The sequence below is a fragment of the Neoarius graeffei genome, chromosome 11 (genome assembly GCF_027579695.1).
Source record: "Neoarius graeffei isolate fNeoGra1 chromosome 11, fNeoGra1.pri, whole genome shotgun sequence".
Lineage (NCBI taxonomy): Eukaryota > Metazoa > Chordata > Actinopteri > Siluriformes > Ariidae > Neoarius > Neoarius graeffei.
The window spans coordinates 81,573,119-81,717,297 of record NC_083579.1 but is presented as its reverse complement, the minus strand read 5'-3'; the positions used below and the strand labels follow the sequence as shown (position 1 = coordinate 81,717,297).

General features: G+C 41.5%; 2 protein-coding genes across 2 annotated transcripts in view; both read left to right on the top strand.

Moving 5' to 3' along the window:
- The window catches only part of atp6v1ba (ATPase, H+ transporting, lysosomal, V1 subunit B, member a), a 114,305-nt gene extending 76,824 nt beyond the window's left edge, over positions 1-37,481 (top strand). Inside the window, exons 2-14 of the mRNA XM_060934801.1 lie at positions 1,372-1,427; positions 2,390-2,488; positions 7,690-7,783; positions 9,490-9,567; positions 10,886-11,025; positions 17,302-17,403; positions 19,001-19,098; positions 19,322-19,445; positions 27,677-27,827; positions 28,665-28,747; positions 31,002-31,106; positions 31,234-31,363; positions 36,294-37,481. Coding sequence (XP_060790784.1) covers positions 1,372-1,427; positions 2,390-2,488; positions 7,690-7,783; positions 9,490-9,567; positions 10,886-11,025; positions 17,302-17,403; positions 19,001-19,098; positions 19,322-19,445; positions 27,677-27,827; positions 28,665-28,747; positions 31,002-31,106; positions 31,234-31,363; positions 36,294-36,445 — 1,412 coding nt within the window. The 3' untranslated portion in view covers positions 36,446-37,481. The remainder of the gene's footprint in view (positions 1-1,371; positions 1,428-2,389; positions 2,489-7,689; positions 7,784-9,489; positions 9,568-10,885; positions 11,026-17,301; positions 17,404-19,000; positions 19,099-19,321; positions 19,446-27,676; positions 27,828-28,664; positions 28,748-31,001; positions 31,107-31,233; positions 31,364-36,293) is intronic.
- A 13,863-nt stretch (positions 37,482-51,344) lies between these two features.
- Positions 51,345-126,386, top strand: shtn1 (shootin 1). The gene is given in 18 exon segments (XM_060934800.1): positions 51,345-51,483; positions 60,957-61,009; positions 64,686-64,746; positions 91,873-91,967; positions 99,109-99,274; positions 99,762-99,859; positions 100,375-100,456; positions 100,667-100,761; positions 106,166-106,312; positions 107,027-107,180; positions 107,671-107,747; positions 107,749-107,795; positions 111,243-111,328; positions 114,508-114,614; positions 116,005-116,055; positions 122,577-122,703; positions 122,793-122,936; positions 123,315-126,386. Coding segments are annotated over 18 exon segments (1,659 nt in total). The 5' UTR covers positions 51,345-51,422; the 3' UTR covers positions 123,323-126,386.
- The last annotated feature ends 17,793 nt before the right edge of the window (positions 126,387-144,179 follow it).

The following is a 144,179-nucleotide window of genomic DNA, read 5'->3' as shown; positions in this document are numbered from 1 at the left end:
GCAACAGAACGACATCTCATACACACAATTGTGTGTGCTGCTTTTTTTTTTTTTTTTGCGTGGAGTTGTGTGAAAAATGAAGCGTACCTTTGTTACTTGTCAACTCTGTGACGGTGATTACATCTGCGTGATCAACTGTGGTGAGTCGTCAGTACGATGAAACAAAGTGGCAGCCCACTCGCTTCACACACATGACCCTGGGTGATAATGGGTCGATCCCAATGGACATGGCAAGCCAAAAAGCACAAAATGTGTCAACTCTGTGACGTCTAATTTAAAGTAGATTTGGCATTGCCAGTGCTGCTGGAGACTGCAGTGCAGGCTACAATTCCGTCAACAATGTCCACTGATGAAGCCAAATTCTAGACAAGAAGCTGTTTGATTTTAACTTTAAAGGGCGGCAGCAGTAGATTGTAGCTGGTCTATCTGTCGCAGAGTTGACATCTCACAAAACGATGTATGTGATTTAGTGCTGTATTCTGAAAAATATAAAAGCATTTGAGCACGGCTCTAACCCCCCCCCCCCCCCCCCCCCCCCCCCGTATTCACAGAAACACTCCTTTAGCTGTTAGTCAGTGTTGCTACTACTATGCTGAGCGTGTAGTGCATTATTGAATTTGTTTTTTAAGCTGTATCTCATCAGGACACTGGAGTGTGTATGTAGGGTAAATTGTATTTAATGTAAGAAAGTGAGTTGAGTGTGAAATAATGTATGCTAAGTCTACTGTACATGTTCGTCTGTTGTATTGATGATGGTTGGCGCGGGCCCTGATGGGGTGAAGTCTGAGATGCTTTTGCCAAGATTGTTACGTTGCCACTACAATTTCCATGTGCCTCAGTGCTTGCGCTCTCTCATATATATATATATATATATATATATATATATATATATATATATATATATATATATACCTATTATTTCTGGTGCATTTCACTTGGTGTGTGTGGGGGGGGGTTGGGCTGATGGGTGACGGGTGTGTTAGAGAAAAGCAGAGAGATAGCCAGCCCCCCCCCCCAAAAAAAGCCAGTCGGGCCAGTGTTTGGTGAAACATGTAACCTTTACACCTGCAAAGAGGGGACTCGGACCGTCCTCCACCATGGACTTGACATTTGCACACAAAGTCCAATTATAATACTTGTAGAAAGGTTGCCGTGTGCAATTAGATGCACAGGTGCTGCGTGAGAGCGGGGAGTCATTGCCATGGGACTGACTCGAGGCTTTCATGGCTCTTATCAGCGCACAGAAGTAGACAGGAAGAGGAGTGGTCAGGTTTCCAAGTGTGCACTAAGAGGAACTCTCAGGTTATTCGGAATGACTGATTTATTTTTTCTTCATTTTATAGTGCTAATAACAATCTGTTTTATCCTCAGCTTACTCCACTGTCTCAGGTGTTAATGGCCCTCTGGTCATCTTGGATAACGTCAAAGTAAGAAGCATTTTATACTCTTTCATAAAATTTTTAAGATTGCTTTTAAAGTAGTATGAATTGTTTGAATTTAGAGATTTGGAAACCTCTCTGGTGGAAATGTAATCAGAAGCAACCTGTAAGTGTTAGTTTTTTGTTTTTGTTTTTTTTTATAGTGGGCTATTTGAGCTGTTAGCAAAAAAAAAAAAACCAAGTTAAAAATGAAGGAGGAAGAACGTAAACTCAATTTGCAAACTGTTCACGTCACTAAATCGTGAGTTTTTCACCTGTCAGCCAGAGCGATGCTAGCCAGTCATATGGGTCTTGAGCTCATATATGTTGAAGAAGGTGGATAGCCCTTTCCTTTTGTGATGCAGCAGTATGAAAAGACGTACAGGCTGGCTTCGCGTGTCCGAGAGGAAGCATGTTTGCCCTCACTCTCTCCAGTTAGTAGGGGTCATATGATTTTATGGGGCTGAAATTGATGTAAACCAGAAAGTGTCTGAGAATTGTAATTAGCTATTTTTACAGACTGGCTTAATATTGGATAGCTCACTAGAACAGGCTCACAACTAGAGCATTATAGCTACAAACTTCACAGAAAGGATATGTTAGATGGTGGTGATTTCAGATGCTAGCTTTCTAGCAGAAGTAGTTCATTATGTGCCATTATCAGTAAGAAAAAGCTAGTCAGGGTTTATCCACTTTTTAAATCTTGTTTCATCGATGTTTTGCTCACTAGATTTTATAAATGTAAATTTTCAAATGCACTTTTTCAAATGTATCCTTAGCTGTGTAATGCAGGACAAGATTGGGGGAACAATCTAGAACAATTAAAAAAAAAAAAAAGGGAGCGGCTCCTTTGAGTTACAAACTGCTGCTTTAAAATATCAGGTAGCCCATTCCTCATGCATCGAGTAAGGAATGTTTTATTTTTAATTTCTAATCATGCTTTTTATTTCTTATTATTCTTTGCCCTCTAGTTTCCTCGCTATGCTGAGATCGTCCACCTCACCCTGCCTGATGGCACTAAGCGGAGTGGACAGGTGCTGGAGGTGAGCGGCAGCAAGGCTGTTGTTCAGGTGAGGCTACAGAAACGGGGCATGGTTTATTGACTCACTGTTGTACGTCCTGCTAAAGATTTATTCTGAGGATTAACCCCTGCTCTTTGCTAGGAGTTGCTCTGAGAACCACAGGTGGATGATTTGGGGGGTCTTATGACGATTTTTAGTCATTTCTTTGGTACATGATGTGCATCACAGCAAAGGGTTGCGAGCATAGTGCCAATGAAAGGGGTTTTTTTGGGTTTTTTTAATGATTTTTTTTTAAAGGTTGATTTATTTAACATTGACGAATTGGCATGTAAAAATACTTCATGGAAAAATATTTTTTAAATATAAAATATACAATAAAAAGAAAAAATATATGTAGAGTTCTTTTCCAAAATGCTATAAATCCATGTTGATTGTTTTCAGAAAAATGACATTTACCCAGACCCATAAATTTTGCAAATATTTAATTTGTCATGTTATAATAGATAGTTGGTTCAGTCTGAACATTTTCAGCAATAATTGACAAATCTAACAACAATGTTATTGATTATAAATCCAAAGTTTATTATATATTTTTTTCAAAATGCAATAAATCCATTCATTTTTTCTGTCTTTCTGTTTTTACAACAAGAGAACATGCTGTAGATATATAATATCAGGAACTTTCATCATACAATTTATAATAAAATCAAATAAATTGTATAAATACTTAAATAACATTCATTCATGTTTAATCTTACGTTTTAAGACTGTCCACCACAGAAAACAACTAACTAAATAACAAATGGCCAGTTAGTTCAATTTTTTAAATGCAATCCATTCAAAGTGCCACCTTAAATAGCATGACAAAACCACTAATTAAATAACAATCAACATTGATAAAAATACATTCAATAGTCAAGTTATTCAGTAAAGTGTTGAACCTGTAAAAGTAGCACCATTACCCGCTACGTAAAACAAATAACTTCAAAATAACACACAAATGACCTTAGTGCTCAATCTTAAATTCATTCTTAAATCTTAAACCTGTCTAACAACACCAAATAAGTACAGATACAGCTGACGTGAGTAATAAGCCTGTCCTGTTGGAGTTTTTGGAAGAATCAAGTTTTGCATCATATCAAAGCAGACTGTTACATAATCTTTAGCAACTCTGCCTAAAAGGTCATAGAACACACGAGCTCTGCGACGATGCAAAATGAATGATGCAGATTCTATCTGCTTCTCTCTCTCGGTCACGCTGACCGAATTCTGATTGGTCGAGAGGAAATGTCGCACTCAGCCAAAAAACAGGTGGAGCGCCTGTCGCGTTTTGGAGAGAAACTACAATTTGCAGCACATATAAACAAGGAAATATAGCGATTTGGCATGAAACATTAATGGAGCAGTGAATAGGCTCAGTACACAGCAGAATAGCGCAACAAACTTGTTCTTTTTTAAATTTGGCGTTTATCACGTTTTGGAAAAGAACTCGTCATATATACACACACAGTGGTATGCAAAAGTTTGGGCACCCCGATCAAAATTGCTGTTACTGTGAACAGTTAAGCAAGTTGAAGATGAAATGATCTCCAAAAGGCATAAAGTTAAAGATGACTCATTCCCTTTATATTTTAAGCAAAAACAAATTTTTTTTATTTTCATCTTTTACATTTTCAAAATGACAAAAAAGGAAAAGGGCCCGAAGCAAAAGTTTGGGCACCCTGCATGGTTAGTACCTAGTAACAGCCCCTTTGGCAAGTATCACAGCTTGTAAACACTTTTTGTAGCCAGCTAATAATCTTTCAGTTCTTACCTGGGGGATTTTCACACATTCGTCCTTGCAAAAGGCTTCCAGTTCTACAAGTTTCCTGGGCGGTCTTGCATGCACTGCTCTTTTGAGATCTATCCACAGATTTTCAATGATGTTTAGGTCAGGGGACTGTGAGGGCCCGGGCAAAACCTTCAGCTTGGGCCTCTTGAGGTATTCCATTGTAGATTTTGAGGTGTGTTTTGGATCATTGTCTTATTGTAGGACCCATCCTCTTTTTAACTTCAGCTTTTTACAGATGGTGTGATGTTTGCTTCCAGAGTTTGCTGGTATTTATTCGAATCCATGCTTCCCTCGACCAGTGAAATGTGCCCTGTGCCACAACACAACCCCAAAGCATGATGGATCCACACCCATGCTTCAGAGTTGGAGAGGTGTTCTTTTCCTGGAATTTGGCTCCCTTTTTTCTCCAAACATACCTTTGCACATTGTGGCAAAAAAGTTCTATTTTGATTTCATCAGTCCACAGGACTTGTTTCCAAAATGCATCAGGCTTATTTAGATGTTCATTTTCAAACTTCAGACGCTGAATTTTGTGGCTCGGACGCAGGAACGGTTTTCTTCTGATGACTCTCTCATGAAGGTCATATTTGTTCAGGTGTCGCTGCATAGTAGAACAGTGCACCACCACTCCAGGCTCTGCTAAATCTTTCTGAAGGTCTTTTGCAGTCAAACAGGGGGTTTTATTTGCCTTTCTAGCAATCCAACGAGCAGTTCTTTCAGAAAGTTTTCATCTTCCAGACCTCACCTTGATCTCCACTGTTTCTGTTAGCTGCCATCTCTTAATAACATTATGATCTGAGGAAACGGCTACCTGAAAACACTTTGCTACGTTCTTGTAGCCTTCTCCTGCTTTGTGAGCATCAATTATTTTATTATTCAGAATGCGAGGGAGTTGCTTAGAGGAGCCCATGGCTGTTGATTTTAGGGACAAGTTTGAGGAGTCAGAGAATTTATACAGCTTTGAAATCTGCATCATCTGACCTTTCCTAACGAAGAATTTGAACAAGCCACAGCTCAATAAGCTAATTAAGGTCTGGAACCTTGGGAAAAGTTACCGGAGAACTCAAATGTATTGGGGTGCTCAAACTTTCGCATGGTGTTCCTTTTCTTTTTTCACTCTCCAATTGTACAAAACAAAAATAATACACAAATCTCACATAAAATGCTGAAAAGAAATGTGTCGTCTTTACCTTTATGCCTTTTGGTGATCAGTTCATCTTCTGCTCACTTAACTATTCACAGTAACGGACATTTTCAGTAAGGGTGCCCAAACTTTTGCATGCCACTGTGTGTACACACACACGTTTTTATTTATATATATATATATATATATATATATATATATATATATATATATATATATATATTTTAATTTAAGAAATACAAATGTTAGCGTTATTAAAAAAAAACTTGATATTAAGAGCAAAAATAACATTAAATCAGCTGCTTCCAGAAAGTTTAGAATTATTTTAAAAAATTAAATCACAGTATCCATGATGTTTAAGAAAAGCATGTTATGACATAATTTATTACAATATTGCTGTATCAGTTGCGCTTTATAACACATTTTTACTCACAGCTTTTAATAAAGTACATTTTAAAGAAGGGGCGGGTAACAAAAAAAAATCACAATTATTGAATTCATTTCTACGATATGCAATATGTATCACAAGGAAAAGGTTTGTGAATATTTCCTAGCAGTGTTGCATTTAAAAAAATCATTTTGATAACACTTCTTTTAGTTTATAGCAAAAAAATAAATAAAAAGAGAATACTTCTGGAAAAAAAGTTGAATATTCAACACTTGAAGGCGGGAATTCTGTGAAGAATTTATTTATTTATTTTTGTACGACTTTAAAGATCAAGTTTAACATTTTAACATCAGCTGTTTCCAGTTAGTGTGTAATTATATTTCAAAAATATATTTTTTAAAACTACATCTCATTATCTTTAAAAAAAAAAAGCTTATTGCATCATTTATCGTGCTTATTGACCATGATACCTTCATATCACCCAGCTCTACTGGGATCTTTTATAACGTTTTTACTCACAGCTTTCAATGAAGAATTTTTTTTAAATAAAATGTTTTTATTTAATAAAAAAAAAAAACACTGAAAAGAAGAAAAAAATTCTAAAAACATGCTTATGACATTTTACAAGTTAATTGATTAAGGACGCAATTGTATCACATCAGCTGCTTCCAGTCAGTTTGTTTGTTTGTTTATTTATTTATTTTAATTAAAGTATATAAGAAAGAAAGCACAACTTTATTCATCACACACTTGTGAAATTTCCTCTCTGCATTTAACCCATCTGAAGCAGTGAAAACACACACACACACACACCCAGAGCAGTGGGCAGCCATGCTAACAGCGCCCGGGGAGCAGTTGGGAGTTAGATGCCGCACTCAAGGGCACCTCAGCCCAAGGCCGTCCCATGTTAACCTAACCGCATGTCTTTGGACTGTGGGGGAAACCGGAGCACCCGGAGGAAACCCACGCGGACACGGGGAGAACATGCAAACTCCACACAGAAAGGCCCTCGCCGGCCACGGGGCTCGAACCCAGGACCTTCTTGCTGTGAGGCGACAGCGCTAACCACTACACCACCGTGCCGCCCATCATGTATATCACAGTATCCATGATGTATGCTTCAGAAAAGGATACTCTAACATCATAATCACAATACAAGAGAATTCTCAGAAGCTGTGCATGTGCACCGACCCTGATTTTGAAATCATGTTCATGTCCTTTAGCCGTTGTGAGATTTTGTAATAAGGGTTTAACCAGAGCACAGCATCATGTCCAGCTTTTCAAGTGACACTTGCTCATTCCTGCCAGTGTGGGTTTTCCAATGTAGAAGTGGCAGGCGGAAGTGTGGAGAGGCTGAATCATTTCCCTAGACAGAGCTTTAAATTGGTTACACAGCATCTTGTGAAACAGTTTGACCAAAGAGTTTTAAATGATTATTTGATGGGGGGGAAAAAAGCTGAACAAATTTGAAAGCCTTGGGAACAAACACTTGTACAGTTCCACTGAAACACACAAAAAAGGATGAATTGTGTTTTGCCGTTATTTATTCTGCACACAAGTCCTTGTGTAACTCGGAAAAGACGGTATTTTGTTCAGATAAGATGTCGGGTGCAGGTTCAGACCCTGCTCAGGGTGTGCGCGTGCTGAATAGATTGAATAGAGAATATTCTTCATTAAGTCTCACCTTGGATGAGAAGTATTCCTCCTGAGGTCACCCTTAGGAAACGCAACTGTGTGGTGTGAGAAGTTGCTGTGTGGGTTGTGTTTCTACCTCCTGATCTTTTTATTCAGTATAGCGTGGCGTTTCATAAGCTGGATTTTGAGGCACATCTTGAGCGGAGGATTTTTCAATGGCTGGACTCTGACGTTTGGTTTTTGATTGGCAGGTGTTTGAAGGGACCTCGGGGATCGATGCCAAGAAGACCGCATGCGAGTTCACAGGCGACATCCTACGCACTCCTGTATCTGAGGATATGCTGGGTAAAAACACACACACACACACACACACACTAAAACCTATTTCTACTTAAAACCATATTTTGGTCCTTTTTTCCACTCTTTAACTTTTCTTGACTTAGTCATTCCCATTCAGTGGGTTCCGTCAACTTTAGTTAAAAAGATACCTGGGATTAATCCTGGATTTTTAAATGCTCTTTCATTCTCCCTGACTGATTCTGGTTATAGCTTTATTTACATAAAACTTTTGTTCAGCTTGCCTTAAAAGGAGCAAGTCAGAGCTTGAATTTTTTATTTTTTTTAAAATGTATAAATCTGTGCGTTCGAGCTACAAAATGGGGTGGGGGGGGCATGGACGTCTCGATGTTCATCTTTTGTTAGCAAAAATCTGGTAGCCAACTGTGATGAATGTATAGTTTCCTTCAAAACAGCAACTATAGTTAAGTTATTCCACGAAATTGAGTCGTACATGAGCTGATGGTGCTACGCGCCTTGTCACCTGAGTTGTCTATAATCCATGTACGATGAGATTGAGTGGAATAACTGTTTTATTCTATCCACATTCACTGGAGCATTTTTATATTTGCAAATTTGATAAATAAAAACTTTATACAAAACGGCCGACAGAATCATTTCCACTTAGGTGGACTTCTTAAAAACCTATCGATGGCAGCACGAATTGACTTTAGTGTTGTTTTTTTGTAGAAAGTGCCATCTTGCTGTCATGCCAAGGTATAGAATAGATGTAGGCATTTATTTAATTCTGTCTTGGACATTTCAATTCTGTAATTTTCAAACTTCTTTGAGCTTTTGAACCAATCTAAAAACATTCAACAAATTTTAATGCTTAAAGATGAAGAATATAAACAAACCGGTGAAATGACAGAAGCAGTTTGTGAAAAATGCTCTAATAATAATTCTTGAAAAATAACACTGATACGTTCTTACCATCAAATACTTTTATTCTATATTTTGCTGCTTGCATTTTTGGGGGGTTTTGTTTTCGAGTAGAGTTTTTATTTCGTCCTCAGTTGGTTCAGTAACACACTCTGCCATTTTGTTTTTCTCTACTCACGGTACATGAGCTGATATCCTAGTAGTGGAGTAGCCAATCAGAGCACGCAATTGCTCATATCCAGTGAATGTGGATAGAATACTCAGTGTTATGTTGCCAATTAAGTGAAAACGTGTGTGTGTGTGTGTGTGTGTGTGTAGTATAACTTGTTTAAGGTTATACAGCAGTTTGCTTCTTAGCAGCCATGTTGATCTGATGTCACTTGCTGAACATGGCAATCCCAAATTGCCAAGTAGGAATTCCGAGTTGAGGGGGTGTTTTCATTGTCCTATTCCTTGCCTGGGATTGGAAATTACACAGCAGCATTATTTCTAGCAAATTATGATGTGGGATCTGAACACTTAGCTGATGTTGGTAATGAAAAACATTTTAGTTTTATGGTAAAATAATTATGAACAGTCTGGCTGCTGTTAAGTAAATTGTTTAATGTGATGGTGCAAATCAACATGGAGATACGAGAGCTAGTTTAGCTTTTAAAGACAGCAGAAGGACATGACGTGCATGCTCATACATGTTCACATATCTTAGCATCAAAAATGTGAAGTTTATTCAGCTGCATAGATTATTTTAAAGGTTCAAACAAATGAGCAAAAAACAAATGAGCAAAAAAATGGTGTGTGTGTATTTGGGTTTTTTTTTTTTTCCGATCTTTTAGGACGTGTATTCAACGGCTCGGGGAAACCCATCGACCGCGGCCCAAGCGTTCTGGCTGAGGACTACCTGGACATCATGGGTACAACACATTTTCAGTTCCTTTGCATTGTCTGTCTCTCACCAAAGAAATAATAATGCTGTTATTTTTATATTAAATTAGTATTTGTGTGTAGGATAATGAACTTTGTACACACAGAAAGGAAACAGAGTGGCTCAGTCAAGCTATGGGGGAGGCGTATATTTATTTTACTGCTGTGGTTTAGAGCCACTTGTCTTCTTGGAAGGCAGCATTACTCAGGGATCCCAGACGTCCGCTATTTAGCGGAATTCCGCTATTTTTCTAGCCAAAGTGGTGGTGGTTTTTTGTTTTTTTAAATCTCTTGTATATCCGTTAAAAATATGTTTGTTTAAGTAAAATGACCAGCAGAATACGTTCTGATTTGGTTTGCTTGTTTAGTGATGTTTTTGTCAGCTTCGTTTGTTCTCATTGACATTCGGGAACACTCGGAAGTTAAATTGATGTAAATACCGCGAGACTGTACGCGATAGAACGAGAAAACAATATGGCTGCGCCCATTTGCTAGAAAATGTGTTTTAACTCCGTTCGTGCTTTTGTTTCTAATGCGTTGAACTTAATTCAATATGTCATGGAAAAAAGATATCGTCCATAAAAGAGATAGCGGAACAGTGTCCGGGTTAGAAGAAGTATATTCTTCAAAGCTACATTTTCATCTAATTTTTATAAATAACACATTTTTTTTGCCACTTATGTCATTGATTACAAAATATGGCATCAAATAGATACACATTTATTGTTAAATTCTGTTGCTTTTCTATGTTAAATCTATGTAAAAAATGTGTTCTATAGCATCTTTAAATGTTAAAATCTCAACAGCTTCAGGGGGCGTCGCCCCCTGTACCCCTGCTGATAGTTTCTTACATTCCTCTATTTTTTTCAATTACTGCTGGGATCCCTGATACAAAGTTCTTCTGACTGATCTCCTTTATCCAGTGATACATTTCTATTCTTGTGGGCGGAGTCTCTTCCAGAATGATCTACAGAAAGGTGGAAAACAGCTGTTGTGTACATGTTAGTGGTCTTGTTAGGGGCTTTTATTTATTTTTTTAAGGACTTGGTGTAAGACAGATGAATGTGAATCTGTCTAATTGCTTGTATGTCAAAACATCAAAAGCCGTTGATTTTTCCACCATGTACGATATTACGATATTCAAAATAAAATGTAATCTTGAGTAGAGGCGTGCATCATTTGTGAACGTGAGGTGATTGAGGAAGCTACTCAGCGTCATCCTTGTACCGAAAAACACTAATGTGAAGAATTTTCTATATTCATAGTTCTGTTCTGTCTGACCCTCCTGTAACCTCTGACCTTTGCAAGGCCAACCCATCAACCCTCAGTGCCGTATCTATCCGGAAGAGATGATCCAGACAGGCATCTCTGCCATCGATGGCATGAACAGCATCGCCAGAGGACAGAAGATCCCTATTTTTTCTGCTGCTGGTCTGCCACATAATGAGGTGTGTGTGCGCGTGCGTGCAAGATGCAGTGAACTACATTACATTACATTACAGGCATTTAGCAGACGCTCTTATCTACAGCGACGTACAGCACACTCAGAGCAGCCTGGGGAGCAGCTGGGGGTTCGGTGCCTTGTTGAAGGCCACTTCAGCCATTCCTGCTGGTCCAGGGAATCAAACCAGTGACCTTTTGGTCCCAAAGCTGCTTCTCTAACCTTTAGGCCATGGCTTACATGCATATAAAATGGGTATTTTCTTATAGCTGTATGTTTTGATTAAGCAAACAGTTTGAAGCCATTTTCCAGCTGACTAGACAAGGCTTTGTAGGTCATTTTTTTCAAGCCCATCACTGATGTTCATCTTCAGGCACTCTGTCAAACACTGATTGTAAAACCCCGAGTGTAGTGAACGAACCCGAAAATCCCAGGAGCAATAGTAAGAAGAATGTGAAAGTGTTTGTACAACGAGCTCTGCTTTTTATCCCAGTTTACAATATTAAAACAAATATGACTGTATACACACAGTAATCTCATAACAAAAAAGATTTCTTAGAGAGGTTTACATGCACTAAAAAGTAATCTGATAATGGAAAAGCTCCAGGTCTGAGTTAATAATCACATCTAGAGCTGCGATACTGATAGTTTGCTCTTTGATACAAAAACTTGATTAATGTAGTTTGCTAGATAAGCTGTATCAATGCTCAGGTTTCAAAACTGCTAGCTTTATTTGTGAGCAGAATCGGGACATCCATTTTGGATTTTCTTTTTCCATCACTGATAGTCGATTAAGGAATGTTGACTGTTAACTGATAAGAAAAACAAAATGTATGCCTGTTTAGAATGGATGAGTGACTGTGACACCAAAACAAAATGTTAGTGTTGTGCGCAGTCTGTCAGTTCTGATGGTTTCGTTTGGAAGAACTTGACCTTCTACAGAAGGCTCGGTCATTGTATTGTCAATTTTTGCTAACAAGTTAACTAGGGCGGCACGGTGGTGTAGTGGTTAGCGCTGTCGCCTCACAGCAAGAAGGTCCGGGTTCGAGCCCCGTGGCCGGCGAGGGTCTTTCTGTGCGGAGTTTGCATGTTCTCCCCGTGTCCGTGTGGGTTTCCTCCGGGTGCTCCGGTTTCCCCCACAGTCCAAAGACATGCAGGTTAGGTTAACTGGTGACTCTAAATTGAGCGTAGGTGTGAATGTGAGTGTGAATGGTTGTCTGTGTCTATGTGTCAGCCCTGTGATGACCTGGCGACTTGTCCAGGGTGAACCCCGCCTTTCGCCCGTAGTCAGCTGGGATAGGCTCCAGCCCGCCTGCGACCCTGTAGAAGGATAAAGCGGCTACAGATAATGAGATGAGAGATGAGATGAGTTAACTAGGTCACCTTAACAAGTTTTCAGACTTTCCACTAGAGTTGTATCTCCTCTCGCAGTTCTCACCCGATTTCAGTTCCGATCGATGTTTTGGGTCGATCTTCCCTCGGGGAACAACATTTAGTCCTTTTGTTGATGTTCCTGTTGTAAACAGTTTGTCGTGGAGGTTGGTCCTCTCTCACATTGTCACATTTCAGTTCTGTTTGATGTTTTGGTCGTCAGGGTTGTTTTGATGGCAGGCCAGACAAGATACAGTGGTGCTTGAAAGTTTGTGAACCCTTTAGAATTTTCTATATTTCTGCATAAATATGACCTTAGGCCACACCAATTCGATTAGTTGGTTCTCGGAATCGCCGCTTGAAGAAAATGCAAAATGAAAAAAAAAAAAATCGAACTCAAACTCCCACCAACAGAAAAACATCATGGCTGATGGTTCAAAATACTGAAGACTGCAGGTTGAGGTCACGTGACGTCGAAAACCAATCAAATCGCCCCTTTCACTTTCGATAAAGACTTGTGGAAGAAACATGGCTGTGGAGGGGAATCCTGCAAAGCCTGTGATTGTTAGGATATTCAGCGAACAGAAGCGTAGAATCTTTGACAGGTGTGTCGAAATTCAAAAGGGGGAAAACTTTGCACAGTTGTACTCAAGATGCCGTGAGCTTGTTACCCTGCGATGTGCCAACTTGGACAACGACTCTGTGGAGGTGGGTTTGATTTATATATTTCACTGATTGATGTGAGGGGCAAACAAAAAATCATTCGAAGTATTTAGCCATCAGAAGTAGCTACTCCTGGTCAAATCTTTTTTTCTGTGCATTGTAGATGTTCAATTGACTGTAATTCAATCGTTTATTTAGCCTCTCTGTTTACTGGTTTGCCTGATAAGACGTGCAGCCAGAGCTAGCCCTGCTGACAAGGACAATACATGAGACAAATTTACTGTAGGCCTACTGGGTTTATTCCCTTGTTCATTTTTTCTGGGTCGCATCCCTCTTGAGCAGGGCTGCCGACTGTTATGCAGTGAGCATGAGACACGCGTATGACTGCCCTCTCACGCCCTCACGCAACACACCTCCTGTTTCCCATGCAAAAAAATCTGCTCTTACTCTCGCCCGAGTCACCTAACTGCATGCTGATGAATATTCATCTCAGTTAAATTCATCGCGGAGTTTTAGTCACATAGGCTACTGTCCGCATATCTGGTGAAACAGCGCGATCTTGTCGTTCTAATGCTATTAGTCACCCGTTGCTGTGATAAACTGTTTTCATGACAGAAAAATGAGTTTGAATGTAGGCCTACAGTAGGCCTAGTCTGCATTATATTTCATGCATTTTGCAATTCTGCCTCAATTCCACAGCCAGTTTTCTTGAAAGAGCCATATGAAATGTGTAACAAGAATGTATTGTCCTTTGTTTTGTTTCTCTATTATGAAAGCCCTCTATTTCCACCGCTAATTTTACCATCAGAGCATTTTTTAAATTTTATTTTTATTTCGCTCGCTCGCTTCATATTTTTCCTGAAAAAATCCGAGAACCAACTAATTAAATTGGTGTGACCTAAAACACTGCCAGATTTTCACACAAGTCCTAAAAGTAGATAAAGAGAACCCAGTTAAACAAATGAGACAAAAAAATTATACTTGGTCATTTATTTATTGAGGAAAATGATCCAAAATTGCATATCTGTGAGTGGCAAAAGTATGTGAACCTTTGCTTTCAGTATCTGGTGTGACCCCCTTGTGCAGCAATAACTGCAACTAAACGTTTGCGGTAACTGTTGATCGGTCCTGCACACCGGCTTGGAGGAATTTTAGCCTGTTCCTCCGTACAGAACAGCTTCAACTCTGGGATGTTGGTGGGTTTCCTCACATGAACTGCTCGCTTCAGGTCCTTCCACAACATTTCCATTGGATTAAGGTCAGGACTTTGTAACTCCTTGCAACTCTGCCATGCACACCATTGTTGTTCAGTGTTCTCCTGATGGTGGACTCATGAACATTAACATTAGCCAATGTGAGAGAGGCCTTCAGTTGCTTAGAAGTTACCCTGGGGTCCTTTGTGACCTCGCCGACTATTACACGCCTTGCTCTTGGAGTGATCTTTGTTGGTCGACCACTCCTGGGGAGGGTAACAATGGTCTTGAATTTCCTCCATTTGTACACAATCTGTCTGACTGTGGATTGGTGGAGTCCAAACTCTTTAGAGATGGTTTTGTAACCTTTTCCAGCCTGATGAGCATCAGCAATGCTTTTTCTGAGGTCCTCAGAAATCTCCTTTGTTCGTGCCATGATACACTTCCACAAACATGTGTTGTGAAGATCAGACTTTGATAGATCCCTGTTCTTTAAATAAAACAGGGTGCCCACTCACACCTGATTGTCGTCCCATTGATTGAAAACACCTGACTCTAATTTCACCTTCAAATTAACTGCTAATCCTAGAGGTTCACATACTTTTGCCACTCACAGATATGTAATATTGGATCATTTTCCTCAATAAATAAATGACCAAGTATAATATTTTTGTCTCATTTGTTTAACTGGGTTCTCTTTATCTACTTTTAGAACTTGTGTGAAAATCTGATGATGTTTTAGGTCATATTTATGCAGAAATATAGAAAATTCTAAAGGGTTCACAAACTTTCAAGCACCACTGTATAACTGTCAATTTTCATGATTCTTTTTCAATCATTTTTTTTAAATGTTTGTTTATTTAGTTAGTTAGTTCATGGCTGCAGGGCGCAACTTTTCCTCACGAAGCATCATTCTCTCCCTTTCTTACCATTCCGGATCAATAGGGTACGGTGACCAGACGTCCCGGCTTATAACAGCTAGCACAAATTAGTCTCTATCTAGTGTGGTCGCCCCCCCCCCCCCCCCCCCCCCAAAAAAAAATTGTAAAGTGAAAAAGGTGCTATATAAGTTCAAAATTATTATTGTTTTATGTATTGTTGTCAGATTGAGTGTGAGGAGCTGTATGAAAAACCATAACCACTAAAACCACCAAGTCTCATCACTGTAGGTTAGCTCGTCTAAATTCTTCCAGCTGTGCTTTGAGTCTCAAGTCTAATGTCTGTAACCTGGCTTTTGTGAGCGGAATCTGGAACAGAAGGTGCAGTTTGATGAAATGTAGGTAGTTTGCAGATTCTCAACCAGATGATAAGATGATTTTTATAACTATATCTTGGAGTGAAATTGCCAAGCTCAACAAGGAAATGGGATTATGGTTGCAGGCTGTGCTGATTATTACATGAATAATAATGGTGCAGATACTGGGCCACAGGAAACGCGTCTACATGTGTGCAGCTCTAACCTGCTGCTCTGCGTTTCATCCCATTGCTGTGAAGAAGGGGTGTGTGTGTGTGTGTGTGTGTGTGTGTGTGTGTGTGTGTGTAAGACAGCACCCCGTGATTGCTGTTATTAAGCAGAGGAGCTTTAATTGTTTTCTCCCCATGGTGCTGCTGCTCTTCAGAGCCAAAGTGGGTCAGGGGTACAATTTCACAAACACACCATGACATTTTTGCGGCACGTCAGCAGGAGCTATGATGCTTTAGAGGGTACAAAGAAACCCACAGGTGTGATGTTGAAGAGAATGCAGACATACAAGGCTAATAAACAGAATAACATTTATTAACTAACACATTTGAAAGCAAGCTTTGCACAATCCTCTGTCAGTTCTCCACAGATTTCTGTTCTGATTTTGTTTGAAACTCTTCACTCCGCACAAAACTTGGTTGTTGTTTTGTCAATTGTTTTGGTAACAAGTTACTAACAGAATAACATTTATTAACTAACACATTTGAAAGCAAGCTTTGCACAATCGCAGGTTGGACATTAAGTATCCAGGAATTGGCTTTGATTGCTAGTATTGGTCACACTGGACCGTTTTTTACTTTGTACAAATTAGTTTGACAATTTAGTGAGACATTTTATTAATTCTTGTCATCTAAAGAAGCTACACAATGCAGTATCATGTTACTGCTACTTTATGAATATGAATCTATCTTGGTGTGTGTGTGCACGCGTACTAATGTATAAGATTTACCTTGTTCCATCATTGGTTTTAAAAAGGAAGCTCTGAGAAGAGGTTTTAGAAGCGGTAGACCATGAGGAACACACAGAATCTTGTATATTTATTATTAGCTCTTCTGTCCGTAAGGCCGATGAGTTGTTGCCATGGCGTGGCGTCTGTCATCCATGATTCAGTTAAATCATATCTCCTCTGTCAGTTCTCCACAGATTTCTGTTCTGATTTTGTTTGAAACTCTTCACTCCGCACAAAACTTGGTTGTTGTATTGTCAATTGTTTTGGTAACAAGTTACTAATTAGGCCAAATTAACACATTTTCCAGGCCTCTCACTAGAATTGTATCTCCTCTCTCATTTCTCATCCGATTCCAGTTCTGATCAATGTTTTTGGGTCGATCTTCCCTTGAGGAACAAAACTTGGTCGTTTGTTGATTTTCCTGTTGTAAACAATTTGCCAGCCCTGCGATGATCTGTCAACTTGGCCAGGGTGTACCCCGCCTTTCGCCCGTACTCAGCTGGGATAGGCTCTAGCTCGCCCACGACCCTGCACAGGATAAGCACTTACGGATAATGGATGGATGGATGCTCTGATTGAATTCAGAATTGAATGCTGAACAACATGCTTTTTACAGAATAAAAATTTTGTCCATTCTTGAGATATTACAAATCAAAGATAGAAAAAACGGCTTAATTTTTAGAAAACTGCTGTAATATTCTGTATGAGGGTCACGTGGTCCAAAATGGGCCTCATTAACCAGTGAGATCAAATGTTTTTTCTTCATAACTTCTCTATTTTTCAAGATATTTATGTGGAAATTGGCAGCACATAGATGGCTGTATACTGGATACAAAGTTTGCATTCTGTTCCATTTGCGTTCAGATTGCCGCTCAGATCTGTCGCCAGGCCGGTTTGGTGCAGAAGTCGAAGGATGTCATGGATTACAGCGCGGACAACTTTGCCATCGTGTTTGCTGCTATGGGAGTAAGTCTATATAGTTTTCCATATTTTGCTTTAAGACAAGATCTTTATTGATCCTGAAGGAAATTTTCTTTTTTTCCTATATCCTGATTAAGATAAGATTATTTTCCTCTACTTGATGGTTTGTGTGCAAATTAAGGTACGCAAGAAAATGATTGCTTCTTGATGCATACTAGACATGTATGTGTACATGGGGTGTTTTTTTTATTTATTTTTTTTTAATTCTGTTTGCCAACTTAATTTATTTTATGCAAGTATATTTTCAACCATGACTGCTCCTCAGGCAAATTTGGCACTGATGTGCCGCTTCTCTACCTGTTTTAGCACAAGTCTGAGGTCGAATCTTGTCTCCAGGAGAAAAACTGGAATGGTGTTTCTTCTTATTTCATATTTAAATAATATTAGCTGGCTTTTTTCATGGTATATCAGATATGTTTCATTTAGCTAGTATGATATAGAACGAGTTGAAGACAAATAGCTGAATAGAATATATCTGATAGACCATGAAAAAAGCCGTTGTTTATTATTATTATTATTATACATACGCATTCCTCTTGGGTGTTCAGTGCATCTTTCTCTTTCAAAATTCTCTCAATCTTCTGTATTTAATGGCACGAACCTGGCGGCCATGTTTGTTTACAAATTGTCACAGTCGCTTGCGCTCGTGGAAGTTTTATGTCTCTGATGTGTGACGTCATGTCTTGACGACCATGCAATATCGTAAACCATATTCACTGCTCATTCTCCATTCAGTAGAGTGACGTAATGCACGTAGGATAAGCGATATGATAATATTGCATGCTATCAAACTGAATGAATGAAACCCGCTAGAAGGGAATAGAACACGTTTTTATTCCATCGAAAAAGTGTCCCGTATGGATAATAATTATTCATATTCCCGTTTGTCCCCCCCCCACTAGCTGTACTATTTGTGAAAATTTTTAAAGTATACCATAAGCATATCCTTTTCCCACACATAATTCTATTTACCTCTATAACCTTTTTTTTTTTTCAAATTTTTTTGGCATTGATGCTCAGATTCTCTTCCAGTCTTTCATCCATAACAAGATGAAAGAAAACGCGGGGGGGGCTGTGTCCAGCCTTGTGACTTTAATCCTCCCATTAACCCTCCCTTAACCCCCCACCCCCCCGCTAAGCATGTGTTACTGTCGCCTCATTGGGCACAGTCTGTCCTCTCAGAGAGGCATTAGACGGGTCAGGTGTCCTGTTCACCTGCACATTGAGGTGTGAAGGGCTTCCATTAACCTGAGCAAGTAATGTCACTGACCTGGGCTTCTGCTGCTGGTTTGGGCGTTTTGTGCTTAATGCATTCTGCATTCAGCTTGTGTAACACTATACCCTGATTTCATGCTCAGGCTGGCTGAAGTGTTAAACCTGTTTCAGAAAGGTGCGTGTTTTCCTCTAGCAGGAAATTACCTTGTGTAGGGGCTTATTTGAATAGTGTGAGGGGTTTAGGGTATTAGTGTGCAGGAAAAGGGTGGAAATCCCAGCATTCTCAATGAGCAGGATATTAGAAATGTGTTAAATTTTATAAACATACTGTTTCCAAGTTGCATAATTGAACTGAAATCTCTTTCAGGTCAACATGGAGACCGCCCGTTTCTTCAAGTCAGATTTTGAGGAGAATGGATCCATGGACAACGTCTGCTTGTTCCTGAATCTGGCCAACGACCCTACGTGAGCCACTTCAGACTTTCATTTTAACTACAGATCAGTAACATGGAACTGTTTTTGGTTTGTTTGGTGAAATAAGAATGAAAAAGCTTACCTGTGTCATCTGCACATCCCATACAACTGGTTGAATTGTATTAAAGGCTTCCCTAAAAGAATTACAGAAAGCACTGCTGTTAGAAATCAGTTACTTCCTGTAGTGTCTCACACGCCTGCATTCCCACTCCAGGATTGAGCGCATCATCACCCCGCGACTGGCTCTGACCTCAGCCGAGTATCTGGCCTATCAGTGTGAGAAGCACGTGCTGGTCATCCTGACGGATATGAGCTCCTACGCAGAAGCTCTAAGAGAGGTGAGAGACAGGATCATTACTGACCTCACCAAATGAACAGATTTCAATTAAAAAATAAAAAAAAAAACTCAGATGAGGTATAAAGATAACACAGGGAGACTGTATGAGGGAATTGGAGCCTCTGTTGAAAGTGCACTTATTGCTCTCTGTCCATTCATTTAGATGGGTGCCTAATCTTGTTAGCCCAAAATAACCACCCGGCGGTGTTACCAAGATGGCTGCTGAATGGTGGCATGTGCTAGAAAGACTTTGCCAGAAATCCATTTTCTTTTGAATTTTTGTCAGCGACTTTATACGAGTTAATCCATGTGTTTATATAAAATTAATGTATTTATATTATTTTTGGGGTTTTGTTTTCGAGTAGTTTTTATTTCGTCCTTGGTTGGTTCAGCAACATGCTCTGCCATTTTGTTTTTCTCTACTCACAGTATATGAGCTGATATTCTAGTAGTAGAGTAGCCAATCAGAGCACGCAATTGCTCATATCAAGTGAATGTGGATAGAATAAATATATTATTTATTTCCCTCATCAGAAAATTCCTGTGCAGGGATTGGCTAAGGATGGCTTATGTGACATAAAATAGTTCCACCATTGATTAAGCAGTGTATCTCTTGATGTTTAAAAAAAAAAAAATGGGTATGGTGTGAATCAGTCTAGATTAGATTAAATTAGATTAGATTAGATTAGATTAGATTAGATTAGATTAGATTAGATTAGATTAGATTAGATAAGATAAAACTTTATTGATCCCTTTGGGAGGGTTCCCTCAGGGAAATTATGATTCCAGCAGCATCATTACAGATAAACAGAGAAAAGAAATAGAGAAAACTTCTAGATAAATTAAAATAAATTAAGTATTTACATATACAAATATAAAAGAATAAGATATGGGGAAGAGAGGAAGGGGGGAGGAGGGGAAAAAATAAAATAAAAGAGGGGGGGCGGCGGCAGGAGAGCTATATTGCACTTTATATTGCACATTATATTGCACATTGTCCGGTGTTGCTTTTTGTCAGGCTAGGCTACTGCTCCTTCCCGTCCTCTGTCCTCCTGTTCCCCCTCCTCCCCCCCAGAGAGGAGTTGTACAGTCTGATGGCGTGAGGGACAAAGGAGTTTTTGAGTCTGTTCGTCCTGCACTTGGGAAGGAGCATTCTGTCACTGAACAGGCTCCTCTGGTTGCTGATGACGGTGTGCAGAGGGTGACTGGCATCGTCCATGATGTTCAATAGTTTGTCCATAGACCTCCTCTCTGCCACCGTCACCAGAGAGTCCAGCTTCATGCCGACCACAGAGCCGGCCCGCCTGATCAGTTTGTCCAGCCTGGATGTGTCCTTCTTGGATGTGCTGCCCCCCCCCCCAGCACACCACGGTGTAAAACAGGACACTGGCGACCACAGACTGATAGAACATCCACAGGAGTTTCCTGCAGATGTTAAAGGACCGCAGCCTCCTCAGGAAGTATAGACTGCTCTGTCCCTTCCTGTATAAGTGATTGGTGTTGCAAGTCCAGTCCAGTTTGCTGTCCAGCCACAGCCCGAGGTACTTGTAGGAATCCACAGCCTCCACCTCGACTCCCTCGATCAGAACTGGTCGTGACCTTGGTCTGGACCTCCCAAAGTCAATGACCAGCTCCTTGGTCTTCAAGGTGTTGAGCTGCAGATGGTTCCTGTTGCACCACACAGCAAAGTCCCTCACCAGGTTCCTATACTCCTCCTCTCTGTCGTCACTGATACACCCCACGATGGCTGTGTCATCGGCAAACTTCTGAATGTGACACAGCTCCGAGTTGTAGCAGAAGTCCGCAGTGTACAGGGTGAAGAGAAGAGGGGCCCGCACCGTGCCCTGGGGTGCTCCGGTGCTGCTAACCACAGTGTCAGACGTGATGTCCTTCAGCCTGACGTACTACGGCCTGTCAGTGAGGTAGCTGGAGATCCAGGTGACCAGGCAGGGGTCCACTCGCATCCTGTTCAGTTTGTCCTGAAGCAAAAGAGGCTGGATGGTGTTGAAGGCACTCAAGAAGTCCAAGAAAAGGATCCTCACTGTGCCATTTCACTTATTCAGATGCGAGTGGGCTCAGTGCAGCAGGCAGAGGATGGCGTCTTCCACACCAACACCTACCCCGTACGCAAACTGCAGACAGTCCTGGGCATGTTGTACCTGGGTTTTTTTTCTATTCATGGAATATCCTGGATGTACCATGAACTGACATTATTTCAAGTTGTACGGCCGACTCGAGTCACAGCTGTGGCTCCGTGAGCATTTCTGTGTGTGTAGATAAACGTATCATGATCATACCTAGTGAGGCAGCGATAGCATGGTATGCTGCACCTGCTCAGGTTGAAGGTCACGTCGATATAAACAACAAACATGGCTGCCTCCAGTGAGTTTATACTGAGATTCAATCTTAACAGTTTTAGTTTTGAATTTTTTGATGAGGGATATAAATCCAATATACCGTGCATTGAGAGACTCTGGGAATTATGGGTTGTCTTTGGTGACTGGCGTAGTACTGCGCCCCTCACAAAATAGTCCTATACCAGTCACCTCAGAGAATCCATCATTTCAACCACAGCCGCTCAGTGCATGGCGCGCTATATATAAACTCGCGTTCTATATATCTTCCAGGTTACTTGTACAGGTAAGGAATTTAAAAAATAAAAAAATCAGCTATTCACCTTTAAATATCCCCCCCCCCCCTTCCCCCAAGCAATATATAGACACTGCCAAGTAATGATAAATCAGTGTGAGGAAGATAAAAGAGCATGATCTCTACAACTCCTCAAACTCATCTGGGATCTGTAAAAAGCTGCCGGTTGAATCAACTTTTAATTAAGGGTCACATTCTTGTTGAATTTGATTTGTTTATCTAGCACAACGTATTGACCAAGATCTTTTTTCTGTTTAGATGTAAATATGAATTCCAAACTGGCCACTGAAGAGAAATGAATGAAACGTACCATCAACTGCTTGCACTTTTATCAGGTCTTATGACCTTGCGACTGCTGTGACTAAATGCTTAAATTGTCTCCATAACTGGTTGATATAAATTAAAGCATGAATAGACTTGCGTACAGCCACTTTTGATGAATGTTTTTGCTCAAGGATCTTGCAGCTTAAAATTACACACACACACTTAAACAAGTAGTTGTGTGTGTGTGAGAGAGAGAGAGAGAGAGAGAGAGAGAGCATTCTCCCTATTTTAATACCTTAGAAAGCTCTTCCTAAGCTCAGAAAGAAGTACGTACCTTACATTTGATTCAAAGTCTGGTAGCTTGAAAAGAGCCTTTAAGAACTAATGTTCAGAACTAAATGTGAGTTCCTGAGACACAGGATCCAGCAGTTTAGTGATTTTTTTTTTTGGTCAGATTAATGCCTGATTCAGTCCTTCAGCTTTAAGTAGAAAAGTCTGTTGTACTCTAACTAGGCTACTGTTATGAATTGGTTTATTTGTTCTACGTGTCTTTTTCACCACACTGTCAGGTTTTATGTAAAATTCTATGAATTGGAATCCAAAGGTACAGGCTATGAATGAACGTCACTCAGCTTACTAGCACACTTGGGATGTGCTGGAATAGGAAAATGGTCTAAAATTATTTGGAATAGGAAAATGAACAAATTTATTTTTGTTAAACCATAGCAAATTTGTAAGTGATTTACAATTTTTCTGAATTAAAGTACAACATATTATTTTGTAAAAATTCATTTATAGTTGCATTTAACATTTGAGGAACATCCGTGAAAGAAGTTATGATTCATGTTAAACGGCTATAAACAGTAGTTCCTTCACCAAACTCGATCCCCCCTTCTTGAAATGCATAAAACAAAAAAACGTAAGTTGTCATGTAATCGAGAAACTGGGTAGCGCAATTAGACAGTGGCACAGCACTGATACTGGAGACTGCTTCTGTAAATCTTTAATAAACATCTTACAGAACACTTCACTAGATCAACTGTTATAACCATGTTTTTTTTCTATCATCCAGTTATTTTTTTAATCTGTTATTGGTAACACACGCACATTACAAAGCGTGCACTAATATAAACCTTACAGAGCTGCTGTTGTAGAAAATTAATCAGCAGCTTGCTGACTAAACAGATTTGAGAATTCGCCACTGACACAAATCATAACGTTTTGATGTTTTAATGGTTGATAAAGTGTATAGAGGATATTACATTTGTGCAAAGATCTGAAGTTGATCTTCGAGTGGTGAATGTGTATATGACGAGTGAGCGAAGTAAAAAAATGAGTGCTGTATTTTTCAACATGAGAAGATAAACTTTGTATCTCTTCACCACAGTGTGATCTTTATATGGACACATCCACAAAAAATACACAAGTTAATCAAAAGAATTTTAATTTTGGACCAGTTCAGCATTTTGACAACACGCGTCTAGTGGGGAAACACTGGGAGTGATGTCATCGGAGTGAAATATCGGGAAATATTATTCATACAGGACACTTTTTCAATCAAATACAAACGTGTTCTATTCCCTTCTAGTGGGTTTCATTCATTTGGTTTGATAGCATGCAATATTGTCAGCATATCGCTTATCCTACGTGTATTACGTCACTCTACCCGATGGAGAATGAGCGTTGAATATGGTTTATGGTATTGCATGGTTGTCAAGACAACATGACGTCACACATTGGTGACGTAAAACTAACGCGCTAGTGATCGACTGTGACAATTTGTAAACAAACATGGCCGCCAAGTTTGCTTTAAATACGTAAGATTTTGAGAGAATTTTGAAAGAGACACATTGAACACCCGAAAGGAATGCATATGTATTATAATAATAATGGCTTTTTTCCTGATCTTTCGGATATATTCCATTCAGCTACTCGTCTTCAACTTGTTCAGTATCATGCTAGCTAAGTGGAATATATCTGATAGACCACTCAACACCAGCTGATATTATTTAAATATATTATGAAAGCGGCAGTGGAAGGACGGGTAACATCCTTGTCTGAGAAATTTTCAGTTCTTTTTACCAATCAAAAAAAATCAATCCTGACATCTGTGAAATGTTAGTGCTTTTTTTTTTTTTTGGCTTTTCTTCAGACTAAATTGAGGAAACTGGATGAGTGTATTACAGCAGTAACTGAAAGGTAGAAAGGATTAATCTTATTGTATTAGCATGTTGTGTATATGGTGATGGTAGATATTGGATTGCGCTCTGAGTGTAGAGGTCACGTCTACCTTGTAACAAATCCCCCCCCATCTGACTCTTGACGTTGGGAGTAGTTTAAAGTTTGGTGTAGGGTTTCCTCGAAGCTTTTGTGAGACAGCCTGACTCGAGGACTTATAATGGAGGGATTCCAAAAAACATCTGCCACACCATAAACATACAATATCACATTCAGCCATGCAAGCACATGCCTCTTAGTCTGCTTAAGAGCCGTGACAGTGACGAGCGTTCATGAGGAACAATCGTGTTCTAAACAGATGGCAGTAATTTCCTAGTGGAAGTGGAAAGCATGAACAGCCCTTAACCAGAATTTAGTGCAAAGTCACATGAGAGAATAAAAGGAATACACAGGATAAAGCCTTCCTTCCATCCAATAAAGGTTAAAACATTCCTCGACCTCATGGAAATACTTTAACACAATTATCACGTGATGCTCACTGAAAGAGTGTTTTGAATAGATGTATTTTCTGCTTTTTCATTATGGCAGGCCTTGCTTGCCGTTCTCTTTTAAGCCAGTTATAATCTTTTATAGCCCATTACATTTTCATATTTCACGGTGCCAAATTCACAATACATGTTCCAAATAGTTGAGATGCATGTGAAAGAAAGCACAGCCACATGCTAGTACAGTATGATGGTAACCTTTGAAGATGTTAGACCCATCAATACAGCCTGGAGTGTGTACACATACTGGCCTGGTTTTGTCTTTAACCACTCGGAAAGCACTGTCACCTTTTATAAACTCGAAGGTCGAGACTTCAGCGCAGGCTGCAATCTTTTGATCTCTCTATAGAAAAGACGTATATCGTCTTTGATGTGAAGGATTTTTTACAAATTGACTGAAGGTCTGAAATGATGGTGTTCAGTAGAAAATGCAAACCTGAGGATCTCCATAACCTGGCTGAGCACATGTCTCTTGCACTCTTTCCTATCATAACTCCTCTAGTGAGATTAAGAGGGGTTTATCATGTTTAAATGAACAGCTTTGACATCTCATTTGATTGTTAAAAGGTGCTGCGAAGACACAGCACTTGTGCAAATACCAGTATGCACAACCAGACACAATCAAGTGTGAGAATATTTCGGTGATATCTGGAAATAAAGAGGAGAAAACTTTCACACACCTGAAGACAGCAGTGTGCCAATACTTCTTTTTTGTGAAAATAGAAAGGATCCCCCCATTGCACCTCCGTCCAATCATCCTGCCTCATACAAACAGTCGTGCATTTTCTGTGGCTGAATCTTAAATATCTTTCTACGTTACTTGAGTGCATTATGCTCACCGGCCACTTTATTAAGAACACCCATCCACCTGCTGTTTTCTGCAGTTCTGTAATCAGCCGATTCCTCGACAGCAGCACAATGCATCAAATCACACAGATACAACTCAAGAGCTTCAGAACGGGAAAAATTGTGATCTCACAGTGTGACTTTCTCTCACTGTGGTATGGGTGTTGGTTTGATCCAGATGGACTGGTTTGAGTATTTCAGAAGCTGCTGATCTCCTGGGGTTTTCACACACAACAGTCTCTAGAGTTTACACAGAATGGTGCAGAAAACAAAAAACACTGAGTGAGTGAGCGACAGTTCTGTGGGTGGAAACAAACGCCTTGTTGATAAGAGAGGGTCAGAGGGGAATGGACAGATTGGTTTGAGCTTTTTTTGCCAGGAAGGATATAGCAACTCATATAATCACTCTTTACAACCGTGGTGAGCAGAAAAGCATCTCAGCATGCAACAGCAGAAGAACACATTGGGTTCCACTCCTGCAGCCAAGAACAGGGGTCTTACAATCAACAACTGGTTCCTATTAAAGTGGCCGGTGAGCATAGATGGGATGTTCAGCTTCACTATGTAGGGCACAAAAAGTGAATAGGGATTTTCCCCAACTGGAAGACTTTGCAGATTTTGCTTTGATCACAGGGAAGAAATGTAAGATTATCTGAGCTGCATAGTGTAAAGAAAACCTTTAGTGTGAGTAAATGTCAGACATTAAATTTCTGTTGAAACGGATTAAATAAGTCAAATCACTGGCTCAAATCTGTCAGGGGGGAAACCCCCCCCCAAAAAAAAACTTTGAGGTGAGAGGCTTTTTTGAAACGGTAGAAGATTCTGGTTTTTGATACATTTGTGGTTTCCATCGTTTTTAGCTCCACCTTGACTCACCAGTAGAAAAACATTTAATAATGTCCTCTTCTGCTGAGTCATGCTAACATGAATCATATCTATTTGTCTTGATGGTTGAGATGTATAAAGATACTCATGGTAATTTGGAATAATGACAGGAAGTGAGTCTGGTATAAATACAGACAAAAAAGTAACCCAGCAATAGAAAATACAGCCGGCCTACAGATTAAACCCTGTAGAACACGTGCGCTGTGAGCTGTTCGACATCTTTTTGAAAAATAAGATTAAAAAAAAAAACCCTCATATTTCACGAGTTTGAAGGCTGCACCTGGGTCTTCAAGAACTTGTGATAAAGTAAGATCATTGAAGTAGCAAGTTTTTCAGAGCCAGGCCATTCATGAAGGCTAATCACGGTGTATTATTTAAGTATACTGAACAGGAAAATGACCTAAATTTTAATGGCACTGGAAGTATTTGAGTGGTTATAGACCAAAACATCCAAGAAAGTGAAGTATGGGCTCTACTGATGGCTGACCTTCACAGACATTCACGCCATCACACAGTGGCTCAAGGGCATGCTTTCATGTGCATATGAAATTGGAGTAGAGTAGATTAGATGAGATTCAACTGTATTGTTATTGGATAAGTACAAGTGCTTAAACAACAACAATTTCACCACAAGTGCAAATTAGCAGAAATGAATCACCTGTGCATTGAGGCAGACATCTTCTCCAATGATGGATTCATTTGACTTTGACTGAGAACCTCATATATTTAATGCATTCTACCTAAATATGATCTGTTTATGTAGCATGTATATCAAAATAAGAAATCATTTCTTGTTTGTGTTTACATGAATAGTCGACATAATTAGCTCTCATAATTAATACATGCAATGCACGTTTGTGCGTAGGTGTCTGCTGCTCGTGAGGAGGTGCCAGGCCGTCGTGGTTTTCCTGGTTATATGTACACCGATCTGGCTACGATCTACGAGCGAGCCGGCAGAGTGGAAGGCAGAAATGGATCAATCACACAGATCCCCATTCTCACCATGCCTAATGATGGTACACCCACCCTTTCTTTCTCTGTCCTCACCCTGATCATTCCTACTGACCACACAAAAAACATGCCTAAAGTGTGCCGTATATTTCTATGCCCATTGATAAATTGTACACACACCTACGTTTCAAGGGGCCTAATGACTGAAACGCACACTTGCACACTGGGCAATGGCAGTCTGGAATCCTTACCATTCCTAATGATGCCACCACACACACACACACACACACACACACACACACACTCTTAAGCACATTCAACTGGCCAATCAGTAATCAAACATGCCGCAATAAAGGCAAAATTACCACGGCCTTCAGCTTTAGCTTCTCCACAGGTATTGCTGAAGCCTCCTGTGCTACTAACAGAGCAGTTTGTGAGCGAGGTGATACTACTTCTCTATCGATTCTCCACTCACAAAAAGAGAGAGATGAGCATTCTCCATTTCTTCGGTTACTATAGAAACATCCTTGTAAAAGAACAGCATGCGTTTCTGAATGGGCGTTCCCCATTATAGCTATATTAGAAATTGTCTCTGTCTCTATTATATACCCCTGTCATGCCACAAAAAAAAAATCGCAGCCTTTTAATGGTGACTGCTCCTCCAAGAATGGCCAGCTGCTAAAATGGTTAAGATGGCTTTGTAAACGTTGTATCTCGCCTGCTCGGAATTGATAGGTTGTTGTAAATGGTTGTATGGCGCACATATGACAATACGCCCCAAAGCTACTCCGGTGTCCCAGACGGTGCATGCAATTTCAGTCCGCTCTGTTGTGGGTTTTTATTTTATTTGTATTTATTTTTTTAATAAACTTATCAGCTTACTATTATCTGCCCATTTCTAGATATCACTCATCCCATCCCTGATCTGACTGGTTACATCACAGAGGGTCAGGTCTATGTGGACCGGCAACTGCACAACAGACAGGTGAGAGTCCTCATGGAAACACACACACACACACACACACACACACACACACACACACACACACACACACACACACACACCATACTTACTCATAGACCCATATTCAGACCTGGTGTTCACATCCATCTTGGATGATCTGATCACAAGTGAGCAGGTGTGACTGTGTCCAATCTCCTTTCCTACTTGCTTCCTTACATATGTATAAAAAGTAAGGTGTAAAACTCTTAGGAGAGCATAATAATAATTTCAATTTATATAGTGCCTTTCTCAAACCCAAGGTCGCTTTACAATTAGAGAAAAAAAAAAAGTCCACCAAAAGAGGGTCAGGATGTAATTCCAGTGGTGTAGCTGCCACAGTCCCACCAAAAGGCGCACAAAGGTATGTCTCGCACCACCTGCGCAGCTGCCACGACGCCACTGGGCAACATTGCTCGGAACACCACACCAAGCACAGAAGCACCGCTGCACAGAGCGCTGGACGACCCCAGTGTTAAAAAGAGCAACGAGCTCACTGCAGTCCATAGTGAGGGGCACAGACCTCACCCATGGCTCAAAGGGAACCGATGCCCAAAACCGGGTCCGGAGCTACACCACAACTGGCAGACGAAACATTCAAACAAAGAACAACCATAAAATCATACAGTCATGAAAAGAAAAACAAGGGGGGGGTACAGAGCTCCAGTGAGAAGCAGCAACCAAAATGCGCACAGTGTAGTCTCAACCAGAAACAAATATATATATATATATATATATATATATATGATTACCATTTTTTGTTTATTAAATCCAGTTGTATTACATATATTGCATTTATTATTGTGGGACAGCCATAAAACAAGTTCCTGTTATCAGTTTGGTTATAGCGGCTATGAGCAGTTGTTCCCTGACCAGCCTCTGTTATTTTTCTCCCTTTTGATGTGAATAAGACAAAAAACACTGAGGAGCTGTAAAGCCCTCTGTCCGAAAGACTTTCCCGTGTCGGAAGATTAAAGTTACAGCTTTACTGCAGGCGGAGAATACTAAACAACACTTCCTTCAACTTCAAAACTTGTCCATATTAAAGATTGATTGATTGATTGATTGGGGTTTTTTTTTGTTTGTTTGTTTTTTAAATATAAGCATCCCAGGGTTCAACATTTAACTCTTTAATCCACTCGTCCTGACCATAACCTTTTTTATTCCTGTGTATTTAATAGCTCAATGAAAGGAAAGTGATTGATTGATAAAGTTTATGAAAAAGCTGGTATAGTTATGATTATTATGCTTTAATGATTTATAATTTTTCAGTAAAACTCAAACTTTATCAATAAACAAAATCTATCCAATACCCTATTATTGTGTGTGTGTGTTGTGCATGTATTGCGGGGTTTTTTTGTTTGTTTTTTTTGAAACTCATAATAAGAACGACAGTCACAGTCATGTGCTTTGTAGGATGTAAATTTATATTTTAAGAGTTTTTATTTTCTTCTATTTTCTAAGCTCTAGTCCAGGAGATTTTAGTCTGAATGCCGAATGATATGACCGTGTTGAGTTCGGCGTCATTTTAATTCATTTTGTTACAAAGTTACTTGGAATCTCATCCTCAGAATTTGAACTCTATTCTGTAAGAATAGTTGTGTCGTTAATTACTAAATTCCTTATAGACTTATTATAAACATAGTATAAAATAGTCATTGTTGGCAGAATGTTTCTTGAGTGTTATTATAGTACTGATATATGAGGACCAGTAAGTTGTAACCAACTGGAACGTCCTTACACACACACACACACACACACACACACACACACACTTTTTTCTAGACATGGAACTGACCTGTGTGCGCTACTCTTTTCTTGGGTAGAACTTTAAGCAGGTTTTTCTTGACTCTTCTTGACATTTTCTTGTAAATTATATTCAATTTGTAGTGTAATTAGCACTAATGTCTCGTGTAATTTGGCCTTTGAAGATCACAAAAATGTGCCTGGAAATAGCTGAGAAGCATCTCCAGGGATCTAAAGCCCTTCAGACCCCCTGGTCGCATTGTTCCGAGCCTGTGGCCCACCATTCGGACAGGCTGAAATTTGGACAGGCAGACAACATTTCAGACTCATCTGTCCTGTGACAGTCTGCTTACAGTTCCTTATTTCCCACACTGCTATGTAATGTACATATTGCTCAACACGTGTCCATGTGTTGCACTGAAACTGCACAGAATTATGACCATCTTAGACCTTCTCATTTTTTTTCCCTCTTATAAACACTCACTTTTCAAAGGTGTATCCTCCGATCAACGTCCTGCCATCCTTGTCGCGTCTGATGAAGTCTGCCATTGGGGAGGGCATGACCCGCAAAGACCACTCGGACGTCTCGAACCAACTGGTCAGCTAGCTATGATTCCCCCCCCCCCTTTTGAATGACTCCTAATTGTACTCCTAGTGATGTTCCTATTCAATAGATGACCTGTGCTGATGTGTGATGTCTGATCCCTTTCTTTTCTCCCTCTCAGTATGCATGCTATGCTATCGGTAAGGATGTGCAGGCGATGAAAGCCGTGGTAGGAGAAGAAGCTTTGACCTCTGATGATCTGCTCTATCTGGAGTTCCTGCAGAAGTTCGAGAAGAACTTCATTTCTCAAGGTATAAAAATACACACTCTCTCTAACTCCAAAGATACAATAATATACCGTATAGACCAGCTAGACTTGCTGTAAGTGGGAGACGTTTTAAGACCTCAAATGGTTGCAAACACCAGCTGGAAGCCATTTGATCAGTGGAATATATGTGAAGACCAATTTATTGCTTATACCTACTTTGTAACCGTCGTGTACATCAGTGTACAATTTGTCAGCCTTGCTCTACCCTTTCATTAATATAATATAATTAATATAATAACTTGGATAATAGTGGATTGTGATTTCCACCACTGTTTGGGGGGGGGCACTCCCCGGCTTTGCTTCATGGATCCCTGGGGTACCTGAAGCCCACCTTGAGAACCACTGATTTAATAAACTGCATATGCCGGTGTTTGGACCCTTGAAGTAGGGCCTTTAACTACGTACCTGCATTCTGTTCTTTTTGATTTGTAAGCCACTTTGGGTAAAACTGCCAAATGAGTTAATCTAAATATAAGCGGACATCTAAGACCCAGCCTGTCATCAACACCCGCTGTAGTTAAACATCGTGCAGAGGCCATAGCTGCAGATGCTGGGCAGTGTGCAAACATTGTGCACCTGTGTGAAAAGAAATAAATATCCATCCCAGGTAGGGGTGCGAGTCTTCACTGGTCTCTCAATTCAATTCGGTTACGATTATCCTGTCAACGATTTGATTTGATATCACGATGCATTGCATCCTCAATTTTCTCTATTACTGCACATGGCTATATTTTCATCAGTGAATACAAGCAGTCATGTATGAACTCCCTTTTTAATGTAATTATTTGTATCTGCTCTTAGAAAGGACACTTCCTGAATATAGCAAACATCACAAAACTTGTCAGTCTGAACACCAGGAGTATTTACAACAGTCAGTCCTAAAATGGCATCAGACTTGTTTATATAGTGCAGTGTACTTCATAAAAGAAAAATATTTAAATGTTAACATAAATGCCTTGTCATTAAATTATAAACCAAAATAAATCGTAGAGGTCAAGCTTACCACGTATATTATTTGTGTGAAAATGGTCAGCCTCACAAAACAAAACGCATCCTTATTCGGTGCAATAAATTACAGGTGTGCTGTAACGTGTAATCTAAAAACCATCTCCAGGATGCTGCACTTCCTGATCGCGGCGAACACCACAATGAATCGAACATCGTAGACAGCAGGTAGCATTGAACAACGATCCATCATCCACAATTCAGTTAAATCGTGTCTCCTCCATCAGTTCTCCACGGATTTCTGTTTGTTGTTTTGTTTGAAAGAACTCCGCACAAAACTCGGTTGTTGTTTTGTCAAATTTTTTTTTTGGTAACAAGTTACTAATTAGGCCAAATTAATGAATTTTCCAGGCCTCTCACGAAAATTGTATCTCCTCTCTCATTTCTCATCTGATTTCAGTTTTGATTGTTTTGGGTCGATCTTCTCTTGAGGAACAAAACTTAGTCGTTTCTTTATTGATTTTCCTGTTGTAAATAATTCGTTTACATATTTTGTTTATTTTCAGTTAATCAGTTAAATCGTCTCTCCTCCCTCAGTTCTCAACGGATTTCAGTTCTGATTGTTTTATTTGAAAGAACTCGACCTTCTGCACAACACTCGGTTGTTATATTGTCAAATTTTTGCTAACAAATTCGTAATTAGGTCAACTTAACACATTTTCTTCTGACTAGAGTTGTATCTCCTCTCGTTTATCATGCGAATTCAGTTCTGATGGATGTTTTGGGTCGATGTTCACTCGGAACAAAGTTTAGTCCGTTCTTGATGTTCTTGTTGTAAACAGTTTGTGGTGGAGTTCGGTCCTCTCTCTCTCTCTCTCTCTCTCTCTCTCTCTCTCTCTCTCTCTCTCTCTCTCTCTCTCTCACATCGTCACATTTCAGTTCTGTTTGATGTTTTGGTCGTCAGGCTCGTTTTGATGGCAGGCCAGATGAGATGCTATGCCTTGACGTTCTGGTTTATTTGTTCATAATATCAAAATGTTAATAGAAACAACTTCTACCATTAAATTGTAAACAGGAATAAATAGTATAGGCCTAGCCTACCTATTGTGTGAATATGGTCAGTCTTCAAAAACAAAACATTCTGTAATGCTGTAATAAACACAGATTGGGTTATTCTCGTCCCTTTCTCAGAGTGGGGCAGCAAATTTGACAGTGTTGCGTTGATAACGTGGCTGGGTCCGCTATTTCCTTGGCAGGTGTTAGTGATTCTTGTGTGATGGGCTTTACACACAGCGTGTGTCTTGTCCAGTTCGTGCTTCCCAATGTGGTGATCAAACCCAAAATGTGCCCAGACGTCGTCTGCTTTAAAAAATATTAGGCGGGTTTTTTTTTGTTTGTTTTTTTAAATCACTGGCTTTTGCTTTTGGCCTCCCTCCATTTTGCACTCGCATGTGTGTGATGACGTCTGTCAGATGAGATGTTATTTTGAACTGTAGAATTTTATTGTCCAGCTGTGGCTGGAATCAACAAGCAGTGTCACTAGGCTTTAATTGATTATGGTCTGTCACTACGTTGATATAGCATCGTCCACGTCTGCATCATGCTGCATTGTAGAAACGATTAGTTTCAACAGCCCTAATACCAGGAAGTTGCAATGGTCTGTGTTTCTAAGTAAGAAAAAGAAAAATCAAAGAAAACTGGATGTGCTAGTATGGTGAAAAATATACCTAAAATTAAACTACCATAGTTTAAAAAAAAAATAGTATGCTGCCTACCAGTATCGTACTGTTTAGAGAAATTGTATGTAAACAGATTGGCACATGTACCATTTTCATGCCATTGTGAATCTGGTTAAATGCTCTCCAACTATTTTGTTGCAAAAACAACAGGTGAACAAAAGTTCAGAAATGAAATACTCTGAACGTGTGCATGCTTTTGAGAATCCCATTTGGTTGCTGTGTTTCCATTTCTCTTCTCCTGCACGGATTGGTTCAGCTAAACGGCCAGTCCGAGAGCTTTTTCTTCTGCCGCCAAGCAACAATCTAAAACGCTGAATTGACTCTGTGTGAACAGGGACACGCTGCAGATACTGAAACTTAAGAAGCTCCTGAATATAAATCCCAGTAGTGTGTGTGCCTGTGTGGTCAGATTTATATTAAGCTTAGGGTTCAGTACACATTTACATCGTTATTCCTCTGGACAGCCAGTGTGTTTTCAGACTCCAGCGCCACTTTGGCCACCTCACCGAGGGAGCACACTGTATATCGATCCTCACTGATTTGTTGGTAGAAATTGCCCAGCAGCCTTGTGAAGAAATTTAGCTTCCATGTAAAAGCTGTGAGGCTGGGAATGAAGGGTTTGAAGAATTTTTGTCCTTTGTCGGGTAACAAGTTACTTTTTTAAGGTTCATAAAGATCCGCCAGTCTCAGTATTTGCAGTCCAGAGGTGTACCTGTTTGATATGGCAAAATCAGAGAGAAGATGGGATGCAGTAACTACTGAATCAATAATAAATACACTACTTTTTTATTACTAATGTACTGTTATTTACAAACATTATTAAGCGAGTTTCCTTTGCCACTGCCCCCCCCCCCCCCCCCCCCCAGTGCTTCTGTGATCCGATCAACTCACAACATATTTGCACGTGTTTAATGATTATACATGTTGATATATATGTAAAAAATATTTTGCTATACATGCAACATGCCACTGATTGTGTTTCTTTGTACACATGACTTTGATCTCTGTAGTGGCTCGTTGCAGTGGCTGAACTTTTATATTTGTCCTAAAATCTGGTTTTCTGCCTCCTCTCTCAAATACCTTTCTCACTTTGACTGTGTGGGAGAGACCGGAGGTCTTCGTGGTACATTTGGCAGTGTCTTGTATGTTTTACAGTGCCACTGAATTGCTGTGGGAATAAAGGCTAGAGGAATATTTCCATAGACTGAAACAAATTCACCAGGTTGTGGCCTTCAGTGCTGCTATGCGTGAGTTTACAAAGCATCCTTTCACAGAGATTTGTATCAGAGGTGGGACATTTTCGTACAAAGAATTCAGTCACGTACATCACGTTTTATATCAGATCAGCCTACAACAGCAATAAAAATCTATCGTTTTTGTGTAGAAGTTTAACATTTTTGAAGGACTGTCTTTCATCTGAATTCAAATCCCTCATTCAGGCGTGTGTGTGTGTGTGTGTGTGTGTGTGTGTGTGTGTGTGTGTGTGTAAGGGAGGCCCAGGATGCTAACACTTTAAGGTACAATAACCAATAAAACTCCACATATGACCAGTTGTATAAATGTCTGCAGCTTATCACAGCTTTTTGCTGAAGGCTGCACGCGCACGCGCGCGCACACAAAAAAAAAATCATATGAGAGTTAATAATAGCATTTATTCTACTCTCTATCTGAAAAGGAGCAGGGTTGATGGGAATGAGTTTAACAGTGGTGCAGTTATGGTAGCACAGTCAGTGGTGACCTGATCGTTGATGGACTGGTTCATGGTGGTCCAGTTGTGACGGTTGGTGACAGGGTTGATGGTGACAGGGTTGATGGTGACAGGGTTGATGGTGACAGGGTTGTTGTTGGCACAGTCGATGGGGATAACATGGTTGACCGCTTAGGCTACTCTTTCAGTTAACAGTCTGATGAGGGTCACCGTGACGCATGTTGTGCAGTACAACATTTTTATAGATCTGGATTTATCAGTAATGTAATTTATATCTTCATTTTTGAGAATCTATAATGTCTTATGCTCTTTGTTAAACGGTACAGCCAACATCAAAAATAATAAATGAGAAATGAGAGGAACTTGGTTGTCCTCAAGCCATTGTGGTCCTCCTTCATGCGGATCATCTTCCCGGTCTGTTCTGGCCAGCCAGCCTCTGGTTCAGGAACGAGTGCAAACCTCAACCTGTGAAGGTGATGAACATGAATGCAGTCTTCTGTCTCTGTCTGTTCTTCCTCCAGGGCCTTATGACAACCGCACGGTTTTCGAGACTCTGGATATCGGCTGGCAGCTGCTGCGTATCTTCCCCAAAGAGATGCTGAAGCGAATCCCGCAGAGCACGCTGGCCGAGTTTTACCCGAGAGAGTCGGCTGCACGTCATGGCACCTCCTAACCCTGAAGGACGAAGGTCATTGACCTTTTTACCTCCATCTGTGTGTTCTTCCATCCTGAGTTCCAAGTACAGTAATGCTTTAAACACGGGGCCTGATACTACTGTATTAGAACTTGCCAGTATACTCCGGTTCTGTATTAGACTCAATCCAGATGTGCTCTTGACTAAATAAACACGCTCTTCATCGGCCCTGTGTGCAAAGTGTTGCTCAGTGCTTTTGGCTCAGTGCTGTTTGTGCTTTTGTGTGTAACGGATTTATTCTACTGTAGTGCGTTTATGTTGTGTTTTTATTGTTTTGTGTGTGCCCCCCCCCCAGATGTAACCAGCCCTTTAAATCAGGTAATATAAATGCTGGACCTTAATTTCATTCTCTGTTAAGTTTTTCCTCCAACCTGAAGAAACTGTCCTGAGCTGAAAGGAAACAATTCATTGACTCCTTTACACTGATGTTTGAATTCATCCCTTTTAAAAATGTGTGTTTATTAATATTCCTGTATTCATTCCGTGTCTGTTAAAGCAATAGAAATACAGCTGGGACCATTTCAAGAAGCTGCATTTATTTATTTTATAAATCCAGACTTTACACAGACAAGCTGATGCAGTGTACAGCGTTCGTTATAAAGCAGTGCAATGTGACGCGTTTGCGGTTGAACCTGATCATTGAGTGTTAAAGCTGGTAGTTCTCAGGTGCAGTGTCTCTCTCTCTCTCTCTCTCTCTCTCTCTCTCTCTCTCTCTCTCTCTCTCCACTGGGTGCATCTTGCGCTTTTCATGCTTGACTCCTGAATAAAAACATCTGAGACGGGTGACCACTGCAGACTCCTAGAGTGAAGCAGTCTTACGGCTTATTCCTTCCCTTCAGCTCCAGTCATTTTTCTTTTGTTGGCTGGGCATGGAATATTTTTACATTTTGCATTAAGTGCTGTGATGCATTCTACAAATCATGTGAACATTCCCCTTGGGTGTAACGCTCAGATTTCAACTATATGCAAATATTCTGTTTGTGTTTGATTAAAAATTAATGAAATTATATTCTGACACCATGGTTCTGTGTTTTGTCTTTAAATCACAAAGAATTAAAATGGGTTATTAATTCTTAAGTCCATGGCTGAGTGCAAAAGTTTGCAGAAGAAAATGTTTTTTCATTATCACTAGTAACAAAAAAAAAAGGCATTTTTAATATCTAAACATATCAAACTGCTTAATTCAAATAGAGCTCTGGAGATCAGGAGGATTTTTCTGATTGTTATAAGCATTTAGCAGATGCTATTATCCAGAGCTACGTACAACATACCCAGGGAGCAGTTAGGGGTTCGGTGCCCTTGCTCAAGGGCACTTCAACCATTCCTGCTGGTCCAGGGAATCAAATCTGCCACCTTTTGGTCCCAAAGCTGCTTCTCTAACCATTAAGCCGTGGTTTTCCATGAAAAACAATGACCGATGTAAACTCCGCACTCAACTTCTGTGTACGATGTGTCAAACTGCCAATCCAACATGTTCAAACTCGTACGTTTATCTTAAGTTTTAGGATGGGATGCAACATCGAGGAACAGATGATAATTTGGAGCTGATAAAGGCTTTGTTGATCCATAGTTTTATTTGCATTTGAGCTGCAACACAATTCAAGTAACTTTTATTTATACCCGAAGGTAAACTTGTTTTGCAGTGAAGTGAGTCAGCTTTCTCTTCCACACACGCCAAACACTGAAAACATCTAACATAAAACACAGCATGATAAACATATAACATGATAAACATGTGACATAAAACATAAAAACAAACACACCAAACCCCACATGAAGCTAAGACTTATTAAAAAGGCTTATGGCAGCAGGAACAAGACTGTTTTTATAACGCTTGGTTTTACATTGTGATTAGGGCTGTGCGATATATCGAATATACTCAATATATCTCCAAAAATTGTGTGAGAGATACATAAAATTATTATATCGTAACTATTGAGTATTTTATGGTCATCTGCCGACTTACGTTTGTTTCGTGTTTGTTGCGTTTGTTTAAAACCTCTTCCGGTGGTTTTCTCCCTGTCCCTCAGGCAGTAACAGGAGAGGCTGCCTAAGGGTAAAAAAAACAATAACATCATGCACTTGCCAACCAATCCCGGGCGACATCTCGGTGCTGAAAGGAACTTGCGGGAAGATTTTCTAGTTTCAGTTTACAGCGCTGACTCAGTTCGTGCAATCGCTGGTGCTGCATAGGCTACTGTGTAAGCTCTGTCAGTTTCAGCGACAAATTAAAAATGGAAGCGGACGAATTAGTTCCTAAAAGAACAAGGGGTCAGTCATCTGGCAATTTTTTGGATATCGTGAGGAGGACGTGGAACAGCAAATGCCAGTTTGTAAAGTGTGCAAAAAAAAAAACCTGTCATCACGAAAGGCAGCAGCGCGACAAATATGTTCCATCACCTGAAAACTCACCCGGTACAGTATGAAGAGTCTCCAAACTACTTGCCCACGAGCTAAAACCCCCCACGAGCTAAACAAATGACCCCAGCGGCCTCGTTCTCCAAAGCCCCCCATATGAGAAACCGAGTCAGAGATGGAGAGCTATAACGGATGCAATCACTAACGTCATTGCCGAAGACATGATCCCAGTTAGTATAGTGGAAAAACCAGGCTTCCAAAAATGATTAAACACACTCGATCCCAAACATGAGTTGCCTGGTCACAGACATTTTACAGAGAAGTCAATACCAGAATTCTACACATCTGAGAGGCGGAGCCAGAAAACATTCAGTTCAAAAGTGTGCAAAGAGAAAAATTATGTTTTGCAGATAGCCCTGTGATGACCTGGCGACTTGTCCAGGGTGTACCCCGCCTTTCGCTCGTAGTCAGCTGGGATAGGATCCAGCTCGCCTGCGACCCTGTAGAACAGGATAAAGCGGCTAGAGATAATGAGATGAGATGTTTTGCAGATCTCTCTCTTCTCTCTCTCAATCTCTATTGTGAATGTTCCAGTGGTTCTCAGTAGTCAGGTTCATAGCTTGGAGATCTACCTCTATTTTTTAAAATAATTTAATGAAAGAGCACTTTTTTTAAAATTTAGGCTAAATGTTTTTCTCAGTGTCGAGCTGCACTTTGATTTGAGCTCTCAGCAGCTCTGTATTGTGTTGCCCCTTTGTTGCAATTTTCAAGATTGTTTTTGCAGTTTGTGCCACATCTTTGTTGAATAAAAATTAGTCTTATTTCAATTCAATTGTGATTAAATCACTAACATGAAAATGTAAAATGTGTTGTTGAAAACCACCTGTACAGTTAACCAAGAATGTTATTTAATCTGCAGGGATTGTAGTGAAAACAGTAAAGAGTAAAAGTTAGATTTCATGGGGTCCTTTAGAGGAGATTTCAATATATCGAGATGTATATCGTATATCGTGAAATGGAGAAAACGTATCGGGATATTCATTTTTTCCCATATTGCACAGCCCTAATTGTGGTACTTTATATCTACGTCCTGATGGGAGAGGCTGGAACTCACAGTGTAGTGGGTGAGAAGTGTCCTTTAAAATTGATCCAGATCTCCTCTGTACCTGTCCGGAGTACAGTGGTTCTGGATTTAACTGCATCTCTCCTGTCAGCTTACTGAACCACTTCACTATTTGGTTCAGGCACCTCTTATTTTTAGACGACAGATTACCAAACCAAGGCACCAAGCAGAAAGATAAAACCGATTCAATAAAAGCACGATAAAACAGGGTCAGCAGTGTTTTGTCAATGTGAAATGACAGTTTCCTGAGGCAAAACAGATACTGGTTCCCCTTTTTATATACAGCGTCACAGTTTGCCTCAAAAGTCAGTTTACTATCAATGACTGTGCCAAGATACTTATATGTTTCAACACATTCTACTGTCTGACCCTTTATAAAAGTGAGTTCCCTAAAATCAATTAACATGTCTTTGGTTTTTAATATGTTCATCTGCAGAAAGGATTCATCACACCACTGAACAGAGTCCTGAATGACTGGACCATGGTTTCGGAACTGCAAGTTATGGAAAATAACTAGTGAACTATTTTTATTTTGACTTAATTCCTCATAGGTTCAACTTATTTCAAGTATTATTTCAACTTGCAGCTCTTCAAAGAAATTTCACAACTTTTGGTTTAGTTATTTCTCTAAATTCTAAACATGGTTTAAGAAATAAGCTACTCAAAATGTAAAGTCTGAGTTTAAACTTTACCTGGTATAAACTGACTGTCCACCAATGGATTAAACAAGAGAGCAGCAGGAAATGTACTCGATGTATGCTGTAAATATTTTTTCTTTACTTTTGTATGAAAACTAGCATAAAACCTTTCCTTATTAGGACTACACAAGATGGACATGCTGCCATTTATTTCTGACATTTAAACCAGAGTTCAAATTCAAAAGTCAACTGTAAACACACGAAGGCCAAAAGTATGTGGATACCTGGCCATCTCATCACTGTTACATTCTTCCCCAAACTGTTGCTACAAAGTCTGAAGCCCACAGTTGTGTGCTACGTCTTTGTATGCTGTAGAATTACAGTTTCCCTTCAGTGGAACTCCGAGGCACAAACCTGCTCCTGTGCATAAAGTGAGCTTCATGAAGACATGGTTTGGAAGAACTTAAGTGACCTGGAACACTGATTGATTGATTGATTGATTGATTGATTGATTGATTGATTGATTGTACTCCAGACCTCCTTATCCAAAATCATCACCTGACCTCACTAATGCTCTTGTAGTTGAATAAACAAATCCACACAACCACACCCTAAAATCTAGTGGAATGCCTTCCCAGAAGAGTGGAGCTTACTTGAAAAAGAAAGGGATTAACTCAGTAATTAGCCATTTAACAAGGACATATGAGTGTGATTGTCAGGTGTCAATGTACTTTTAGCTGTAGTTTAATAGTGCATAAGAATGGAAATAAGTAATGGCTTAAATGCAGTCCAAAGGATTTTTGTTGTTAATAATTGGAGTTTTGTGAAATATGGTTAATGGAGTAGTTTGACTTGATACAAGTTCTTAACTTTCCAGAATATGTCTACTTTCACATTACACAAACCTGAAATCCAGTGTGGAGTGGAGTGTTTAATATCCAGTGTGGAGTGGAGTGTTTAATATCTAGTGTGGAATGGAGTGTTTAATATCTAGTGTGGAATGGAGTGTTTAATATCCAGTGTGGAAAGGAAAGTTTAATATCCAGTGTGGAGTGGAGAGTTTAATATCCAGTGTGGAGTGGAGAGTTTAATATCCAGTGTGGAATGGAGTGTTTAATATCCAGTATGGAGTGTTTAATATCCAGTGTGGAATGGAAAGTTTAATATCCAGTGTGGAGTGGAGTGTTTAATATCCAGTGTGGAGTGGAGAGTTTAATATCCAGTTTGGAGTGTTTAATATCCAGTGTGGAGTGGAGTGTTTAATATCCAGTGTGGAGTGGAGTGTTTAATATCCAGTGTGGAGTGGGGTGTTTAATATCCAGTGTGGAGTGGGGTGTTTAATATCCAGTGTGGAGTGGGGTGTTTAATATCCAGTGTGGAGTGGGGTGTTTAATATCCAGTGTGGAGTGGGGTGTTTAATATCCAGTGTGGAGTGTTTAATATCCAGTGTGGAATGGAGTGTTTAATATCCAGTGTGGAGTGGAGTGTTTAATATCCAGTGTGGAGTGTTTAATATCCAGTGTGGAATGGAGTGTTTAATATCCAGTGTGGAGTGGGGTGTTTAATATCCAGTGTGGAGTGGGGTGTTTAATATCCAGTGTGGAGTGGGGTGTTTAATATCCAGTGTGGAGTGGAGTGTTTAATATCCAGTGTGGAGTGGAGTGTTTAATATCCAGTGTGGAGTGGAGTGTTTAATATCCAGTGTGGAGTGGAGTGTTTAATATCCAGTGTGGAGTGGGGTGTTTAATATCCAGTGTGGAGTGGAGTGTTTAATATCCAGTGTGGAATGGAGTGTTTAATATCCAGTGTGGAGTGGTGTTTAATATCCAGTGTGGAGTGTTTAATATCCAATGTGGAGTGGAGTGTTTAATATCCAGTGTGGAGTGGAGTGTTTAATATCCAGTGTGGAGTGGAGTGTTTAATATCCAGTGTGGAGTGGGGTGTTTAATATCCAGTGTGGAGTGGGGTGTTTAATATCCAGTGTGGAGTGGGGTGTTTAATATCCAGTGTGGAGTGGAGTGTTTAATATCCAGTGTGGAGTGGAGTGTTTAATATCCAGTGTGGAGTGGAGTGTTTAATATCCAGTGTGGAGTGTATAATATCCAGTGTGGAATGGAGTGTTTAATATCCAGTGTGGAATGGAGTGTTTAATATCCAGTGTGGAGTGGAGTGTTTAATATCCAGTGTGGAATGGAGTGTTTAATATCCAGTGTGGAGTGGAGTGTTTAATATCCAGTGTGGAATGGAGTGTTTAATATCCAGTGTGGAGTGGAGTGTTTAATATCCAGTGTGGAGTGGAGTGTTTAATATCCAGTGTGGAGTGGAGTGTTTAATATCCAGTGTGGAGTGTATAATATCCAGTGTGGAATGGAGTGTTTAATATCCAGTGTGGAATGGAGTGTTTAATATCCAGTGTGGAGTGGAGTGTTTAATATCCAGTGTGGAATGGAGTGTTTAATATCCAGTGTGGAGTGGGGTGTTTAATATCCAGTGTGGAATGGAGTGTTTAATATCCAGTGTGGAGTGGAGTGTTTAATATCCAGTGTGGAGTGGAGAGTTTAATATCCAGTTTGGAGTGTTTAATATCCAGTTTGGAGTGTTTAATATCCAGTTTGGAGTGTTTAATATCCAGTGTGGAATGGAGTGTTTAATATCCAGTGTGGAATGGAGTGTTTAATATCCAGTGTGGAGTGGAGTGTTTAATATCCAGTGTGGAGTGGAGTGTTTAATATCCAGTGTGGAGTGGAGTGTTTAATATCCAGTGTGGAGTGGAGTGTTTAATATCCAGTGTGGAATGGAGTGTTTAATATCCAGTGTGGAGTGGAGTGTTTAATATCCAGTGTGGAGTGTTTAATATCCAGTGTGGAGTGGAGAGTTTAATATCCAGTGTGGAGTGTTTAATATCCAATGTGGAGTGGAGTGTTTAATATCCAGTGTGGAGTGGAGTGTTTAATATCCAGTGTGGAGTGGAGTGTTTAATATCCATTGTGGAGTGTTTAATATCCAGTGTGGAATGGAGTGTTTAATATCCAGTGTGGAATGGAGTGTTTAATATCCAGTGTGGAGTGGAGTGTTTAATATCCAGTGTGGAATGGAGCAGTGTGGAATGGAGTGTTTAATATCCAGTGTGGAGTGGAGAGTTTAATATCCAGTGTGGAGTGGAGTGTTTAATATCCAGTGTGGAGTGGAGTGTTTAATATCCAGTGTGGAGTGTTTAATATCCAGTGTGGAATGGAGTGTTTAATATCCAGTGTGGAATGGAATGTTTAATATCCAGTGTGGAGTGGAGTGTTTAATATCCAGTGTGGAATGGAGCAGTGTGGAATGGAGTGTTTAATATCCAGTGTGGAGTGGGGTGTTTAATATCCAGTGTGGAGTGGAGTGTTTAATATCCAGTGTGGAGTGGAGTGTTTAATATCCAGTGTGGAGTGGAGTGTTTAATATCCAGTGTGGAGTGGAGTGTTTAATATCCAGTGTGGAGTGGGGTGTTTAATATCCAGTGTGGAATGGAGTGTTTAATATCCAGTGTGGAGTGGAGTGTTTAATATCCAGTGTGGAGTGGAGTGTTTAATATCCAGTGTGGAATGGAGTGTTTAATATCCAGTGTGGAGTGGAGTGTTTAATATCCAGTGTGGAGTGGAGTGTTTAATATCCAGTGTGGAGTGGAGTGTTTAATATCCAGTGTGGAGTGGAGTGTTTAATATCCAGTGTGGAGTGGAGTGTTTAATATCCAGTGTGGAGTGTATAATATCCAGTGTGGAATGGAGTGTTTAATATCCAGTGTGGAATGGAGTGTTTAATATCCAGTGTGGAGTGGAGTGTTTAATATCCAGTGTGGAATGGAGTGTTTAATATCCAGTGTGGAGTGGGGTGTTTAATATCCAGTGTGGAATGGAGTGTTTAATATCCAGTGTGGAGTGGAGTGTTTAATATCCAGTGTGGAGTGGAGAGTTTAATATCCAGTTTGGAGTGTTTAATATCCAGTTTGGAGTGTTTAATATCCAGTTTGGAGTGTTTAATATCCAGTGTGGAATGGAGTGTTTAATATCCAGTGTGGAGTGGAGTGTTTAATATCCAGTGTGGAGTGGAGTGTTTAATATCCAGTGTGGAGTGGAGTGTTTAATATCCAGTGTGGAGTGTTTAATATCCAGTGTGGAGTGGAGAGTTTAATATCCAGTGTGGAGTGTTTAATATCCAATGTGGAGTGGAGTGTTTAATATCCAGTGTGGAGTGGAGTGTTTAATATCCAGTGTGGAGTGGAGTGTTTAATATCCATTGTGGAGTGTTTAATATCCAGTGTGGAATGGAGTGTTTAATATCCAGTGTGGAGTGGGGTGTTTAATATCCAGTGTGGAGTGGAGTGTTTAATATCCAGTGTGGAATGGAGCAGTGTGGAATGGAGTGTTTAATATCCAGTGTGGAGTGGGGTGTTTAATATCCAGTGTGGAATGGAGTGTTTAATATCCAGTGTGGAGTGGAGTGTTTAATATCCAGTGTGGAGTGGGGTGTTTAATATCCAGTGTGGAATGGAGTGTTTAATATCCAATGTGAAGTGGAGTGTTTAATATCCAGTGTGGAGTGGAGAGTTTAATATCCAGTGTGGAGTGGAGTGTTTAATATCCAGTGTGGAGTGGAGTGTTTAATATCCAGTGTGGAGTGTTTAATATCCAGTGTGGAATGGAGTGTTTAATATCCAGTGTGGAATGGAATGTTTAATATCCAGTGTGGAGTGGAGTGTTTAATATCCAGTGTGGAATGGAGCAGTGTGGAATGGAGTGTTTAATATCCAGTGTGGAGTGGGGTGTTTAATATCCAGTGTGGAGTGGAGTGTTTAATATCCAGTGTGGAGTGGAGTGTTTAATATCCAGTGTGGAGTGGAGTGTTTAATATCCAGTGTGGAGTGGGGTGTTTAATATCCAGTGTGGAATGGAGTGTTTAATATCCAGTGTGGAGTGGAGTGTTTAATATCCAGTGTGGAGTGGAGTGTTTAATATCCAGTGTGGAATGGAGTGTTTAATATCCAGTGTGGAGTGGAGTGTTTAATATCCAGTGTGGAGTGGAGTGTTTAATATCCAGTGTGGAGTGGAGTGTTTAATATCCAGTGTGGAGTGGAGTGTTTAATATCCAGTGTGGAGTGGGGTGTTTAATATCCAGTGTGGAGTGGGGTGTTTAATATCCAGTGTGGAGTGGGGTGTTTAATATCCAGTGTGGAGTGTTTAATATCCAGTGTGGAGTGGAGTGTTTAATATCCAGTGTGGAGTGGAGTGTTTAATATCCAGTGTGGAGTGTTTAATATCCAGTGTGGAATGGAGTGTTTAATATCCAGTGTGGAGTGGAGTGTTTAATATCCAGTGTGGAGTGGAGTGTTTAATATCCAGTGTGGAGTGGAGTGTTTAATATCCAGTGTGGAGTGGGGTGTTTAATATCCAGTGTGGAATGGAGTGTTTAATATCCAGTGTGGAGTGGGGTGTTTAATATCCAGTGTGGAGTGGAGTGTTTAATATCCAGTGTGGAATGGAGTGTTTAATATCCAGTGTGGAGTGGAGTGTTTAATATCCAGTGTGGAGTGGAGTGTTTAATATCCAGTGTGGAGTGGAGTGTTTAATATCCAGTGTGGAGTGTATAATATCCAGTGTGGAATGGAGTGTTTAATATCCAGTGTGGAATGGAGTGTTTAATATCCAGTGTGGAGTGGAGTGTTTAATATCCAGTGTGGAATGGAGTGTTTAATATCCAGTGTGGAGTGGGGTGTTTAATATCCAGTGTGGAATGGAGTGTTTAATATCCAGTGTGGAGTGGAGTGTTTAATATCCAGTGTGTAGTGGAGAGTTTAATATCCAGTTTGGAGTGTTTAATATCCAGTTTGGAGTGTTTAATATCCAGTTTGGAGTGTTTAATATCCAGTTTGGAGTGTTTAATATCCAGTGTGGAATGGAGTGTTTAATATCCAGTGTGGAGTGGAGTGTTTAATATCCAGTGTGGAGTGGAGTGTTTAATATCCAGTGTGGAGTGGAGTGTTTAATATCCAGTGTGGAGTGGAGTGTTTAATATCCAGTGTGGAGTGTTTAATATCCAGTGTGGAGTGGAGAGTTTAATATCCAGTGTGGAGTGTTTAATATCCAATGTGGAGTGGAGTGTTTAATATCCAGTGTGGAGTGGAGTGTTTAATATCCAGTGTGGAGTGGAGTGTTTAATATCCATTGTGGAGTGTTTAATATCCAGTGTGGAATGGAGCAGTGTGGAATGGAGTGTTTAATATCCAGTGTGGAGTGGGGTGTTTAATATCCAGTGTGGAGTGGAGTGTTTAATATCCAGTGTGGAGTGGAGTGTTTAATATCCAGTGTGGAGTGGAGTGTTTAATATCCAGTGTGGAGTGGGGTGTTTAATATCCAGTGTGGAATGGAGTGTTTAATATCCAGTGTGGAGTGGAGTGTTTAATATCCAGTGTGGAGTGGAGTGTTTAATATCCAGTGTGGAATGGAGTGTTTAATATCCAGTGTGGAGTGGAGTGTTTAATATCCAGTGTGGAGTGGAGTGTTTAATATCCAGTGTGGAGTGGAGTGTTTAATATCCAGTGTGGAGTGGAGTGTTTAATATCCAGTGTGGAGTGGAGTGTTTAATATCCAGTGTGGAGTGGGGTGTTTAATATCCAGTGTGGAGTGGGGTGTTTAATATCCAGTGTGGAGTGGGGTGTTTAATATCCAGTGTGGAGTGGGGTGTTTAATATCCAGTGTGGAGTGGAGTGTTTAATATCCAGTGTGGAATGGAGTGTTTAATATCCAGTGTGGAGTGGAGTGTTTAATATCCAGTGTGGAGTGGAGTGTTTAATATCCAGTGTGGAATGGAGTGTTTAATATCCAGTGTGGAGTGGAGTGTTTAATATCCAGTGTGGAGTGGAGAGTTTAATATCCAGTTTGGAGTGTTTAATATCCAGTTTGGAGTGTTTAATATCCAGTTTGGAGTGTTTAATATCCAGTTTGGAGTGTTTAATATCCAGTGTGGAGTGGGGTGTTTAATATCCAGTGTGGAGTGGGGTGTTTAATATCCAGTGTGGAGTGGGGTGTTTAATATCCAGTGTGGAGTGGGGTGTTTAATATCCAGTGTGGAGTGGAGTGTTTAATATCCAGTGTGGAGTGGAGTGTTTAATATCCAGTGTGGAATGGAGTGTTAAATATCCAGTGTGGAGTGGAGTGTTTAATATCCAGTGTGGAATGGAGTGTTTAATATCCAGTGTGGAGTGGAGTGTTTAATATCCAGTGTGGAGTGGGGTGTTTAATATCCAGTGTGGAGTGGAGTGTTTAATATCCAGTGTGGAATGGAGTGTTTAATATCCAGTGTGGAGTGGAGTGTTTAATATCCAGTGTGGAGTGGAGTGTTTAATATCCAGTGTGGAGTGGGGTGTTTAATATCCAGTGTGGAATGGAGTGTTTAATATCCAGTGTGGAGTGGAGTGTTTAATATCCAGTGCGGAGTGGAGTGTTTAATATCCAGTGCGGAGTGGAGTGTTTAATATCCAGTGCGGAGTGGAGTGTTTAATATCCAGTGTGGAATGGAGTGTTTAATATCCAGTGTGGAGTGGGGTGTTTAATATCCAGTGTGGAGTGGGGTGTTTAATATCCAGTGTGGAGTGGAGTGTTTAATATCCAGTGTGGAGTGGGGTGTTTAATATCCAGTGTGGAGTGGAGTGTTTAATATCCAGTGTGGAGTGGAGTGTTAAATATCCAGTGTGGAATGGAGTGTTTAATATCCAGTGTGGAGTGGAGTGTTTAATATCCAGTGTGGAATGGGGTGTTTAATATCCAGTGTGGAGTGGGGTGTTTAATATCCAGTGTGGAGTGGGGTGTTTAATATCCAGTGTGGAGTGGGGTGTTTAATATCCAGTGTGGAGTGGGGTGTTTAATATCCAGTGAGGAGTGGGGTGTTTAATATCCAGTGCGGAGTGGGGTGTTTAATATCCAGTGCGGAGTGGGGTGTTTAATATCCAGTGCGGAGTGGGGTGTTTAATATCCAGTGCGGAGTGGGGTGTTTAATATCCAGTGCGGAGTGGAGTGTTTAATATCCAGTGCGGAGTGGAGTGTTTAATATCCAGTGTGGAGTGGAGTGTTTAATATCCAGTGAGGAGTGGGGTGTTTAATATCCAGTGCGGAGTGGGGTGTTTAATATCCAGTGCGGAGTGGGGTGTTTAATATCCAGTGCGGAGTGGGGTGTTTAATATCCAGTGCGGAGTGGGGTGTTTAATATCCAGTGCGGAGTGGGGTGTTTAATATCCAGTGCGGAGTGGGGTGTTTAATATCCAGTGTGGAGTGTTTAATATCCAGTGTGGAATGGAAAGTTTAATATCCAGTGTGGAGTGGAGTGTTTAATATCCAGTGTGGAGTGTTTAATATCCAGTGTGGAATGGAAAGTTTAATATCCAGTGTGGAGTGGAGTGTTTAATATCCAGTGTGGAGAGTTTAATATCCAGTTTGGAGTGTTTAATATCCAGTTTGGAGTGTTTAATATCCAGTGTGGAGTGTTTAATATCCAGTGTGGAATGGAGTGTTTAATATCCAGTGTCGAGTGGAGTGTTTAATATCCAGTGTGGAGTGGAGAGTTTAATATCCAGTTTGGAGTGTTTAATATCCAGTTTGGAGTGTTTAATATCCAGTTTGGAGTGTTTAATATCCAGTGTGGAGTGGGGTGTTTAATATCCAGTGTGGAGTGGGGTGTTTAATATCCAGTGTGGAGTGGGGTGTTTAATATCCAGTGTTGAGTGGGGTGTTTAATATCCAGTGTGGAGTGGGGTGTTTAATATCCAGTGTGGAGTGGAGTGTTTAATATCCAGTGTGGAGTGGAGTGTTTAATATCCAGTGTGGAATGGAGTGTTAAATATCCAGTGTGGAATGGAGTGTTTAATATCCAGTGTGGAGTGGAGTGTTTAATATCCAGTGTGGAGTGGGGTGTTTAATATCCAGTGTGGAATGGAGTGTTTAATATCCAGTGTGGAATGGAGTGTTTAATATCCAGTGTGGAGTGGAGTGTTTAATATCCAGTGTGGAGTGGAGTGTTTAATATCCAGTGTGGAGTGGGGTGTTTAATATCCAGTGTGGAATGGAGTGTTTAATATCCAGTGTGGAGTGTTTAATATCCAGTTTGGAGTGTTTAATATCCAGTTTGGAGTGTTTAATATCCAGTGTGGAATGGAGTGTTTAATATCCAGTGTCGAGTGGAGTGTTTAATATCCAGTGTGGAGTGGAGAGTTTAATATCCAGTTTGGAGTGTTTAATATCCAGTTTGGAGTGTTTAATATCCAGTTTGGAGTGTTTAATATCCAGTTTGGAGTGTTTAATATCCAGTGTGGAGTGGGGTGTTTAATATCCAGTGTGGAGTGGGGTGTTTAATATCCAGTGTGGAGTGGGGTGTTTAATATCCAGTGTGGAGTGGGGTGTTTAATATCCAGTGTGGAGTGGAGTGTTTAATATCCAGTGTGGAGTGGAGTGTTTAATATCCAGTGTGGAATGGAGTGTTAAATATCCAGTGTGGAGTGGAGTGTTTAATATCCAGTGTGGAATGGAGTGTTTAATATCCAGTGTGGAGTGGAGTGCTTAATATCCAGTGCGGAGTGGAGTGTTTAATATCCAGTGCGGAGTGGAGTGTTTAATATCCAGTGTGGAGTGGAGTGTTTAATATCCAGTGTGGAGTGGAGTGTTTAATATCCAGTGTGGAATGGAGTGTTTAATATCCAGTGTGGAGTGGGGTGTTTAATATCCAGTGTGGAGTGGGGTGTTTAATATCCAGTGTGGAGTGGAGTGTTTAATATCCAGTGTGGAGTTGGGTGTTTAATATCCAGTGTGGAGTGGAGTGTTTAATATCCAGTGTGGAGTGGAGTGTTAAATATCCAGTGTGGAATGGAGTGTTTAATATCCAGTGTGGAGTGGAGTGTTTAATATCCAGTGTGGAATGGGGTGTTTAATATCCAGTGTGGAGTGGGGTGTTTAATATCCAGTGTGGAGTGGGGTGTTTAATATCCAGTGTGGAGTGGGGTGTTTAATATCCAGTGTGGAGTGGGGTGTTAAATATCCAGTGTGGAGTGGAGTGTTAAATATCCAGTGTGGAATGGAGTGTTTAATATCCAGTGTGGAGTGGAGTGTTTAATATCCAGTGTGGAGTGGAGTGTTTAATATCCAGTGTGGAATGGAGTGTTTAATATCCAGTGTGGAGTGGAGTGTTTAATATCCAGTGTGGAGTGTTTAATATCCAGTGTGGAGTGGAGAGTTTAATATCCAGTGTGGAGTGTTTAATATCCAATGTGGAGTGGAGTGTTTAATATCCAGTGTGGAGTGGAGTGTTTAATATCCAGTGTGGAGTGGAGTGTTTAATATCCAGTGTGGAGTGGGGTGTTTAATATCCAGTGTGGAGTGGGGTGTTTAATATCCAGTGTGGAGTGGGGTGTTTAATATCCAGTGTGGAGTGGGGTGTTTAATATCCAGTGTGGAGTGGGGTGTTTAATATCCAGTGTGGAGTGGGGTGTTTAATATCCAGTGTGGAGTGGAGTGTTTAATATCCAGTGTGGACTGGGGTGTTTAATATCCAGTGTGGACTGGGGTGTTTAATATCCAGTGTGGAGTGGGGTGTTTAATATCCAGTGTGGAGTGGAGTGTTTAATATCCAGTGTGGAGTGGAGTGTTTAATATCCAGTGTGGAGTGGAGTGTTTAATATCCAGTGTGGTTGACTCTTCCTTCCTCCAGCTGGAATTCCTCCACGGTCAGGTGCGTGACAGGTCACTTCCGGGTTCGCGCGCGCGCACGAGTGTTGTGTGGAAGCTCAGGTAAATAAAAATCTGGACTTTTCGCTTCAATGGCGGCGAATGAAGAAGAAGAAACCCACATGCGGACGATATCACAGCTCTCGGACCGAGGTGAGCTGGCTTTGGGTTTTATTTTATTAACGACATTTCAGGCAAAAATAAGTTTATTTGCTGTGAGGAGGTCACTTTACCTGCATCTGGAAATTGGCTGGGAATTACGTCATTTTTATGTGTTTTTACATTTAGAGATATTTTATGTTAGAAAATAAATAGATAAATAAATAAACACGGCCACTAACAAATAATGACTTACAAAGCAGATAAGGTCATTAATTCCTTTAGTACTTTTGGGTTAAACCAGATTTTAAATGTACTAAAGTGTGGCAAGTCAGTGTGTTTATAGTGTTCTGTTTTAATCCTACAGGACCTTAATGTAGAAGTCTGCAGCTCAAGCTGTACTTTGTACCTAAGAACAGGTTCCCAACCCCAACGCTGGAGAACCCACTGTCCTGCACATTTAACTTCCCAGCTCACTCTCTCTCTCTCTCTCTCTCTCTCTCTCTCTCTTCCACTGAAAGCTATTAATGAGCTGAATAAATAGTTGAATCAGGTTTGCAGGACACATGGTTCTCCAAGACCAGGCAGGATTGGGATCCAGTGCTCTAAAAGAGTTCTTAATCCTACAGATTTATTTCCTGAAAGTAATCAACCTGTTCAAATTCTAAGCATGTTAGGAAAATATGTACTACATATCTCTAAATAGAAGGGCACTTGGTAAAAGGCAGATCTCAGATAATACGAAAGCCGTGTACAACATATTTCACCAAAATCTGCTCACAACTTTGAGTTATGTTGGGAATGGACAAACAAACAGATGCAAAAACATAACGTCCTCCAATAAAGCTGTCGGAGATGAACATAGCTACAGTGGGCACCAAAAGTTCAGAGAGCACTTGCTTCTACTTTAAAATGCTTCTACTTTGCATTGTTTTCTCATGTACTGCAACAAATAAAAGAAGCTGTGAAATATTTGCACCAATTTTAGTTTCTTAGTATTTATCTTGTCTTCTCCCCCCTTCAGTCATTCATTCATTCATTCATGCATGCTTTCATGGCCATGTGGACTCCAACATCAGAAGTGTGAAAACTTATGATCCATTTTAGATCTACAGTAATCCCTTAAGGTGTCCTCTGATCACGTGCTTCAATACAAGAAATTAGACATGAAGAAAATCTGACCTTTTGTACAAAGCAGTTAACAATTTTCAGTATCATAAAATCACAAATTTGCTTCCATTTAAATAAGGAACCAAAAATAGTGCATAACAATTATTAGTATAAATACGCAGGTGATTATAGAAAATCAAGCAATCTGATTGGTCAAGAAATTCTGACTATTTCTCGATAATTTCCTCGAGCGACTCAGCAAAATGGCGTCCAATCACTTCGTCACTGTAAGTGAGGAAGAATTACAGATGATGAAAGAAAATGCTTTTCCTAAAAGCACTAAAGTTGCTCCGAAGTTTGGTCTAAAACTATTCAAAGGGAAGGTGGAACTGTGATTTATTTTATCGATTTCAGAACAAAGTGTTTTATGTGACTTGGCATGGAGAAGTGACACAAATCTGTGCCGCAAAGTTATTACACTTACATGCTGCTTTTGAAGTTTAAAATACATTATTATTTTTTTAATAATCACCTGTGTATTTATACTAAAACAATTATCTGCCTCAGGCTCAGTGAACATCAGTGAAGAATAACCTCCACTTCATCTCAGTTATTACTCATGGATATTCACCTTCGGCGAATAATTATTAAATATTCAAGATTTTTAATAAGATTTTCTTAGTTTTAAATCTTTTAGTATTATAAGACCTTCTGTTTATTTTTCCAATTTTAAATAAAAAAATCCCAGATTTTCAGTGAGGGCTGAGACTTTTAGACCCCACTGTAGAACCCGTCCTGCACCACCAAAACCAATTACACTCTCAGGAGGGAAAAAACAGTACGAAACTGAACTGTACCGTTCTTTGTCACTGGGGTGATGCACGTTTTAGCATGTGTCTTTTCCCTAGAAGGTTATGCATAGTGTACTGTAGAATCCTACAGTCTGATTATGTGCCTTAAATCTCTTTTTAAAGGTAGAAAATATCCACATTTCCAGGTGATGGATGCATATTAAAGGGCACCACACTGGAGACAGGAAGAGTGTACTTTCTTTCATTTGTTCATTCATTCATTCTTATTTAACTGCTTAATCCTGGACATCCTAAGGACACTGGACGTGAAGCAGGAATATATCATGGATGGGACACCAGTCCATATAAGTGCTGCTGATGAAAAACTTGTGGTGCATTATGGGTATTCTGCGTCCCCTAGGGTTTTTCAGTTTGATCTAGAAGTGACTGTTGTGGCTGCAGGTTTTCATCCTGCCGAGCTGGCACTAGACCCGATTTCACATGTTTAATTAATTCATCGAAAGCCCAGTGCACACCTTCCTGATTTCATCGGGGCTTCGTGTGTCGGGCGATCGGTTACGAGTATACGGGCCTGATTTGATTGGTTCAGAATTCCCTGCACACATTTGCGAGACATCGTACACGTTCCGCCCGAATAGATGGTCACGTGTTCAAGATATCACGTGATAGTACCAAAATATATATATATATATATATATAAAGAAGTATTAAATTTTGAATATTAGAATTAAAAAGGGATAATAATCCCAACTAGACAAATCAATAATAAGAATTAATTCTAATTTGTTCAGTCGTTCTTAAAATTCAACTTGTTCCGGGATTCCAGACAAGCGATTTCTGTACCACTGACAATGCTATAATACTTTACCAGGCATTTTCAAAGCTGACACGATTACAGCCATAGCCTCGTTCCTCTTCTCCCGTTTGCTGTAATCAGGTGAACTAATGTCATAAAGACAGGTGGACGCTTCCCAAAGTGACACAAGTTGTGCTTCCCGGTCTGCAGTCCATGTGTGATTGATCCTGGCACTCCAATTGGCTGTTTACAATTATCGTAACCGATGAGATTGTAGTAACAACGCACACACTACCGATTGTGTTGCGTACGAGGATATCGCGTCCGAACATATCAAGACCAGTTCTGAACCGAGAACCGATGAAATCGGCTACGAGGTGCTCCCGCACACATTAACAATTCGCAAGCGATTTAATCGGCCCAACAAAATCGTAAGCGAATCGGGAAGGTGTGCGGTGGGCTTAAGGCTCCAGATGAGTTGACTTGAGTGTGGCTCCTGTTTGTCTAGAATAGCAGCCTGCATCTCCACTAATTTTTTGGAGATAAGATCAAAAATCTCTGCCTTTAGGCTACGTTGTTCAGACACTGACCTGCTGCAGTGTGCTGTGGGGTTTCAGGAATGCCCAATGGTTTCAGATAGGACTATAAAATGGCGAAACCTTTTTATAAAGCTTTTACCCTCTAGCTACAGTCTCTATGCTGTAGCTGGAGGTCTCAAAGTGGGTGTAGAAAGTGTTGAGGTCATCCAGCAGGCTGTCTATGATGCTGGTGGTGGTCCTGTAGTCTTTGATGTGCTGCAGGCCTTGCCACATCCGCCTGGGGTCAGCAGTAGAATAGAAGCTGTCCAGCTTCTCTCTGTACTGCCTCTTGGCCGCTGTAATGGCTTTCCTCAGTCCATACTTTGCCGCTTTGTACTTCGTCTCATTGCCTGATCTAAACGCGAGAGAGTGAGCACGCAGCATGCGTCGTACCTGACTGTTTACCCAGGGCTTTTGGTTGGGGAACTTCCTGATCTGTATGGTGGGCACATGCACCTATTGTTGTAATTTGGCATTCATGGTGGATGGCAAACTAAGAATTTCGTTGCGCAGGAGGACATGTTCCTTACTGTGCATATGACAATAAACACTTTGAATCTTGAATCTTATTTGAGAGACTAGTGTCTCTAGACATCTCTAATAGTTCTTTATTCCTATAGAAAGTGTACTAGTGGAGCTATGGCTTCTTCACTGTATGTGGTATTACAACCCCGATTCCAAAAAAGTTGGGACAAAGTACAAATTGTAAATAAAAACGGAATGCAATAATTTACAAATCTCAAAAACTGATATTGTATTCACAGTAGAACATAGAAAAACATATCAAATGTCGAAAGTGAGACATTTTGAAATTTCATGCCAAATATTGGCTCATTTGAAATTTCATGACAGCAACACATCTCAAAAAAGTTGGGACAGGGGCAATAAGAGGCTGGAAAAGTTAAAGGTACAAAAAAGGAACAGCTGGAGGACCAAATTGCAACTCATTAGGTCAATAGAGATCTTGCAGTCACGTGACCGGAAAGTACACAACCGCCATCTTGTCGGTCAAAAACACCGCTGAATACTGCTGCACTCGTGTACAGAATGGATCAATTTCAACCGACGGACTACACGGCTCATTTTTCTAATGAACAGATAACTAGATATATGTCTAAAATAAACGAGCTACAGATTAGTGACCCTTATCGATTACCGGACGGAGTTTTCACGACCGGATTTTGAACTGCCAGCGGAATACCCAGACGTGTATAATTACCTCATTAACTTTCCCTCGCTGTTCAGTAGTGAAGCACTGCGTGCTTATAAATCTCTGCACAGTTATCTTTACAGAAATTCAGGATTTGTCAGCGACTCAGATGTGGCATCTTGTAAACAAGAATCCTCATTGGACGGGTAAGTCACTTAAGTATTACTAGTACTGGGCAATTCCATGTAAATGTCAACCTCACCATGCAAAAATAAAGCAACATGTAATACATCAAAACCACTCCCAGAGATCTCACCTAGGCCTGTATTTTACAGATGTGAATAAGTTGAACCAATTTGCAACCAACCTAATATGTCACTGTCAGTCTTTCTTTCTTATAATGTAAAACCCAAGCTAAAATCAACTTTGATGATGTACAATTCTATATTATTGCCACAAGCCACAGAAACGTATGCTAAAATCCACAAAACAGCAAAACAATAGCCATCCTAAATATTATTTAAGAACTTTGATAGTTTTAGCTGATATTTAGAGAGTTTTTCAAAGGGTTATGGTGGTTAAATTGCTGATTTTCTAAACATATGCCATGTCTATTTCAGACGCGTCACATCCATAACGGAATTTCGTCACATCCATAACGCTGACTTTTCCTTCCGAAACTCTGCATGAAATACAAAATATTTTAAACAAAGATTTTTTAATATTCACCTTGGACCCCTCTATCAAATGGATCTCTCCATTTCGACATTAGGTTTACAATTTCACAGAGTTTGATAAAAATGGACAGTCACCCAAGAAAAGTGATACTTTTTCTGTCACATCCATAACGCATCTTTTATTGGCGTTTTCTGGCATGCCCTAGATGTACTATGGGAATTGTTCTTGTTCTATCACTTCTCCAGTATGGTACAGCCTTAAAATATGCAACACCTGTTTAAATACTGGGAGACAATAAAACATGCACTGGGTCATTTGTTGCCATTTTGAGTTCAAGTGTCACGTCCATAACGCTGGAATTGCTCTACTGATACTAGATGCACTGACCAGCCGATTATAGAATAGAATAATGTAATTCTAGCTGTAATTCCAAATCGTCCGTCTCGTTTACCATGGATCTGGCGTTGGAGAGAGAGAGGCTTAGCAGTGGAGGTTTGAGTGGCTGTTTTCTGAGCTTAGTCAACAGGCCGGCTCTGCAGCCTCGCTTTTGCTTCCGCTCCCGGCGCCGCCTCCTTCGCTTTGCTTCCGATAACAATCCACGGAGACCCCGCTGGTCTCGCTATCTCGTCCGGAATGTTTTTTTTTTTTTTTCTCGTCCGGAATGTTGTGCATGCGATGGAAATCGCTACAAACCGTCATTTTCTGCTGGAAACCAATGTCCAGTAAGTCCATACGGTTGTAGTGGATATTGAAGTCCGGTACAGACGAACAACATGCAAAAATACACACAAAAAACATAAAAAACGTGCACAGGTAGGGAGAGCTTGTAGCCGCAGCCGTTGTAGTAGAATTGTATATAGTAGGGTTTTCCAGAAGAAAAGGTAGAAGTAGAAGGCGGAATATGGCGTTTGACCCACAAGATGGCGTCTGTCACAATCTGGATCGGCTGTGACGTCACATGCAAGTGCTCCATTGGCAATAGGTCATTAACATGACTGGGTATAAAAAGAGCATCTTGGCGTGGCAGCGGCTCTCAGAAGTAAAGATGGGAAGAGGATCACCAATCCCCCTAATTCTGCGCCGACAAATAGTGGAGCAATATCAGAAAGGAGTTCGACAGTGTAAAATTGCAAAGAGTTTGAACATATCATCATCTACAGTGCATAATATCATCAAAAGATTCAGAGAATCTGGAAGAATCTCTGTGCGTAAGGGTCAAGGCCGGAAAACCATACTGGGTGCCCGTGCTCTTCGGGCCCTTAGACGGCACTGCATCACATACAGGCATGCTTCTGTATTGGAAATCACAAAATGGGCTCAGGAATATTTCCAGAGAACATTATCTGTGAACACAATTCACCGTGCCATCCGCCGTTGCCAGCTAAAACTCTATAGTTCAAAGAAGAAACCGTATCTAAACACGATCCAGAAGCGCAGACGTCTTCTCTGGGCCAAGGCTCATTTAAAATGGACTGTGGCAAAGTGGAAAACTGTTCTGTGGTCAGACGAATCAAAATTTGAAGTTCTTTATGGAAATCAGGGACGCCGTGTCATTCGGACTAAAGAGGAGAAGGACGACCCAAGTTGTTATCAGCGCTCAGTTCAGAAGCCTGCATCTCTGATGGTATGGGGTTGCATTAGTGTGTGTAGCATGGGCAGTTTACACATCTGGAAAGACACCATCAATGCTGAAAGGTATATCCAGGTTCTAGAGCAACATATGCTCCCATCCAGACGACGTCTCTTTCAGGGAAGACCTTGCATTTTCCAACATGACAATGCCAAACCGGGACCTTCAGCATGCACTGGGGTGGTTTGCAGTCGAGTGTGAAGCGGCTGGGATGAGAATCAGCACCTCCAAGTCAGAGGCCATGGTTCTCAACTGGAAAAGGGTGGCTTGCCCTCTCCTGGTTGGTGGAGAAGTCCTGCCTCAAGTGGAGGAGTTTTAGTATCTCGGGATCTTGTTCACGAGTGAGGGAAGGATAGAGCGTGAGATCGACAGGCGGATTGGTGCGGCCACCGCAGTGATGCGGTCACTTTACCGGTCCGTCGTGGTGAAGAAGGAGCTGAGCCAAAAGGCGAAGCTCTCGATTTACCGGTCGATCTACGTTCCGACTCTCACCTGTGGTCATGAGCTTTGGGTAATGACCAAAAGAACAAGATCACGGATACAAGCGGCTGAAATGAGTTTCCTTCACAGGGTAGCTGGGCGCTCCCTTAGAGAGAGGGTGAGAAACACAGTCACTCGGGAGGAGCTCGGAGTAGAGCCGCTGCTCCTCCACATTGAGAGGAATCAGCTGAGGTGGCTCGGGCATCTCTTTCGGATGCCTCCTGGACGCCTCCCTGGGGAGGTGTTCCAGGCATTTCCCCCCAGGAGGAGGCCCCGGGGAAGACCCAGGACACGCTGGAGGGACTATGTCTCCCACCTGGCCTGGGAACGCCTCGGTGTTCTTCCCAAGGAGCTGGCCGAGGTGTCTGGGGAAAGAGAAGTTTGGGCTTCCATGCTCAGACTGCTGCCTCTGTGACCCGGTCCCGGATAAGCAGAAGAAGACGAGACGAGACAATGCCAAACCATGTACTGCATCAATTACAGCATCATGGCTGCGTAGAAGAAGGGTCCGGGTACTGAACTGGCCAGCCTGCAGTCCAGATCTTTCACTCATAGAAAACATTTGGTGCATCATAAAACGGAAGATACGACAAAAAAGACCTAAGACAGTTGAGCAACTAGAATCCTACATTAGACAAGAATGGGTTCACATTCCTATCCCTAAACTTGAGCAACTTGTCTCCTCAGTCCCCAGACGTTTACAGACTGTTGTAAAGAGAAAAGGGGATGTCTCACAGTGGGAAACATGGCCTTGTGCCAACTTTTTTGAGATGTGTTGTTGTCATGAAATTTAAAATCACCTAATTTTTCTCTTTAAATGATACATTTTCTCAGTTTAAACATTTGATATGTCATCTATGTTCTATTCTGAATAAAATATGGAATTTTGAAACTTCCACATCATTGCATTCCGTTTTTATTTACAATTTGTACTTTGTCCCAACTTTTTTGGAATCGGGGTTGTACATTTGAGATCTTTTTTTTTTTTTTTTCCCCTGCAAAAATTAGTAATGGTTAAAATACGCTTTTTAGATCCCATGAAATAAAAAGTTGAGAAGTTTTGTACCAAAATATGTCTCACTGATTCAGGGTCCTGAGACCCATTCTGAGCGCTGGGTATTGTCAGCGTAGAGCTTCACATGTTCCCGTTTCCCTCCAGCCTCCCAAAAACTTCCCGGTAGGTAGATTGGTTGCTCTACTCGTAAATTGCCCCTAGGTCTGAATGATATCCTGTGATGGACTGGCGTCCCGTCCAGTGTGTGTTCCTGCCTTGTGCCCAGAGTTCCGGGGATGGGCCTTGAATTCACCATGATCTCTGACCAGGATAAAGCATTTATTGAAGTGTTTAAAATGGGGCGTGGGCGGCACGGTGGTGTAGTGGTTAGCACGGTCGCCTCACAGCAGGAAGGTTCTGGGTTCGAACCCAGCGGCCGGCGAGGGCCTTTCTGTGTGGAGTTTGCATGTTCTCCCCGTGTCTGCGTGGGTTTCCTCCGGGTGCTCCGGTTTCCCCCACAATCCAAAGACGTGCAGTTAGGTTAATGTGGGGTGGCCTTGGGCTGAGGTGCCCTTGAGCGAGGTACCGAACCCTGACTGCTCCCCGGGCGCTCTGGTGTGGCTGCCCACTGCTCTGTGTGTGTGTGTGTGTGTTCACTGCTTCAGATGGGTTAAATGCAGAGGATGAATTTCACTGTGCTTGAAGTGTGCATGTGACCAAATAAATAAAGGTTTCTATCAAGGTTTCTTAAAGGTTTAAAAGATCATGAACTAGCTTGATAAAACCGTATCCACAGTATTCCTGATGGTTTTCCCACAGTCTCCTTATCCAGGTGGATTTTCCTGTTTTTCTATCTTTTGAATGTAAGTTACTTGTTTTGTACAAATAATGAAATTTTCAATAAAATGGACGACTTAAAAATACACTTTGATTCATTGGCATTAACTTCTGTTTACATTTGTCCTGGAAACAAATTTCCATGTTCCTGTATAGACTCTGTACAAAAGTTAAATGAAGGAAGTTAAGTATTAGACATACAGTCATAAGGTCCGTGTTCCTGTGTAACCCGATGATGCTCACATTAGTCGGTCGTTTTCCCAGACAGAAAAATGCAGACCCAAAAGAGAACTCTGAGTTTCCCCATCAACCATCTCCACTTTTACACAAAATAATTTCCTGACAAGTGTGAAACTTTTGAGGCTGCAGATTTGTCCCTGAGTTTTTGAGCTGAAGGTGTGAGATGATGATGATGATCAGAATTGGGTAAGATGGCTTACTGGACTCCCTGTTTCTCCTCAGCGATCCAGCATTATGAGGGCCTGAGAAAAGAGCACGAGAAAACCAAAAAAGAGGTGAGTGAGTTTATTTTCCAGTTTCCTTATTATTATTACAGCCGTTCTCTCTGCTGTAGACACTGCACTCTGGGGTGATCAAAAACATCTTTAGTCAAACTGAAACATTTATAGCCCGTTTCAAGGTGAAGTGAGGTATGTGTGTATTAATTAATAATTTTTTATATTTACTATAATGAATACAGAGGCCACAATGAATCAAGGCCTGTGTATGAGAATATGGTCTCCTTTTGAAGATCAGTGTGTTGTTCTTCAGTTTAAAGCTTGACGGCCTTTTGATTTCATAAAATCGGTGAAATTTAGTTCCGTCTGAAATGTGGTGATTATGTTTGTTTCTGTAATATCTCACAAAATATCAGGCCATTCTGTGGCTGGGAAGTTATTTAATTTGAGGTGATTAAAGCAAACAATGTGCATGAAATTGCTCGCTTGGCGCAGTCAAGCAGACAGAGGAAGTCCGTGTGCGCATGCGCAGGTTTACCACCTTCTTTTGGGTTTTACAGCAGCTGGCATCCACAGTGTTGCATTACTGCCATCTACAGGTTTCCCTTTGAGCGTGCACTGACAGTTCCATCATTCTGTCGCTAAACGAACAGCTGATCACACCGAGGTGTTCGCTGAGCGCCCATATTTATTAGTTTGGTCCTGCGTTTCCTTTCCTTCGTATATAACATAACGTCTTTTCTTCTCGCTTTCCGTTACTGTAGTCGCTCTTTCACGTTTCATTTGTACACTCACGTCCTCCATTTTTCTCTCCTGTTTCAAATTTGTATCCCACAATGCCTTGCGTGAACGGGGAAAGCCCACCACGTGATGCATGACATAGTATCTTGAATTGGGTCATGGTGAAGCAGGAAAAAATAGCGGAGAATTTACGGCCATGTGGCACTAAATTCATTAATTGTTCTATTTAAAAATAAAGTAATAAAATTGGAAGTCTGTGATTTGAATTCAGTAGCTTTTGGTCACTAAACAAAACTAATTGGGTGTTGGGAAAATTCTTTTTATGACCTAAAATTGAAAAATCTGAAAGGCAGTGCAGCTTTGAGTTGTCTAGTTTGGTGTGACATACAGAAACAGACTTTTCACCAAGCACATCTTTTATTATATCAATTGCTCTCATGAGAATAAAGTATCCATCCATTATCCATAAGCGCTTATCCTGTACAGGGTCACAGGCGAGCTGGATCCTATCCCCAGCTGACTCTGGGTGAGAGGCGGGGTTCACCCTGGACAAGTCACCAGATCATCGCAGGGCGACACACAGAGACACACAACCATTCACACCTACAGTCAATTTAGAGTCACCAGCTAACCTAACCTGCATGTCTTTGGACTCACCCTAAATCTTCTACTGACTCCGTCTACACCTGCATGACACTTCACTCTAAAGCTTAAACTGACTCCGCCCACTCTCCTGCATCCATCCTCTCTAAACTTAAAGTGCATATTCTGGACCAATTTCGTGTTTTGTTTTTTTTATGTGAAAGTATGTCCCTTTACACACTCATCCAGAAGGGTAATTTTGCACAAGGTCATCTGTCTACAGCAGAAAAAAATAAAATAACAAAATGCATCTGGAAAAATCCCAAGGGAGTCTGGAGCCAGATTCGTGGCGTCACCTGCGGAAGCGCCAGCAGGCTGCGCGAGCTTTGCACGGTTTCAGTGCACAGCCTGTGTAGAGCAAGTGCTCCCATTTCTCTCATTGTCCGGTCTTTTGGGAAACGACGAGTACTAATCCCATCATGATTGGTGTTGCTACACCCTCCTACGATACATCTGTTAACCATTTTAATAATTACGTGATAACGTTGAAGAAATTTGCAGAAAACCACCAGGTCGTTTTCTCATAAACAAACCAGCGCTGACGTAGGATTCAGAGGGAGGCGTCCCGCACGCAACGTCACGAAGATCAATGTTTCCCGGGAAATCCAAATGGCAAGTTTTTTCAGAGGCGGACCAATTCACCTCAAATGGCTTGATTTCAACTGAATTTTTCTGGTATTGCGCAGGGTAAAAAAAATTGCGCAAAATGTGACAGATATTTGACCAAAGTTTAATATAAAATAGGAGAATTACATTGATCTTGCTCCTGAATTTACCCGTGATGTGCACTTTAAACTGACCCTGCCCACTCTCTTGCATTCCTCCTCTCACTCTAAAGCTTAAAGTCAAACAAAACCCAAAAATAAACACCGTTTTTCCAGTCACAGAACGTGCCCTGATCAAATGCCCCTGCATGTTTAAAAATAAAACTTTATAACAATTTATCTATTTTAAAAGTTATTATATTGCTAAAAATAGGCTTACCGAGGCACAGACATTTGCACTGAAACCGGCTATTCGCGCAAATGTCCGCGTTTCCCTGAGTAACACGGAGCCATCAGATATTCTTCTAATTCCTAAAAAAAATCCCCAGGTGCCCACATTTTCACTGCTTCAGACTGGTTAAATACAGAGAGAGAATTTCACTGTCCTGTAATGTCGATGTGACAAAGGCTTCTAATTCTAAACATCTAATCAGAAATGTTCTGTAACCCTGTGATTTTTACTGGCAACAAAATCTGCGACTCAGCACCCTTCACTTTTATGAAGTTTAAATCTCACTTGGCGAGAACACATACACAGGACTGACACACATACCAGGAAACAATGGACTTTATCATAACACAGTTCTTGCCATCTGAAACGATCGCATTTCTCGGTGAATAAAACCAAACAAAGGCATGCCTCATAAAAATACAAGGAAAAGTGCACCCTAAAAATAAAAATTGGACACTGTGAGTAATCAGTGATGTAGCGCTTATAGGCAGTAAAAAGCCCCCAGAGGCTGGGTATGGGTGTGCTCTCTGTTTACCTGTGTGTGTTCACAGCCAAACACTTGACACTTGGGCATCTTTAGGGTTGTTTACAACAGTTTAAAAGTGATCCGTACCCACTAGATCTCAGCCTCGGAAAGTCATGTGGTGTGTAAGTGACGTCACAATCTCAGATTCTCTCGCGTAATCCGTACACAGAGCATGATATTTGGACCCCGGAGAGAGTAAGATGTCAGCACCCAGGGACATTTTGTTTTTCTTTTAAAATAAAATCTGTATACAGGTACAAATATGAACACACATAAACACTTGATATGTCTTTTACAGATATTATCTGTCAGTATAAAGGAGTTTACTGTTTGGGTGTAAACTGACTCCACCCACTTCTGCATCCATCAAAAGTTTAAATTGACCTGGCCTATATTTATGACTCTGCCTATATCTGCCTCACTACTCTCACTCTAACACTTCACCTGACTCCGCCTACATCTACATCACTTTTTCAAAACCTTTGTACATTTTTAAAAATGCTCTAATAAGCTTCAAGGAATTATTTAAGTCATCCATCCATCCATCCATCCATTGTAAACATTTTGGAATGATTAAGTCTTTTAAATTTGGTGTTGAATTCCAAATCTTAAAATGGGCTTCAAACTGTTTTTATTTCAATTAAAATTATGAAGCTTTGTGCAGCAGTTCTCAGCCCCTCACATGCCCAGTATGTGTTTCTGTAAACGCAGATCTAGTTTCACTTCTGATCCTACACTTAAATGGAATGATTATGAGGTGTTGTACACATGAACCGATTGTTGCTTATTCACTCATTTGTGTGTGTGTTTGTGCTGCTGTTATTTCAGTGTAAGCAGCTGAAGCAGGAGAGAGATGAGGCCTTGCAGAAGCTGGAAGATTTCGAAAGAGGTTTGCTTTAAGTACTTTTGAAACAATTATATTTTTTTCATTTTATTTCTTGACTAAATAATCTGTTTAAAACCATTACCAAAGCACGTCTCCTTTAAGGATATGCTTTAAGGGATATGCTTTATCTGGGGCTGACTGACACACACACACACACACACACACACACACACACACACACACACACAGTGTGAAAGGCTGTATGTCTGCCCAGGCTTCATTACACAGTAGTAACTGATAAAGCAGTAAGCAGAGCTGCAGCAGACTGAATGTGAAAGCTCTTGTGCTGCAGCCACAGAAACATTTGCTTTTCTTTAGAAGTGATCAGCGCACTTCATCTCAGCACATTATGGACTCTGCACTTCTGTGGGCGTTGTTCAGGCATGTCTCGGTGATACACACGCACACTTTTTAGCCAGAACAAACTCATAGACCTATATTTAGTAAAGGTAAAAACCTAATGCATAAAGGAATGTGGATGTGTATAAATTTGTCTGTTTTGTTTGCATATATGTATGCAGGCAATGAAAAGAATGAGTTTGTGTAATTGGGCTGTCAAATTCCTTTTTAAATTTTGAACTATGAAAGATATTTAGCAATGCATTTGCATATTAATGAGTCTGTAAGTTTTGTACTGCCACAGAAAGAGTGCTAATATTTGTTTTTTGTTTCTTTTGTATCACATAAATCACAGCAGGTGAAAAATGTATATTTTGGCTTATTCTATTCACATTCACTGGATATGAGCAATTGCGCGCTCTGATTGGCTACTCTACTACTAGGATATCAGCTCATATACCATGAGTAGAGAAAAACAAAATGGCAGCGCATGTTGCTGAACCAACCATGGATTAAATAAAAACTGTACTCGAAAACAAAACCCCCCAAAAAAACAAAAAAGGCAAAAAAAAGGAATAAATGTATTTGATGGTAAGAACGTATTTTTGAATGTGTTTTTTCCCAAGAATTATTATTATCGCATTTTTCATAAATTGCTCATGTCATTTTGCCGATTTGTTTACATTCTAAGCGGAAATGATTTTGTCAGACATTTTGTATAAAGTTTTTATTTATCGAATTTGCTAAAAAATAAAAATGCTCTGTTTCTCAAAATCCAGTGAATGTGGATAGAATAAAACAGTTATTCCACTCAATCTCGTCATACATGGATTATAGACAACTCGGTGCTACGCGCCTTGTCGTTATCAGCTCATGTACGACTTGATTTCGTGGAATAACTGAAATGTTTGAGATTTTTATTTATTTAGTTAACAGCATAAGGTTGTCCTGTCACTGATATTCACTGAAAAAAATGCCTGCCATCATCACTTGTCTTCATGCCAGTGTTTGTGTTTTTAACAGTTAGGCCAAATTCTAAATGTTTACTATATGTGCTCACTACATAAGGTATAATGCAATAGAAATGCAGATCCTCTGAAGTCTATTATATTTCCAATAAAACACCATTTATGATTCAGAAAATGTGTGACTCCAGTAAATGGAAATTGGAAACTGCTTACATGTAAAATCACTTGGCTTAAACAGAGTTGTATTTTTTTATATTAAAAAAATTATTATATATTATATATTCTCCCCAGGGAATGAGAGGGTCGTTTCCCTGCGCCTTCGGGTCGGGGAACAGTCGCTGACTATCATTTGCGCTTATGCGCCAAATGGTAGTTTGGAATACCCGGCCTTCTTGGAGTCCTTGAGTGGGGTGCTAGACAGTGCACCACGAGGGGACGCCATTGTTTTACTGGGGGACTTCAATGCTCACGTGGGCAATGACAGTGAGACCTGGAGGGGTGTGATTGGGAGAAACGGCCTGCCTGATCTGAACCTGAGTGGTGTTCAGTTGTTGGACTTTTGTGCCATGCATGGTTTGTCCATAATGGACACCATGTTCGAGCATAAGGATGTCCATAAGTGCACGTGGCACGAGGACACCCTAGACCACAGATCGATGATTGACTTTGTAGTCGTTTCATCTGATCTACGACCGTATGTCTTGGACACTCGGGTGAAGAGAGGAGCAGAGCTGTCAACTACAACTCCTCTCTGGGGGGGAGGGGTAACAGGAGGACAGAGGACGGGAAGAGAAGGAGCAGTAGCCTAGCCTGACAATAAGCAATACTGGACAATGTGCAATATAATGTGCAATACCTCTTCTGCTGGCTTTTTTTTCTTTTTTTCCCCCCATATCTTACTTTTTTATATTTGTATATGTAAATACTTAGGCCCAATCCCAATTCTAATTTCTACCCCTCCCCCTACGCCTACGCCTACCCCTCCCCCTTCCCCTTGGCCCTTCCCCTTGAAACTGAGCTACAAGGGATAGGGCTTGAAATTCAACCCCTACGTATTGGGATAGCCCTTCAACGATCGCATACGTCATCGCGTACCTCCGTCAGCGTTTACGTTAGCAAAGCGCGACCAAATGCGTCATTGGCTGCGACCAGCCGCTACAGTCAGAGCCAGAACCAGAAATCTCTGCTGGCAGGGTGTGATTTGTTAACTAACACCACTGAATGGGATATCTTTGGCGCTTCGTGCACCACATCCGACAGAATGAGGTGTCAGAACACTCATGTAAACAATAAAAGCGAGAATAACAGAACAAAACGTACGCAGTCAAGCAACCGAAAACAATACTCACTCCCAAAGCTTTTTAGCAGCAGCTTGGATTTCAGAAATCGCTGCTCATTCTCAGCTCGAAAGCGAATCAAGCGGCGTGTTTCCTCTGGATAACAACTTAAAACACGTAAATAATGGAGAAAATACATTTATGACAATCTTTCGCCGCGGGAACCGCCATCTTTCTGAAATCCGCATGAAATCTCGCTGAAATCCGCATGGCATTGTGGGAAATCACTCAAACCCCTTCGTTCGGAGTCAGCTCCAGGAAAATCTCCGTTTGGAGGGGTACAGAAGCCCTACCCCTTCCCCTACCCCTCCGCGTTAACTGGGATTGGGATACCCCTACCCCTTCACGTGAACGCGCAAAATGGAGGGGAAGGGCCAAGGGGTTGGTCCAAGGGGTGAAATGGGATTCGGCCATAGTTTAATTTCATTTATTTAGAAGTTTTTCTCTATTTTCTATTCTCTGTTTATCCTGTAATGATGCTGCTGGAATTTTAATTTCCCTGAGGGAACCTGCCCAAAGGGATCAATACAATTTTATCTAATCTAATCTAACTGATCACTACCTGGTGGCAAGCTGGATCAGATGGCGGGGGAGGAGGCCAGACAGACCGGGCAGGCCCAAATGAGTAGTGAGGGTATGCTGGGAACATCTGGCAGAGGCTCCCGTCCGTCGGATCTTCAACTGTCACATCCGGCAGAGCTTCAACTGCATATCGGGGGAGGATGGTGACATTGAGTCCGAGTGGACCATGTTTCGCACCTCCATTGCTGAGGCGGCGGTGCAGACCTGTGGCTGCAAGGTTGTTGGTGCCTGTCGTGGCGGTAATCCCCGAATCCGCTGGTGGACACCTGTGGTGAGGGGAGCTGTCAAACTGAAGAAGGAGTCCTATCAGGCTTGGTTAACCTGTGGGTCTCCAGAGGCAATTGACAGATACCGACGGGCCAAGCGGAATGCGGCTCTGGCAGTCACTGAAGCAAAAACTCGGGTGTGGGAGGAGTTCAGAGAGGCCATGGAAAGTGACTTTCAGTCGGCCTCAAAGAGATTCTGGCAAACCGTCCGGCGGCTCAGGAAAGGAAAACAGTGCTCTGTCCCTACTGTTTACAGTGAGGATGGAGTGCTGTTGACCTCAACTGGGGACATCATCCAACAGTGGAAGGAATACTTTGAGGATCTCCTCAATCCCACCTTCATGTTGTCCGAGGAGGACGCAGAGTTTGAGGGTGCTTGGGAGGACTCGCCTATCACAGGGGCTGAGGTTGCCGAGGTGGTTAAAAAGCTCCTCGGTGGCCAAAAAGCTCCTCGGTGGCCGGGCTCCGGGCGTGGATGAGATTCGTCCTGAGTTCCTGAAGGCACTGGATGTTGTTGGGCTGTCTTGGCTGACATGCCTCTTCAACATTGCGTGGAGGTCGGGGACAGTGCCTCTGGATTGGCAGACTGGGATGGTGGTCCCCCTTTTTAAAAAGGGGGACCGGAGAGTGTATTCCAACTATAGAGGGATTACACTTCTCAGCCTCCCTGGGAAAGCCTATGCTGGGGTGCTGGAGAGGAGAGTCCGGTCGATAGTCGAACCTCGGATTCAGGAGGAACAATGCGGTTTTCATCCTGGTCATGGAACACTGGACCAGCTCTTTACCCTTGCAAAGATACTGGAGGGTGCATGGGAGTTTGCCCAATCGGTCTACATGTGTTTTGTGGACCTGGAGAAGGCTTACGACTGTGTCCCTCATGGTGCCCTGTGGGGGGGGGTGCTTCGGGAGTATGGGGTTCAGGGCCCACTACTGCAGGCCATTCCGTCCCTGTGTGACTGGAGCAGGAGTTTGGTTCGCGTTGCTGGCAGTAAGTCGGACTCGTTCCCAGTGCATGTTGGGCTGTCCTTTGTCACCAGTTCTGTTCATAACTTTTATGGACAGAATTTCTAGGCGCAGCCAAGGGGCAGAGGGTGTCTGGTTTGGTGGCATCAGGATCATGTCTCTGCTTTTTGTGTATGATGTGGTCCTGTTGGCTTCATCAGTCTGTGACTTACAGCATGCACTGGGACAGTTTGCAGCCGAGTGCGAAGCAACTGGGAAGAGGATCAGCATCTCCAAGTCCGTGGCCATGGCGCTCAGTCGGAAACCGGTGGAGTGCCTACTCCAGGTCAAGGGGGAGTTGCTACCTAAAGTGGAGGAGTTTAAATGTCTCAGGGCTTTGCTCACGAGTGAGGGTAAGGAGGAGCGGGAGTTGGACAGACGGATCGGGGCAGCGTCAGCAGTGATGCGGATGCTAAACCAGTCTGTTGTGGTAAATAAAGAGCTGAGCCAAAAGGCAAAGCTCTCAATTTACTGGTCCATCTATGTTCCCACTCTCACCTATGGTCACGAGCTATGGGTAGTGACCGAAAGAATGAGATCGCAGATACAAGGAGTAGAAATTAGTTTTCTCCGCAGGGTGGCTGGGCTCTCCCTTCGAGACAGGGTGAGAAGCTCGATCATTCGGGAGAGACTCTGAGTAGAACCGCTGCTTCTCCACATCGAAAGGAGTCAGTTGAGGTGGTTTGGGCACCTTGTTAGGATGCCCCCTGCACGCCTCCCAAGGGAGGTTTTCTGGGCATGCCCCACCAGGAGGAGACCCCAGGGCAGACCCAGGACACGCTGGAGATATTACATCTCTCAGCTGGCCTGGGAACGCCTCGATATTCCCCCGGAAGAGCTGGTGGAGGTGGCCGGGGAGAGGGAAGTCTGGGCTGCTCTGCTTAGGCTGCTACCCCCACGACCCGGATCCGGATAAGCGGTAGAAGATTTCAAACTAATTGTTGAACCTTAATTAGTATCACAGGTGTCTTCAAGCTTGTAATCTGTTATTCAGTCGATTTAAATGGAGAAAAGTTGTCACTCTGCTGTTTGGTATCGTCATGTGCACCACATTAAACATGGACCAGAGAAAGCAAAGGAGAGAGTTGTTTAAAGAAATCAGAAAGAAAACTACAGACCTGCATGTTAAAGGCAAAGACTATAAGACCATCTCCAAGCAGCTTGATGTTCCTGTGACTAGAGTTGCAAATATTTATTAAGAAGTTGAAGTTCTATGGGACTGTAACCAACCTTCCTGGATCTGGCCACAGGAGGAAAACCAACCACAAACTGAACAGAATGGTAGACAAAGAGCTAAAGACAACTTCCAAAGACAGTTGAACTCCAAGGTCAAGGTACATCAATGTCTGATTGCACCGTCCATCGCTTTTTGAGCGACAACGGGTTCAAGGGAAGGACTCCATTGTTGAAAGAAAAACTTTAAATAAAAAAAGCCAGCCTGTAATGTCGTTGTCTTCTATTCCCCATAGCCAGCAAAGGCTGTAAGGGCACCACTGATGACATTTTAACAGTCCATCATTAGTGTGTCTTGGGCATTTAAACTTGGTGGAGCCCATTCCTGTTCAAGCTTGACCAATGGACAGTTTAGAGTAGCCAGTTAATCCTAACCTGCATGTCTTTGGAGTGTGGGGGAAACCAGAGCACAGTGGAGAAAACCCAAGCAGACATGGAGAGACCATGCAAACTCCACACAGAAAGGCCCTTCGTCGGCCATGAGGTTTGACCCCAGAATCTTCTTGCTGTGAGGCGACAGTGCTAACCACTACACCACCGTCCTAACCGCTACACCACTGTGCTAACCACTACACCTCCATGCCACTCAAATTGGAATTTGCTAAAATGCATATTAACAAGCTACAATGCTTTTGTGAGAATTTCCTTTGACAGGTGAGACAAAACTCAAGCTTATTGGCAAGTTGCATCAGCTGTATGTCCACAGAAGAAAAAAATGAAGCTTTCAAAGAAAAGAACACCATACCTACTGTGAAATACGGAGGAGGCTTGGTTATGATTTGGGGTTGTTTTGCTGCGTCTGGCACAGGGTGCCTTGAATCTGTGTTGGGAACAATGAAATCTCAAGATTATCAAGGCATTCTGGAGCAAAATGTACAACCCTGTGTCACAAAGCTCTGTCTCAGTTGCAGGTCATGGGTCCTTCAACAGGATAAAGATCCAAACCACACAGATAAAAGCACCCAAGAATGGCGAAGAGCAAAACATTGCACTATTCTGTAGTGGCCTTCTGAGTCCTGATCTGAATCCTGTCGAACATCTCTGGAAAGAGCTGAAACAGGCAGTGTGAAGAAGGCACCCTTCAGACCTGAGACCGATAGAGCAGTTTGGTCAGGATGAGTGGGCCAGAATACCTGTTGGCAGATGCAGAAGTCTCACCCTCTGTCCGAAATCACTCACTACTCACTATATAGTGGACTGTTAAATAGTGTATAACAGTCGGAATGTGTAGTGAGACTTGTTACACCCTATATAGTGGACTCTTACTATCCCACAATGGACCATGAAAAGTAGTGTACAACCAATGGTCACTAACCAAACAATATAAACCATTATGCATTGCGCTGAAAGAAAAGCTGTAAGGCTACTTTACAGTCTACTGTACCGTGTATTCAGAAATAAGTCATGTGGTGTATGAACCATTTCTCTTTGTATTCATGTGTGAGTTAGGTTAAGGTTAGGGTTAGTTCCTTCACCCTTCACATAGTTCCAGTGGTACGGTAAAGTGTAAATTCCCCCATGCATGTGTTTATTATTTTGAAAACCCACCAGCCAACTGATCTGGCACATTTTAATTGTGCGACAGTAATGACGTAAATAGCACCGTGGTGGAGTAGTGTCCGAAAGTGTGTTTTCATTTTACCAATGAGCTCAGTATATAGTCCTCTATATAGAATTCCATAGATAGTGAGGGAGGGAGTAGTGAATGAGTGAGTGATTTCAGACACAGGATCAGTGACAGCTACAGAAATCGTGTGTTAGCAGTGATTGCTATTAAAGATTGGGCAACAAAATATTAAGTTAAGGGTACCATCATTTTTGTCCACACCATTTTCATTTGTTTTGTGTAAAATATTCAGTTGAATCAAAAATTAAGCCCTGCGATGATTTGGCGACTTGTCCAGGGTGTACCCCGCCTCTCGCCCATAGTCAGCTGGGATAGGCTCCAGCTCACCCGCAACCCTGCCCAGGATAAGCGCTTACAGATCATGGATAAATGGATCAAAAATCAAAAGCAAAGTCTTAAACATTGTTTATTCAATGATAGATGCTGTTAACTTTTGTCAGTTTCAAGTTATTTCAGAGATAGTTGTGGTTTTTTTTTTTTCTCTTTCATGGAAGAGTACCAACAAATTTGTTCACATCTGTATAAAGGTAAATGCCCCAATGGTCCGTGAGTCCGATGTAGAAGCTTGGTGGTGCGTGGGTGATGATTTAGATGTGTAGTTTGCACAGTGATAAACTGATCGCTAAATGTTTCCCATAATTGTTAGCAACATTAACCAGCACAAACATGCCTTGGCTGATTGATATAAGGGAGAGAATAAAGGTGTGAATTTCCTGTTTGGCTGAACTGTCCCTATTAAATCTATTAGGCTATATTAGTATAATGTAGAGAAGCATACACTGATGTTATCTTTTATAAGCTGCTCTCGGTTTATCATGGTGGTAAAATAATTTTAAATGTTCAGTTTCAGTGACCTTCAACACATTTAACTGGTGTCAGAAGTTTCTCTCACAGGCAGCAGAAGAGAGGCCATGGCTCACACGCTTTTGTTTCTCTTTTAGTTTAAATCCCTGCACTTCACCTTTCCACGGCACATGCGGAAAAGCCACGCTCCCGCTCTCCACGCAAAATGGGGGGAATTGAAACACGTGAATTGAATTGCAGCAGATTTTTTTTTTTTAAAAGCACAACAGCTATGTGTCAACACACAAAATGAGCGAGAGAGGGAGAGAACCCACAGCATTCTCATTTTAATGCATGAAATGGGTTATTATTAGATGTGGGCAAAGTGAGGCTGAATAGTGTGGCCTTTGCTCATGCTTTTTCTCCGCACTGCTCAGCCCGCAAAACACACATTGTGTACAACTTCCACTTAAATAATGGCGGAGCCACAGCGTTTTTCGGGAGCCATTACGTGATTTTATAGCTCTTGGAAAATTGCTTCTATTCAGTGTGGGGTGGAGTGGGGTGGGCGAGAGAGAGGGAGAGAGAGAGAGAGAGAGAGACCCGACACACAATCATGCCTTTTCAATAGGAGATGGCAAGGTTGATGACAACACGGCCATTGTGTTCTAATGATAAGACCACAAAGGCATCTGCCCCCTTCATCAAGGCCTGGAGCGTTATATTGCGCATCCAAACACGCAGCCAATAGCTGGCCTGTTCCACGCGGGATGGCAGGGAGAAGGAGAGATGGGGAATCGGGGGGGGGAGGGGGGAAGAAAAAAGATTTTGAAATGTGGTGGTGATGAGGAGGACAAAACTCACAATTAAGACTGTCAGCTCCAACGCATGATGTCCCAAACCGTCACAGTGAACGCTGTTTAAGCCTACCAGTTGGCACAATTAACCTGTCACACAGGAGATGTGCCAGAGAGAGAGAGAGATGGGGAGAAGTAGCAGGGTGGAAAAGAGACATGGGATAGATGAAGTAAGGTAGCAAAGATGTATATAAAGATGGAGAGAATAAAAAAGTGAGGGACTAGGTTGCAAAAAGCTGGTGAGATGGAGAAGGAAAATGAGGTGGGTGAGAGATAGAGACAGGAGGCTGGCAAAGAGCTGTATATAGCCAGAGTGAGTAGGGAGATAAAGAGATCAAAAGAGAGCATGGTGTGAGAGAAGCCATGAAGAATATAAACGCAGAGAGAGAGAGAGAGAGAGAGAGAGAGGGGGTGAGTTGAGGGATCAAGAGTAAAGTGGGAGAGAAACAGAGAGATGATAGGTCCATGTATGGATGGAGAGAACAGAGCAGCATGGATACAACTGAGTGAAAAATTTTGCGCACCATTAATAAATGAATGTTATGTTTTCCAGATGTTCACGAGTACCATTCAGTTGTCTAAAACATTTGCTTAGGTCTTCATAGTGCCACAGATCCAAATAATACTACTTCTGAGTGTTCTTTATATGTGAACTCTTATTCCATTTACCTCTAAGGACATTTTTCAGGTCTGTAAATGTTTGCGAATTGCTGCCAAGGCTTTTTTTTTTCTGCCTCTCCTCTTCAGTGGTGTCTTTGTGTCTATATTTCTTCCATATCTGAATTGTCTTCATTATATTCATTGGTGGTGAAAGTTTCCCTTAATGTTCTACTTCATGAATGGTTTGTATATTTTTTTCTCTGAGAGATTGAGCTTATTTAAACCTTTTTATAAAGGATAAAATTTAAAAGATATAAACTAAAACTAATCAACGAAACATAATTTTTCTTTAGACAACTTAATGAAGCACGTTCAAATGAATTAATTGGAGTATGTTGATGGTGTAAAGTGTGGAAGAGAGCAGAAAAACTAATAGGGTGGGGGAGAGAAGGAATACTCGCAGAGGTCGAGAAAGAGTGAGGTATGTGTGTAGGAGGGCAGTATGGCAGGAGAGAGAGAAGGTGGGAAGGAAATGGATAGAGGACAGCATTAGGATGAGACAGAAAGAGAGAAAAGATAACGATAAAAAAATTGAGGTTCAAACTGCAATATTTTGAATGACTTCTAGTTAATATACCACACTGCTGAATGTGTACTACACCAAGTGCTGATTTCTAACCTGTTATTTTATCCTTCCATTTGTCCATAAACTGTTCAGAATTAAGTTACTGTTTCACTGTAGTCTTATTTTTGATTTATGACTCTCTTGTCCTCCTTTTCTATCTTGCTTTCTTACTGATTAGTGAAAACAAAAACATTCAAAATGCAATCAGCCAAATATTTAGGGGAGCAATATTTTCTGAGTAGTTTGCAGGAGACGTTTAAATAATATTATCTGGCTTTTTTTGTGGTCTATCAGATATATTCCATTCAGCGAGCATGATACTGAACCAGTCGAAGAGGAGTAGCTGAGTGGAATATAGCCAGACAATATTATTATTATTATTATTATTATTATTATTATTATTATTATACATGCATTCCTTTCGGGTGTTCAACACGTCTTTCTCTTTCAGAATTCTCTCAAAATCTTCCATATTTAACGAAGCAAACCTGGTGGCCATGTTTCTAAATAAACAAATTGTCACAGTCACTCGCTAGCGCAGAAGTTTTACGTCTCCAACGTGGGACGTCATGTTGTCTTGACAACCGTGCAGTATCGTAAACCGTATTCAACGCTCATTCTCCACTGGGTAGAGTGACGTAAGACACGTAGGATAAGCGATATGCTAACAATCAAACCAAATGAATGAAACCTGTTAGAAGGGACTAGAACACGTTATTCCATTGAAAAAGTGTCCTGTATGGATAATAATTGTCCATATAAACACCCACATTTATATCCTAGCTATAACACATGTCTATTTGTGAATTGCACCCCAGGTCTGGGAGCGTAACGAATATCGCATGAGCACTAAATATAATGAGTGGTTAAGTCAGTGGCCAAACGTAAAGTGTCCATCTCCGTTCATTTGGCCTTGGAATACAGTTTTTCTGCATGGTTTGCTATATTATATTACATGCACATTATCAGGATGTCATGGTTTCCATGTTCAGTTTGAGAACTGGTAATGCAATGCAGGAAATTAAAAAAAAAAAAAACTTTAAAAACTACAAAAGTAAGGACCTCAGTATCCTTGTGGCTAGTTACAGTCATGCTCCCATGGACAAGATATTATTTAGGTAGTAGATAATTCTCAGCAAAGCCTTGACGCTGATATACCGATGTGGTGCTGGTATGAGTGTATCATGTACAGCAGTGTTGTTGGTGTTTCTAAACACCTCTATTTGACTGCTGTGTTGAAAACAAATCTACCAACAACGAACATCCAGCTAACAGCTGTGTTATGGTCAGAAGCCAACACTGATAAAAGCTAGAAGATGTTTAACACACACTGCATGGAATTTGCAAGCTGCAGTAGATGTGTAATAAAGTGCAGTAAGTGCACACACACATTACCATGTCAGATTTTGCACTAATAAAGAGGAAGAGAGAGAGAAATGTAGGAGATATAGAAGATAATGACTGTGTGTGTGTGAGAGAGAGAAGGACAGGAAGGACTTAGTACCGGCAGATCAATAGAGTTTAATGGATGATGGAGGGAAGCCACCATTCATCAACTTTTAATTAGATGACATCGGGAGCAAGGCGCTGTCCGCCGCACCACTAATTCATGTTTTCGCCTCTCAGCCACAATGTATAATTAGTTAAGTGACAGCGATCCGGGCTGCAGCCGGTGTCGCTGCGTGATTACTGACACGAATCATGGCAGAACCACGGGCATTGGGAGTCATGTTCCACCCCATGCCTCCTTCAGAAAATAGTTCAATTAAAACAACTCATCAGTCAAACCGGAGGGTTTTTAATGCCAGCGCTACTGGCACATGTTGAATGAATGCAAAAAAAAAAGGCCAGCTTTAATTTCAGCACTGTGTGATTTGGGTCTGTTCCAAGTATGCGCTGTTCATAATTCAGACAGTCAGGGTGGCACAGACACCTGGGGAATATAACTAACACACAGATTCCATCATTCGGAAGAATTAAGGTTCCTGTGGTTGAAAATAAAGTGTGTATGATTTCTCATGTTAACTAAAAAAACATTAATGACACATTTATTCTAAGCCCAATGTAATCAGTCAGCTGCAGCCACATTTAAAGTCCAGGGTTGCAGTGGAGCTTTGCCAAATAGCTAACAAGAAAGAAAGCTTCCAGTTTAACATCGTCATTTTTTAAAAAATATATATAATATGAGCATATGAATGACACGCACACAAAATGTCCCAAAAGTCAGGATGGTGTGTTGAAATTAAAACTGAAAACAATGATTTGTAAATAATCACTGACCTGTATTGCACTCAAAACTATACAGTAGTATATTATTTGATGTTTTACTTCATGAATTCTACTGATTTTTTCAAAATAAACATTTCAATTTTGATTCTTGCAACACATTTCAAAAAAAGTTGTTAGAGTAAATCATTTCCCACTTTATAATGTTCCTGTTCCTTCTCCCAACACTTAGTGTTTCAGGTGTTATTTTTCCCGTTCTTCCTGTAAACAGGTCTTAAAATTCTCCACACATTCTCTATTGGGGACAGAGGGGACACGCCCTCTTCTTCCACAGCCACGCCTTTGTAATGTGAGCAGAATGTGGCTTTGCATCGTCTTGTTGAAATCTCCCTGGAAAAGACGTCGTCTTGAAGGCAGCAGATGTTGCTCCAAAATCTCAGTGCACTTTTCTGCATTAATGCTCCATCACAGAAGTGTAAGTTACCTTTGCCAAGGGCACTGACCCAACGCCATACCATGACACACCCTGGCTTTTGGACTTGTTCCTGCTTAACAGTCTGGATGGTCCTTTTCCTCTTTGGTCCGGAGCACATGGCGTCCATTTCTTCCAAAAAAAGACCTGGAATACTGATTCGTCTGACCACAGTACCCGTTCCCACTGTGTGATGGTCCATCCCAGACGCCTCCGAGCCCAGAGAAGTCGACGGAGCTTCTGGACACAGTTAACATAAGGCTTCCTTTTCACACAGTAAAGTTTTAACTGGTGTTTGTGGATGTAACTCCGTATTGTAGCTTGATAAAGGTTTTCCAAAGTAATCCCGAGCCCACGTGGTTCTATCAGCTGTAGATGAATGACGGTTCTTGATGCCGTCTGAGGGATCGGAGATCACAGGGGTTCAGATCAGGCTTGAGCCCTTTACACACTGAAATTCCTCCAGATTCTTTGAATGGTTTAATGATGCTCTGTACCGTAGAGGGTGAAATATCCAAATCCCGTCCTATCTTTCTTTGAGGAACATTGTTTTTAAACATTTCAATAATTTTCTCATGCATTTGTTGCATGGGCGTAACCACCATAGGCACTGGGGGGGACATGTCCCCCCCAATATTGGGAAAGTACCAATCTGTCCCCCCCAATATTTGGCATATTAAATCAATATGAGACAAATAATATGCCATCCTGAACCATGGCCAGCGGTCTCAAAAGTAGCCGGTCACCGGCGGCAAATCGCCGTCTGTGGCTTGTTATGCCGCCGGCTATTGTCAGTCGAGTCACAAAATTTAATATTAAATATTTCTGACGGCAAAAAAAAGTTGTGAACGTAAATTACATCCACTATATCATGTATGTCTGTTGCCACGTCAACTTTGTTTACATCCTCGACATGAGTGCAGCCATTAGCTGTGTTGCCAGATTGGGCGGCTTTAAGTGCATTTTGGAGGGTTTTGAACATATTTTGGGCTGTAAAACGTCAGCAGTATCTGGCAACATATTTTTTTTTACTTAATACAAGAAATTAATGGATGCCAATGTTTTTGCCAAAATGGTATTTTATTTTCCATTGTTTAGGCAGCTTCAGCATCATACTGTGAGATTCTGTTCAAATTGTTTTTTTCTTCTATGAAGCCTGAGCCATTTATTTTATTAGTTTATAATTATTGTTTAATTTAGTCTTCAGGAGAGACTGCCTGCACACAGTACTAGTATTAATAGGTTTTTTTTTTCTTACATGAAAGCTGAGGCATTTATATTATATTTTAAGGTAACTTCATGTTGTGCTGTGAGGTTCTCTGCACTTTAACTTTTGAACCAACAGGAGCATTTGGATAAGTAAAGCCTATTTTTCTGCATTTTTGTAGTCCTGGTAATCTTTTATATTGGTAAAGTTGTTTATAGGACCATTTCTCAGTGTCTTTGTTTTTTTAATCAATAGTTTTTCAGTAATAAAACAACTTTACATTATTTTTAACCTCATCATAGGCTGCATGTCATCAGTAGGCTAGTAATAAGAGCATACTATCCTTTAATTAAATGTAAATAAATTAAATAAAATTATCATTTTGGTCAGTCATTATTCTTGAAGTGCATTGATGTTATGTGGACGTAATGCAGGAAGAGCAGCGAGACAGAGAGAGTGACAGTAACATGCATGATAGAGGGACAGGACAGACAGACACCTGCTCTGAAGAAGATCAGGTAAGACGTGAGACTAAACAACATGATTACATTATTGTTCTTAAACCTAGTCATACATGCCAGCAGTAAACTAGTAATAAAAGCTAGCCATGATGGAGGTTTCTGCAAAAGCAAGTGGCCTTCATGACAAGTTTTTGAGGGGCAATACTGTTCTTGGCATTGTTCTTGCCGAAGACATAATGTCCAGGTTGGAGGAGCTGAACATTTCTCTGCAGCAGAGAAGCCAGACTACATCAGGGATGCTGGCTGCTGTAGAGCATGTGAAGACAGGGATCCAGCAGAAAAGATCCGAAGAGCATTTTGACCAGCTGTACATGAGAGCATCTCCGATAGTAACATCTGTAAGCCTGCAGCCAATCAAGATGCCTCAAGTACGAATGCCTCCAAAACGCTTCACTGGTTCAGCCATGCAGCATCACCATCCTACAGCTCAGGAGCACTACCGAGTGCAGTACTTTGGCACTTTAGACACTGTTGTTATGCAGTGCTCTGAGCGTTTTAGCCAAGAGGGGCTTCAGAGGCTGCAGAAGTTGGAAAATGTTCTCATCTCTAGGAAGATGGATGCACTCATTGATGAATACCCAGAGTTGGATGCCGTGTCTTTGGACATACAGTTGAAAATGTTCAAGGCCAACTACCCATATACAACTCCCTCAGAGGTAGCAGAGATTTTGCGGTGCATGATGCCAGAGGTGCGACATCTTTTCAAGGAAGTGGAGGCCCTCTTGAGACTCGTCATGGTTGTTCCTGCCTCCTCAGCAGAGGCTGAGCGGAGTTTTAGTGCCCTGAGGCGTCTAAAAACATGGCTGAGAACATCAATGACGCAGACCCGGTTAAACAATCTTGCCATTTGCCATGTCCATCAAGAGAAATTGGATGCACTGGATAGGAGACAGATCTGTCAGAGACTTGTTGAGTTACACGATGAACGCCTCCATATTTTTGGGCCATTTATTTAGATAAAGTCAATATATTTTCTACAAAGTTCTATGTTGTTTTGACCTATTAACCAGGGTAATGCTCCTTTCTATTGCTTTGGTAGCCATTTTTTTGTAGCAATTTGGCATTTCTGCATTTGTTTGAAGTGTGTGTGTGTGTGTGTGTGTGTGTGTGTGTGTGTGTGTGTGAGACTAGCTCTGGTGTGACAGATTTTCATGCAATGTTTTACATGTTGTGTTACATGTTTTGCAGTTGCACATTCTGTTGTTTTGTGTTTTTCCTGATACACAATAAAAAAAAAAAAGATATAAATGTTAACATGTTCATTGGTAATTGTATTCATCAAAACAATGTTCTAGATAAGCACATCTTTATTAATAGGCCCATATGAAAATTGCGCGAAATGCACTTAAAAATATTTTGGGAAGGGCTCAAATTTGGACCCCCCCTTTATTTATACCATGGTTACGCCCTTGATTTGTTGATAAACTGGAAATCTTCAGCCCATCTTTACTCCTCAAAGACTAGCCCTTTCCTGGAGACTGATTTTGTCCCAAATCATGATTACAGGGAGTGCAGAATTATTAGGCAAGTTGTATTTTTGAGGATTAGTTTTATTATTGAAAAACAACTATGTTCTTGATGAACCCAAAAGACTCATAAATATCAAAGCTGAGTATTTTTGGAAGTTGGAGTAGGGCTTTCTTAGTTTTAGCTATCTTAGGAGGATATCTGTGTGTGCAGGTGACTATAACTGTGCATAATTATTAGGCAACTTAACAAAAAATAAACATATACCCATTTCACTCATTTATTTTCACCAGGGAAACCAATATAACAACTCAACATTCACTAATATACATTGCTGGCATTCAAAAAAAAAATAAAAAACAAATCAGTGACTAATATAGCCGCCTTTCTTTACAAGGACACTCAAAAGCCTGCCATCCATGGATTCGGTCAGTGTTTTGATCTGTTTGCGATCAACATTGCGTGCAGCAGCAACCACAGTCTCCCAGACACTGTTCAGAGATGTGTACTGTTTCCCCTCCTTATAGATCTCACATTTGATGAGGGACCACAGGTTTTCTATGGGGTTCAGATCAGGTGAACAAGGAGGCCACGTCATTAATCTTTCTTCCTTTAGACTCTTTCTGGCCAGCCATGCTGTGGAGTACTTGGATGCGTGTGATGGAGCATTGTCCTGCATGAAAATCATGTTTTTCTTGAAGGATGCTGACTTCTTCCTGTACCACTGCTTGAAGAAGGTGTCTTCCAAAAACTGATAATAGGACTGGGAGGTGAGCTTGACGCCATCCTCAACCCGAAAAGGTCCCACAAGCTCATCTTTGATGATACCAGCCCATACCAGTACCCCACCTCCACCTTGCTGGCGTCTGAGTCGGACTGGAGCTCTCTGCCCTTTGCTGATCCAGCCACGAGCCCATCCATCTGGCCCATCAAGACTCACTCTCATTTCATCTGTCCATGAAATGAGAGTGAGTCTTGTGATACTTCTTGGCCCAGTCTTGACGTTTCATCTTGTGTGTCTTGTTCAGTGGTGGTCGTTTTTCAGCCTTTGTTACCTTGGCCGTGTCCCTGAGTATTGCACACCTTGTGCTTTTTGACACTCCAGTGATGTTGCAGCTCTGAAATATGGCAAAACTGGTGGCGAGTGGCATCTTGGCAGCTTCACGCTTGCCTTTCCTCAGTTCACGGGCAGTTAGTTTGCGCCTTTTTTTTTCAACGTGCTTCTTGCGACCCTGTTGACTATTTTGAATGAAGCGCTTGATTGTTCGATGGTCACGCTTCAAAAGCTGGGCAATTTTAAGAGTGCTCCATCCCTTTGCAATATATGTCACTATTTTTGACTTTTCTGAGTCCGTCAAATCCCTCTTCTGACCCATTTTGCCAAAGGAAAGGAAGTTGCCTAATAATTTTGCACACCTGATATAGGGTGTTGATGTCATTAGACCACACCCCTTTTCATTACAGAGATGCACATCACCTGGTATGCTTAATTGGTAGGAGGCTTTCAAGCCTATGCAGCTTGGAGTAGGCCAACATGCATAGAGAGGGTAATGTGGTCAACATACTCATTTGCCTAATAATTCTGCACTCCCTGTATAGTCACCTGATGACATCACCTGTTTCAAATCACATCATTATTTGATTGTTTTACCTTATTACTCACCCTGAATTTCCCCGTCCCAACTTTCTGGAATGTGTTACAGGTCTGAATAGATGTATATTAATAAATGAAATGAAGTTGACCAACAAAACAGGAAATATATTGGGTTGGCACTGCAATGAGATGCAAGGAAAAGTAAATTTAGTCATCACTGCTTTTGTTTTTTAACTTGCACTTTCCATACTATCCAACCATATGGAAAATGCAATATGAAAAGTGTGTGTGTGTCCCCATAATATATCAATAATATAATGGACACATGTGTTCTTTTGTTATTTACTGGGAAATACGCCACTGGTATTTTCCATCTGAGCTGCATCTGGGACATGGAGAACCAAAACCATGACACAAATATCTATCTATCCTTCGTGAGGAAATCGATGAATTGTTTTGATAAATTTGGGGACTTTTTGTTTGTGAATGTGTCGATATAATAAAAAGAAAATCACACGTTGGCCTGAAGATATGACGTTTATCATCTTGTGTTGAAAAACTTGCATTTTTCATATGAAATACATCACGGATCTGAGTGACATATTTAAATAATATTGGCTGGTGTTGAGTGGTCTATCAGATGTATTCCATTCAGCTAGCATGATACTGAACGAGTCAAAGACGAGGAGCTGAATGGAATATATCTGATAGACCATGAAAAAAAAAGCCAGACAATATTATTTATTATTATTATTATTATTATTATTATTATACATACACATTAGATGGAAGAATTATAGATTTTACAAAAAGTTAAGAACAGGGGAGGAACTTACCAATATTGAATGCTGATTCTGATTAAATGTAATTCAATGTTCTTTCAATCCAGTGTACTGTACGAAGTCAAAGTTCTAACAATAAAATGGTACAAGTCCAAAAAGCCTGAACAACAACCCAACTTGTATACAAGCTATATACAGGTTGACGGTTCAAGTTCAGTTACTTTTGGTCGTAGTTAATTATTACATTGCATTTGTTCTGAACAAAAGGGCTTTGCTGAGTGAAGTCCACGAGTGAAGTCCTCTTGTAAAAGTCTCCGTCACTTTTCCTCACCTCCAAGTAGAACTTTGACAATATTTCCGCTATTGCTCTCTTTTTTCCAGTTTTTTTATGTCTGTTGGTATGTTTTTCTCTTGTAAATATCCATGAAGAATATCTAATGAAGTTTTGGTAGCCTTTCAGGTGTTCAGCGTGTCTCTTGGTTTCAGTTTATTTATTTCATGCTTAAACTGAGCACTGAATCTTCTCTCTTTCCTGACCGACAAAGAAGTGATTGTGTGCATGCGCAGCAGAAAAGATTTGTCAGTGGATCTTGGCATGAGCTCCGATGTGTGATGTCATGTTGTCTTGGCAATGTGCAATATTGTAACAATATTGCACGCTCATTCTCCATTGGGGAGAGCGGCGTAATACGTGGACGATAAGAGATAAGATAATATTGCATGCTATCAGTAAACCTGTTTGAAGGTTTAGAATAGAACACGTTTTGATTCCATGGAAAAAGTGGCCCCGTATGTATAATAATTCCTGATATTTCACTCCAATGACGTCACTCCCCGCGTTTTCCCGCTGACTTGACGCACGTTGTCAAAATGGTGAACTGGTTCAAAATTCTTTTGATTAACTTGCGTATATAGGGTTTTTTTCTTGTTTTTTTGTGGATGTGTCCATATAATATAAAGAACATTGCACAGTGGCATGAAGATATGAAGTTTATCTTCTTGTATTGAAAATATTTTCACTTGTTCACATCACTCACTCGTGATGTATATTCAGCACTCGAAGATAAACTTCATATCTTCGTGCACCATGTAATTATCTATCTATCTATCTATCTATCTATCTATCTATCTATCTATCTATCTATCTATCTATCTATCTATCTATCTATCTATCTATCTATCTATCTATCTATCTATCTATCTATCTATCTATCTATATCAATGAATGAATGAATGATATTAAAAACATTAGTGTGACAGAGGACACCAGACACACAAGGCATTAGAACCACTGAAGTAAGGAGTTGATCAGGTAAAAGGTTGAATGGACAGGATAGACATGCACTTTAATCCTTTTTTTTTAACACTCACTGTCTGATCATTCACCCCAGCTAACTGAAACCGTGGCACTAGTTCACACACATACAAAAACATTCCACTCAAACTTACCATAAGTACACTCTGGCACCTACAGTATGTTTGATGGCTAATCAAATTGGCATCCATCACATTTTTTTTTTCCTTTGTTGAATACACAATACTGATTGGTCAACTGTGGTATTTTACAGTCAGTTATTTCTGTATAGTGTACTGTTACTACGAATTACAAACCATGAATAACATACTATACATACATTTATAATGATTATCTAGGTGTAACACAAAAACCTGGTTATAAATTTAATACATTTGAAGTTCTTCATACTCATATAATGTATGTAGCCTCGAAAAATAAGTCTACCCAGTTAATTCTGTTACTTATTATTTACAGGCCCCCGGGGCCATATTCTGAGTTTCTTTCTGAATTTGCAGATTTTATCTCAGATCTGGTTATTTCCTTAGACAAAGCTTTAGTTGTCGGAGATTTTAATATTCACTTCGATAACCCAGAAGACCCTTTGAAAGCAGCGTTTGTGTCCATTTTAGATTCAGTAGGGATTAATCAGAATATCATAGGACCGACCCATAATGGTGGTCACACCCTCGATCTAATACTAACATTCGGGTTAAACATAGAAAATATAGTCACACTTCCACAGTCTGAAGTTATCTCAGATCATTATCTCATCTCATTCAAAATATGTCAGAGTAATAATATATGCACCTCACCACGCTACTGTATTAAACGTACATTCACGTCAACTACTGCCCAGAGCTTTATAAATGATCTCCCAGAGTTATCAACTTTGATTGGGTCACTGTCAGCCCCTGCAGAACTTGATCAGGCAACTGAATGCTTAGAGTCAACATTCCGCCATACTTTAGATAATGTAGCTCCTCTAAAAAGGAAAATGGTCAGAGACAAAAAATTAGCACCCTGGTATAATGATGACACTCGCACTTTAAAACAGACCACTCGATAATTGGAACGTAAATGACGTCAAACAAAATTGGTAGTGTTCAAATTAGCGTGGAAGGAGAGCTTCCTGAAGTATAGAAAAGCTCTTAGTGCTGCGAGATCAACATATTTCTCCTCCCTAATAGAAGATAACAAAAATAATCCTAGATTCCTATTTAATACTGTAGCAAAATTAACCAGGAATAAGTCCACTATAGACACATGCACACCTGCAGTATGGAGTAGCAACGACTTCATGAATTTTTTAATGACAAAATTGAGAATATCCAACAAAAAATTGAAACTACTAATTAAGGTCAGACAATGTAAGTCAGGGGTTCCCAAACTTTTCCATGCCAAGGCCCCCCAAACAGCATTAGCTTCTGGCCGGGGACCCCCTTTGCAAACCCACAGACAATGCTACAAAATATTAGCTTAGTAAACTAGACCCACCCGCCTAGCGGCCAAAAATATTTTTGCCTAGCGAATGGGTCTAGCCTCGCACCATATAAACAAAAACACCCCGGGTATCAAATCGTGCCCGCCAATCACAACGCAAGGTTTTTGTTTGGATTCTTTGGGCGGGCTTTTGCAGGAGTGATGACAAAGCTGCGCGACGCTGGAGAAAGCACAACAGGAAAGATGGCTACGGCTAGTGAACAGCGCATGTTTGACTCGGCTTTGGAATCAGTTTTAGAAGAATTAGACTTGGAGTTTTGGTTGAAACATGAGCAGGAAGAGGCTGTCCGCTCATTCCTTTTCAAGAAGGACGTTTTCGCTGTTTTGCCGACTGGCTATGGCAAAAGTCTGATCTACCAGCTGGCTCCGCTCGTAGCCAAAAGGATGGGGCTAGTTTGTGCAGTACGAAGAATTAATAAACAGCTTTGAAACATTACTTTTTGATTGTTTCTTATTTTCCCGTTATTTTAAATTTAAGGGAAATTATTTCACCAAACACCACTAAATAAAAACTCAAAAACAGTTTAAGCAAACCCTTGAAAAACACTTGGAAAAAAAATGAGTGTATGTGGTACAGACTCCAAACTTGTGGTCATTATCTCCAAACTTCTTAATATCTAGAACCTGTTTATTAATTAATACGCATTTTGAAAAATTATTTATTTCAAGGCCTCCCCCACTGCTTTCTGTCACTCTGACTACGTCACAGTCACTGTTGCGCTGATTGGTCAGAGCGTTGGCTTATACGCACAGAGACAGTTTAAAAGACAGCGGTTTGTTCCTCCCACCCCCTTCGGAAATGTCTACGGATCGAGGCCAGACTAAATATTCACATTTAGTCTGGCTTGCCAGGCTAACAAAATATGTAAAGAAACATCAACTTTTAGAATGTTTTCTCTTACTTTTATTCAATAGTCAATAATTGTCACATTTGTTTAGCAGAAGAATATTATTAACTAACATGTTTTCAACACAAATATTTTCGCACTGAACAATAAACTGTATAACCTCCTGTAGTACCTGATTCAACTCGTTATCCATCCTTTTTGCGACCAGTGCCTCGCGATGGAGCATGCAGTGTGTGGCCGCTACATGCGGGGCCTTCTGCGTAATGAGCGCGGTCACTCCACTGATCTTCCCGGTCATTGCCGCGGCTCCGTCCGAACACACAACGGGTCCAGTCCAATCCGTTAGACTCGATGTAATCGTCCAAAACTTAAAAAATGTCTTTCCCAGTAGTTCTTCTTTCAAGTGCTTTACAAAATAGTATTTCCTCCACAAATCTTTCCTGTGAAATAAATCTGATGTACACAAGCAGTTGGGCCTCATTGGATAAATCTGTGCTCTCGTCCAGCTGAAGTGCGAAGTATTCGCTGGCTCTCACCTGCTCCAACAGCTGAGCAGATACGTCTTGAGCCATGTCACCAATCCGTCGGCTCACGGTGTTATCAGAGAGTGGGACAGCAGCGATTTTTTTTTGGCAGCATCCTCACCAAGCAATTCTCGGACAATGTCTTTGGTGGCTGGTAAAATCAAATCTTCTCCAATTGAGTGAGGTTTTTTAGCACGAGCAATGTGGTACGAGGCTAAAAATGATGCCTTCAGGGCCGCTCGGGGACAGTACGGTAGCTTGCTGGGTGAATGCAGCAGATTGCCTGACCAAATGCTCTTCTTTGCGTCTGAAGAAATCGACTGTTTTTTCGGCATCTGTCGGATGTTTTTGTACCAAGTGATGCTGAAGTTTTGAAGGTTTTAAGCACTCGTTTAACAGGGTCTCCAGACAGAGGACGCATTTCGGGCAATCATGGCCATTTTTCTGTATGGCTGTAAAGCCATACTTAATGTATGCTGCCTCATATTTTCGGATTTTAGTTGGCCAGGACTACTTAGTTTTTTTCGCAGCAGTGTCCTCCACAGCAGGGCTGTTGGTTTGTTCCTTCGGTCTCTTCTTCAAAAACCTGTCCATTTTGCGCTAGCAATACGCTAGCTTGAGGAGCAAAGCAGCTTGATAAATGGCGCAAACTTCAACGTCACAGGCAATCGGAGAGATGAGCATGGCAAACAACATTTCGATATGATGTATTCTTATTAATAATTATATTTTATAATAATGATTAAAAAACTAATTACAATATATTTAATAATTATTTTTTAAAATGTTTTTCTCAATTTTTGTTATCGTCCCTCCAACTTTCTGAGGCCCCCTAGCGCCCCCTGGTGGCCCCCACTTTGAAAACTACTGATGTAAGTGACCCTGTAGTTAACAATATAACTGGATCAGATCAGCAATTAGAATGTTTTACTCCCCTTAAAGAAACTGAATTACTCTCATTAATCTCGGCATCAAAAGCCTCAACTTGTGTACTAGATCCCTTACCTACACGTCTATTCAAACAGATAATACCTGAAGTAATTGAACCGCTTCTAAAAATAATAAATTCTTCTCTTATGATTGGCTATGTACCCCAATCCTTTAAACTAGCAGTTATCAAACCCCTGATTAAAAAACCTGACCTTGATCCCTGTCAGCTGTCCAATTATCAGCTGATATCAAACCTCCCCTTTATCTCCAAGATCCTTGAAAAAGCTGTTGCACAGCAGTTATGCTCATATTTACATAGGAATAACATCCATGAAATGTATCAGTCAGGATTTAGACCCCATCATAGCACAGAGACAGCACTGGTTAAAGTAGTAAACGACCTGCTGTTGGCGTCTGATCAGGGCTGTGTCTCACTGCTTAGTGCAGCATTTGATACCATTGATCATTCCATTCTTCTGGATAGACTAGAAAATGTTGTGGGAGTTAAGGGAACGGCCCTCTCCTGGCTCAGCTCTTATTTCACTGATCGTTATCAGTATGTTGATGTAAATGGTGATTTTTCTAGACGTACTGAGGTAAAGTTTGGTGTTCCACAAGGTTCTGTCTTGGGTCCACTGCTTTTTTTCTTTATATATGTTACCTCTGGGTGATATTATTCATAAACATAGTATTAGTTTCCACTGTTATACTGATGACACACAGTTGTATGTTTCTGCAAAACCTGATGAGGGACACCAGCTTAATAGAATTGAGGAATGTGTGAAGGACATTAGACACTGGATGCTTATTAACTTCCTTCTGCTTAACTCTGACAAGACTGAAGTACTTGTACTCGGACCACATGCAGCTAGAAGTAAGTTTTCTGATTACACAGTAACTCTGGATGGCCTTTCTGTTTCTTCATGTGCAGCAGTAAAAGACCTCGGGGTGATTATTGACCCCAGTCTTTCATTCAAAACTCACATTGATAACATTACCCAGATAGCTTTCTTTCATCTCAGAAATATTGCTAAGATAAGAAATTTAATGTCACTGCATGACGTGGAAAAACTAGTTCATGCTTTCGTTCCCTCCAGGTTGGATTATTGTAATGCCTTACTGTCTGGATGTTCCAATAAGTGCATAAACAAGCTCCAGTTAGTTCAAAATGCAGCAGCAAGAGTCCTTACTAGAACTAGAAAATATGACCCCATCACGCCTGTCTTATCCACACTGCATTGGCTCCCAATCACATTTCCTATTGATTATAAAATACTACTATTGACCTTTAAAGCACTGAATGGTCTCGCACCACAGTACCTGAGTGAACTTCTGCTCCTCTATGACCCGCCACGCCTACCTAGATCAAAAGGTGCAGGCTATCTGCTGGTACCTCGTATAGTGAAGGCTACATCAGGGGGCGGAGCCTTTTCTTACAAAGCCCCACAGTTATGGAACAGCCTTCCAAGTAATGTTCAGGAATCAGACACAGTCTCAGCGTTTAAGTCTCAGCTGAAAACAGATCTGTTTAGTCAAGCCTTGTGTTAATGGTGTTTATGAGGTAAAGGTGTAGATCTGGAGGATCCTCAGACAGAGTGTTTTGGTAAACTGGGATGTATGGATGCTGTCAGTCCCCACTCGCTTGCTCACTCGAGTTTGTTGACGGTGTAGTGGCTGCTGCTTTATGTCCCGGGGCCCCTCATGCCTGTGTTACCTTCTGGCTCTCCCCTTTTAGTTATGCTGTCATAGTTAGTTGCCGGAGTCCCTGCTTGTACTCGGTGCAATATGTATACTGTTCCTACTTATTCAGGTGACATTGGGCATACCTAACCACCTGTGTTTTCTCTCTTGAGTCCTCCCCCCAAATCTGTCCCTCTGAGTTACATGTCGGTCCTGAGATTGAGATGCTGAACGTCTTCTGCTCCTCGGACCTGCCTGATCCATCCTGGTGCCCTGTGTCTGGTTGGAGTCTCATTGCATCGCTCCTGTGGAGGGCGGCCCCATGTGGACAGTTGGGGGTCGCGCCTGGAGGACGCTCTGGACTCTTGCAGTGGTGCTTTTGTGGCTGGGGACTGCAGTTGACTTGCTGACTTTAGGACGGCGGTTGTCGTGAACGGTCTTGCGCTCGGGTTTCCATCGGTGGGGGGTTTATAGCATCAACGAAGCTGACTTTATGTTAGAACTGTTAATGTTATAGTCATGTTGTCTGTTGTTGCCCAAATGAGGATGGGTTCCCTTTTGAGTCTGGTTCCTCTCGAGGTTTCTTCCTCATGTCATCTGAGGGAGTTTTTCCTTGCCACCGTCGGCACAGGCTTCATCATTGGGGATAGATTACGGATAAAATTAGCTCATGTTTTAAGTCGTTCAAATTCTGTAAAGCTGCTTTGCGACAATGTTTATTGTTAAAAGCGCGATACAAATAAACTTGACTTGACTAATGACCATGTCATTAGCGTAAACAATAAAACATCTTTTAATCAATAAAATCATTTTTAAATCAGTGTTTTGTCACATTATTGATTTCTTTAGTAAGTAGCCATGTGAGAAGCTGGATAATGTACAGAGAGCTGGTCATTATTGGGAAATAAACCCCTTGAGGGTGATTGGCGGCACAGTGGTGTAGTGGTTAGCGCTGTCGCCTCACAGCGAGAAGGTTCTGTGTTCGAGCCCAGCGGCTGACAGGGGCCTTTCTGTGTGGAGTTTGCATGTTCTCTCCGGGTGCTCCGGTTTCCCCCACAGTCCTAAGACATGCAGTAGGTTAACATGGAGTGGCCTTGGGCTGAAGTGTCCTTGAGCAAGGTACTGAACCCCTGACTGCTCCCCAGGGGCTGTAGTATAGCTGTGACCCACTGCTCTGTGTGTGTGTGTGTGTGTGTGTGTTCACTGCTTCAGATGGATTAAATGCAGAGGATGAATCTCACTGTGCTTGAGTGTGCATGTGACAAAGGTTTCTTCTTCTTTCTTCTTAAAGACCTGCATCAGTCTGTGTTGAATTGTCTGGGGTTTATTTCACAGTCATGACCAGCTCACAGTTCATCATCTCACACATGGAGCATTTCAGGGTAGTTGTTGTCTGATCAGTGTTTTACTGTGTGTTTGCACCAATGCACATAAATCCTCAGAATATCAGTTGAGTCAGGGTGTCGGTCAGGCTGGAGTTGGTGTGTGAGCTGATCACCAGACTGAGGAAAAGTCTTTATTTATCACTGAGGATGAGTTTAACCAGCTTCACCATACACACTTAATTACAGATGCTTCCATTTAGAATCAGGTTTACATGAAACACAGTGAAACACTGCTGTGAGATTAACCTCAGGGTGTGTGTGTGTGTGTGTGTGTGTGTGTGTGTGTGTGTGTGTGTGTGTGTGTGTGTGTGTGTGTGTTAAATAAAGGGAAAGTCCTGACGGCCTCAGTCAGCTCAGTCTTCGTTCTGCTGCTCTGTCGCATAGTATAGAGCTGACACCTGGAAATAAAACACAGAAATAAAAGTAAAAATATTTGTTTGACATAAAATGCTAAAGTGTGTGTGTGTGTGTGTCCAGTGTCACATATGGTGCTGCAGGAGGTCAGCAGTATGCAGGAGAACCTGGAGGTTGAAAAGACCTGCAGACAGACGGTGGAGGCTCTGGCAACCAAGGTTCACCTTTTCTTCTTCTGTTTTATTCTGTCCATTCTGTGCTCCATTTCTCTGTTCTATTGAGTTCTATTATGCAATATTCTGTCCTATTCTGATTCATTCTGTTCTATATGCTATTTAGTTCTAATCTGTTCTACAATGTTCTATTTTATTCTGTTCTGTTCTATTCTCTATTCTGTATTACCCTGTTCTAGTTAGTTCTAATCTATTTTGCAGTATTCTTTTATTCTGTTCTCTTCTGTTCTATACTGTATTTTATTCCATTTTAATTCAGTTATATTCTGCTTCATTTTACTCTATACTGTATTCTATTTCATTCTAATCTATGACATGACATTCTGTTCCATTCTATTCTATACTGCTACTCTGTACTATTTTTAATTCTAATCTATTCTACAATATTCTGTTCTATTTAGTTCTGTTATGCAATATTTAAATCATATTATCTGGCTTTTTTCGTGGTCTGTCAGATATATTCCATTCAGCGAGCATGATACTGAATGAGTTGAAGACGAGTAGCTGAATGGAATATATCTGATAGACCATGAAAAAAGCCATTATTATTATTATACATACATACATACTCTCTTCATATCAGCATTCTTGAAGGCCAGTGCTAGGTTATCCATGACTTGGTGCTGTTAGCGTGGCGGTCTAATTACCTTCCAGTTGGTGTAGTGTTAGTAAAGGCCAGTGCTAGCGCAGTCAAGCTGAATATTATTATTTTTATTATTAGTTTCCCTGTGTAATTTACTTAGTTATTTTTAAATCAACAATGGAGCAACCTTGCTGCCAAAATTATCTCAAAATCTTCTGTTTTTAACAAAGCAAACCTGGCAGCCATGTTTGTTTACAAATTGTCACAGTCACTTGCTAGCGTGGAAGTTTTACGTCGCCGACGTGTGATGTCATGCTGTCTTGACAACCATGCAGTATCGTAAACCATATTCAACGCTCATTCTCCATTGGGTAGAGTGACATATGTAGGATAAGCGATATGCTAACAATATTGCATGCTATCAAAGCAAATGAATGAAACCCACTAGAAGGGAATAGAACACGCTTTTATTCAATCGAAAAAGTGTCCTGTATGTATAATAATCTATTTTATTCCGTTCCATTCTATTCTACTTTATTCTGCTTCATTCTGTTCTATGCTGTATTCTATTTAGTTCAACTCCATTATGCAGTATTCTATTTTATTCTGTCTTCTATCCTCTGCTGTATTACCCTGTTCTAGTTAGTTCTAATCTATTCTGCAATATTCTTTTATTCTGTTCCCTTCTGTTCTACACTGTGTTACTCTGTTTTATTTCAGAAGCCAGTCAGCAGCATTGCACACCTTATTACCTGTGTAATACAGAACAAAAAAACAAAACAAAAAACTGTACGACTACGTTTCTCAGCTGTAGGTTCAACGAGAAAAGCACAATGCTTTACTACATGACCATTATTTGTTCTGTATTTTTATCGAAGACATTTTTCAGATTGCTGCTGATTGCTGAAGAGAGTTTTTGCAGTAGTGAAACGTGTAAATGGTCGTGTTAAGTGATGCACATTTCCTTGGTAGTCATGCAAGGCTCTCACACAACACCTGTAAAAGTCTTAAAGCAAGCCTTGCTCCATCTTTAGACCTTGGGAGAGCAAAGTGTAGGGTGTGTAAACAGTGTTGGGGTGAGCTTGTGTTAGGCAGCTTGTGGACGGAGATCATGGCCTCTTTTCTGAGCCTTTTTTTTTTTTTGATGGATGAATCAGCTTTCTGCTGCCCTGCTGCCTGATAGACCCATGCAGGGAGAACACGATGAGAGAACAGCAGCGTGGAGGGCAGGAGCATAGGATGAAAAGATTGAAAGGGAGAGGAAAGGGAGGTGGGAAGGTGATGCACCACTGCGTTTTGTGCTTGTAGTGAAAGGAGGAAGGGAAACAGAGATGAGATTTGAGCTGCGATGGACTCAGTAATCCCACTTATTCTCTTTTCAATCTGCTCTGTTTCACTATTCAAAGATGTTTTATTATTTTTAGATTTTTTTTTTTTTTTTTTTTTGCTGCTGTGATATATTTTCACAAATACATATTCATTAGGATGAGTTAAGTGTCCCTTTTTTACGTTCCAGAATCTGGCTTCTTTTTATGAATGGGTTGTTTAATATATAGTACCTAGAAAAAGTGTCCCTGTGTGTTTGAGTTCAAAATGCATGTGTTTTTCTTTTTGTACATGAATATTAAATTTTTAAATTCTGGGATTCGAGGTATAGGTGAATTGTATATGGCTTGCTTATAACTCTAGTTTTTTCAGTGGACTCCTAGACATTTAACAGTTATTCCACGCAGTCGAGTCATGCATAAGCTGATGGTGTGACGCGCCTCGTCGGCTGAGTTGGCTGTAACCCATGACGACGAGATTGATAATTGTTTTATTATATCCACAATCACAGGATTTAGAGAATTTTTTTTGCAAGTTCTTTTTTAAATTATTTATTTTTATTTTTTGCAAATTCAGTAAATGAAAACTTTATACAAAATGTCCAACAAAATCATTTCCGCTTAGAATGTAAACAAACTGGCGAAGTGATGGGAGCAATTTGTGAAAAACGCGATAATGATCATTCTTGAAAAATAAAAAAAGATATGTTCAAATCATCAAATACTTTCATTCCATATTCTGTTGCTTTTTTTTGTATTTTTGGGGTTTTGTTTTCGAGTAGAGTTTTTATTTCGTCCTTGGTTGGTTCAGCAACACGCGCCGCCATTTTGTTTTTCTCTACTCACGGTATATGAGTTGATTTCCTAGTAGGAGAGTAGCCAATCAGAGCATGGAATTGCTCATATGCAGTGAATGTGGATAGAATAAACTGTTACTGTGGCGTAAATATGGACGCTGATATGACATACCGTAGCATTAATGATTGAATATTTCCTCACTACTTCACAGTGATGTACCATCACAAACCTTAAATTTTGTAGTCCGTCTGTGAGAAAGATGTTCCCAGGATTTTTGTTGTTGTTGGAAAAACGTTTAATAATAAGTTTGGACACACGTTGTTAGTCCATGTTTCAGGTTTCCTGTAATATTGTATACTTGTGTTTCTAACTGAGAGTGCCAGTGGGTGCTCATCTGAGGTCGTTCCTTACAGCTTGTTCCTACAACTGCTTTTGGTGTTTCAACGCTGTCCATCACCCAGGAAATAGCCCCACAGCTGAGCAGTGTAGTGCTCTCGCATTATGTGTTTTAGAAAAGCCTGATTTGGCCAATCACAATGCTTCCTCTATGCTATTAAAGAAGATGCTGGTGTGTCCTGCTAATGCTGGTGGCCACTGTGCTTGAAAAGCCCCTCTTACTCTGTGTGTGTCTCTCCAGTCCTTTGTTCTGGTCCCTCTTTGGGCCATCTCTAGTGTGTGCAGCCCCATAGCCAGCGTGATGAATTGTGGTTTCACAGCAGGAGGTTTGAACAGCCCCTGTGAGAGCTGGCTTCTTCCAACACTGTCACACTGAACCATCTCATTTTATTCTTGCTGATAAACCATTTTTAACGTTAACCACTCTAGCACTTCTGTTGGTCCTGTGAACAGGGGGATTGACATTTAAAGCTGGATAGAAGCCATTTCAGCATTCAGGTCTGTTTGGTATATAAACAAGAGCTAGTGCATATTGGGATTAAATTTGGCTTTAGCTGAATGTGGCATTCCTCAAGGCTAAGTATAGGCACTTTCTTTTTTTTCCTTTGATTTACACACTGGGTTTTTTTTCCCTGATCAACTTCAATCAGATTAAAGAGCCATTTCCATGTTTAAACCATATTGAAATCGGCGAATTCTCAAAACATTGCAAATAACAATGATTAAGGGCCTGGTCCCACAACACCGATAACTATAATTGTACCTATAACTCCAACTCTGACTGCACTGCAAAAAATGATATCTTAGCAAGTGAAAATATCTTGAATATAGTTGAAACGATCGAGCATTTCCTATTAGAAGAATACAAGACACCAATTCTGAGATTATTAAACCTAGCTCTAGATTGTAACCAACTTATTCTAAGATGTCTTAACAAGTAAAAATATCTGTCCATGAAGCAAGATAATTTCACTAGTATTAAGTAATTTTCTCTTCAAATTCAGTTTTCAGTTTTTTTGCAGTGTATCCCTCGGCCTGAATTTAGTTCCAGTCTGGAGCAGAAACACCACAACTATAATCCCCACTATAATATAATATCACTCAGTCCTGACACTCAGGTGAATAGTCATGGAAGTTTTTTCCAAGTAGTAGCACATTATTCCGGGTCATACTGTACAGCCTGGACTTCAGAACAACCCATGCACACACTCCGGTGGCTGATAACATACGGACAGGTCACGGATTACGGAAATATAATAAAAAAGGATACAAAATACGGAGTGGTTACGGATTTTAATACGGACACATCATGGATGCTAATAATTTACGGATTGGTGACGGACGTTTCAGTACATTACAGATTGGTTACAGATTTCATACAGATGATGCATCACGGATAAAAAATTAAGAAGTCGAAAACAATTAAATGTTTGGACTGTTGAAGTTCATAATTAAAATATCTTCCCTGCATTTATATGTTTACTTTATTAAATTTACTGTTGATATTTCATGGAGAATCACAATCGTGAATAAAAGAGCCGTGCTTTGTATTGTATTTTTTGTTTTCTGTGACTCTGTATTCCGTGACTTCATGATGCAACAAGGATGTACAAAGACGCCCGGGGAGAAACAGCACGTGCTCAGACAACGCCACATGTAAACAATGACCTGATTGGTCAGATGTTTTATCAGATCAGGTCCAGGTCTGGAAAAATGGCTCCGGAAGCAAATCTCACCGGTACGGATAAACGCAGGCCTGGGCTATAGGGATCGCTATCGGTCTGGTGTGAGCACCGACCACATAAACTGCAGAGGAACGATTTATTTATGGTTATCGGTATAGTTGTAGTTATCAGTATTGTGGGACTGGGCCTTAAACAAGGATTTTTTTTTTTTTTCTAGCACAATGGCACAGTGAGTTCAGGTTCCACATGTTCTTGTGAAAGAGTGGGTTTCCTCCAGTTTCTCCCACCTCCAGAAAATATGCCTTAAATTGGATTGGCAACACTCAACTGATTTTCCATCAATTCAGTTCAGTTTTATTTATATACCACTTTTAACCATTTATAGAATTCCAGATATGGATTTTGATCCATAACGAACAAGCGAGAGGTGACATTGGCAAGGCAAAACTCCTTGAGACGACATGAAACCTTGAGCAGAACCAGACTCGATTCATCCCCTGACGATGTCTGATTGAGTGTGTGAATGGGTGTTTGTGCAAAGCCCTGTGATGTGTGTTCCCGCTTGGCACCCAGTGTACCTTGGATCGTTTTTTCATTCACTGCAGCTGAACATGAATGAGTGAATAACACGTGTTTTTGATGAAAGATTTTTCATGAAATTTAATCTGAACTACACTTTTAAAAAAGCACTTCACAATGCATATATAGTGCCAGATAATATTTTATGCACTTTTTTCTCCTCCCCCCAAAAAATCTAAAGGTTAGTTTGTGAAAATTACAGCATTGGTTCATTCCCAATTTACATTTAAATAGGTGAAAACAATTTCTCGATCTGTAGCCTGGTGGATAGTAGAGCAAATCAGCTCTAATAACCGACATATTTTACACATTTGATTCCAACTCCTGTAATTTGTCTGCCACCCTGGCCCCGTTACTGCCAACTGGGGGGAAAAAAGCATAATCAGTTTCTTAAACTCTGGAACATCCTGGATTAAAAAAAAAGCAGTAACAGAGGAAAGCACAGGCAGAAGCAGACAAATCAAAGTGCAATCCAAACACATGACATTTTGTTTTGATGTCGAGATTAGAGGTGATGATGAATGGTGTGTGTGTGTGTCAACCTCAAAGTGTGTGTGTGACAGGGTTCTGTGAATGTGTAATTTCACATTTGCCCTCTCTCATCAATGCTGGATGATTATCAGTGTGTGTGTGTGTGCGCGTGTGTCCTCGCATTATGTGTTGTTGATTTGTATTTTCTAATATGCGCATTCAAAGTAAAGGACATCATCAGGAAACGGCTTGGTGTGTCGCCTGGTCCCGACAGAGGCATCATTAATAAACGCTCGTTAAACAGAGTTGGCATATAGACGGGCAATTTAGCACCCAGCTTCAACCAATATGTCATTCAGGATTCATTTATTTAATTCAAATGCCTTTGATGCTATTGGCTGCTTCTGTCCCCACTTAGCAGCCTCTCACGTTTCTGTAGGCAATGTTTAAGGACGTTAATTGAACCTTAAAGAAAGCTCACAGGTATGTTGGAGTGTAAAAGAGTAGCGTGGAAGGGAATTTGTCTGGCTGTACGTTATATTGAACACTGAATGAATGATATTTACATGGTCGTATCTCATAAAGTAGTGTAATTATCTTTCTTTCTCTGCTTCCTCCTGACTGTGTGACTGTATTATTTTACCTTTGATTATTGCTTTTTTCATTGCTGTGTTCATGCTGTGTGTGTGTGTGTGTGTGTGTGTGTGTGTGTGTCCTTTGATTGAGCAAAAAAAGATGCACAGAGGCTGGTATTTCAGGGAGCAGCACTGCTGCTGTTGATTTTATTTTTGATTTGTTCATTTTGAGACGTCTTTTATGTTTTAAACTGATCAGATTGGTATACTTGCAGATATAACAGCATTGCTACATCACACAGAGACAAATTTAGATTAATTTCTGATAATTGTGGTGAATTTGTGTGTGTGTGTGTGTGTGTGTGTGTGTGTGTGTGTGTGTGTGTGTGTGTTTATTTATTCCACTATATCAAAAAATATTTAATCCCAGGAGCACTAGGTGTTCACAAAGGTGAACACACTCCTCCACACCAAGGGTCTATTTAGAGTAGTCAGTCAAACCTCTGGCTTGTTTTGGGAGGTTGAAGGAAACTGTAGAACAAAAAAGGAAACCCAAACGGACAAGGGAAGAATGTGTGAGGCTCCACATACACACTGTATCAGGAGTGAACCTGCTGAAACTGTAAGGGGGTGAAGCTACCTGCTGCATCATGCTGTCAAATATTTCATGATAGTTGTAATACAATAAGTAATTGTGTGTGTGTGTGTGTGTAGCTGAACAGACAGAACCGCTGTCTAAAGAGGAAAAGTATGATATACATGGCTCATCTAGATGCCAATGTTCTTGCCGAAATCAACCTGAATGATGAGGATGAGGAACATCATCAGGAGGAGGAGCCTGGAACCTGTCGCTCCTCCCAGTACCAGCTTGTCATCTCCGGTATGTCACCACTCTTTTTTTTTTCTTTTGTTTGGACTGACCACTGCTCCACAGAAGCCATGTAACACTTGAGTTGAGCCAGGAATTCAGTACAGTATGATTTTAAATGTTCAGTTCTGTATGATTATGCAAACAATGCTCACTGAGATGAACACAGAGGCCACGCCCCTTCACTGGGACTGTTAAGTTTGTCCATAGAAAGATTTGCACAATATCAACAGAAATTAATTCGAGAAAAATAGTTTCTGAATAACAATACAGTAAAAAGGCTCAGTGGTAGAATTACACTCGACTGATGTATGGAATTGGTTTTAGAGTGCAGTGTTGTGTGTGTGTGTGTGTGTGTGTGTGTGTGTGTGTGTGTGTGTGTGTGTGTGTGTGTGTGTGTGTGTACAGACTCACACTGATCAACAGTCACACTTTGAATGTAGTGTGTTTTACCTTTTACATTACAGAATAACTTTGTGTGTTTGTGTGTTTGAATCAGAGCTGAGGAATAAATTAGAGTCAGCTCTCGAGGACAAGAAGCAGTTAGCCATCGATCTGGAGACGACAAAAGATCAGCTTCACAAAACCCAAGAGGAAGTACGCCTGACGGCCTCTCATCTGAGAGCGGACACTGAGTTACACACACTGAGCTCACTCGCTCACTCACACACACACACACACACACACACACACACACACACACACACACACACACACACACTATACAAACTCAGACCCTGTACTAAGATGCAAACACACAAAACTTGATAGTCACACCCTACACAAAGGCACAGAACACCATACACACTCGCACCCTCCACTGAGACAGACAGACAGACAGACGCTTTATGGCCGCACACACGTGCATTCTCACACTACACTGAGACACATGACATTATATACACATGTATTTGTTGCAACCCCACACACACTACTTTTAGCAATAGTTAAACAAGTTTAAAGTTTCCTATACTACACACACACCAACATACATGTGCACACACAGCCCTGCTCACAATTCACACACTTAAAAGTCGAATGAATGGCCTGAATAGGAGAATATATCTCTGTCATGAAATCTCTCTCTCTCTCTCTCTCTCTCTCTCTCACAGCTCCTGCGAGAAAAACACGATAATACTGTTTTGATTGCTGAAACGCTCCAACAAAAGAAGCTCTTGGGGAAGTATAACAGAGGTCCGTTCCTGTCGCTGTCACCCTGCACACACACGTGCGCTGCGTCACCTCTGATCTCTAAAACAAAACACACACTCATATCATAATTACTCCAGCGATTTAATGCATGGGTTTTTATACTCTGAGTACTTGAGTGCTGCAATACTTTATAGCCTGTCGATGTCACAATTCAGACACTCGTTTATTGTGTGTGTGTGTGTGTGTGTGTAGTCTCTCGGTATGCAGTGGAGGAGTATGAGGCTTTGCAGGCTGATCTGGAGCTGGAGAAGGATTTGCGTGTAGAGGCAGAGAATTTTGCACACAAGGTGAGCACACACACACACACACACACACACACACACACACACACACGGTTTATCCAGTGGAATATCACAAATCTGCAGGGGCCATTGATCAAGCCATGACACGGTGCATCAAACAGAAAATCGGTAGCGTAGGCTGGGTACGACACAGAAGTGTGTAGAGTTAGTGCGAGGCCAACATCCATATGCAAAGAAAAAAGGCTCGTCACATAGAACTGGTACAAATAAAACTGCAGGCTTCACTGAACTGAAATATCATATCTTGCTCTTTTGTATGTATATTAACCACAAATGAAGTTCTAGCATTTTAAACCCAGATACCTCCAAAAATGAAAAGAGAGAAAGAACATTACGTTTCTTTTAAACATTTCATTCCGACTGCAGCAAAGGAGCATCACGGACATTTTGGCAGTCAGCGTCTGATTACAAACTGCACTGATTAGTCTTGTGTCACACTAAACTGTCCAACAACATAATCAAAGCCTGTGAGGAAATTACCCAATCTTTTAATGACTTCCAGCATGACCATACACCATATCACACAGCAAAGTCGTCTCAAACCGGTGTCATGAACATGACCATGAGTTCAGTGGCCTTCAGTCACTGGGTCTGAATCCAATAGAACATCTTTAGGATGTGGGAGAACGGGAGGTTTGTAGAACGAAAATCATCTGCAGGAATTGCATGATGTGATCAAGTCAACATGGACCAGAATCTCAAAGGAATGTTTCCAACATGTTGTGGATTCCATGTCATAAAGAAGTGAGACCATTTTGAGAGCAAAAGGAGTATTAGCTCTACCCAGGACTATTCTATCTGTATTCACTGGATATGAGTAATCGTGCGCTCTGATTGGCTACTCTACTACTAGGATATCAGCTCATATACTGTGAGTAGAGAAAAAAATGGCGGAGCGTGTTGCTGAACAAACCAAGGATGAAATAAAAACTCTACTCGAAAACAAAACCATAAAAAAGCAACAATAGAATAAAAGTACTGTATTTGATGGCGAGAACGTATCTTTTTCAAAAATTTTCAAGAATTATTACTATTGCGTTTTTCACAAATTGCTCCTGTCATTTCGCTGGTTTGTTTACACTTTAAGCAGAAATGATTTTGTCAGACGTTTTAGTTTTTATTTATTGAATTTGCAAAAAATAAAATAAAAATGCTACATTTCTCAAAATCCAGTGAATGTGGACAGAATAAAATAGTTATTCCACTCAATCTCATCGTAAATGGATTATAGACAACTCAGTGCTACACGTCTCATCGGCTATCAGCTCGTACGACTCGATTTCATGGAATAACTGTTGTTTATTATAGTGTTCGTAATACAGAGCTTAAAGTTGGGCTGCCAAAGCAAAATATGATTTACTAGAATTCAGCAAGGATGTTTAAGAGGAAATCCCACCAATAATAGTTCACCTGTTCAGAATAAAGATGTACAACCCCGATTCCAAAAAAGTTGGGACAAAGTACAAATTGTAAATAAAAACGGAATGCAATAATTTACAAATCTCAAAAACTGATATTGTATTCACAATAGAACATAGACAACATATCAAATGTCGAAAGTGAGACATTTTGAAATTTCATGCCAAATATTGGCTCATTTGAAATTTCATGACAGCAACACATCTCAAAAAAGTTGGGACAGGGGCAATAAGAGGCTGGAAAAGTTAAAGGTACAAAAAAGGAACAGCTGGAGGACCAAATTGCAACTCATTAGGTCAATTGGCAATAGGTCATTAACATGACTGGGTATAAAAAGAGCATCTTGGAGTGGCAGCGGCTCTCAGAAGTAAAGATGGGAAGAGGATCACCAATCCCCCTAATTCTGCGCCGACAAATAGTGGAGCAATATCAGAAAGGAGTTCGACAGTGTAAAATTGCAAAGAGTTTGAACATATCATCATCTACAGTGCATAATATCATCAAAAGATTCAGAGAATCTGGAAGAATCTCTGTGCGTAAGGGTCAAGGCCGGAAAACCATACTGGGTGCCCGTGATCTTCGGGCCCTTAGACGGCACTGCATCACATACAGGCATGCTTCTGTATTGGAAATCACAAAATGGGCTCAGGAATATTTCCAGAGAACATTATCTGTGAACACAATTCACCGTGCCATCCGCCGTTGCCAGCTAAAACTCTATAGTTCAAAGAAGAAGCCGTATCTAAACACGATCCAGAAGCGCAGACGTCTTCTCTGGGCCAAGGCTCATTTAAAATGGACTGTGGCAAAGTGGAAAACTGTTCTGTGGTCAGACGAATCAAAATGTGAAGTTCTTTATGGAAATCAGGGACGCCGTGTCATTCGGACTAAAGAGGAGAAGGACGACCCGAGTTGTTCTCAGCGCTCAGTTCAGAAGCCTGCATCTCTGATGGTACGGGGTTGCATTAGTGCGTGTGGCATGGGCAGCTTACACATCTGGAAAGACACCATCAATGCTGAAAGGTATATCCAGGTTCTAGAGCAACATATGCTCCCATCCAGACGACGTCTCTTTCAGGGAAGACCTTGCATTTTCCAACATGACAATGCCAAACCACATACTGCATCAATTACAGCATCATGGCTGTGTAGAAGAAGGGTCCGGGTACTGAACTGGCCAGCCTGCAGTCCAGATCTTTCACCCATAGAAAACATTTGGCGCATCATAAAACGGAAGATACGACAAAAAAGACCTAAGACAGTTGAGCAACTAGAATCCTACATTAGACAAGAATGGGTTAACATTCCTATCCCTAAACTTGAGCAACTTGTCTCCTCAGTCCCCAGACGTTTACAGACTGTTGTAAAGAGAAAAGGGGATGTCTCACAGTGGGAAACATGGCCTTGTCCCAACTTTTTTGAGATGTGTTGTTGTCATGAAATTTAAAATCACCTAATTTTTCTCTGTAAATGATACATTTTCTCAGTTTAAACATTTGATATGTCATCTATGTTCTATTCTGAATAAAATATGGAATTTTGAAACTGCCACATCATTGCATTCTATTTTTATTTACAATTTGTACTTTGTCCCAATTTTTTTGGAATCAGGGTTGTATGCTAATAACTTTTTAAGGGAATATGAACCTGAAATGAGATGACTGAATGGTGTCTCTGGTGAATCGAGATTATTCAGTAAAAGCATTCAAACAAACAAAACAAAAGTCTTTGTCATAGTCAGTCATATTCCATTTTTAGGATAAACTCTATAATTAAGAAGCCTTTATTTGTCACACGTACACTCAAGCACAGACTTAAGAACACCATGAAATTCCTCTCTACATTTAACCCATCTGAAGTAGTGAACACACACACACACACACACACACACACACACACACACACACACAGAGCAGTGGGCAGCTATGCTACAGCGCCTGGGGAGCAGTTGAGGGTTCGGTGCCGTGCTCAAGGGCACTTCAGCCCTGATACAGAGGGGGAGGAAAGTCCTGTTCATTCAATCAACTCCCCTCACATTTTTCCTGTCGGTCCTGGGAATTGAACCGGTGACCCTTTGGGCCCAAGGCTGCTTCTCTAACTTTCAGGCCATGGCTGCCCCATGCCCAAATTAACAGATACCCATCTCAAGCATTCAGTAAATCTGTCTAGCAAAGGTTGCTGAGAAACACGTCACTACAACATGCTACTAGCTGCTTACAGTTACTGTGCAAATCGTATAAAAATGTCCATTTCTGAAATGTCATGCGCGCTTTGGTGTAGTGTCAAAATCATTCTCGTCACATTTTATTCAACAAACTGGATCAGCAAGAGCTGTAGAATAAATTGAAGGACAAAGAAAAATAAAAGCAACTGATATAATTGAAGGATTATACAGTACCAGTCAAAAGTTTATATACCCCTACTTATTCATAGGGTTTTCTGTATTTTCTACATTGGAGAACAATCCTGAAGACATCAGAAATATGAAATAACATCTACAACATGTATGGAATAATGTAGGAAACAAAAAAACTAAATGTTTAGTATTTTAGATTCTTCAGTGTATCCAGTGTTTCCCTTGATGATGCTTTGCACACTGTTGGCATTCTCTTAACCAGCTTCATGAGGGAGTCACCTGGAACGCTTTTCAATTAACAGGTGTGTCTCGTCAGAAGGTAATTAGTGGACGAGTTTCTTACCTTCTTATTGCATTTGAGATCAAACAGTAAATAATAAAAAAATACAGTAAACATCCCTATTCCACAACTGTAGTAATCCATACTATACCAAGAACCGAACAACTGAGTAAAGTGAAATGGCATCCATCATTACTTGAAGACATGAAGAAGTGTCTTTTAATTAATAACAATAAAGAAAGAAAACAGTGACTTAGAAGCTGTACAAATTTTTGACTGGTACTGTATATACATATTCATGTTTTAGTCAGAGTTTTGCAAAAAGGCCTTGTATCTGTTGTCTCCTGGAGGAATGCAGAACAATTCATCAGCCTGTTATTCATCTGCTTTCACATGACAGATGCGAGATCCCATCTCCCTCAACCATTATTTTATTTCTATACACCTTCTTTTTATACCTACCCACGACCTTCAGCCCCTTATTGAACTGTACCTGTTTGCGCTTTTTAATATATCTGCTGACATTAATGTCTTGTTCACGGTTCGGAATGCTGTGTGGCCTCAGAGTCATCATGCCCACTAGACAGTAACAATAGACAGCTAATTAATTTCATTTGGTCGGTGTATAGAGGAGATGTATACACAAATTCTTTAAAATCAGATATGAATATCTGTCGTTAAAGCTTAAAAAATGCTTATGGACTCCCAGCGGCACAACAGAAAAGCATTCGATTTATCATCCATAGATTGAGAGTTCAAATCCTGATGATGTCACAGCCATCTGTGGCCGAGAGTCCAAGAGAGCAAAACTGTTTGGGTAGCAGGGACGGTGTGTGTTCTATCTCCTGTCAACCACAGGGTGAGAATAACTGAATGATATTAAAATAGAAAACTGATTTGTGTTTGTCATTATATTTCGCTAACCTTTGAGTGCTCCTTATAGGGTAATGCTATACTACTGTTGTGCGACAGCAAAATCCCCAGTGCTGAACTAACACCCTCCAGTGTTTTATATGTTCAACTGGACACAAATGAACTCGGAGTTAAATCAACACTCTGGCTGTTAATTCAACACAAGATTTTGCTTATTATTTTCACTTATTCGTTTTACATTTAGGGTAGCAACACACAGTGAAGGTAACAGCACAGTTTTACCTGAATATAGGACGAGCCGAAGATTAATTTAAGCTTGTTATCACACATGCATTTGAGCTTGTTTACATGATATGAGAATAACTGACTGACTGAATTTTTTTTTTTTTAGAAATGTGATTACAATTTTAACTGGATGTAAAGCCAACCAAAAATGTGTGTGTGTGTGTGTGTGTGTGTAGATGTTAGTGGAGCAGAAGAAGCTGAAGAGACAGAGTCAGGCCCTGATGCAGAGTGTGTCACCTTCTGAAGCTCTGGATAATGCTCTCAAAGAAATCGCTACACTCACACACACTATGGAAACACAACGGTTGGAGCACCAACAACAGGTACACACACCTCCTTTTTTTTTTTTTTTTACTATCCTTAATTAGGATTTTTCATTAGCATAATTAAATAATATCGGCTGGCGTTGAGTGGTCTATCGGATATATTCCATTCAGCTAGCATGATGCTGAACAAGTCGAAGACGAGTCAAAGCAAACCTGGCAGCCATGTTTGTTTACAAATTGTTAGTCACTCACTAGCGTGGAAGTTTTATGTCTCCGATGTGTGACGTCATGTTGTCTTGACAGCTGTGCAATATCATAAACCATATTCAATGCTCATTCTCCATCGGGTAGAGTGACGTAATACAAGTAGGATAAGCGATATGCTGACAATATTGCATGCTATCAAACCGAATGAATTAAATCCACTAGAAGGGAATAGAACATGTTTTTATTCCATCGAAAAAGTGGATAATAATTTATTAATGCTGCACCAGTAACAAAAAGGTTCTTTTTTTTTTTAAAGGGGGAGGGGAGGGGGGTTGTTGTGGGGACCTGCCAGATTTCTTCACAAGGTCAGAATGGTCAGATAGTTCTATCCTTGGGGTCTTGTCCAAGATATGAAAACATGCACACGCATGCGCGCGCGCACACACACACACACATTTATACATGTATCCTATAATTATGCCATTGGAAGGCCTGTAGTAGAAACACACTCATAAATGCAGAAAACTAATAGGTGTGTGTGTGTGTGTGTGTGTGTGTGTCCAGCTGAAGCGTTTGGAGGATCAACTGCACGACTCTGAGTTGCAGAAGCAGTTGACTGCGTTGGAGAGGAAGACTGCACTGCTGGAGGAAGAGAGAAAAGAGTGTATGGAGAAATGTTCCAGAGCTGAGACTGAGGCCAAGGACCTCCGCTTCACTGGTATACACACCTCTCTGTCTCACTCACACACACCATTTTATTTCTGTGTACATTAAGAGAAACTTATTCTCTCGCTCTCACTCACACACACACACACACACACACACACACACACACACACACACACAGTTTAGCATCATGTGATTAATTAAGGAATAAAACATGACGTGCTGTTATAGGAAAATTATCAGAAGCAGCATTACGGTTACATTCATGCTGTAATCGAATGTTGTTCAACTGTTACAAACACAAAACACAAAAATAACATAGAAACTAGACAGTTTGGGGGGGGGTTACATGAATGTTTTGAAAAGGTTATGTTCAGACGTTCTCAGTACACCCAAAAAATGTGACCGATTCAATGTACTTGGAACCTCATTGTGCCCATTTATTGTGGCTTTCACTGCATGTATCACTACCTGTTTTATGGAGTGTGTGTGTGTGTGTGTGTGTGTGTGTGTGTGTGTGTGTGTGTGTGTGTGTGAGATAGTGGAGGAACTGCAGAAAAAGCTACAGCAGGTATCCAATCCTGTACCTGCCCCAGCTCCTCCCCCTCCTCCTCCTCCTCCCCCCTCCTCCTCCTCCTCCTCCTTCAGTCTCAGCGAACCCTCTCAGGTAAACGTCTGTGTGGTGAAACAGCGCTGCGGACTAGTGCTGGGCAATATGAGCATATAATATCAATGTTGTGATAAATTATACCATAATACACTTTTTGGAGATATTGCTGGTATTGTGCTACCTTTTTCAAACATTTGTGTCACGCCATGGGATTTTTGTACCAGATGCTCTGTTTACAGAATGTGTAGAAACAGCGTTGAAAAACGTGATATTTTGCATTGTTTTCACTGGCTGATCCAGTAACGATCAACAAATAATCACCTCGATAGCGCCCCTACAGGATACATTTACCACTTTTAACATCATCCACAACTGTGTTGGACTGAAGCTGGTTCTCGAGGACTTGAGACAGGGACTCGTTTTAAATGACTAGCGTGTAGTTCCTGTCCAGAACCGGAAACAAGTCAACACTCGACAGCGTCCATTCATCATACATGTCCTGGCTGATTCGGAGTCCTGCTCTCCATGTTTTCAACCCTGCATGCTCAGAGGTTAGAAAGAATAAAAACACATTTTATAACTGACTGTCTTGTATCAACAACAGTTCTAGCTTTGTTGGTAATATTTTGTGCAAGTTAAAGTTAGTCCCGTGTTAGAAACAGAGTTTCAGCGACTAATATTCTGACATCATTGGCATTGTGCAAACAACGAATTTGACATGGTGCCAACCAATCAATGAGGAATCAAATTAAATCCATCGTAAAAGTAGCATCATTCTGGTCCAAAAATACACCTTAGACCTGTCTGAAACATCTCGGACATTTTGAAGGCTTTCTGTCTGGAAAATGGACCATTTTGGGTTGTGCACATGATTTCATGTCAGATTTACAGTAACTTCCCTCAGTCCAATTTCACTTTGGGGTGTATTTCCCGCATACAGAGGGTTGGCAGTTTTAATGCAGGAGGTAGAATTCAAAATCCATAATCTGAGAATCTGCTCTGAAAATCTGGTGGAGTGACACTTTTTTTTTTTTCCCCTAAAAATTCCAGACACTGATTAGAAACTGCTAAGTTGTTGTTTGAATTTTGTATAGAACCTTTAAAAATAATTTTAAAATGAAATTGGAGACATAGGAATGTCTTCAAGTATAGTGATGAGAGATTTCTGTCGTATCACCCACTCCTAATACCAAGGCAACAGAGCTAATCTATTTCAGGTCTGTCATGTTACTCGTAGCCTGGCCTAGGATTACAGCCTGCATTATCTCCTAGTTTAGTTTTACTTTATTTTATTCGCTGTTATGAGTTTTGAGAAACAGGAGTTGGAAAAATTCATTAGAAAATCCAAGTTAGGTCTAAAAACATGACAGCCAAGTTTTATTGTGTCATAAAATCTAAGAACCAATCATGTACCAGTATGCAAATGCAGACAGTGCAATACTGGTTTACCGTGAGAACAGGCAGGACACTTCGGGTTGGGAGTGTTTCTAATTTGTAGATTCAGAGAATCTGGGTTTCTCTCTGGGTATAAAAGTGTTTTCTGTTATTTAATGACATTTTTGTGGAACCACACCATCAAGCAATTTACTGTTAAAAGTTGCAGTTTCTTTGGTATTATAATGTTTTTAAATTAGGAACACTGCGAGGATGACTTCGATGTTAGATGAAATAGACGAATTGGAAGAAATGGTGTAAAATGGTATCATGTGAATTAGGCAAAGCTAAACATTTTTATTTATTAAGACTAACATTATCCAAATTATTGGAATGCTTTTTAAAGGTATTAATTAATTACAAATTTATTAAGATCGAAAACTTAATTTGGTGACTTAAATTGAATCTGACTGATAATTTTTCTCACTGGTTGGGTTTGGAGAGAATGCTCAGGCTGTAGATGTTCAGAGTTTCAGGCCTGGGCCTTTATTACTGTGTGCACCTATTTCATAATTACTAGCTTATCTCAAACAATTAGAATATTGTGAAAAAGTTTTTTTTTTCATAATTTAATTCCAAAAGGTAAACTTTCATATATTCTATCTTCATTACACATAAAGTGAAATATTTTAATTTCAATTATGGCTTACAGCTCATGAAAATCAGAAATCCAGGATCTCAAATTATCAGAATATTTCCAAATATCAATCAAAAAAGGATGTACAATACAGAAATGTCCCACTTCTGAAAAGTTTGTTCATTTATACACTCTGTACTTGGTTGAGGCTCCTTTACCACAAATCACTCCATCAGTGGGGTGTGGCATGGAGGAGCTCAGCATGTGGCACTGCTGAGGTGTTATTGAAGCCCAGGTTGCTTTGATCACAGCCTTCAGCTCGTCTGTATTTTTGGGTTGCGTGTTTCTCTTCTTCCTCTTGACAGTAGCCCATAGATTCTCTCTGGGGTTCAGGTCAGGCGAGTCGGCTGTCCAATCAAGCGCAGTAATATCAGGGTCAACAAACCATTCGGTAGTTTTGGCACTGTGGGCAGGTGCGAAATCCTGCTGGAAAAGGAAATCAGCATCTCCATAAAGCTGGTCAGCAGATGGAAGCATGAAGTGCTCTAAAATCTCCTGGTAGATGCTGCATTGACTTTGGACTTGATAAAACACAGTGGACCAACACCAGCAGATGACATGGCACCCCAAATCATCACAGACTACACACTGGACCTCAAACGCCTTGGACTCTGTGCCTCTCCACTCTTCCTCGAGACTCTAGGACATCGATTTCCAAATGAAATGCAAAATTCACTTTCATCTGAAAAGAGGACTTTGGACTACTAAGTAACAGTCTAGTTCTTTCTGTCCTTAGCCCAGGTAAGACACTTCTGGTGTTGTCTCTGGTTCAGGAGGGGCTTGATATTAGGAATGTGACAGTTGTAGCCCCTTTCCTGAAGACGTCTGTGCGTGGTGGCTCTTGATGCACTGACACCAGCCTCAGTCCACTCCTTGTGAAGCTCTCCCAAGTTCTTGAATCGACTTTTCTTGACGATCCTCCAAGGCTGCGCTCATTCCTGTTGCGTGTGCACCTTTTCCAGCCAGCCTTTTCAGCAATGACCTTCTGTGCCTTACTCTCCTTGTGGAGGGGGTCGGTGATCGTCTTCTAGATAACTGTCGAGTCAGCAGTCTTCAACATGATTGTGGTTGTGTGTACTGAACTAGACCGAGAGATACACGGGATTTATACTGTTTTACTCAAACTCAAGATGAAATATTCTAATATTTTGAGGGGTTTTTTTTTTTGCATTATCAGCCATAATTATCAAAATTAAAGTAGAAAAATGTTTGAAGCATTTTAGTTTGTGTAATGAGTTGAGAATATATTAAATTTTCACTTTCTTAAATAACTGATGTCATTGAACTTTTTCACAATATTCTAACTGTTTGAGATGCACTAGTGTATACCGTATGTAGAAAGATCCTTTTAAAGAGATGCTCCTCAGTATTCTTGTTTTCGGGTTTATCTGGCCTTATTCTGTTGCATTTCTTTCCCTCTCTCACTGTTCTAGCTCACTCATGTCACTGCTTCGTAAGAAAAAAGGCATCAACAGTGACATTCCTTTAGTAGAGAAAGATGCAGCACCAAAAGATCCAGGTGAGAGAGAGAGAGAGAGAGAGTGTGTGTGTGTGTGTGTGTGTGTGTGTGTGTGTGTGTGTGTGTGTGTGTGTGTGTGTGTGTGTGTGTGTGTTTTCTGCATCCTGTACTGATATGATGTGCCATCTTGACTCTACTGAATTATTGGCATTCCACAGACAGAGGGAACAGTGCACAAACACACACACACACACACACACACCAAGCGCTTTTACCCCCAGGCCTCCTTCACACTTTTATACATCAATTAAAATAACTCTGATAACTTCAGTGGGGTCTTCAGCACCTTATCTTTCTGCAAAATGTGAAAGGAATGTAATAAAAATGCAGTCGGAAAACCTGGATAGAAACCCATATTTCCAAACTGCCTAAATATTTTAAGGTTTTTACATTTATTTAGGCACAAAAAAATTATATAAATGAAAAGAAGATGAAAAAATGATAATTCAGATTTTTTTAAAAAATGAATAAAAGCATCGAAAGTTTCCTGTTCCAATCTCAGCACTTATGGCACTATATCCTCTTGTGCCTTTTTCTTTAAATAAAGTCGCATATCATTAACTAAAAAAAAAATTACAAACATTCTCATTTCTATTTGCTGACCTTCATGAACTTTCTTGGTTTTGTGAAACATTTCTGTACTAGGAATTTTTATACCTTTTACATGATAGAGTTCCTGAGAAATAATTTGCATACCAACTATTTGTTTGATTTAATTTGCCGCTGATTTTTATAACCAGCATTGTGTGCACGCACGTGTCCAGCCGCGTCCAGCAGTCTGCGTGCGCGCGCGTCCAACAGTGTGCATGTGAAAGAAAGGAATTTTCCTTTTAAAGCACTCTTTCATATCTCTAATATATAGGAGGATTTTGACATCAACTTTTTAGGCCTTTTCCAAAAATAACAATTTTCTGAAAGTGCACTCAGAATGACAGCGCCATTAGCAATGTGAACATGACTGATTTCAATTATTATTAAATGCTTTTTAAATGTCAGCAGAGCCTGAAAAAAAGGCCTGGTTTCTTACAGCTATGAAGGTATCGTGTGTAATCCACTTGGAAAACTTTGCAGGTTTTTTTATTCAGACAAAAAAAAATCACCAACAAAACTGAGGTGACGTGAAGTAAAATAGTTGAAAGAAATCTTTGTTGCATTGTAGTGTTTTTGAAGATGGAGAGAGACAGTAGTTAATATACACTAGTGTTGATGTAAACACTAATCCACTCTGTTCCTTCACTCTTATTGCAGTGCTGTACACGATTTTATTACGATGTCCGTATTGCACCACACGTATTTAAATAATGTTGTCTATCAGATATATTCCATTCAGCAAGCATGATATGGAACGAGTCGAAGACAAGTAGCTGAATGGAATATATCTAATAGACCACAAAAAAAGCCAACCATTATTATTATTATTATTATTATTATACATACTCTTCATATCAGCCTTCTCAAAGGCCAATGCGAGTTTAACTGCGAGTCGGCGCCGTTAGCGGAGCAGTGAAGTCACCTTCCAGCCGGTGTAGCGTTCATCAATAGTGTTAGCGAATGCTAATTACGTGGTCAAGCCAGTGCTATCGAGAGCAAGTAGCACAGGCTAACAACCGAGAAACTAAGATTTCTGTCTCCAGACTCTTCTTCCACGCTGCACGCTCGCCACAGTATTTTTCACTCAGACTTAAGGATTTATTTCCCTGTGTAATTTATTGAGTTACTTTTAAAGTCAACATCGGCAGCTACACACAACGGAGTGACCTGGCAGCCTGACGCTAATCCCTTACAAAATCCTTTACCCTGTTGCTTTCTTGGTGTCTGGCTAAGTTTTGGCTGAGCTCAAGTCCCAGCTCTAATAGTAACGGTTCACCACTGGTGTAAATATGCATGAAGAATATCTAATGAAGTTTTGGGATCCTTTCGGGTCTTTTGTTCAACGCATCTTTCTCTTTCTTGGCGAACAAATGCTTCTGCACATGCACAGCAGAAAACTTTCTCATTGGATATCATGTTATCTTGACAACCATGCAATATTGTAAACCATATTCAACGCTCATTCTCCATTGGGTAGAGTGGCATAATACACGTAGGATAAGCGATATGCTAACAATATTGCCTGCTATCAAACCAAATGAATGAAACCTGCTAGAAGGGAATAGAACGCATTTTTATTCCATCGAAAAAGTGTCCTGTATGGATAATAATATGCGTTGGTGGCCTGATGATGTGTTATCATGGCCTAATGGTTAGAGAAGCAGCTTTGGGACAAAAAGGTCACCAATTTGATTCCCTTGACCAGCAGGAATGGCTGAAGTGCCCTTGAGCAAGGCCCCTAACCCCCACCTGCTCCCCGGGCTGCTCTGGGTGTGTTGTACGTCGCTCTGGATGAGAACGTCTGCTAAATGCCTGTAATGGAATGTAAAAGTGCTTTTCTTTAAAACAAATAAAAAGTGCTGAGAAACCAAAGGCAAAAAGTTTGAATCATAGGAACTTATTTATTTGACCTTCTGCTTTTTGGAAGTTCTGTATTTCTCATAGTGAGGAGTTAAGTTACGAAAATTCACTTGTATTTTAAATGACCTTGGTCATATACTTTTACCACCAGTTTAATCAGCTAATTTTGGGCCTTGACATTTACATAAAACCTCCCATTTCTGCCATTAATCTCAAAAATATGTGCTCTATTCACTCGTAAAAATACTAGTAAATTTCCCATTTGTTTTTGCCCAAGATCAAAACATTTCAACCTGCCGCAGAATGTGAAGTCAGCGCACGTCGAGCGGCTGCATTTGCAGGATTGAATGTGAGCGATGGGGCAAACGTGATCAAGGCTACATTCCTCGCTGATTTGATTTGTCGGGAATTCCTGATGTTTTATTAAAACCGCCGTTTTTGTTGTCAACACTGAATGAAGCTTTAATAGAAGAACGTAATTTCTGCAGTCATGACTGGTATTCACTGGATGTTAAATAATTTTAAATAAGCTTTGTGAGTTGTAAATCGTTCCTCAGGGTTTTTCAGTCTGGTTGGATGTTTTATAGCAGTGTGATTACTATAAAGTGATGCATCCTATTTATTTGGGTTTGGAATTGTTGCTTTTAAATACTTTGTGTGTGTGTGTGTGTGTGTGTGTGTGTGTGTGTGTGTGTGTGTGTGTGTGTGTGTGTGTGTTTGAGATATAGAGAAGGATATTAGACAGCAAGCTGTGTCAGAGATGATGGAAAGAATTAAAAAAGGCGTTCAGCTCCGGCCAGTTGGCCAGGCAGTCAACAAGAGCAGACCGCAACAGGTACGACACACACATTCTCTCACACACACACATTAATCATTTGTTTATTATTATTATTACATCAAATGACATGTCCTACCTGGACACCATGTAGAGATACGTGTCCAAACTCACCAGCTTCATGAATATTTCTCAGTCACAGTGCAGTTTTTTCTACGTGTGTGTGTGTGTGTGTGTGTGTGTGTGTGTGTGTGTGTGTGTGTGTGTGTGTGTGTTTGTTTGTTTGTTTTTGGGAAGGATTGTGTTCTTCAAGCAAGTGGCTTGTGATGCTGCTTCAAATAACAATATTGGGTCCTAAACTCTCTGGTAATTAGGGATTTCTTTTCAGCCCACCATTAAAGAAAAATAAACCTTTTGAGTTACTTTTATTTTTGGGGAACGTCCATAAAATAGGTTTGGACTTGTGATCTCTTACAGCTTTAAACAGTCAAATTGCAGCTTGTTGCTGAAATTTCAAAGCACATCCTTTCTCCTTAAGACTTTCTAAGGAGGAAAATTTAAAGTTCTAGCTTTACCTCCAACACCAGAGGTCTCCTTGAATAATTAAGTTATTCCATGAAATCGAGTCGTACATGAGCTGATAGCCGACGAGGCGCGTAGCACTGAGTTGTCTATAATCCATGTATGACGAGGTTGAGGGGAATAATTGTTTTATTCTATCCACATTCACTGGATTTTGAGAAACAGAGCATTTTTATTTTTTTCAAATTTGATAAATAAAAACTTTTTATACAAAATGTCCAACAAGATAATTTCCGCTTAGAATGTAAACAAACCGGCAAAATGGCAGGAGCAATTTGTGAAAAATGCGATAATAATAATTCTCGGAAAATAAAAAAGAGAAGTTCTTACCATCAGATACTTTTATTCAATATTTTGTTGCTTTTTTTTTTGTATTTTTTGGGGTTTTGTTTTCGAGTAGTTTTTATTTCGTCCTCGGTTGGTTCAGCAACATGCTTTGCCATTTTGTTTTTCTCTACTCACAGTATATGAGCTGATATCCTAGTAGTAGAGTAGCCAATCAGACTGCGCGATTGCTAATATCCAGTGAATGTGGACAGAATAAATGTTATATGTACACGTCCTTTTCACCAGTCTCTTGTTATTAGGCTTTGATTATGTTCAACATGATCCATGTAAGTTTGGTGTGAATGAGCTGTTACTATAGAAACAATAACGTTTCAGAACAAGTTCATTAATATAAATCTGTGGTTTGAATTAATTACAGCCAGCACTATGGTCCGAACTGCTATAGAAAATGAGTCAAAACCTTAGAACAAATCAGAATCTTTCATTCAGCAGCGCCATGGTTCAGTGTACATCATGGACACTGTTTCTTATTCAGTTTGATTGCTACTGATGCAGTTTATTTGTTCTTTTTCTGAAACAGAGAGAGCAAATACCGTCCGGCTCTGCCATTCAGGAACTGAAAGGGATTTTAGTAAGTGCATATTTAAATATACTGTTTAGTTTGTTTGATATGGAAAATCTATCCTTGTTAAATTAGCCATGCATTATGAACAAGTAAATATTTCCATTTTTCTGTGAATTGTCATGTACATCATTACCTGTGAGCAGTTTTGTACGTACAGTACCAGTGAAAAGTTTGTACACCCCTACTCTACTCATTCATAGGTTTTTCTATATGTTGACTGTTTCCTACATTGTAGAACAATCCTGAAAACATCCGAAATATGAAATAATATGTATGGAATTATGTTTAAATAAAATACGTTCCTGTTTTAACAGGTGTGTCTCGTCAAAAGTTAATTAGTGGAGTAGTTTCTTGCCTTCTTAATGCATTTGAGATCAGACAGTACTCTCAAAGAATCTTTATTCAGAAGGCCTACATCATACAAGGATTTTCAGTAGGGCTCTGGAAAAATTGGAAAAATAAATATATATACATCATAATAAAATGCATATAATCATTAAAAACTACACTTAAGTGAACAGTTAGTCATTCTAATAAATAATATAATTTAAAAAACTATGATAATAACAAAAAATAACAATAATTTTGATTTTATATATTTAAAAACAGCAAAAAAAAAAACCCCAAAAACAAAGTCTAATTGTTGAGTATGAAGGAACTTTTCACTGCTCTTATAAATTTCCTGATAGTTGACAGTGATTGATTGTTATCTGGTAAAGAGTTCCAGCTGTGTAGAGACACGAGATGTGAGAACAGACTCCAGTTTGTGTTGGACTGAACTGTTCTCAGCATATTTTTATTGCGCGTATTGTACTTGTGGAAATCTGTGCCTTTAGAGAAACTTGATGTATCTTCAGATACTTTGTTCTGCATGTGGACACAGTGATGGAGTTCTCGTCGTTGAGACAGGTCCAGCCACTTGAGTTCTTTGAGTGCGTCAGTAGAGGAGGACCACGGTGATCCATCCAGGATCAACCTGGCCACTTTATTATGAAGTACTTGGAGCGAGTTCATTAATGTTTTATTGTCCTTGTCACCCCAAACAATGGATGCATAATCAAATAGAGGGGCTAGTAATGTAAATAATAAAAAGTACAGTAAGTAGTACTATAAAAGTACAGTAAATAGCTCTATTCCACTACTGTAATAATCCATATTATGTCAAGAACCAAACAACTGAGTAAAAAGAAATGATAACCATTATTACTTTAAGACATGAAGTGTCTTTTAAGTAATAAAAATTAAAAAAAAAAACATTGAATTAAATAGGTGTGTCCAAACTTTTGCCTGGTGTACTGTATGTGAACAGAAAACAAGGAAGCTCAGAATAACAGGGATGTGATTTTTCCGCGAATTTGCGGAATTCCGCTTTTTTCACCTCAAAATTTGAAAAAAAAATTTTTTTCTGATTTTTCGCTCAAAAATCCGCATTCATATCCTATTCGTTCCGACTTTCAGTAATTCCATCATTGAGATGAAACGAGGTACAGTGGGGCAAAAAAGTATTTAGTCAGCCACCAATTGTGCAAGTTCTCCCACAAAAAGATGAGAGAGGCCTGTAATTTTCATCATAGGTTCACTTCAACTATGAGAGACAGAATGGGGGGAAAGAATCCAGGAAATCACACTGTAGGATTTTTAATGAATTAATTGGTAAATTCCTCGGTAAAATAAGTATTTGGTCATCTACAAACAAGCAAGATTTCTGGCTCTCACAGATCTGTAACTTCTTCTTTAAGAGGCTCCTCTGTCCTCCACTCGTTACCTGTATTAATGGCACCTGTTTGAACTCGTTATCAGTATAAAAGACACCTGTCCACAACCTCAAACAGTCACACTCCAAACTCCACTATGGCCAAAACCAAAGAGCTGTCAAAGGACACCAGAAACAAAATTGTAGACCTGCACCAGGCTGGGAAGACTGAATCTGCAATAGGTAAGCAGCTTGGTGTGAAGAAATCAACTGTGGGAGCAATTATTAGAAAATGGAAGACATACAAGACCACTGATAATCTCCCTCGATCTGGGGCTCCACGCAAGATCTCACCCCGTGGGGTCAAAATGATCACAAGAACGGTGAGCAAAAGTCCCAGAACCACACGGGGGGACCTAGTGAATGACCTGCAGAGAGCTGGGACCAAAGTAACAAAGGCTACCATCAGTAACACACTACGCTGCCAGGGACTCAAATCTTGCAGTGCCAGACGTGTCCCCCTGCTTAAGCCAGTACATGTCCAGGCCCGTCTGAAGTTTGCTAGACAGCATTTGGATGATGCAGAAGAGGATTGGGAGACTGTCATATGGTCAGATGAAACCAAAATAGAACTTTTTGGTAAAAACTCAACTTGTCGTGTTTGGAGGAGAAAGAATGCTGAGTTGCATCCAAAGAACACCATACCTACTGTGAAGCATGGGGGTGGAAACATCATGCTTTGGGGCTGTTTTTCTGCAAAGGGACCAGGACGACTGATCCGTGTAAAGGAAAGAATGAATGGGGCCATGTATCGTGAGATTTTGAGTGAAAACCTCCTTCCATCAGCAAGGGCATTGAAGATGAAACGTGGCTGGGTCTTTCAGCATGACAATGATCCCAAACACACCGCCCGGGCAACGAAGGAGTGGCTTCGTAAGAAGCATTTCAAGGTCCTGGAGTGGCCTAGCCAGTCTCCAGATCTCAACCCCATAGAAAATCTTTGGAGGGAGTTGAAAGTCCGTGTTGCCCAGCGACAGCCCCAAAACATCACTGCTCTAGAGGAGATCTGCATGGAGGAATGGGCCAAAATACCAGCAACAGTGTGTGAAAACCTTGTGAAGACTTACAGAAAACGTTTGACCTCTGTCATTGCCAACAAAGGGTATATAACAAAGTATTGAGATGAACTTTTGTTATTGACCAAATACTTATTTTCCACCATAATTTGCAAATAAATTCTTTAAAAATCAGACAATGTGATTTTCTGGATTTTTTTTCTCATTCTGTCTCTCATAGTTGAGGTATACCTATGATGAAAATTACAGGCCTCGCTCATCTTTTTAAGTGGGAGAACTTGCACAATTGGTGACTGACTAAATACTTTTTTGCCCCACTGTACGTGATTGGCCCATCGCTCTGTAACAACCAATGAACGCGCTTGTTAGATAGCTGTACGTAAGCTCGCTTCAAACAAAGAGTTGAAAGATGGCAGCCTCCGTGATCGAGCGTAAAGATGCACCTGATCATCAGTTTGGTGTGTGTTTTTAAAGTAAATAAACATGGGGAAGAAGTAAAAACAACCCAGCTCATTTCTTTCCCCATAATAAACCTGTGAGTGGTGATGGTGTCACTGCACGTGCGACAGTTGGATATGTTTTCGCGGGGTGACGAAGGTTGCCGTGGCAACGGGGCCTCGCACCATCTGTTGCTTCCTGGATGCGCATGCGCACGCTATGAAAGCTGTGGTGAAAAGGTTAGCATCGGAGGCTAAACCTTCTGAGGAGAAAAGAAGGGGCGGTTTTTATTTCAGTTTGTTTTAGTTACGTCCGAAGAAACAGCAGTTTAAATCCCGGCTCTAGTTTACAAATCAAAACGGTTACTCAGTGAAAACAAAAAAGCTAGAGAGAGGGGGAGTGGTGTAGAGAGAGGGGGAGTGGTGTAGAGCGAGGGGGAGTGGTGTAGAGCGCGGGGGAGTGGTGTAGAGCGCGGGGGAGTGGTGTAGAGCGCGGGGGAGTGGTGTAGAGCGAGGGGGAGTGGTGTAGAGAGAGGGGGAGTGGTGTAGAGCAAGGGGGAGTGGTGTAGAGAGAGGGGGAGTGGTGGGAGTTTAACCCGGGAAAGTGAGTCTGTGAGGCGGCAGTGATGCTTGACCCCTCCCCCCTCCCGCCTCCTCCCCCCTCCCGCCTCCTCCCCCCTCCCGCCTCCTCCCCCCTCCCCCCCTCCCGCCTCCTCCCCCCCTCCCGCCTCCTCCCCCCTCCTCCCCCCTCCCGCCTCCTCCCCCCTCCTCCCCCCTCCCGCCTCCTCCCCCCTCCCGCCTCCTCCCCCCTCCCGCCTCCTCTCACTTTACCCCTCCCGCCTCCTCTCACTTTACCCCTCCCGCCTCCTCTCACTTTACCCCTCCCGCCTCCTCTCACTTTACCCCTCCCGCCTCCTCTCACTTTACCTCAAAGTCTCTGCCAACTTCATCACAGATTATTTCACCTTTTTCACTCGAAGTTAGTTTTAATTTTCGCTCAAAACTTTTCCCACAGCGTGGATGTAAGGTAATTATACACAATTTTGATTTGTTTATTCAATATTAAAATGTTAATGCAAATAATACATACTGACCAACTTCAAAATTCTCATGAGGGAGAAAAGTGCATGAAAGACATTTTCAGTTGGCCGAGGGTCTGATGCGCGGTTGAAATGATAAAAACAGTGGAGCCCAATTAATTGCAAACACATTTTTTGTGAATGTTGTTTAGTGAAAAAGTGATTTTTATTCTTGCATATGAAAATCCTCAAGTGAGTGAACACTGTACAGTTCTGTATACGAGTCAATTTCACAGAAAACGTTTTTTTTTTTTTTTGTCCAGACGTGTTTTGTTTACATTTTGAGATTTCTAAAACCTTTTTATGGTCTCATATGATAAAACATCATCAGTTCTACCTTGCATTTCAAAATTTGACTACTTTGGTTCATAAATGTGTATTTTGTAGCAAATTTTAGGGTCGAAAATGAGCAAAAATGGCTGTCCCACTGAAAAGAGACTCTTTTTTTCAGACATGATTCTTAATGTTAGACAAAGGTGGAATTGAAACTTTTTCATGTTCAACGACAAGACTGTGGAAACCACAATGGACATATGATGTCACAAATTGAAAATGCCATTAAGAAAAGATATTTTTTCGATGTTTTGTTAATTTTTGTACCTGTCCCAGAGGTTTGTGTCAGTTCTGTTACCGTGATTAATCACATAACAAAAATAAATGCTCCCAAAAGCTATTATTGAAATTATTTGTTGCCAAGGATCTACATATTCTCACCTTTTATATGGATGGCAGAATGAACTGAATCTGAGAATATTTACTTAAAAATTTCAGTTTTGGTAAGTAGTCTATGCATGACTAATTTTTTTGTGTCAATCCTGTTACCCTGTCTAAATGGGGTGTGCAGTAACTTAATCAAATATTAGAAGTTGCCATACATAAGAAGCAAACCAGGAGACTACCAGGAGCAATAGAGTTTAATAAATAATGGTGGATGAATTCTTATGTTGCATCATGTTTGTTTGAAAAGGCACATTTAGGTATGTTCAACTTCTACAGTAATTGAAAGTATAAATTTTGTTTTTCCTTATACAATTTTCTATTTATTCTAATGCAGATGATTTAATTTAGAATGACATTTTTAGGTTTCATGTTTTGGCTTTTTGTCAGTTAAGAATCATTGAATTGACTATAGGGGCTCAGAGTTGCATGTTGACCATTAAATTGGCTTGAATTTGTTAATCATGACAAGTTTTTCTTGTGTGTTTGCTTTCCATTTTAGTACAATTTTTGAGTCAGAAAACCCCAGAACCCAGGAGCTTCGGGGGGCTTTGCCCCCCTTGTCCCCCTCACCAGGGCGCTGCCCCCCTTGTCCCCCCCACCAGGGCGCTGCCCCCCTTGTCCCCCCCACCAGGGCGCTGCCCCCCTTGTCCCCCCCACCAGGGCGCTGCCCTGGACCAGCTGGGAGCCTGCAGCCCCCAGACCCCTGGCTAAAATTTTCAGATAATTTCACCAGCCCCAAATCACATCCCTGGAATAAAAACTAATTGGCGGTAAAGTCATAATGATGCCCCTAATATGTAGTCTTCTTCAATTACAATAAAAGTTTTCATAGTTTAAAATTTTATTGTATTATGTTTTCACAACAAATAAATTGATGGTTAAACTGGAGTGGTGAGATGCCTTTCGTTCTGTAGAATTCTCAACACTAACAGTTGGTATGATGACTCGGGTCAACGGTCAATGTGATAGAGGTTTGAAAGTAATCCTGAGCTCAGATTACTGTCCGAGTTCTCCTCATTGTGCTGTGGGTTCCCACCGGGTTCTGCAGTTTCCTCCCTCCTCACAAAAACATGCCAGTATATGGTTTGGCTGTGATAAATTGCCCCTAGGAGTGAAGGAGTGTGTGTCTGGGGCCTTGCAATGAACAAACCCCCATGTAGTGTACGTATCCTCACACTTCACACTCAGATTTCAAGAGACGGACTGTGACCTTAACCAGGATAAAAAATTGCAAAAAGTTTGACTTCATGCACGATAATGCATCAGAGACACACTTTGCTATACACAGCTAAATGAGGAAACGTGCTGGAATTTTAATAAGAGAGTAAAATACAGTATGTGGATGTCATGCTAATGAAAACTCCACTGTTCCTCACATAACCTTAAGCTCTCAACTTCTTTAGAAAGTAGGTTTGCACAATTTCTTAAGATTTTTAATAGAATAATTTATATCTGAGTGAGTGGGCCATATTTTCTTATGGGTGGAGCCTAACGTGACTTTCCCTGTGTGTAAACTATGCAGACCTCTGTGAAACGCCCTTCCACCTGCCCCTCCCCTCCTGCAAGACCCTCCTCTCCAGAACCACAGTCTGAGCTCCAGAAAGTCCTAATGAAGCGACGAGGTGTGCTGGAGGCAGCAGATGATAATAGTGAGTCTCACACACACACACACACACACACACACACACTTTCAACATTTATGCCATTTTCTCACACTTTTTTTTAAACTCCTGTTCAGTCTTTCCCTCCCCAGCATTGTCAGCAGCTCAGCCCTTTCCCAGCAGTGTTCTGGACCTGACCCGGGTTAAGATCACTCCCTCAAGTGCTGACAAAAGTGCCAACAATCACAACACTGACACCTCAACACTTACTCACAGCTCAGGTGTGTTTATTTTGTATACAGAGTTCGGTGTATTAAAGAAGGGCTGGATTTGATGCTGTTTTAGTTGAAGTCGAGCCAAGCAGGGTGGGGTTCCCCCCCACAGTCAAGACAATAGTACAATATTAGTTTTGTAACATGTACTTCCTCCAAGTTCTGCACCATTTAAGCTATTCCTATATCCTAGTTCCTGTCAGGTTTTGAAGTATCTACCTCCCTGTAATTTTTATTTCTTGTCATGTGTCTGGAAATCCATCCTTTCTGTTGGAATTAGAGCTAATCATGTTCATGAAGCAAGGTTTAGTCCCAATCAAGTTCTTCAAGATCTACCTTCTGTCACGTTTTCATTCATTCATGTTCATTGCTTCTTTCTCTCTATAGCTAGTTAACCACAATGGCAGTAGCTCTACACCAACATGGATTGACTGTGGTGCAACCAAAAGCTGCCGTACAAACCCAGCAAAGTTTTACCATCAGGAACCATGAAAGAAGAAAAATATCTGGAAATCAATCCAACTGGAGTGTACAAAGTCTTGTTCAAACATTTGATCAATATTCAGTAGAAACACTTGAAGGGTTTAAGGTCCCACAACACCGATAACTGGATTTACCTTTTTCCCCATTAGGAACGGAGGCCTTAAAGTTTAACTGGAAACCGCTGTGCCGCAGACGTGCTGAAAGTAGTTCGATGTTCATTTACAAATTAATTTCAATAAGGCTCATCACAACTATAACACTAGATTTAACAGTAATATTTGAAAAACAGCAGCCAAGAGAAACTGGGGCTTGTGGACATCTACAGATTTTACTGTAGACGATTGGAACAAGTTCGATAAGTCCTTAAGGGAAGTGACATCATTAAGAAAGTTGAAAAAAGTAGTTTTCTAGTCAGAAAATATTTTATATTTAAAATGCAATATTTCATAACTGCACAATTTTACCTGTATTATTTTTATAGTTTTTAATTTTATTTTTTGAGGACCCTTCTGTAAATCATGTCTGTAACGTTGGCATCCTCAATAAAGATTATTAACTATAACTGATAACTATACCTATTCCTGAATTTAGTTCCAGTCTGGAGCAGAAATACCACCACTGTAATCCCCACTATAATATCGGTTGGTTCTGACACTCAGGTGAATAATCATGGAAGTTTTTTCCAAGTAGTAGCGCATTATTCCGGGTCATACTGGAATGCTTGGACTTCAGAACAACCCATGCACACACTCCGGTGGTTGATAATTTACTATTGATATTTCACAGATGATCACATATCTGTGAATAAAAGATCCGTGCTTTGTATTATATTTTCTGTGAACCCGTATTCCGTGACTTCATGATGCAACAAGGATGTACAAAGACGCCCGGGGAGGAACGGCACGTGCTCAGACAAGTCAAGTCAAGACAACGCCACATGTAAACAATGACCTGATTGGTCAGATGTTTTATCAGATCAGGTCCAGGCCTGTAAAAATCACTCCAGAAGCAAATCTCACCGGTACGGATAAACCCAGGCCTGGGCTATAGGGATCACTATCGGTCTGGTGTGAGCACCGACCACGTAAACTGCAGAGGACCCATTTACATATTTATAGCTATTGGTATAGTTGTAGTTATTGGTATTGTGGGACTGGGCCTTAAATCTGTTAATGATTTGTCATTTTAGGTTCATGTTTTGTCCCGTTTTTTGATTCAAAAGCTAGTTGCATTTTTTTGGGCCTCATTTGCATAATCTCATGGTAAATGCTTCAACATTTGGAAGGCACCAAGTTTTCCCCAAGATTAAATGTCTTGTATATTAATGCAAATGGCCTTTATAACTCTTTCCATAGCTGCCATTAACTATTAAAGTGTGTTTCTAGTTCTTAAAAAACATGACCAGAGACTTGAATAGAAAAGCAAGCCTTATTGAATTTTATTAAATCTGAGATGTGAAGCCCGGTGGGACTGTTCAGTGCTCATGTAGCCATTGCTACCTGTTAATACAGTCTCCATACATGAATAAACATATAGACGTCTTCTCCAATTCAGACTAATGATGTAATTTTGTATAAAATTAATTCTGTAATTAATTAACAAATGCTTTCATGAAAAATATTTTTGATTTCTGTTCCATATTACATTCCCTAAATACACAGGTCTTTTCATATATTTGGGTTCATTTTGTAGATTGCTAAACATCCTTCAGTGTTGATGGTGAAATAAAATCCAATTTTTCTCTGAGACACTGGAGATTTCTGGAATGATATTGTGGTGCCAGTTCAGAAAACTTACTCCTACATGCTTTGTGTGTATGAAGAGAGTTTGGAGACGGGCACTGGAGCTTAGCCTTGAACGCTTGCCAAGCGTGTGTATTTTGAATGGCGATGTCTAGACCACTATTAATCCTGTATACACCCAATCCGTAATTACAGGGCACTAGACATCTTTCTTCTCTTCTGTCTCTAACTCTCATGATTGTTGCAGTCATGATGGTTTTCCCCTTTTCGCTCTCATTGCTGTTGTATTCTTGTTCAGCTTTTTTATTCGGCACTGTTTTGAAATGCTCGTGTTTTGTTCGATACCTTTTTACAATACAATACTGTTCAGTGGATGGCTCTTTCAAGTTTACAAAAGGCATTCTTGCTACTCTGAGGTTAAAAATGACACAAACATAACCTCTGGGTAAACACTTGTTTGGTGGTTGTTTGGTTTGTTTGTTTTTAAATTGTTAGGGATTGAAGAAAAATGTAAATGGGTATTCACAGCACCAAAACAGTGTTCCTTATCATATGACCTTTTAAAATTCTGTGGGTTCTGTATTGTTTCTCTTTCTTTCCTTCCGTCTTTCTTTTTTTGCTATACATTCACTTTTTGTTTTGTCCCCTGTCTAAAACCTAAGTCTAAACACAAATGTGTAGTAGTTTTTTTTTTTTTTGCAACAAAAACTTGCTTATAAATGTGATGTACGTTTTTGTCAATTATATGAGCCGTGACATCACCGTCAAATAAAAATTTAGAAATTTAATTTAATGGAAACAAATGTTTAAAAAGTTATTAAAATCATGTTGAGAACATTTAGAAAATTAACGTTTAATTTTTTAAAAATCAGGGGAAGCCACGGCCTAATGATTAGAGAAGCAGCCTTGGGACCAAGAGGTTGCTGGTTTGATTCCCTGGACCAGCAGGAATGGCTGAAGTGCCCTTGAGCAAGGCGTCAAACCCCCACCTGCTCCCCAGGCTGCTCTGGGTGTGATGTACGTCACTCTGGATAAGAGCGTCTGCTAAATACCTGTAATGTAAACTGTATGTAATGGGGCCATTGCTTTAGATCATTACTCTCTAGATTTGATGGCTGTCTTTCATCGTTCTTATTTCATCTTAAGAATATTTATTGCTAGCGTTCACTCTGTGCTTAGCTACTGTCCCAAATCTCATACAACCAAACTAAATACTGTCGCATGTTAAAAATAATGGTGTGCCATGTATGGTGTACTGGGATCAGTGCCTTTTTCATGGATATTCAAGTAAAATGTATAATGGTCCAGTTACATAAAGGTTTGAATAAACACCTTATGTGACTAAATGGCAACAACAGCTACCTTTTAATGCTTAATCATGAATGATTTATTTGATTTGACAGCTTTTGATTCATACCGTTCACTCTGAACAGAAGAGATTAATCTGTTTTGAGTTTGATGTAGGATGAATAAACACACACACACACACTGTTCATGCTTCTTTAAACAGTATTTCCATTGTAAAGTTTTTTAAGCCATGTTGTCAGTTTGCTAGTCAGACCAGAGAGCATAAATCAAATCAAAACTCTTGAGCTCTGGAGCGAGTCTCTGGTTCAATGAGCTGCCTTCAGCTAAAAAATTAACATAACAGCAATCGTGCTGATTCATGTTTAGAAACTTCAGCCTTTTTCATATCTTTATCAGCTCTCCTACAGTGGTGGGGTTTTTCCCCTTACATTTGGATTGATCCACTGAAATACTTTGCTGGAACCACATCTAGATTGCATATATTATCATACTATTTTGATTCTTAAGGTAACAATTTATTATATGACCAAGTTTTTTCAGAATCTGGGGTAGGCCTACCATTAGTGAATTATTATTATTATTATTATAATAAAGGACTGTATGTGTGTGTGTGTGTGTATATATATATATGTGTGTGTGTGTATAATTAATCATAAAATATACAGTGTCTTGCAAAAGTATTCATCCCCCTTGGTGTTTGTCCTGTTTTGTCGCATTACAAGCTGGAATTAAAATGGATTTTTGGAAGGTTAGCACCATTTTATTTACACAACATGCCGACCACTTTAAAGGTGCACATTGTTTTTGTATTGTGACACAAACAATAATTAAGATAAAAAAACAGAAATCTGGAATGTGCATAAGTATTCACCCCCTTTGTGGAGTTTGAGGAGGAAATGGCGGGCACTATTTTTCTATCTCTGACCATTTTGCTTGTGCTTGCTGTCAATCTCTATTCCTGGCAGCAATTTCCATCCAAGAAGCACAACAGCTATTTCAGCATTAGACCGAATGCTGATTTCTTTGCAGGACTACAAGCAAAGGATGGTTTGGAGGCATTGCACTGCTGGTCTGGTAAATACAACCTATCGTCGGGCATGTTTTGCTTGAGCATGAAAAGCACTCTGACTGAAGCTGGATTCTTGCTTAGTCTTCTTATGACTACTGGAACTGTCGAAGTTAATCCAGGTCCAATTTCAGCTTGTTTGTCTGGCTCAACAATTAATTCTAAGCCCAAATTTCGTAGTTTAAGTAAATCTAGTTGTCTTAGATGTCTCTCATTTAATGCCCAAAGCATTACAAGTCAAAACAAATCTGGTGGCGCCGTAGTGAGCAATCTGGCTTCCTTCCAAGATCTTGTATACGCGGAGAATTTTGATTTCATAGCAGTCACTGAAACCTGGCTGCATGAGAAGACGTTTAGTTTTGAAATCCTCCCATATGGCTATAACATTATTCATAAAGACCACCCTGTTGACAAGTGTGGTGATGGCGTGTTGATAGCTCTACGCAGTGATATTCGTTTTACAACTTTAAACATGGGAAGCTGGGCTGATCGCTTGGAGATTATTGCTATTGAAGTGGAACTTATCAGCTTGAGAAGGAGCCTGCTGTGTGTTTGTTACTGGTCTCAGAGCTGGAATCTTGACGAATGGTTGGGTTTGTTTATTTCATTCCTAGAAACTATTTCTGGCTATGACAGAATACTAATTACCGGTGATTTTAACTTCCCGGACCTTACTTGGAATTCTGAGCTTGTTCCTGTGAGGGATGCTTCCCCTGGGTCAATTAAGTTTAGAGAAGTGACTATGGATTTTTATTTAGAGCAAATGAATATGTACCCGACCAGACTGAATAATATTCTTGACCTTGTGTTCACCAACTCCCCTGAGGTTTTCACTAACGTGTCATGCGTACCACCTCGAACGATAGGCCTTTTTTAGTGACCACAGCCTATTGTTTTTTGCCTGGGAAGTTTTTGTAAAGTCTCCCGCACGTGACGCGCTTACAGTTTTTGATTATCGCCTCGCCGATTGGGACGGTCTGGCCGAAACCTCGTCACACGTAGACCTTTCTCCCTCGGTTATAACAAATGAAAAAATCGATTCAGACTGGGAACGATGGAGTGATACTTTTCTTGGCGCTGCAGCTACTCATATTCCTTTAAAATCTTATGAGAGAAGTAACACCCCTCCTTGGATTGACAGTGATGTCAAGTACTTGTTAAAGAAAAAAGAGACCATCAGACGCAAGGCTAAGCTTAGCCTTAACCTGCAGGAAAAGTTCTATTTCGTTTCTACTGACCGCCAGAGGCGGTGCTTTCAGCACATGGATATCCATCACACGAACGTGCAGGTCGAGTAATAGTAACAACAAAGTCACGTGTGACCTGGGTGACGTCACCCCGTGACCCCGGCATAAAAGACCGGTAAACCCAGGAAGTGACCTCTTACATCTTCTCGCGTTTGCAGGTTGCGAGTTGGATTGAAATTTGGACAAAGCGCTGTGGTAGTTTCGTTACCCGTAGGGTTGGGGCTGTGCTTATGCACCCTCCAAGAAACTGCGCTAAGTCCACCAACTCTTTTCTTCTTGTCGTTATATTCGTATTGATTTATTACTCCGTTAAGCTGAGCGCTCTCGCTCGGTGGAGTTAGCTGATTAGCCCTCCGGGGTGGTGTCCTCACCGCTGGAGGCCGGCTTGTTTTCGCTTCAGGAAAGCGGGTTTCATTTATTTAAATTAAAGCGGCGTTCCTCTCGCCGCTGTTTATCAGTTCTGCGGCGCTCGGCGCCTATCCTTGTTAATATTATTAACCACCTTGTTTTGTGTAGCCTCGCCGCCGGCCTGTTCACAGGCCGGCTGTCTTGTGTGTTGTATTCGTATTGATTTATTACTCCGTTAAGCTGAGCGCTCTCGCTCGGTGGAGTTAGCTGATTAGCCCTCCGGGGTGGTGTCCTCACCGCTGGAGGCCGGCTTGTTTTCGCTTCAGGAAAGCGGGTTTCATTTATTTAAATTAAAGCGGCGTTCCTCTCGCCGCTGTTTATCAGTTCTGCGGCGCTCGGCGCCTATCCTTGTTAATATTATTAACCACCTTGTTTTGTGTAGCCTCGCCGCCGGCCTGCTCACAGGCCGGCGGTCTTGTGTTGTATTGTTTATTACTCCGTTAAGCTGAGCGCTCTCGCTCGGTGGAGTTAGCTGATTAGTCCTCCGGGGCGGCGTCCTCACCGCTGGAGGCCGGCTTGTCCTCATTCAGGTAAGCGGTTTTCATTTATTTAATTTAAAGCGGTGTTCCTCGCCGCTGTTTATCAGTTCTGTGGCGCACTGCGCCTATCTTTGTTAATATTATTAACCGCCTTATTTTGTGTAGCCTTGTCTCCGGCCTGCTCACAGGCCGGCGGTCTTGTGTGTTGTATTCGTATTGTTACTCCGTTAAGCTGAGCGCTCTCGCTCGGTGGAGTTAGCTGACTAGCCCTCCGGGGCGGTGTCCTCGCCGCTGGAGGCTGGCTTGTTGTCGCCCAGGTAAGCGGTTTTCATTCATCTAAATTAAAACGGTGTTTCTCGCCGCTGCTTATCAGTGCTGTGGCGCACGGCGCCTATCCTTGTTAATATTCCCGACCACGGGTGTGTTCGCCCGGTCGTTTTTCATTACCGCCTGATTGTTTATTTTGGGCTGCTTACTTGGGGTGTTCTCGCCCTATTTTTTAAGTTCCCTTCTGCCAGCCAGGCGTCATGGACCTCTTCTCTCGCTGCGCCAACTGCCGGTCCCCCTCGAACCGGAGGACGGCCACCGCGAGTGCCCCTCATGCCTGGGTATTGATCACCTGCGGCAGGGGCTGACGGACATGGCCTGCGCAGACTGCATGTGCCTGAGCGTGGCTGCGCGGACCGCCAGGCTGGCTCGGCTGGATTCTCCGTCTGACATCCCCCGGGCCTCGGGGGGACAGGACATGGTGTCGGCTGCAGCAGCGGGGCCCAGCAAGCGCCGTGGGTTCCCCCACACGTCTTCGCTTCTAAGGCGAAAAAGAAGCGCTCGGGCGATTTGGCTCAGAAGGTGGAGGTGATGTCCACCGAGCTGGAGGAGATGAAGGCCCTGCTGGCGAATCTTCAGCCTCCGCCACAGGGGGCAGTGTTCCCGCAGCCACCCCTTCTGCCTGGCAGCCCGACTGTTCACCATCACCACCGCTTCTGTCACCGGCCGTTGATGCACGCGGCCTGGATGAACTGTCGATCCGGGCTTCGGAGAGCTTTGACTGCGGTGGGTCTGATGGTCACGGCTCCACCTCTCCGGCCGGTTCCCAGGCCACCAGCCATGGCACCGTGGCAGCGTCGGAAGGCGGATGCTCATCCATCCAGCCAACGCTGAGGGCTGCATTGGCCCGTCTGGGGTTGGACACGCCCCGGTGGCCCAGCATCAGAGCGCTTTCTTCAGAGGTCCCACACAGCCTTCCTCGTTGTCTGTTCCGCCCTCGGCCTCATACATCGAGGAGTTACAGAGGTGTTGGGCGGACCCTAGATGCCTTCCCACCTCCCTAGTGACTGCAGGGCCCTGGCGGCAATGCAGGACACCCCTACCTATGGCCTCCTGCAGATGCCCAACATTGAGAAGCGGCTTTCATTCATTTAAATTAAAGCGGTGTTTCTCACCGCTGTTTATCAGTTCTGTGGCGCACAGTGCCTATCCTTGTTAATATTATCAACCGCTTGTTTTGTGTAGCCTTGTCTCGGGCCTGCTCACGGGCCGGCTGTCTTGTGTGTTATATTCGTATTGTTTGTTACTCCGTTAAGCTGAGCGCTCTCGCTCGGTGGAGTTAGCTGACTAGCCCTCCGAGGCGTGTCCTCGCTGCTGGAGGCCGGTTTGTTGTCGCTCAGGTAAGCGGTCTTCATTCATTTAAATTAAAGCGGTGTTTCTCGCCGCTGTTTATCAGTTCTGTAGCGCACGGCGCCATCCTTGTTAATATTCCCGACCACGGGTGTGTTCGCCCGGTCGTTTATTTTTTATTTCCGCCTGATAGTTTATTTTGGGCTACTTACTTGGAGCGTTCTCGCCCTATTTAAGTTCCCTTCTGCCAGCCAGGTGTCATGGACCCCCAGACGCTGGAGGGGACGAGCGCGGCATCACGGGAGCTGTGTGACGCGGCTCCAGGCCTTTGCCTACTCGTCGCGGGAACTGGGCCGGCTGATGTCGTATCTCACCCTCGGCCGCCAGCAGATATGGCGGGCACAGTCCCCTCTGGCCGAGCCCGACCGGCGTGTGCTGCACACTCTCCCTGTTGTCCCCGGGGAGCTGTTTGGCGAAGCCACTCAGCAAGCCCTGGATCGGAGTGCCCAGGTCATCTAGGCGTAACAGCAGTTCGCTGGCCCCCGCCAGGCCCACCTCCATGGCAGTGCTGCCCAGTCCTTCAGGGGGCCCACACCGACTCTGTCTCGGCCACGCACCCGCCAGGAGACCAGACGGGTTGATGACTTTCGCCGCCCCACCACCTCCCGGACCCGCGGTGCCGCCCCCTACACCCAGTCCACTCCTCGTCGCCCCCATGGTGACCGACGGGGGCGCTCTGGACGGCGCTGACATCAGCGCGCCGGCGGTCGGCCGCTTTTCCAGCGAACAGCTCCAAAGCTGGAGAGCGTTGACCCCTGGGTGCTGGTGACCCTCACCGAGGGTTACCGCATCCAGTTCTGCCGCCGTCCACCACGTTTCATGGGGTCAAACACACCACCGTGAGCCATCCGGGGAAGTCCCTCGCCCCCCGGCAGGAAATCGCCACCCTCCTGGAGAAAGGAGCAGTCTCTCCCGTCGACAGGCAGAGACAGCAAGGTGGGTTCTACTCCAGGTATTTTCTGGTTCCGAAGGACGGCGGTATCCGCCCGATCCTCGACCTGAGGTCCCTCAATTCCCACTTGAGGACCATGAGATTCCACATGCTGCGTACAGTGGATGTCTTACACCACATCCAGGCGGGCGACTGGTTTGTCACCTTCGACCTGAAAGACGCCTACTTCCATACTCCCATTGTGCCACACCACAGGCAGTTCCTGCGGTTTGCCTTCGAGGGCCAGGCTTTCGAGTTTAATGTTCTGCCCTTTGGGATATCGCTGGCACCCCGTGTGTTCACCGGGTGTGCGGCAGCGGCATCGGCACTACTTCAGGCAAGGGGTTTGCGTGTCCTGCCTTACCTGGACGACTGGCTTGTCTGTTCACGGTCAGCAGCTCAGGCCCGCACCAACATCGTGACTGTGCTCTCGCATGTCGTAGAGCTGGGGCTCAGGGTGAATTACAAGAAGAGCTCGCTGGTGCCCAGCCAGGAGACGACTTTCTTGGGCATGCACCTGGATTCGAGGTCGTTGATGGTAACTCCCTCCCAGACCAGGATCCACAACATCCGCCTACTGCTTGGCCGCTTCGGACGGGGTAGGTCACTCGCCCTGAAGACCTTTCAGCGCCTGCTGGGCATGCTTACGGCAGCCTCCTCTCTGGTCCCGCTGGGACTTCTGGACTTACGCCGCTTCAGAGGTGGTTCAACGGTCTCCACCTCCACCCGGTGCTGCACGGGCGCAGCACATCAACGTGCTGGAGCTACGGGCTGTGTTCCTCGGCCTACAGCACTTCCTCCCAGGCCTGACCGGCAGACACGTTCTGGTGCGGACGGACAACGCTACGGTAGTGTACTACATCAACCACCAGGGAGGCACAAAGTCCCTCCAGTGCTTGGAAGTGGCTGGCCAACTTCTGTGGTGGGCCCATCGACATCTCTTGAGCCTGCGTGCCATGTACTTGCCAGGCACTGCCAACAGGGCAGCAGATCTGCTGTCCCGCCAGGACCCCGATCCCGGGGAATGGAGACTCAACCCAGCGGTGGTTCTCGCCATCTGGGAACGTTTTGGCAGGGCAGAGGTGGACCTCTTTGCCTGCCAGGAGTCGACACACTGCCCTCTGTGGTTCAGCCTCCACGGCCCCAGTCCCCTGGGCCAGGATGCGCTGGCGCATGCTTGGCCGAGGCAACTGCTGTATGCCTCCCCCCCTCTGCTGCTGATCGTGCCAACCCTACACAGGGTTGCGATGGACCACCACGGGCTGCTGCTTGTCGCCCCCCCGGTGGCCGGGCCGAGTGTGGTTCCCAAGTTGCTGCAACTTCTGAACGGCGACCCCTGGTGCCTGCCAGTGAGGACTGACCTGCTATCACAGCTGGGAGGGCAGATCTGGCACCCGGATCCAGCCCGTCTGCAGCTCTGGGTATGGCCGCTGAAGGGCCGGACCCCCCGCGAGGTCCTTGTGAGCCGGCAGTGGTCAATACCATTGCAAGCTCTCGGGCACCCCCCACCAATGCCCTCTATGCCAACAGATGGAGGCTTTTCTCCAACTGGTGCTTAACTCGGGGGGAGGAGCCTACATGCTGCCCCCTGCCGACCATTCGACTGTTCCGCCAGTCTCTGCTTTGATAAGGGTCTTACCCCTGCCACCATCAAGGTCTATGCAGCTGCCATCTCTGCTCAGCATGCCAGAGTTGGGGGAAGGACCGTGGGGTCCCACGCCTTGGTGGCACGTTTCTTGAAGGGTGCTCTCCGGTTGAGACCCCCCCGACGGAGCCGGGTACCCACATGGGACCTTCATTGGTGCTGCAGGCTCTCTGCGACGCACCGTTCTGAGCCCCTGCTCACGGCAGACATTTCATGGCTCTCCCTGAAGACTGCTTTTCTTCTGGCCATTACATCGACGAGGCGCGTCGGGGAACTACACGCGCTGTCAGTCAGTGGGGAGTGCCTGCAGTGGCACTCCGGCGACAGTGGGGTCACCCTGTGGCCTAACCCCTCTTTCCTCCCGAAGACCCTCTCTGCTACCTTCGTCAACCAGCCCCTTAGCCTTGCGGCGTTCGAGGCGGGCCATGGTGAGAGGTCGGAACTTTTGTGCCCAGTTCGCGCCCTCAGGGTGTACGTGTCGCGTACAGAGGGCTTCCGTAGGAGTGACGCCCTGTTTCTGTGCCACACAGGACCGACGAGGGGTCTGGCGCTCTCTAAGCAGAGGCTATCCAAGTGGATAGTCGAGGCCATATTACATGCCTACAGGCACAGTGGCTTCCCGATTCCTCCGGCTGTCAGGGCGCACTCTGCACGGGGCGTGGTGGCCTCATGGGCATCACTGAAGGGCGTGCCCCTTTCAGACATATGCAGCGCAGCCTCCTGGGCTTCCAGCTGCACCTTCACCAGGTTTTACCGTCTTAATGTCGTCCCACATAATCCTGTGGCGACGGCTGTCATTCCAGGCCCGTCGCAGCAGCACTGGGTACGGGTAGGCACTCCTCATGACCTGGTTGGTATTAGTCATCCATGTGCTGAAAGCACCGCCTCTGGCGGTCAGTAGAAACGAAATAGAACGAGGGTTATGTATATAACCGCGGTTCTATGAGTTTCGGATGACCGCCAGAGCTTGGCAGTCACTCGGAGTGTACACGAGAAGATTTGCCAAGAGGTCACTTCCTGGGTTTACCGGTCTTTTATGCCGGGGTCACGGGGTGACGTCACCCAGGTCACACGTGACTTTGTTGTTACTATTACTCGACCTGCACGTTCGTGTGATGGATATCCATGTGCTGAAAGCACCGCCTCTGGCGGTCATCCGAAACTCATAGAACCGCGGTTATATACATAACCCTCGTTTTACAATATCCGGCGTGAATGTAAAACTCTTATTTCAAAAAACCAGAAAGAGTTTTATGAGTCCTTGCCAAATTTGCTCAAATCCAGCCCTAAGAAGTTCTGGTCAGCTTTCAAACATGTTTCCAGCCTTTCAAGTGTCCCTAATAAAATGACATGGACACAAGATGGTACTACTACAACAGCTGATAATCCTGCTGACATCACCGCACTACTGAATAATTACTTTTATTCGGTATTCAAAAAAACCCTTTCGAGTGATGAGTATCTACAACAGTTGCCACCTTTATCATCGGATAGTGAAACTGTTGCCAATGAATTTAGTACCATCGCCTTCTCCCCTACTGAAGTGCGAGACGTTTTAATTTCATTGGACGTGAATAAAGCAACTGGCCCTGATGAGATTCTGGCCAGGCTGTTAAGGGGCTCTGCACTTTATATCTCTGACTCTTTATGCTCCTTGTTCAACAAACATCTCAGCTTGGGGAAAGTCCCGTCCTCATGGAAATTGGCAAATATCATCCCTATTCACAAGGCCGGGGCCACTAAGGAAGTGACAAACTATAGGCCCATTTCAGTACTGCTGGTGGCTTCAAAAGTAATGGAACAGTGTGTTTACAACAAAATCATCGACCACATTGCCGCCCAACTGTACAAATTTCAGTATGGTTTTTTGAAAAGGTTATCTACTACTAATCAGCTATTAAAGGTTCTCCATGAGATAGGTCAACTTCTTGACACCAGAATTCAAGCTGGCGCAGTATACCTAGACTTCGCCAAGGCTTTTGATAGAGTAGCTCACCACCTACTGCTCATGAAGCTGCGGCGGTTTGGTATTACAGGTAAACTTTTGGACTGGTTCAAAGATCAAATCAAGTCAAATCAAATCAAGTTTATTTGTACAGCGCTTTTAACAATAAACATTGTCGCAAAGACTACCTCTCTGATCACTATCAGAGAGTGATAATCTTGGGCAAAATGTCGGAGCCACTTCCAGTACTCTCTGGAGTGCCACGGGGCTCTATACTTGGGCCCTTGCTGTTCCTTGTGTTTGTCAACGATTTACCCTGCGTAGTCACGTCATCGTCTGTTGCATTATACGGCGACGACACTGTTATCATGCAATTAACACCTCTGACATGCCTGCAAAATGATCTTGACAGCACATGCAGTTGGTGTGATCTCTGGAGGATGGACCTCAATTTGTCTAAGTGTGGGCTTCTGTCGTTCAGGAGAAGCTCCAAGCCTCTGCTGACCACATACTAACTGAAGGATGCACCTGCCTTAAACAACTGAGTCACAGAAGGACCTTGGTGTTACAGTCACGCCATATCTCAAGTGGTACTCTCATGTCCAATTGGTTTTAGCTAAAGTGAGTAAAATGTTGGGCTTTGTTAGAAGATCTACTTTTGAGGTTAGAGATATCAAGGTGCAGAAGTCACTTTACATCTCTCTGGTCAGAAGTTGTTTGGCGTACTGCTCTCAGGTCTGGGCTCCGCAATCAGTTATCCTGCTCTGCTCAATTGAGAGAATCCAGAGACGCGCAACTAAGTATATTCTATCTCTTCCGTTTAGATCAGATGTTAACTGCAAGGGCAGATTGTTAAAGCTAGGACTCCTTCCTTTGTGTTACTGGCATGAGTACCTGGATCTTGTTTATCTTTTTAAATCTATGTCAACAGACCATAATATTTCTATTATTGTACCTAGAAGGTTTACTAGGCGATTAGATTTGTCTAGGGGAACTATGTTAAATGTACCCAAGGTTAATACTGTAACTTTTCAGACTAGTTTTTATATTTGGGGCCCTAGAATCTGGAATATTTTACCCTCGCATTTAAGGAATTTGAATCAATCACTTTCACAGTTCAAGAAGGATATTTTTTTATATTATAGTAATTTAACTAGGCTTTATTTTGATATTGATAGACCACAGACTTTTAAATCTGTGTGTGTAAAATGTCATACATGTCGGCCAATCTCCACTCCCAGCACCAGTTTGTGCTGCTATTAATAATAATAATAATAATAATAAATTTTATTTGGAGCGCCTTTCAAGATACCCAAGGACACTTTACAAAAAGTGTAAAAATTGTAAATAAAAGTCAAAGTAGAACTAGTCTGTATACTTCTGTATTAGTCTGTATACTTCTGTATTAGTCTGTATACTTCTAGGCTGTTTTTTTCTTCTTTTTCTAATATATGTTTATTTATTGATTGGTTGATTGTACTATTTAAATTTTTGTAATTTTGTGGGACCTCAGGTATTGGAGCTTATTGCTCTGTTGATGGATTCCCCTGCCATTTAATCGGTGAAGTTTATAAATTAAAAATAAATAAATAAATAAACCCCTAAATAAGAGCTGGTCCAACCAATTCAGTTCATAAGTCACATGGTTAGTTGATTAAGATCCACCTGTGTGCAATCAAAGTGTCACATGATCTGTCACATGATGTCTGTATAAATCCACCTGTTCTGGAAGGACCCTGACTCTGCAACACTACTAAGCAAGCAACATGAGAACCAAGGAGCCTCTAAACAGGTCAGAGACAAAGTTGTGGAGAAGTATAGATCAGGGTTGGGTTATAAAACATATCCCAAACTTTGAATATCCCACGGAGCTCCATTAAATCCATTATAGCAAAATGGAAAGAATATGGCACCACTACAAACCTGACAAGAGACGGCCCTGCCCACCAAAACTCACAGACTGGGCAAGGAGGGCATTAATCAGAGACGCAACAAAGATAACACTGAAGGAGCTGCAAAGATCCACAGCGGAGATGGGAGTAATTGTCCATAGGACCACTTTAAGCCGTACACGCCACAGAGTGGGCGGGGCTTTATGGAAGAGTGGCCAGAGAAAAGCCATTGCTTAAGAAGACCCATTTGGAGTTTGCCCAACAGCATGTGGCAGACTCCCCAAACACATGGAAGAAGATTCTCTGGTCAAATGAGACAAAAATTGATCTTTTTGGCCATCATGGGAAACGCCATGTGTGGCACAAACCCAACACCCTGAGAACACCATTCCTACAGTGAAGCATGGTGGTGGCAGCATCATGCTGTGGGGATGTTTTTCATCTGCAGGGACAGGAAAGCTGGTCAGGACTGAAGGAAAGATGGATGGCACTAAATACAGGGCAATTCTGGAGGAAAACCTGTTTGAGTCAGCCAGAGGTTTCAGACTGGGATGAAGGTTCACGTTCCAGCAGGACAATGACCCTAAACATACTGCTAAAGCTACACTGGAGTGGTTTAAAGGGAAACATTTAAACATCTTGGAATGGCCTAGTCAAAGCCCAGACCTCAATCCAGTTGAGAATCTGTGGCATAACTTGAAGATTGCTGTACACCAACGCAACCCGTCTAACTTGAAGGAGTTGGAGCAGTTTTGCCTTGAGGAATGGGCAAAAATCCCAGTGGCTAGATGTGCTAAGCTAATAGAGACACACCTCAAGAGATTTGCAGCTGTAATTGCAGCAAAAGGTGGCTCTACAAAGTATTGACACTTTTTTGGGGGGGTGAATACTTATGGGGCTTTTCCACTACCAACGCGGCTGAGTTGGGCTGAGCCGTGCGGTGCTGAGTTGGGCTGAGTCGAGCTGAGTGGGGCTGTTGGGGTTGCATTTCGACTACAACCGCGCTGAACCGTGCTGTCTGGAAGTGGGTGGACACATTGGGTGGAGTTAGCGAAAGTGGGTGGACGTCACGTGATGTCGTTAGGTGGCACAAACAGTGACATCAGTGACCTTTTAAGCGGTAGTCTCACGACCTGAATAGTAAACAATAAACATGGAGGACATGGAGTCGTTAGTGTTGCTGGTCTTGGTGCTGTGGCTTGTTGGGTTGGTCTTCCATCTTCTAGTTTTCTGATCATCTTCTTCTTCTTTGTCGTAATTCTTCTTCTTCCGGGTTTACGGTGTGTTTACAGATCCCAGCGTGCTCGCGGGGCGTGTGTGGGCATGTGAGGACACTCCTCCTCACCAATCAGTGCACAGGGGAGTGTCTCCTCACGCCCCTAGCCCCACTCGGCTTGGTTGGGCTCACTTCAGCCCCACTCCAAAACCGTGCGAGTTTTGGGTGCTGAGCAGGGCTGAAGTGAGCTCAGTCGTGCTGCTCTGAGGTAGTCGAAACGCGAGCCGTGTCGGGCTGAAGTGAGCTGAAAAAGGGTAGTGGAAAAGGCCCATTGCACACATTCCAGATTTCTGTTTTTTCATCTTAATTATTGTTTGTGTCACAATAAACAACAATGTGCACCTTTTAAAGTGGTCGGCGTGTTGTGGAAATGAAATGGTGCTAACCCTCCAAAAATCCATTTTAATTCCAGCTTGTAATGCGACAAAACAGGACAAACACCAAGGGGGGTGAATACTTTTGTAAGGCATTGTGTGCGTGTGTATATATATCTAAAATTTAGGGCGGCACGGTGGTGTAGTGGTTAGCGCTGTCGCCTCACAGCAAGAAGGTCCGGGTTCGAGCCGCGTGGCCGGCGAGGGCCTTTCTGTGCGGAGTTTGCATGTTCTCCCCGTGTCCGCGTGGGTTTCCTCCGGGTGCTCCGGTTTCCCCCACAGTCCAAAGACATGCAGGTTAGGTTAACTGGTGACTCTAAATTGAGCGTAGGTGTGAATGTGAGTGTGAATGGTTGTCTGTGTCTATGTGTCAGCCCTGTGATGACCTGGCGACTTGTCCAGGGTGAACCCCGCCTTTCGCCCGTAGTCAGCTGGGATAGGCTCCAGCTCGCCTGCGACCCTGTAGAAGGATAAAGCGGCTAGAGATGATGAGAGATAGAGATATATATAAAAATATAATATATATAAAAAAAATTATTCATTCATGCTTGCATGCACACACAGTGGTGCTTGAAAGTTTGTGAACCCTTTAGAATTTTCTATATTTCTGCATAAATATGACCTAAAACATCATCAGATTTTCACACAAGTCCTAAAAGTAGATAAAGAGAACCCAGTTAAACAAATGAGACAAACATTATACTTGGTCATTTATTTATTGAGGAAAATGATCCAATATTATATATCTGTGAGTGGCAAAAGAGGATTAGCAATTAATTTGAAGGTGAAATTAGAGTCAGGTGTTTTCAATGAATGGGATGACAATCAGGTGTGAGTGGGCACCCTGTTTTATTTATGAAAAATATTTTTATTACATTTTCTCAAAACGCAAAACACACTGAACTGCTCAGACATGACAGAAAAGAAAGGGGGAAAACAGCAGAATGTGGGTACAGTAAATAGAAAATAAATATGAAAATAAAAATAAATGACAGTGGGCACAGTCTCCATCCAGCCCCCTCCCTTTCAATCTCCTGCAGCAAGACAGGGCAGTATCCAAATAGGAATCAATACAGAGCATACAAACATAGCAAGGTTACAAGGTGCTTGTTAGATAGTGAGCACTTAAAACAGTCACAGAGACAGGCTAGGCTGATCTGGGAAATCCACGAAGTAAGGAAGATGACAACGTGGGCCCAATATGCTGCAAGTAAGGGTCTCAAACCTTATAGAAAGCATCTATTTTGGAGTGAAGCATGCACGTGATGTATTCACTAGGAATGCAGTCCATAACAATGTTGTGCCATGATTTTTTTGTTGGAGCAACATTCTTGATCCAGAAAAGTAGAATGTTTTTTCTAGCAGCAAAGGTCAGTATATTGAAAAGTCTCCTGTGTTTACTGTCAGTGATCCGACCATCTGGGAGACCAAGTATCAGGCACAAAGGGTCCATCCGTATTGGGACACCAAAGATAGCAGTCAGTTCGATCACAATACTAGACCAATACTTTTGTAACTTCACACATGACCAGAAGCAGTGAGCATAACTACCAGTCTCAGAATTGCATTTCCAACAAAGCGGGGAAATATTAGCGTCCATTTTGTTCTTGACAACAGGTGTTACTGTACATGCGTGCGATGTACAATTCTGAACTGTTTGGGTTTGGTGCGGTTACACACAAATGTTCATGGCCTGAGACCAGACTTCCTGCCAGTCAGCATCATTTATAGCAACGCCTAGATCTTTCTCCCAAGCTAGCTTGATGGTTTGTGAGGTAAGAGGAGCATAAGAATTCAGGGCTCTGTAAAAAACAGTAATGCATTTCTTATTAATCTGTAGAGACGGGGCCTTCTCCACACATGAAGCGGTGTTATTAGTCATTAAGGTGGTGTCTTTAACTATGAAATCTCTAATTTGTAAATATCTGTAGAAGTCACCTTGATTGAATAAACCAAATTGCTGTTGCAACTGCTGAAAGGATAGTAAAATCTGGGCTTTAAATAGATCACCTACTTTCTTCAGTCCTTGGGTGCTCCACACTTTAAAGCCCTGGTCCTTACAGCCTGGCAGGAAGTCCGGGGTATCAAGAATGGGAGTGAGAAGAGATGATAAATGAGCCCGGCCTTCTATAGAGCGAATGGATCTCCAGGCTCTGATGGTACTGAGAGTAATAGGGTTAGAGCAGTGTTTAACAGATTCAGGATTACTCAAAATCAATAGATTCAACAAGGGACACTTCGACTGAGAGGATTCAATATCATGCCAAATCGAGGCTGAATCACAGTTGTGCCAGCTTGCAATCACCCACAGGTGTGATGCCAGTTGGTAAAATCTAAGATTTGGTACATCTAACCCTCCATCACAACCTGCCATATGAAGTTTTGTCATCTTGAGACGAGGCTTCCTTTTGCTCCAAATGAAGGAGCTTAGCCAGCCTTCAAGCACCTTATTAACCTTGTTGGATAATAAGATAGGGATCATTTGCAGTGGGTATAGCAGTCTGGGCAAGACATTCATTTTTATAAGAGCAACCCTACCAAGCCAGGAAATAGGGAGAGGGGCTCAGCGGTCCAAGTCTGCCCTTATGGCATCCGGGGGGGGGGGGGTTTGGACTTAAACATCTGACCAAAAGTGGGTGTTACATGCACTCCTAAGTAAATGAAACCAGTGGGAGACCAGCGGAACAGGAAGGGCTCAGCCATATCTGGAACACATGTTAACGACCCTAAGGGCATAGCCTCGGATTTTGCAAAGTTAATTTTATATCCCGAAAAGACGCTGAATAATGAAATGACCTTAATCAGGCGGGGAACAGAAGATTGGGGTTGCGATAAATGTATCAAAATGTCATCTGCGTATAAAGTAATTGTGTTCCTTTTCACCAACAAAAATACCAGAAATTAAAGTGTTTTGCCTTACTGCTTGGGCCAGCGGCTCAATACCAATATAAAAGAGCAGGGGGCTGAGGAGGTCGCCCTGCCTATTCCCACGGTGGAGGGGGAAGTTGTCAGATCTCAGTCCATTAGTCAGAACCGCCGCCATTGGAGAATTATACAGAACCCTAATCCAATTCACAAAATTATCGCCTAGGCCAAATTCCTCCAGAGCGTAGAACAAATACAACCACTCGACCTGGTCGAACGCCTTCTCAGCGTCAAGGGACAGCACGAGGGCTGGGTCCTTGCAGCTCTGGGTTAGTTGGATGATGTTAAGGAGCCTCCTCATATTATCACAGGAGTTCCGGCCCTTGACAAAACCAGTTTGGTCCTCCCTGACAATGAGGCAGAACCCTCTCTAGGCGTAAGGCCAAAATTTTGGAGAGCAGTTTTTGGTCAGAGTTAAGTAGGGCTATCGGCCTGTATGAGGCACAGCTATCCAGGCATTTTCCTTTTTTAAGGATAAGAGAAATGTTGGCCTCCCTAAGGGATTGAGGTAGGATCCCATTTTCAAATGAGTGATTGAGCATAGACAGCAGAGGGTCTAAAAGAATACCACTAAACTCCTTATAAAACTCACATCTGAATCCATCTGGCCCTGGGGCCTTACTGAACGGCATAGATTTCAAAGCAAGTAACGCTTCCTCTCTAGTAATTGGGGCATTTAGTTGTAATTTTTGATCATCCGTAGCTTTGGGGAGTCTTAAGTCTGCAAAAAACTGACGCATAAGGGTCAGGGCACCGTCAGGCTGCTCAGAACTATATAGGTTGGAATAAAACAATGCAAAGTGTTTATTAATGGATCTAATATCGAATGATCTTACACCATTAGAGTCAGTAATAGAGACTATATTTTGAGAATCTGCCCTCTTTTTGACGAGATTAGCAAGATATCTTCCAGGTTCATCCCCAAACTCATATATAGTTTCTGCCTGGCAAATTTAAGAGACTGTTCAGAGTCCTGAATCAGAAAAGTATTTAATGCAGCACGTGCGGATAACAGTTAAGCAAACTGTGGGTGGTAAAAGAGAGCAACTGGACTTGCTTGAAGATTCTTTTCAAGAATCTTCAAGCAAGTCCAGTTGCTCTCTTTTACCACCCACAGTTTACTATGACCTGGATGACTGAGAATCTTCACAGCCATGTTCCTTAAGCAAATCAGGACTCGGACTAGATATATGATTTTTCTCCAATTCAGTTAGTCGAGATTCGAGAAGTTTACACTGTTTATTCTTCGCACGTCTTTTGGATGCAACAAAAGACAATCAGTCCACGAGAGTATATTTTACACGTCTCCCAGAGGACAGAGGGATTCTGTGGATGGTGAGTTAATAGAATAAAAAAATCTTAAATTCTGAAGTAAAGTAGGAGATAAGTTTATCTTTGAGGAGATAAGGCTGAAATCTCCAGCACCGTGACAATACCCTGTCCTCAGCGAGAGAGTATACCAAATAAAGGGGGGCATGGTCTGATAACGCAATGTTGTTCTATAGAGCATGATAAAGCAAGAGACATTTTTGAGGAGGGGATGAAAATGTAATCAATTCTGGTATAGCTTTTATGTGGGGCCGAAAAAAAAGTGAACTCTGAATCAGTAGGATGAAGCTGCCTCCACACATCAGAATATTCAATATCGTGACATATATTAGTGAGCACCCTCGCTTGTTTAGAGGGGGGAAATGTAAAATGGAAGTTTGTCAAGAGAGGGATTAAGGTGACAATTGAAATCTCCCCCCACAAAAGAGTCCCCTGAGGCCCGATCCATAAAAACTGCAAAAGCCTTGGAGAGAAAATCAGGGGAATAGGCTGGGGGACAATATAGATTCATAAATGTTACTTCTT